Here is a 144179-nt window from a genome sequence, read left to right as displayed (position 1 = left end):
TTGAAGAATTTAACGTTTACCTTTGAACTATGGGTGTCGTTGTGTCTTCACACATGACGTCACTCCTTCTCTTGGTCGTTTTCCGCTGTGATATTTCTTTTACTTATTAGTTGTTGGGCCCGAACTTAAATTTTGTCCGTTTATTGGTTTCTTGTGATTTTGTTGGATAATGTCAAACTCTTAATCGTTTCCTTGAGTTTTAATTGCCGGTCCAACTCATTATTTAAACCGAGTCCTCTTCTTGTCTTATACTTAACTGTTCATTAAATACTTTGGTCAAACCCCTGTGATGAAACCCTAGCCCTTTTTTCTTATTACCTTTAAGTCCGTTTAAGTCGCGATCGCCGCATTTATTATACCTTAGAAGGGCGGTCGTGACAGTTTGGTATCAGAGCCTCAGTTCTTTCCGCTCTGGACCCAAGAGTCTTGTTGAGTCAAAATCTATTCATGTGTAAATTGACTAGTTGATAATCGTCGAAGGCTCAACTCCACGACTCTTCCCCGCCCAACCACGAAGAATGAGGTAATAAGTATCTTGATTAATATTGATCTGAAACTGTGAAATGTTGTAAATTGCGATGGGAATATTACTCTTATGAGAATGAAGATATTTCGATGGGAATCGAAGATAATATGACGTCTTTGAAAATGTTGCTTGGAAGTGTGGGATGATGAAAATACATGGATATGAAATTGCTTAATACGACTATGCCAAAAATGATGAATACTGTTGTGCACACCCCGATAAGGAAAATCGGCGAATATGTGATTGAACTTCGTTGCGAACGTAGAAACCATATGAAGCTTGAGTTAGGTAATGATCAAATATACGTTGAAGTACGAGACTTCAAGCTATACTTGAAATTATAGAGTGCCTAAGAGGTAGGCCAGACTGAACGTGCTAGAACTTAGTGTAAGTTAACAACTGCAATATCACTTTCCTGAGTGATAAAACCAACGAAAGTATATATTACGAACTTTGGGGTATCCTCACAATGGCGAGATCACACCTAAGATCTAATAAAACTATACAGTCTTGCATACCATGCCAAAGTGGCGATGCGACACAAGTACGACGGCTTTTACGACACTGTAAGACCATGTGTGCAATGGCAATGCATTTCGAAAACTACGTGGCATGGCAAGAAGACTTTGAAGATGCGACCATCAAAAATAGTTATTAATTTTGACGATACGATGAATCTCAACTTGGAATCCACGATTTCATAGAACGATGTTACCATGTTCAGGCTCGCGAAAATGTGCGAGGGAGTGTGACCCTCGTAGCTAGAATGAACGTTTTTCTTTCAACAGTACTTACTTGAATTCTAAGTTCCTTTCAGGACGTTTTGAATAAACGTGAGCCCTTGTCTATTTAAACACATTGGTTGACTCCCAATTTGCAAGTCCATTATTTTTTTCCTATATCGAGTCATGACTCACTTGTCTCGAAAGTTTGTGTTTGCCTTTGTAACGTTGGATAGCTTGATTGAGTAGTCTCCTTTGATTCATCATTCATAAGGGCAATATTTTGACCTTATAAACTTCCATCATTGAACTTCATTGCTAAGATTGTTTGCAGTTATGACCTTCAGTATGATCACACCTCCAGACATGTTTTCTTCAAAGAATGGAATATTATTCTTGGAACCACTGGTTCACCTCTTTATTTTGTAACCATGTATGTGACAAGTTCTTTCTTGCAGAAGCGAAATTCTTTTTAGCTCGGTTTCACTACATATATTGTTTCATACTCAATGATTTTTCTTTCTGCAACACCAAGTTAAGGCTATCCTGTTCTCTTCTTCCTTAACGGGTTGATCGTGTTAAATTTCTGAAAAGTTTCATTCACTTTGAGTTGTCTTTAACAAACCCGCGAACCCATTGATGTGATTTCATCTTTTCCAATAACATGATGTTGTTGAACCATCATTTGTACTACTTCATGACATTTGCCCATGTTTCTAAATCCTGCCGCGACTGGTTGTTTTAGGCCTTGACATGTTTGAACGATATCATTCATTATTGTCCGGAATTTTTTGCAAATTGTGATCTAGTAGTCGGCTATGGAATTTGAGAATTTTTGCAGTTTCATCCTGTTTCCATGACCTATCTCATGTTCTTTCGAGCTCTCATCAGAAGTAAATTCTCAAAGCTCTATGGGTTTTATTTGATACCTCTAAACCATTTAATTCTCAGAATGGACGGGTTGAATCCAATGAAACTCAATCATTGCATTGTTGTTCTTGTTTCCATGATTAATTTTGGAGCCTTCCCGACTAAATACATCCTTAGCAATGTTGCAACAATTTGAAATCTGTTCATATCCAAGTAAGACTGTTGGGTCAAATTTCGAATCCTTGATACTAGATGGTAGGGAAATGCAGTTGTTGACTCGGATATACACAAGGAATAAGTTTCTATAGTCAGACATGCTCAAAAAATGACACACCAACCAGAAGCGTCGACATAACCGATGAGATAAATATATGAGTGAACGATCGATCGAACGATAAGCGAATAATGAATATGAGAAGATGTATTTACGGTCACCATCATGCGAGGAAATTGTAGAGGGAGTACAAGCCCCTTCATAGAGTTTATTGCACAAAATAAATATCGTCAACAAGAGAGAACATATGAAAGGTGACGAGAAAGAGCCACGGGACGACGAGACGATCGAGAAAAGAAATGTGTGATAATACCATGAATATTAGAAAAATTGTGTGAGAGTTGGAAGACAAAACGAGGAGAGTTAATAGAAATTTTCATGGGAGAACCGGCCAAGGCCGAATCATGGATACGCGCACTGGAGCGAATTTTCGCAATCCTAGGATGCAATGATCGAGGACGGTTAAGTGGTGTGAACTACCAACTGACCGACACTGCTGACTTCTGGTGGGACACCAGGATGAAGACAATGCCCTGAGACCAAGCAGAATAAATGACTTGGGAAGGCTTCAAGGCGGAAGTGTATAGTAAGTACGTGCCGAAGAGCTACCGGAAGGTGAAGGCGTCTGAATTCTACAATCTGACCCAAGGACTTATGACCGTGCACTCAACAGCATGACACGATATGCACCTGATCAAGTCGATACTGGCGAGAAGCTGTCTGATAAGTTCTGCGAGGGACTAAGGCAAGAGATAAAGATGTCATTGGCGAGCTGTGGGAGACTCCCCTACGCGGAAGCACTAGCTCTAGCACTGGATATTGAGGCAGCAATGCCTAAGGAGAGAGCTAAGGAAATCACTACCTCGTCATCACACCACTTCCGGGAAAAAAAAGGAAGTGGGGTGATTCTAGGACTCCATACGACGGAAAACGGTAACAGTCGAGTCAGCATCAATCTCAACACGGAGAGGAGATGGAGGAAAGGAAAGTGAAAGACGTCGCTGTTGTGCGAGGATTTCCAGACATTTTTCCCGAAGTGTTACCTGGACCGCCTCCAGATCGACAAGTGGAGTTTACGATCGACCTCGAACCAGGAGCCACACCTGTGTCTAAGGCACCGTATCGAATGGCGCCTAAAGAGTTGGAGGAACTCAAGATACAACTTCAAGAGCTCATGGACCTAGGATTCGTTAGGCCTAGTGTCTCACCGTGGGGCACACCGATTCATTTCGTCAAGAAAAAGGACGGGTCGATGAGAATGTGTATCGACTATAGAGAATTGAACAAATTGACTCTCAAGAACGAGTATCCACTGCCGAGGATAGATGACCTGTTTGACCAACTCCGAGGAGCCGGTGTGTTTTCAAAGATGGACTTAAGGTCCGGATATCATCAACTGAGAGTTCGAAGGAAGGACATACCGAAGACCGCATTTCGTACAAGATATGGTCACTATGAGTTCGTTGTGATGCCGTTCGGTCTAACGAATGCACCTGCGGTATTCATGAAATGATGAACCGGGTATTCCATTCGTACTTGGATAAATTCGTTTTGGTCTTCACAGATGACGACCTGGTCTAGTTGAAGAACGAGAAGCAGCACGAGGAGCATCTACGAATCACTTTGCAGACGTTGAGGACCGAGAAGATGTACACCAAACTTAACAAGTGTGAATTTTGGCTGAAAGAAGTAGACTTTCTTGGACACATTGTATCGGCAGAAGGAATCCAAGTGGATCCCGCCAAAGTTGAGGTTGTACAACAATGGAAGTCACCGTCGACACCGAATGAGATTCGGAGTTTCCTGGGATTGGTACGATACTGCCAAAGGTTCATAGAAGAGTTCTCCAAGATAGCGAGACCAATGATCCAACAACTCAAGAAGAGGGTGAAAGTCAATTGGACCCCGAGATGTGAAGCAAGTTTTCAGCTTTTGAAGGAGAAACTGACCACTGCACCAATCTTAACTGTGCCAGAGCCTGAAATGAGTTACGTGGTCTACACTGACGCTTCGAAGGTGGGACTAGGATATGTGTTGATGCAGAACAACAAAGTGATCGCCTACGCATCACGATAATTTAGACCGCACGAGTTGAACTACCCAACCCACGACTTGGACCTAGTAGCAGCAGTACATTCCCTAAAGATTTGGAGGCACCATCTCTACGGAGTTCGATGTGAATTCTTTACGGACCACAAGAGCATGGAATATTTCTTCGAGCAGAGAGATTTGAACCTGTGGCAATGAAGATGGCTCGAATTAGTAAATGACTAAGTTGTGGCATCAACTACCACCCTGGCAAAGCCAATGTAGTGACAGATGCTTTGAGCCGAAGGAACCATTCGCAACTAGCTGTTTTTCTGACGGAAGAGGAAAGTCTAATACGAGAGTTTAGTAAAATGCATTCGGAAGTGGTAAGGGCACCTGAAACAGTAGAAGGCCGAATTTCCACCTTAGTGGTCGAACCTAATCTAAGAACGAGAATCGTTGCAGCACAACGGATGGATACGAAACTTGAAGAAATTCGAATTGAAGCGAGAACTGGCAAATCTGGAAGTTTTAGTGAGGAGTCCGACAACGCCCTCACTTTGGAAGGGATACTGTGCGTACCAAACGATGTGGAACTCAAGAATGAGATCATGAGTGAAGCTCATGAGACTCCATACACCGCTCACCCAGGAAGCACGAAGATGTATCCAGACTTGAAAAAAAAAGTCCTTTTGGTGGAAAGGCATGAAGAGAGATATAGCGGCATTGGGGAGCGCTGCTTAGCCTGCCAGCAAGTGAAGGCTCTACATCAAAGACCGTACGGAAAGTTGCAACCACTAGAAACTCCTGAGTGGAAATGAGAGCACATCGCCATGGATTTTGTGACGGCATTGCCAAAGACGCAAAATGGGATTACTGCCATATGGGTAACTATAGACCGACTCACCAAGTGTGCGCATTTCATACCGATTCCCGTAACGCATGGATCGAGCAAGCTAGCTCAGATCTACATAAAGGAAATAGTGCGACTGCATGGAGTCCCAGTGAGAATCACGTCCGACCGTGACCCGAAATTCACTTCAAGATTTTGGATGAGTCTGCGACGCTAGCTTGGAACTCGATTTATTTTAGCACGACGCTTCACCCGCAGACCGATGGACAATCCGAGAGGGTGATCCAAACTCTCGAGGACATGTTGAGAACCGTGGTGCTCGACCGCGGAGGAAGTTGGGAATCAGTGCTACCGCTGATCGAATTCGCTTACAACAACAGTTTCCAAGAACCGATAACCATCGCGTCGTACGAAGCCTTGTATGGAAGAAAGCGTAGATCGTCGCTCTATTGGGACGAAGTTGGCGAACGAAGAGTACTTGGACCTGACGCAGTTAAAGAAATGATTAAAATTGTTCGACAAATTCGCAAAAAGATCAAAGAAGCTCAGGACAGAAAAAAAATCGTACGCGGATGTCCGGCGAACCGACTGCAATTTCAAGCCGACGACAAAGTTTCCCTCAAAGTATCCCCGTTGAAAAGGATAACGCGTTTTGGTGTCAAGGGAAAGTTGAAACCACGATTTATTGGGCCTTATGAAATTCTAGAAGCAGTAGGACCCGTTGCGTACCGATTGGCGCTACCAGTAAGCCTTGGAAACATGCACAACGTCTTTCACGTGTCGCAATTGCGGAAATATGTGTTCGATTCGAAGCACGTGATTCACTCAGAAGAAGTTACTTTGAACTCGGACTTGAGCTACGAGGAGAGACCCCAAATGATCCTGGATCGAAAGGTTCATAATTTGAGAAGTAAGTCTGTTGCTTGCGTAAAAGAACTGTGGAGAAACCACGGGCACGAAGAAGCCACGTGGGAGCTTGAGGACAAGATGATGGATTTGTACCCAGAACTCTTCCCATGAAGGTACCAAATTTCGGGACGAAATTTCTTTTAAGAGTGGTAGGATATAACGCCCCACTTTCTGAACCCTAATTTTCGAACCATGAAATTTTTGCATTAAATGCTTTTAATGCCGTGAAGTAAGTGGATTAAATGATGAGTGAATTAATTGCTTGATTTCTATGTGACCAAATTTTGTTTTGGAGTTGAGATATGGGTGGAATAGTCAATCGTGTTGAATTGTGACGTGGCTGTTTGAATAATTGATGCGGGGTGAAATATATTGTGGTGAATTATTTTTTCTAAGGATGAGTGAGATTAAATAGGATCATCAATAATTACCTTGCCCATTTTATTTGAAATTTTCGACCACTCCAATTTATTGGAGAGGGATTCTATTTTCCTTGGATTTAATTATTTGCATGGGATAATTATCCAAATTAAATCCAAAGCCAATTATTCTTTATTTTCTTCATGAGGAAAGTCGACCCCCATGCTTGCCCCATGGAGATTTCGAAAATCTCCTAATTGTGGAGAGGAGGAATTATTCATTATACTAATTGATCCCCTATTTATTCCCTCCCATGAATAAATTCAAATATCCTAGCAAATCTTGACTTATCTTGTTCAATTAAAGATTTGAAATTTATTTCTTGTGGAAGAAGCATAATTCACGCCACTTCCCTATTTTTATTGAGAGAATTATTATTTTATTATGCTCCGTAATATTTTATTCTACTCCGTGAAATACCAAATAAAATCATTGGCTAATTAAATAGCCAAGATTTCAAAATCTCTCCACCAAATTCACGCCAATTCCCACTCCCTCATATCTTCCCCAAATCTTTATTTAATTGTGGGATATTTATTCCTAACTCTATAAATAAGAGATTAAACCAAACCCTAACCCTAGCCCCCCACAATTTCACACGCCTACTCCCTCTCTCACACGCCCCATCTTCTCTCCATCTCCCCTCCCACTTGTTCTTCTACTCCACTCAAGATCTTTGCATCCTTGCTAAGAGTTTGTTGAAGAATCAAGATTTCTATTTGTTCTACCGATTGTTTCAATCAAGAAAGGTACAATCGAACCTCTTTTCTTCATCCTCTCCATTCAAACATTGTTTTGACTCTCTCATGCATATAGTGAGTGTAGGGATTTCAAATCTAAGAATTTAATCGGTGGGAATCTGTGTTTGTATGGGAACATTTGTGAATAGGCGATTTTGAATGAAATTGTGTGAAGTCTAAATGAATCTTTGGTGAATGATGTGTGATTATATGAAAGCATGAGTGTGAGAACTCTTTTAAGCATGTTTGTGTGTTAGAAGCATAAAAAGGTTGTGTTTGGATGAATGATGATAAAACCCTAGTTCGAATTTTGAAGCATGAAATCTGTAGAGTTCGGACAGTAAGTTACGACGCGTATTTGACTGACCAAATGAACTCCTTTTTATTCGATTCTTTTTTCTGAGTACACTACACGGTGTATTCTATGTCGTGTGTGAATTTCAACCCATTTGGACAAAAGATGAAATTTTGGTGAATTTTTGAAGTTGACTGCGCAGTTCCAGCAGAAAATATTTTTCTCGACCAGTAGGTTACGTTTTCGATTTGACCGACCTAAAAAGGTTATTTTGGTATGAAATCTTAACTGGAGAACAATTTATGAGTCTACTGCATTGTGGTAAAAGTTTAGCCCCAACGGAAGTCGGGTGAATTTCTAATGATTTTACAAAATGATTGCGTAATGCTGCCAGATTTCTATCTTTACAAAAACAACTATGTTGTTATGTGAAATGATATACGTGGTTTATATATGTGTTAAAGAACCCACGCTATGATGAAGTGATGTGTTATTCGATGATGTATGCTATGATGTGTTTCCTTTTGTTAATGGGAAAAAGGGAGACGATAGGGACATGCATAATTATGAGTCAACGTTTGTGACTGATTGATAATACATATTATCTAAAGGTGATAACTCGTGCACGAAGCGTGATAACAAAGGGAAAGAAGTACTTAAGGTCTAAACGGTCGACGTGGGCTCTCTTTTAAATAAGGATGATGTCCTAAATGCTTTATTGATGAAAAATTTCTATGATTATCATGCCGTGATTTGTTTTAACGTGCCTATCTGATGTGGCTTTTGCCACTGTTATATAAATCGAAATCGGGTCCTCGTAGGGCCGCAAACCCTACGTGGATTAGTGTACACCTATGGTAGACTGTGTGCTAGCGTACGGGCTGGCCGGTCTAGTGGCTTGGTTTGTGGCCACATTCCAAGAATCGATGACGGCTTGCGTCTTCTCCACGTGAAGATCTTCAGTACTCGACCTCGGACCTTCTGACTGGTGTCCCGGACTATACGCTGATATTTGTGTGGGCAAATCTCACCAATGTACTAGGACTTGAATAACGAAGACAGAACTCAGCTCACGGAGGAGGCAAAATTTTGAACTCTCTCTTTCTCTGAGGGGGACGAAAATTCTCAACAATAATAATTGTGTTTTCTATCTCCTTTATTCTCCTATTTATATTAAGTCACATATTGGGCCCAGTCAGGGATCTAAGGAAGAATTTGGAACATGCCTCACCCAATTAGCTTTTTACTAATTAAATTGAACCCACAATTTAATATAAGCTTATATTGGAATATTACAAGCAGCCACTAAGAAGTAATATTGCACTGCCTTCCAAATCTGAAATTACAAGTATTCCGGGTTTCCTTTAATTGCATTTAATTTATTTCCCGCGCTTAAGATAGAAACATCTATTAATTAATTATTGTGTGCTATGGACTTAATTAATTAACATATTTTAATATCCAAGAGTGGACTTAGCAAGAAACTCTTATTTATTATTCATAGAGTAATTAAACTCCAACTAGCTAGGTTCCGAATAATAAAACCTTATTTCGAGCTCCTCTTGTGGATGTTATCAAACGAGACTCTCCTCGCGCACGATTCAACGCAATAGCAATCCTAGCACCGCTAGATAATGATCGCCACTACCCAATATACCTGGATCGTTGGGTGACGAAAAACCCGCACGTTTGGTAAGTCAAAGTAGTAGATACTCAATATCGTATGCTCAATGCTAACGTACATTGATTAAGAAATTAATTATCAAGACCTCGTCTTTCAGTAGATAGCACAAAGACTCGTCTTGCTGTTAGATCCATTCAGTGCTATACCACACTGTCACGCCCGCATTTCCTAAGGATAGGAAGTACGGTGGACCGCGACTAGGGGAGGAGTAAAGAAGCGGGGAAGAAAGGGGAAAAACAAGAATATTTGACCCAAAGACATTTAATAAAAGGAAATTCATTTTAAAACAAGGTACTGCAGCGGCATTTCAAAAGTTTAAGTAACCAGAGTTTAAAAGAAAACATTGTTTCGGATTACAAGCAGCGGAAAAAGATCAAGAGACAGATAATGCCGGGTATGACGACACGACATTATCCAAAACAAAGTGAAACGCATTTTGACTTTAACTGCTCAACATCCGTCCTCCCCATCGCCGCTCAACCTGCACATTAAGAAAACAACATGCAGGGCTGAGTACTTATTGCACTCAGTGGACACACGCCAAAAACATAGTTTGTCATGCCATAACAGTGTAACATTGGGGTTTTGAGTGTAATGAAAATAACCCAAGTACACCAAATATATTTCATAAATTCGACTGCGCAGTCATTTTCAGATATTGCCACCCTTATTCCCTCTATCATACACTATCTGATCCAACCATGACAAGGGGCGTGGCCACACCCCAGGTCAACTAGACCGGCCAACTTGCTCTCAGATGGCTCCCGGTCTCGTGTACACTAGCCTGAGGGTTCGCAGCCCAACAGACCCGAATTCGATTAAACATATGTGGTAAACCACTTCAGATAGGTTTCAAAACAAAACAATTGGCAAGACAAACAGTTCACCTCCATAAACATTTCCGGAACAAAGTCCGTATTTAAAGATAACCCACATAAAAGTAGGGTAGAAAAGCCCACCTCGATTGCTTAGCTTTTAAAACAGTTCCCTTCAACCACACTTTCCTCGAAAAAGATCACCCTTTTGAAAGATAAATAATATCATGATTAGAGTCAGAAGAGACGAGACTTTAAACGACAATGCATGATTCCTACGTGGACGACTTCAACATCTAGCACGTTACACGTACATACACTTAACAACATATTACAAAACAAACACACAAAGTCACACGTTCGAAACACACCCCGCACGCAAACGACGTACCCAAAACGCGCACACGACACACGAACACAGCACTCCAAGTCCTGGCATACCCTTACTGTGCAAACGGCTCACTTGGCTCGGAAAAGGTTCGGAAAAACTCGGAAAAAGGATCGGCGTCTCGACATGGCTCGGTGTCTCGGCCGCCTGGCTCGGCACGTCGGTCGCTGGCTCGGCACCTCGGCCGCCTGCTCGGCACCTCGGCCGCCTGGCTCGGCATCTCGGCCGCTGGCTCGGCACCTTGGCCGCCTGCTCGGCACCTCGGCCGCTGGCTCGGCACCTCGGCCGCCTGCTCGGCACCTCGACCGCCGGCTCGGCACCTCGGCCGCTGGCTCGGCACCTCGGCCGCCTGCTCGGCACCTCGGCCGCCTGGCTCGGCATCTCGGCCGCTGGCTCGGCACCTCGCCGCCTGCTCGGCACCTCGGCCGCCTGGCTCGGCATCTCGGCCGCTGGCTCGGCACCTCGGCCGCCTGCTCGGCACCTCGACCGCCGGCTCGGCACCTCGGCCGCTGGCTCGGCACCTCGGCCGCCTGCTCGGCACCTCGACCGCCGGCTCGGCACCTCGGCCGCCTGGCTCGTCCAGTGCACACTCACCTTCCTCCAACTTCCGATTCTCAAACCCTACACAACATTCACACCACACATTCTACGTCCCAAAACACACCCAGACACCTGGGATCATCCCTTCAAAAACTCCCCACAACACTGCCCTAGGCCGGACCCTAAAACTCTCGGCCAACCCACGCGAAACCCTCGAACCAAACACTGATTTTCCCGAGCCATCTCTTGGCCAAACACACCCACATTCATCACAAAAACATATCACTCAGAATCACGCCACTTGCACATGAAAACATCTCCCAAAAACATACAACTCGCGAAACTGCGCAGTTTACTTGCAAAAATCATAATAAATTCATACGACATCCAAAGAGGCTGAAATTTACACACCACACAAAAGACACATTAACCTTTACACAGTTCAAATTTCGTACCCAACGGAGATCGTTTGCTTAGTTAAAAAGGGGTCGGAACCCACTGCCAGTTACTATCAAAAACATGCTCAACCATATCACATAGCCACAAACCCTATTCAGCATCTAAACCAACCAAAACGTCCTATATGCATGAGTTTTCGAATTAAACAAGGGTTAGGGGTTACCTTCCCCGGATGGTTCAAACGAAACGCAAAAGCTTTACTTCCTTTTCCGACTCCGATTCACGACGAAGGAGGGTATCACCTTGAGGAATCCAAGAAGGTGATAAGAGGGAGTGAAAGGAAGAAGATAAAAACCGAGAGGGAGAAGGAGGGAGACTTACCAGTGAGAGAGAGCAACTTTGCGAGAGAGAGAGGGAGAGATTGAGAGAGTGACCGAAAAGAGAAAAGAAAAGGAAAGGGGAAGAAAAGGATCGGTTATGTGAGGGTGGAGGAAGTTGAGAACATCATGGGGTGATGGGGAAGGGATTTCGAAAATGGGGAGGGAGAGAGAGGTTTAAATCGATTAATTAGAATTTTAAATCATAGCTGAATTAATAAAACCAAATTTTAATTTGTCTAGGTAGAAAATCCCATATCCACAACAATATTATAAATCAAATAATATTTCCACACCATATATTAAACACAAAATCATAAAAATTTCATCCTTAAATCAAAGAATAAAATTCCACAAATTTTCGGATATTACATTCCTCCCACCTTAACAAAATTTCGTCTCGAAATTTGTTAGATTACTCAAACAGCTCTGGAAACTTCTCTCTCATCTTAACTTCTGATTCCCATGTTGCTTCTTCGGTTCCATGATTCCTCCACCGTACTTTCACCGAAGCAAAAGACTTATTCCTCAATTCTTGCACTCTTCGATCCAAAATGGCCTCGGGCTTCTCTTCATAGCTTAGATCAGGATTTAGGACCATCATCTCTTCTTGGTGAACTATGTGTGTGGGGTCAAACACGTACTTCCTCAATTGTGACACATGGAAGACGTTGTGCACATTTCCGAAGCTTGGTGGTAGGGCCAACCTGTATGCTACCACGCCGACTCTATCCAAAATCTCGTATGGACCAATAAATCGGGGTCTCAGCTTTCCCTTCACTCCAAAACGAGTTATTCCCTTAGAAGGGGAAACTTTCAGAAAGACCTTTTCCCCGACCTCGAACTGTAACTCGGTCCTTCGAACATCCGCATAAGATTTCTGTCGATCTTGTGCCTCCTTGATCCTCCCACGGATTTGTCGGACAATCTCTATCATCTCTTCTACAGAGTCTGGTCCGAGAATTCTTCTCTCACCCACTTCATCCCAATAAAGTGGTGATCTACACTTCTTTCCATACAAGGCCTCATATGGGGCCATCTTGATAGTCGCCTGGTAACTATTATTGTAAGCGAACTCTACCAAGGGCAACACTTCTTCCCAACCTACGCCTCGATCTAGCACCACGGCTCGTAGCATGTCCTCCAATGCTTGTATCGTTCTCTCCGACTGCCCGTCGGTTTGCTGGTGGAACGCTGTACTGAAATTCAACTTAGTCCCCAACTCGCGCTGCAGGCTTGTCCAAAATCTAGAAGTGAATTTAGCATCACGATCAGATGTGATTGTCGCTGGAACTCCATGCAAGCGTATAATTTCCCGTACATATACCTTAGCCAACTGATCGGATCCATAAGTGGCACGGACCGGCACAAAATGGGCAGATTTGGTGAGGCGATCTATAATCACCCAAATCACCGTGTTCCCTCGCTGGGATTTTGGCAGTCCTACCACAAAGTCCATTGCAATATGTTCCCACTTCCATTCCGGAATCTCGAGGGGTTGCAATTTCCCATAGGGCCGTTGGTGTAGCGCCTTTACTTGTTGACATGCCAGGCATCTCTCCACAAATGCCGCAACATGCTTTTTCATACCGTTCCACCAAAACTGTCTTTTCAAGTCTTGATACATTTTGGTGCTCCCTGGATGAGCAGCGTATGGGGTTTCATGTGCTTCTCTCATGATTTCCATCCTCAGGCCTTCATCCTTAGGCACACACAACCTTCCCTTGTATGTGAGACCATTATCCGCTGCCTCACGAAAATTTCCGAGTTCACCCGTCCTCACTTCTGAGCGAAACTTTTCTAGTAACGTATCTCGCCGTTGAGCTTCTACAATTCTGGCTCTTAAGTCGGGTTCCATCACCAACGTGGCTACTATCCCTTCCACAGTCTCGGGCATTCTCACCACTTCCAAACGCATCTTACTGAACTCTTGGATTATACTCTCCTCGATAGTAAGAAAGGTGGCCAGCTGAGATTGAGACTTCCTACTAAGAGCATCGGCCACTACGTTTGCTTTTCTCGGATGGTAATTTATACCACAATCGTAGTCCTTTACCAACTCGAGCCACCTACGTTGGCGCATGTTCAACTCCTTTTGCTCAAAGAAGTACTTTAGACTCTTATGGTCCGTGTATATCTCACAACGGACTCCATAAAGATGATGTCTCCAGATCTTCAAAGCATGTACCACAGCTGCCAGTTCCAAGTCATGCGTCGGATAATTCAGTTCATGGGGCTTCAATTGTCTCGATGCATATGCAATCACTTTCCCCTTCTGCATAAGCACACATCCCAGTCCCACCTTCGACGCATCCGTATATACCGCATAGTCAGTCTCTGGCTCCGGCACAGCTAGGATTGGTGCGGTGGTCAATTTCTCCTTCAACAACTGAAAGCTCGCCTCACATTCTGGCGTCCAAATCATCTTGACTCCCTTTTTCAGTTGTTGCGTCATTGGCCTTGCTATCTTCGAGAATCCCTCGATGAATCTTCGATAATAGGCCGCCAGTCCTAAAAAGCTTCGGATTTCGTTTTGTGTAGAAGGTGACCTCCACTCCTGCACCGCTTCTACCTTGGCCGGATCTACACGAATTCCATCTGAAGTTACTACATGTCCAAGAAAATTTACTTCCTTGAGCCAAAACTCGCATTTACTGAACTTGGCATATAGTTTCTCGTCCCTTAGAGTTGCTAGGACGGTTCTCAAGTGCTCTTTGTGCTCCTCTTCGTTCTTTGAGTAAACGAGCACGTCATCGATGAAAACCAGGACAAACCGATCCAAAAATGGATGGAACACGCGGTTCATAAGGTCCATGAACACTGCCGGGGCGTTCGTCAGTCCAAAAGGCATTACAACGAACTCATAATGACCATATCTTGTTCGGAACGCCGTCTTGGGTACATCTTCTCGCCGAACCCTCAGCTGATGGTACCCAGACCTCAAATCCATCTTAGAGAAGACTCCTGCCCCTCGAAGTTGGTCAAACAAGTCGTCTATCCTTGGTAGTGGATACTTGTTCTTCAGCGTCAGTTTGTTTAGCTCCCGATAGTCGATGCACATCCTCATCGTTCCATCCTTCTTCTTTACAAACAACACTGGTGCTCCCCATGGTGACACGCTAGGTCTAATGAATCCCAATTCCAGTAGCTCTTGCAGTTGCACCTTAAGCTCCTCCAACTCTTTTGGTGCCATTCTATAAGGTGCCTTGGATATTGGTGCCGATCCGGGCTCCATCGTGAATTCTACCTGTCTGTCGGGTGGGGGTCCTGGCAACGCATCGGGGAAGACGTCGGGATATTCACTCACTATCGCCACATCTTCTATCTTCCTGTCTTTCTTCTCCTCCCCATTCAAATAAACAAGGTACGCTGGACATCCCTTCCTCATCATTGTAGTGGCTTGCAGCGCAGAGATAATGGACTTGCGTCGGCTCATTGGGACTCCGTGAAACTTCATCGGCTCTTTTCCGGGGGTTTCAAGCGAAATTTCCCTTTCTCTACAATGAAGGGTGACGTGGTTCTCCGCTAACCAATCCATACCCAAGATTATGTCTACGCTACCCATTGTCATTACTTGCAAATTATAAGCCACTAAACTGAGTTCACCTATTCCAAAGTTCACACATGCACAAGATCGGGATATATCTATAGCCCCGCCTACCGGTGAGGTCACACTCATAGTGGGTTCGGTCTTAACAGTAGGTAATTCCAAAGTATCCACACAAGACGTTGATATAAAGGAATGCGACGCACCCGTATCAAACAAGACAACTATAGGCATATTGAGAAGTGTGCCCATACCTGCCAAGTTTCCTTGCTCAAAGGTTTCTTTCCCGTTTGCCGGCTGTTTCCCCTTCAAGGCGTAGGCCCTTGCTTGCGATGGTAATCCTTGGCGGCGTTGTTGCGGTGGAGGTGCAGGTAGTGCCTGGGATTGTGGACGGAAACCTAGCTGGTTCTGTCTCGTTCCCGTTCCCATGTGCTTGTTTGGGCAATTTCGGATGTAGTGGCCACTCCCACCACAGTTGAAGCACCTAGGGTCTCGACACTCCCCGGCGTGGTACTTGAAGCACCTTCCACATTGAGGGTTCCTCGGCGGAAAGTTTGCCCTCGGTTGGAAAGTATTCTGTCTCCCGCCATTGTAGGGTGGGTTCCTCATGTGTTGTGGCCTCTTACCACCATACTGAGCCTGGTCACCATCCCACCTCCTCTTCTCTTGGTGGCCCGGCTGAGCTTGTAGAGGTGTCGCGTTTGTTGTTGCCACAACTCTTGGCTTAGGGAGTGCATCTTCCACGTCCAGTGCACAAGTCAAGATCTCCGAGTAGGAGAGTTCTCCTCGACAGGCCAATGCGGCCTTTATCTCATCTCTGAGCCCGGCCCGGAACTTCACCGCCCATTTCTCATCGGTGTCCATCAACTCGGGCGCATATCGTGCCATCTGCGCGAGGGCTCGGTCATACTCGGTTACAGTCATTCGGCCTTGGCTTAGTGTGTGGAACTCTACCACCTTGGCCCGTCTGTACGTCTTTGGAACATACTTGTTATCGATCTCTACTTTAAACTCCTCCCATGTTAGCGCCTCCAGGCGGGCAGGATTCATAGTTCTTTGCCGAGTCTCCCACCAGTAATCGGCAGCACCTGACAGTTGAAAGGTAGCGCCAGCAATGCGCTCCCTATCTGTGCACTCCATGACCCTGAAGATACGCTCGAGGCCGCGTATCCACTCTTCCGCTTTGGATGGGTCTCCTTGTCCGTCAAATTTTGGGGGATTCTGCCTTGAGAACGTAACTATGAATCTTTCTTGTTGAGGCGGGGGTGGAGGTGGTGGTGGTGGTGGAGGTGGAGGTGGTGCCTCCACGTTGGGGTCCTTGTCGTGGTTGGCGTGCACGTCTTGGCGGCATTCTGATTCAATATCCAAAAAGTGTTACTACAATTCTCATCCAAAATTACCACTTTCTCAAAATTTTCTTATAAAACCTTCATGTAGTATAAGATGCAACACATAGGATATAAATCAAAATCAAAATTCTCATTAAAAGAAAGAAGGCCAACATTGTTCCCAAGAGTAGATCGTGCTGAAAGCAAAACTGAAAAGACAACGAACTATTCTAATTCTAGACTACGACTCTATCATCCTCATCCATAGGCCCTTCCTCCGGGTCTTCGTCGTCGTCCTCCTCGGAGTTCCCTGGCAGAGCCTCCTCATAAACATCTTCATACCCTTGTTCACCCTCGTATATGCTCACATACTTGTCCTGATACACGACCCTCTCTTCCACCTCCTGTGGGGGCTGCTCCTCTCGAGAGTCCACCAGTGCACAATACACGGCTTTCCGAAAGCCAGCCATGTCACCCACCATGTCATCGGTAGCGGGCTCATGCCACGTGTACCTCCTCGCCGTTCTTTCGGCCCACTCCTTCCAGCTATCGGGAAGCAAATCTATTAGCTTCTCAATGCCGTCATGCTCTGTCACTCCGAACTCCTGAGCTGCCCTCCAGAGGGTGTCGAAGTGTGCCACGAACTCGATCAACGGTACGTGATCCTTCTTCCGGTACACTCTATAATCCCTGAGCACCCTCTGTGCCCTAAGTCTATCGCGATCACTCCGTCGCGCGGTTCGGAACATACGCGCCATCTATAGAAAAACAGAAACAACCGCCTCGCGTATAAAAACAGAGTACATAACCGAAGAAGAGAGAGAGGTATGTGTATGCAGACGTATCGCTGTTCTAACCCAAACCCGCTGGTGTTCAAAGGCCAAAAGCTCTTATCTATCATAGGTCCAAGAAGCACTAGTGAAATTCTATCACGTCTAAGTTCAAACATTCAAAAGGCCAACACATACTCACATAAAAGCTCACATCAACATTCACGTCATCATATCATCACACATCAGCCACATGCTTTCATATAAGTTCATCATACATCAACAGTTCATAACACCATAACTGTTCATAACTCAAATAATTTCCAACTTTTCCACATCACTTTGTACCCTTCCACATGTCTCAACATTTACTTAAACTTTACACAAAAAAAAATCATTTTCAACACCAAAATCACAATTTCCTCCACTTCCATATACTTTCCAAAATTTCGAAATTTTCATTACCTCATTTCAGGTTGAGTGCGATGAGTCGGATGTTGAGCCAATGACACTTTTGAAAACTTACTCCAGTCAGAAAAAGAATTTTTTTGGGTCCAGAGCAGAAAGAGAAAACCTAGGCTCTGATACCACTCTGTCACGCCCGCATTTCCTAAGGATAGGAAGTACGGTGGACCGCGACTAGGGGAGGAGTAAAGAAGCGGGAAGAAAGGGGAAAAACAAGAATATTTGACCCAAAGACATTTAATAAAAGGAAATTCATTTTAAAACAAGGTACTGCAGCGGCATTTCAAAAGTTTAAGTAACCAGAGTTTAAAAGAAAACATTGTTTCGGATTACAAGCAGCGGAAAAAGATCAAGAGACAGATAATGCCGGGTATGACGACACGACATTATCCAAAACAAAGTGAAACGCATTTTGACTTTAACTGCTCAACATCCGTCCTCCCCATCGCCGCTCAACCTGCACATTAAGAAAACAACATGCAGGGCTGAGTACTTATTGCACTCAGTGGACACACGCCAAAAACATAGTTTGTCATGCCATAACAGTGTAACATTGGGGTTTTGAGTGTAATGAAAATAACCCAAGTACACCAAATATATTTCATAAATTCGACTGCGCAGTCATTTTCAGATATTGCCACCCTTATTCCCTCTATCATACACTATCTGATCCAACCATGACAAGGGGCGTGGCCACACCCCAGGTCAACTAGACCGGCCAACTTGCTCTCAGATGGCTCCCGGTCTCGTGTACACTAGCCTGAGGGTTCGCAGCCCAACAGACCCGAATTCGATTAAACATATGTGGTAAACCACTTCAGATAGGTTTCAAAACAAAACAATTGGCAAGACAAACAGTTCACCTCCATAAACATTTCCGGAACAAAGTCCGTATTTAAAGATAACCCACATAAAAGTAGGGTAGAAAAGCCCACCTCGATTGCTTAGCTTTTAAAACAGTTCCCTTCAACCACACTTTCCTCGAAAAAGATCACCCTTTTGAAAGATAAATAATATCATGATTAGAGTCAGAAGAGACGAGACTTTAAACGACAATGCATGATTCCTACGTGGACGACTTCAACATCTAGCACGTTACACGTACATACACTTAACAACATATTACAAAACAAACACACAAAGTCACACGTTCGAAACACACCCCGCACGCAAACGACGTACCCAAAACGCGCACACGACACACGAACACAGCACTCCAAGTCCTGGCATACCCTTACTGTGCAAACGGCTCACTTGGCTCGGAAAAGGTTCGGAAAAACTCGGAAAAAGGATCGGCGTCTCGACATGGCTCGGTGTCTCGGCCGCCTGGCTCGGCACGTCGGTCGCTGGCTCGGCACCTCGGCCGCCTGCTCGGCACCTCGGCCGCCTGGCTCGGCATCTCGGCCGCTGGCTCGGCACCTTGGCCGCCTGCTCGGCACCTCGGCCGCTGGCTCGGCACCTCGGCCGCCTGCTCGGCACCTCGACCGCCGGCTCGGCACCTCGGCCGCTGGCTCGGCACCTCGCCGCCTGCTCGGCACCTCGGCCGCCTGGCTCGGCATCTCGGCCGCTGGCTCGGCACCTCGCCGCCTGCTCGGCACCTCGGCCGCCTGGCTCGGCATCTCGGCCGCTGGCTCGGCACCTCGGCCGCCTGCTCGGCACCTCGACCGCCGGCTCGGCACCTCGGCCGCTGGCTCGGCACCTCGGCCGCCTGCTCGGCACCTCGGCCGCCTGGCTCGTCCAGTGCACACTCACCTTCCTCCAACTTCCGATTCTCAAACCCTACACAACATTCACACCACACATTCTACGTCCCAAAACACACCCAGACACCTGGGATCATCCCTTCAAAAACTCCCCACAACACTGCCCTAGGCCGGACCCTAAAACTCTCGGCCAACCCACGCGAAACCCTCGAACCAAACACTGATTTTCCCGAGCCATCTCTTGGCCAAACACACCCACATTCATCACAAAAACATATCACTCAGAATCACGCCACTTGCACATGAAAACATCTCCCAAAAACATACAACTCGCGAAACTGCGCAGTTTACTTGCAAAAATCATAATAAATTCATACGACATCCAAAGAGGCTGAAATTTACACACCACACAAAAGACACATTAACCTTTACACAGTTCAAATTTCGTACCCAACGGAGATCGTTTGCTTAGTTAAAAAGGGGTCGGAACCCACTGCCAGTTACTATCAAAAACATGCTCAACCATATCACATAGCCACAAACCCTATTCAGCATCTAAACCAACCAAAACGTCCTATATGCATGAGTTTTCGAATTAAACAAGGGTTAGGGGTTACCTTCCCCGGATGGTTCAAACGAAACGCAAAAGCTTTACTTCCTTTTCCGACTCCGATTCACGACGAAGGAGGGTATCACCTTGAGGAATCCAAGAAGGTGATAAGAGGGAGTGAAAGGAAGAAGATAAAAACCGAGAGGGAGAAGGAGGGAGACTTACCAGTGAGAGAGAGCAACTTTGCGAGAGAGAGAGGGAGAGATTGAGAGAGTGACCGAAAAGAGAAAAGAAAAGGAAAGGGGAAGAAAAGGATCGGTTATGTGAGGGTGGAGGAAGTTGAGAACATCATGGGGTGATGGGGAAGGGATTTCGAAAATGGGGAGGGAGAGAGAGGTTTAAATCGATTAATTAGAATTTTAAATCATAGCTGAATTAATAAAACCAAATTTTAATTTGTCTAGGTAGAAAATCCCATATCCACAACAATATTATAAATCAAATAATATTTCCACACCATATATTAAACACAAAATCATAAAAATTTCATCCTTAAATCAAAGAATAAAATTCCACAAATTTTCGGATATTACACACACCAACGTCATCTTATTTCAATAAGGCTTAGAAATAATAGGACTGACATTGCAACCTTTCGCGATAGGTAGTCTAGGCCTATCTAGGTTGTGAAATTCTTATTTTTCTTTGTTTAGAACTGACCGTGTAACCTTAAATTAGACGACGCCCACAACCGGTCTACTAAAACAAAGACTTAGACTTTGTTACATTTGCTTATACATTTAAATATGCAATAAACAACCATTAAATGTAAAACATAACAACATTATGACAAAAAATAATCTGTTGCATTTATTGGAAAATAACAATTAGAGTTTTACAGTATCCAATCACTCGAAAGGTGATTTCTAGTATACAAAACCCTAACAATCTCCCACTCATACTCAAAACAGCTTTTGAGTATACAAAATGGTAGTGCACACGTCTAAAATTTCTCCCACTTATACTGAAAGCGAGTTGAGTTCTTGAATGAGTCGAACTCCCATCCCTTCAACGTGGCACTCGAACGGTTTCACCGCCAAAGCCTTTGTAAAAGGATCTGCCAGGTTGTTCTCTGACGCAATCTTGACCACTTGTATGTCTCCTCTATGCACTATATCCCTGATGATATGATACTCCCGCTCTATGTGTTTGCTCGTTTTGTGAGCTCTTGGTTCTTTCGAGTTTGCCACAGCACCAGAATTGTCACAATAAATGGTGATGCTCTTGGGCAGATTCGAAACCACACCTAAATCCATAAGAAAGTTCTTGAACCATACAACCTCTTTTGCAGCCTCCGAAGCGGCCACATACTCGGCTTCCATGGTAGAGTCCGCAATGCATTTCTGCTTCACACTCTTCCAAATTATGGCTCCACCACCTAAGGTGAACAGCTTGAAAGTCTGAGTCAGTATATCCCAAAGGACAGAGCTCGACTGCATTGTAAACTAGAGCATAGTCCTTAGTCCGTTTAAGGTACTTGAGTATGTTCTTTACAGCAGTCCAGTGTCCTTGGCCCGAATTCGACTGATATCTTGCCACCATGCCAACAACAAAGAAAATATCAGGTCTAGTACAAAGCATAGCATACATGAGACTTCCAACTGCCGAAGCATATGGAATCCTTCTCATTGCTTGTATCTCAGACGGCGTTTTAGGGCACATCTCTTGAGATAAATGGATGCCGTGTCTAAAAGGTAAGAAACCTTTCTTGGCGTCCTGCATGCTAAAATGACTAAGTACTGTGTTGATGTAAGGTTCTTGAGATAAGCACAACATCTTCTTTTCTCGATTCCGAAGAACCTTGATCCCGAGGTTGTGTCTCGCGTCTCCCATATCCTTCATCTCGAACTGGTTCGACAACCATGTTCGTACTGATGACAACATCTTTTTATTGTTTCCAATTAGAAGAATGTCATCTACATATAAAACTAAGAACACCACATTCCCCTTATCAACTTTCTTATACACGCAGCTTTCACTTGTGCACTTTTCGAATCGAAACTTGCGAACAGTTTGATCGAAACATTGGTTCCACGATCTAGATGCTTGCTTGAGGCCATAAATGACCTTCTTAAGCTTCCAAACCATGTGTTCTTTTCCCTTTATGGCATATCCTTCGGGTTGTTCCATGTAGATGGTCTCCTCAAGACCGCCGTTTAGAAACGCAGTCTTAACGTCCATCTGCCATACATCCCAATCCATATAAGCTGCAATAGACAATAGTATCTGGATCGATTTGAGCATGGCCATTGGGGAGAAGGTCTCGTCATAATCGACGCCTTCCTTTTGGGTATACCCCTTGGCCACTAGTCTTGCCTTAAAGACTTTAACTCGTCCATCGGGTCCACGTTTACATTTATATATCCACTTGCTCCCAATGGCAGTACATCCTTCGGGTAGGATGGACAAATCGTCGACGTCTTTGTCTATCATAGATTGTAGTTCCGAATCCATTGCTTTCACCCATTCACAACGATCGACATCTACTTGTGCCTCCGCAAAGTTCCAGGGATCTAATACATTGCTGTCCGAGGAGTGATCCATAGATTCTCCAAAACCAATGTATCTGTCGGGCTCATGCGAGTCCCTCCCACTGCGGCGCGGCACTACAATATTTTGAGTAGAAGTTAAAGTTTCGGGAATTGTTTGTACACTTGGTACTCGTTCTTGGTTAATGGAACTTGTGACAGAAGTTAGCTCATCAAGAGCCACTTCACTGCTGGGTTTATGATTCATTACATAGTCTTTCTCTAAGAATGTTGCGTGAGTACTCACAATGACTTTCTTGTCTCGGAGACTAAAGAATTCATAACCTTTCGTCCCTTTGGGGTATCCTATAAACAAACATACCTCCGTCCTTGATCCTAGCTTAGTTGGATCCTTTTCCAATACATGAGTCGGGCAACCCCAAATCTTGAGATGTGCTAGATTGGGCTTGCGCCCAGTCCACAACTCATAAGGAGTAGTAGGTATGGATTTTGATGGTAAATTGTCTAAAATATGGCTTGCAGAAAGCAAGGCATGTCCCCAAAACGAAATAGGCAGATGTGCATAACTCATCATCGATCGAACCATATTTAACAAGGTCATGTTCCTTCTTTCAGCCACGCAGTTCTGCTGGGGCGTGCCCGGCGTAGTCAGTTGGGATTCAATTCCCGACTCCGATAAGTAGTCCAAAAATTCGGCACTGAGGTATTCGCCTCCACGATCAGATCGTAGGCTTTTGATATTCTTTCCATGATGCTTCTCCACAAGAGTCTTAAAGTCTTTAAACTTGTCAAAAGACTCTGACTTGTGACGCATCAAATAGACATATCCAATTTTCGAGAAGTCATCAATAAATGTGATGAAGTATCGAAAACCACCTCTTGCCTCCGTAGACATTGGTCCACATACATCGGAATGAACGAGCTCAAGTACTTCCTTGGCCCTATTGCCCTTAGCCTTAAAAGGCCTCTTGGTTATCTTGCCTTCTAAGCATGACTCACACTTATGAAAAGGTTCCTCCTCTAGACCTTTGATAAGATCTTGTTGAACAAGAGAATTGATCCTCCTTTCATTTGCATGGCCAAGTCTAAGGTGCCATAAGTACGTTTCGTTCATTGAACTTGAAGGTTCCTTTCGTTTCTTTGAAATTTTCGATGTTGTATTGAGTTCTGATTTGCGACTATTAAATTGTGTAGAAATGATTGTGTACAGATTGTTTTCCATGATACCACGACAGATATAAGAACCATCTTTCTTAATAACGCAGTTGTCATTAAAAGAAATCGAATATCCATCATAAACCAATTTAGAAACTGAAATTAAATTTCTTCTAAAAGAAGGTATCAACAAAACATTCTTCAAAATCAAAAATCTATCACTACTAAAACGCAAATAAATGTCTCCCACTGCAACGGCCGCCACTTTGGTAGCGTCGCCCAGCTGGACTTTGATCTCACGATCATGTAGCCGTCTTTTCACCTGCATTAAGTTATGATCAAAACAAATATGATCAATGGCTCATTTGTCAATAACCCAAGTGCAAGTAGATGTCAAAGTCAAACATGACTCAACTACTAAAGTTTGGTGCATACATGTAGCCTTGCCCCTTTTAGGATAGTCTGGCTTCCAATGCCCCTTTTCTCCGCACTTGAAACACTTCCCCAAGGGCTTCTTGTTTGCCTTTTTCTTCTTCTTTCCCTTAGCCACTTTGCCCGATTCTGAGTTCGGTGCCTTCCTTTTTCCTTTGCTAGGCTTGAAGCCAGAGGAACGAGGTGCCGAAGTCATCATGGCAGCCTTAGCCTGGACCATAAGGTCCTCTGCTGACTGAAGTTCAGTCAATAGTTCTGCCAAGGTGTAATTCCTTTTGTTCATCTCAAAGTTGAGCTTGAACTGTTGGAAGCTAGGGGGAAGACTTTGAAGGATGATTGTTACCTGAGACTCGGGATCGATCGTCCATCCCAACACCTCAATCTGGTTGAGGTGGCCCATCATCTCGAGGACATGGTCCCTCACAGACGAGCCCTCCTTCATTGTCTTCGACATGATACTCCGAAAGGCTTGAGACTTAGTCGTTCGATTCTGAGTACCAAAAAGATTCTTGAGATTCTGCATAATTTCAGTGGCAGTTTCCATGGCAGAATGTCGATGCTTGAGTACTGAAGACATAGATGCCAACATGTAGCACTTAGCCATCTCATTCGCCTTATGCCACTTTCTATGTGCATCTCTGAGTCCTACCGCAGCGTTAGCCGCCGGTACTGGAGGTCGCGGGGTTGTGAGCACAAAGTTGTACTCTTCAGTTGTAAGAACGATGTCCAAATTTTATTTCCATTCTATGTAATTTTGGCCCTCGAGTTTGTTTTCTTTGAGAATTGCAGAAAGAGGATTGAACGACATTGTGATGATTTGAATTGCACTACAAAACAGAGTATTTTACTATTTGTCATAAACTTATGTAAGAAATTTGATTAGATTAACCATAAAACTTTTCAATATCTTACAACTGTAAAATTAAAATTTTGTACCTTCCAGAGGAAGTCAATACGCATTAAAATCTTACAATATTACTGGTCACAACACCGACGAATAGTCCAGAGACCACAGAGTGGCATGGCCGCCTAATGTTGCCTAAGCAAGACCACCGAATTTAGCATTACAGAATCTCATTTCTACAACACACTCCCATAATAATGCTTATGTGCTGCTAACAAGATCAAGCTATCTCATAAATCATGTGTGAACTTCTGAATCTCGTAGTTTCTTAGGATTATTGTTCCCACAGAGCAGGTGGCGATAATATTGGAAACCACATTCTAGTTCACACCATTTATATTTGAGAAGTCCGCCATATGAACTTGCTATTTCTTAGGATTATTGTCCCCACAGTGCAGGTGGCGATAATATTAGAAAAATGCTTCATAAATTGCAGACCAATTGGTGGAGACCATATACAAACGTTGAGTTCGTAATTATAGCTTAGATATTTGGGTTATGGTTTTTCTTTAATTATCCTTAGCCTTAGGGCAGAGAAAGGCTTGATTAAATTCTGTTGGTATTTAATTTGCTGGATAATTAAATCTTTAGTTTAATGTTGTTATCTTCCTTTAGGAAACTGTTATTCTAGAATTTAATTCTTATTCATGTCTACTATAAGGTATATCTAAAATAAACAAATTATTTAATCCTTAATAAGACATGAAAAATAAATTCAAATTATTTCCTTGTTCAAGATTAGGAAGAGATATTTCATTATTTAATGTATTCATACGTATCTATCCTTTTTAGGATCTTTGATATATAAATATTACGAAACTATAAATTATTCTCATCTATATCATCTAGGAATCAAAATAATATTATTCATTTCCATAGATATAGAAAATAATAAAAATATTCCTTAAGTCTAGATAAATATTAGGAAACTATTAAATTATTCTCATCTATATCATCTAAGAATAAAATAATATTATTTATTTTCATAGATATAGAAAATAATAAAAATATTCCTAAAATCTAGACAAATCTTCCAAAAAGATTTTATTTCCATTAAATAATAATATTTTAATGATATCTTTTAATAAAATAATAAAATAATCATTAAAATAATCATTCATCGTTATCTCATCGTACGAGGTTCGCACGAACGATGAACGACGAAGATCCGACGAGTTCGTCGTCGAATCACGACGCACGCAGCGTCTCGGCCACCGGCGCGCAGGTGGCGCGCCAGCGTCTCGGTCCGTCGAGCCATCGGGTGTCGCCGCGTCTCGGTCTTGTCAACCGTCGGGTGCCGACGCGTCTCGGCCAGCTGCCAGCGCCCGTTACCGACGCTTCTCGGCCGTCTCGGCACGTCGGGTGACGCGGTCCTCGGCCAGCAGTGCGCACGACGGTGGCGCTGCTCTCGGCCAGTTGCTGTCGCCCGTCTCGGCCTATCCGAGCGACGATGCTCCCATCGCAGTGGCACACGGCGCGGGACTCGGTGCATCCGTCTCCGCCAGTGGCTCGGGACTCCGTCTCGGACCTTCCACCTAGGGTTGGAGTTCCTTCGCGTCTCGGTGTCTCAGCCGGTTCTCGGTCGAACCGCCGCACCACGCCAGCATCCATGTCGGTCTTGACGCGGGTGCGTCTGGGGCGTGCGATCTCGGCCTGCGACGCGCACGAGCCCTAGCTCGTCCGCGCATCGCCACGTGATCGTGGCTCCCTGGCTCCCACTGTCTCGACATCCCTACCTCGATCGTGCGTGGTGCGATCCGTCTCGGCACGAGCGCCGGCGGATTGCACGTCTTGTACGATCGAGCAATTCAAGTTCTTTGATTCGATAGTTCTTGAGTTCATCATGCATATTAAGTTAAACAAAACACCAAGAACAGCTTCGCAATCAAATTGGACATGCATACATGAATTTCGCGAAATTTAAATCTAAATAATCAAAGCCAAAGACTGGCTCTAATACCAATTGAAGGGGTTGTCAGCGGAAGCGTGCAGGAATTTACCGATCACATAAATTTGATCTATTTAGCAGATTATTTAGACAAATTCTATTCGCGTAATTATCACATGTATCATGCTCATAACTTGAATTAAAACATGTTTGAGCATATAAAATCCCTAAAACATCGATGATGGCTTGCGTCTTCTCCACATGAAGATTTTCAGTACTCGACCTCGGACCTTCTGACTGGTGTCCCGGACTATACGCTGATATTTGTGTGGGCAAATCTCACCAACGTACTAGGACTTGAATAACGAAGACAGAACTCAGCTCACGGAGGAGGCAAAAATTCGAACTCTCTCTTTCTCTGATGGGGACGAAAATTCTGAACAATAATAATTGTGTTTTCTGTCTCCATTATTCTCCTATTTATATTAAGTCACATATTGGGCCCAGTCAGGGATCTAAGGAAGAATTTGGAACATGCCTCACCCAATTAGCTTTTTACTAATTAAATTGAACCCACAATTTAATATATGCTTATATTGGAATATTACAAGCAGCCACTACAGAAGTAATATTGCACTGCCTTCCAAATCCAAAATTACAAGTATTCCGGGTTTCCTTTAATTGCATTTAATTTATTTCTCGTGCTTAAGATAGAAACATCCATTAATTAATTATTGTCTGTTATGGACTTAATTAATTAACATATTTTAATCTCCAAGAGTGGACTTAGCAAGAAACTCTTATTTATTATTCATAGAGTAATTAAACTCCAACTAGCTAGGTTCCGAATAATAAAACCTTGTTTCGAGCTCCTCTTGTGGATGTTATCAAACGAGACTCTCCTCGCGCACGATTCAACGCAATAGCAATCCTAGCACCGCTAGATAATGATCGCCACTACCCAATATACCTGGATCGTTGGGTGACAAAAAACCCGCACCTTTGGTAAGTCAAAGTAGTAGATACTCAATATCGTATGCTCAATGCTAACATACATTGATTAAGAATTAATTATCAAGACCTCGTCTTTCAGTAGATAGCATAAAGACTCGTCTTGCTGTTAGATCCATTCAGTGCTATACCACACCAACGTCATCTTATTTCAATAAGGCTTAGAAATAATCGGACTGACATTGCAACCTTTCGCGATAGGTAGTCTAGGCATATCTAGGTTGTGAAATTCGTATTTTTCTTTGTTTAGAACTGACCGTGTTACCTTAAATTGGACGACGCCCACAACCTGCCTACTAAACAAAGACTTAGACTTTGTTACGTTTGCTTATACATTTAAATATGCAATAAACAACCATTAAATGTAAAACATAACAACATTATGACAAAAAAATAATCTGTTGCATTTATTGGAAAATAACAATTAGAGTTTTACATTATCCAATCACTCGAAAGGTGATTTCTAGTATACAAAACCCTAACACATAATATGTCAATACAATGCTTGTACAATGTCAATATGAAATTTTATTGACATTGTCATGTCTTTGTGTTGATGTATTTCATACACTGTATTGACATTGTGTTTCTAAACCCTAAATTTGTAGTTGCTATTATTTTTTAATATTAAAAAATAAAAAACGAAATTACACATGGAAAATTGTAGATCACAAAATTTCTAAAATCCTATGATCTTAAATTAGTTGTAGTTAGCAATTAAATGATGAGTTAGCAATTGATCACTCCCTAACATTACTAAAATAAACAGATATTTTCAAGATAAGTTTGCATAATTTTGAACCCCAAACAAAAGTGAAAAAGATAGTCAAATGCTACCTCCGTCCCTTAAAAACAGAAACGATTTCCATTTGGTCATTCCCTTAAAAATAGAAACTTTCCAAAACTTTTTATTTTATGAGCTGAACCCCATAATCCACTAACACTACTTCCTCTACTTTTTCTCTTCCTCTCTCTTTACCCATTTTTCTCTCCCTCTCTTACTCTACCCTTTTTTCTCTCTGTCTTTCTTACTTAACCAATTGTGCATCAAAACTCATGTCGTTTCAAAAGTTTCTATTTTTCAAGGCCAGGTAGTAGTACTTAAGAAAATTATTAATTACTATTAACTTACAAAGAGGCTTGCTGGAAGAAAATTGAGTAGCATCGCTAGCATAATAATCTTGTTATGTGCCAGTTGAAACAGGTAAGCCAGTCGTACTAACATACTTCTCAACATGCAATCTGTTGCTGTCGGAGAAATTATGGCAAAAAAGATGTTGCTTCAAGGCTTGTTCATGGTAATCAATAGATTGTTCAGGTAAATGGCTCATAGCTTGCTCCTCTCTAGCAAATGAAAATCTTGACTAACTGCTATTCGGAGCTTTCCAGGAACCTGGTTCTCCATAAGACCCTTGTCGTCTATCAGTTTCACCTAGCAACTTAGCCAAGTTCAGAGGTGAAGTTACAAACTTATCCCATGAGTCAAAGTCTAGTGATAAAATATTTGATATAATGCTCCCTTGTATCAATAACAGAACTGCCCACTTCAGTTTCATATCTCCCAAACTGAGATATTTTCTCTTTTCTCAGTAACAGAGTAGAATCTACAGTACCATTATTGAATATATCCTCCAGATACGCACTTAGAATAATAGAAGTTGAAACCTTCGAGTTATCGCTTCTATATACAGCTTGCCTATTAGAATCAATACTGATTTAACAACCAGCATTGTCAAATGCAGGAGAAATAAAATCAGAATGCTTTAAAATAAGTGCATCAGAAAACTCTGGTACTCTACAGGAAGCAATCTCAGGATCCTTAACCCTCTGGCTATGAAAAGATAACAAACCATCGTCCAATTCTGGAAGGTCGACATTAGCTACTTCATCGGGCGTTCCACGAATTTTAAAAACAATTTTATAATAAAATAATTGGATATGAAATAATATTATTATTTATTTGGACGGTAACATTAAGAAATTGAGTATATGTGCATGTAGTCATTTTATATAATTTACAAAACTAAAAATTATTTAATACTAATAAAATAATTTGATGCGAATGACCATGATAGTTTCATTTAATGATAAAACTCAAAAATTAAATATATATGCATGGATGTAGTCGTTTTTATATTGAAATTTTAAAAATTATTTAATAATAAAATAGTTTGATGTGAATGAGTATGATTATTTTATTTGATTATAATACTGAGAAATTAAATGGAATATAAAAAATATCCACATTCTTGATAATGGGAGAAGAGATTAAGCAAGTAATGTATAATATCTACATTTATTAATTACTAAGATGTTAAACTATCTCCTCAATCGGCTAAAGTCTAAATGTATGTAAATGATGATTATGAAAAATTTAGTGTTTCCTAAATAATCATATAAGGTTAATTATGTAAAATATTAAATTAAATAATTATCATAAATTTAATCTGAATGTAAAATACTCAAACTATCCAGTTTTGTTTACACAATTTTTGTTAATTTATCACTACTCTCAAGAGGTTAAATTTTAACCATGAATTGGATGTGAAATAATATTATTATTTATTTGGACGGTAACATTAAGAAATTGAGTATATGTGCATGTAGTCATTTTATATAATTTACAAAACTAAAAATTAGTTAATACTAATAAAATAATTTGATGCGAATGACCATGATAGTTTCATTTAATGATAAAACTCAAAAATTAAATATATATGCATGGATGTAGTCGTTTTTATATTGAAATTTTAAAAATTATTTAATAATAAAATAGTTTGATGTGAATGAGTATGATTATTTTATTTGATTATAACACTGAGAAATTAAATGGAATATAAAAAATATCCACATTCTTGATAATGGGAGAAGAGATTAAGCAAGTAATGTATAATATCTACATTTATTAATTACTAAGATGGTAAACTATCTCCTCAATCGGCTAAAGTCTAAATGTATGTAAAAGATGATTATGAAAAATTTAGTGTTTCCTAAATAATCATAGAAGGTTAATTATGTAAAATATTAAATTAAATAATTATCATAAATTTAATCTGAATGTAAAATACTCAAACTATCCAGTTTTGTTTACACAATTTTTGTTAATTTATCACTACTCTCAAGAGGTTAAATTTTAACCATGAATTTATCTTACTCCAATTATGCAAGGGCACAGACAAAATTAATGCAATAAATACCAAAGCTTCAAGTTATACATAACTTACTAGTTAAATAAATCTTAACTTCAAGAATTAATTATAATCATCATAAAAGTTGGACTAAACTAACACTAATATTTTAAAAGAAGACTTAGGCTCAACTATTTAAATTTTAGAGGGTTTATTCCATAATAAAAAATAATTAAAAAAACCAAAAACTTAATTAATTTAAAGTCCATTATGCTAAGAAATAAAAATGAAACCCAATTCACTTCAAATTCAAACTCTGAAACCCTAGTTAATTCAAATTCAAAGTCTGAAACTTGCGCCTCCTTCCCCCAACGCCTCTTTCTCTCAAATCTCCCTTCTCTCTCGCCTCTGCCGGAAACGGCTGCCACTGCCGGCCCGCCGGCCATCTCTCCCTGCTTCCCTTCTCTCCTTTCCTCTCTTCTCACTCTCCCTCTCGGTCTCCCTCTCCGCCAGCACCGCCGCCGGCTGGAAACTGCCGCTGCTGTCGTCGGGCTGCCGCCGTCGCTGCGCCGGCCGCCGTCGCCGTCGTCGTTCGTGAGGTAAGTATATTTCACTTTTAATTTGTAAAAACAAGTTTCTAAACTTTGAATCTTTGCTTAAATTTTCAGAAATTAAGAGGGGTTGAAAAGGAGCCAAGAAGTGTCGTGTTTGCCGTATTTCGCCACCACCGCCGGCTGCCGTCGCCGCCGCCGACCCGGCGCTGCTGCTGTTGCTGACAGAGGACAGAAACTCCAGCCAGGGTATGATTTCTTACTTCCTTAGTCAAATTCTTAATTGAGTGGCTTATGTATTTGTGATTCAAGAGGGCTAAGGTTTTTCCTATTTATGCATAAAAGTTGAGATCTTGAAGAAACACTAAGCATGCTTGTGTTTTGGGTTTTGGGACAGAGATATGTACTAAATTATGGCTTGCTTTGAACAAAGAATTTTGGTAGGGAACTTGCTTAGATATGAGAAAAAGCTTGATGAATGAACAATATGCAACTTTCCTCTCCTTGCTAGCTAGACTCTTGAAGCACTTTCTTCTAAACTAGAATGTGTGGAAACATGGATTTTTGTGGGTGGGATAGATGAATTTATGTGATGAAACTGATGAGAGATTGTGATGGGAAAAAGGTTGATAGGGATGTTCTATATATAGTGAATTTCTTACCGAGTGATCTTGAATGTGGCGACAAGATACATGAGGCTCCTCTCCTCTCAGTCTTCATACTCATCATGGTGTTGGGGACTTTGTTTCTCATCATGCAAGATTTTGAAAGATGATAATGCATGTGTGCTTTGGTGTCACCACAAAGAGAATGGCGTCAAAGTTGTTTTGTGGACTATCCATTCTTTGACTAAAGGGAGAAATGGAGTGTAGAAGTTCTTTGTCTTCTAACATGACAAGCTCTTCTTTCTTTGACTGCAGGACATGGTTTGGGAGAAAAAGTGGGCATTCGAGACTAAAGAGTGGCTATCCGAAAAGTGCCATAATGCCTATTGCAAAGTGTTGGATACAGAGGGTTATATATATATATATATATATATATATATATATATATTCACATGTATAGCTAGTGTATTACTCATGCCGCAAGGCAAGCAATTTTCCCAACTTCTTGCACCTACTTGTTCGAGCAATTTTCCTTTCTCCCATCTTGGTAATTAATTATTCTCAACATAGATAAAAGATGTAAAGCAAGCAAACATAGTAGTTTAAAAGATGTGGGATATTACAGTTTTCTTCTTGATAAGATTTTAATGAAGTTTGTTTCTTCTTGCAGGAGCTTGGGAAGGGGTGGACTGCAGAAGCAACTAGCTTCCTATATTGGACTCCCGGCCCTGATGAATAAAATGAGTAGGTACATTTTTTTTGTAAGAGATCATCTCATGTTGTGATTTAGTACTTATTTTTTCTAGTGATGATAAAAGAAAATGAAAGAAATTCTCTTTTTTTCTATGATATAAAACGTTTCCTTCCTTTCGCTTAAGATTTGAAAATCATGTTAATAAAAACCACGTTTAAATAACACTTAATTTTCCTGGGGTCTTACATGATATGCAAATATTCACACTGTTTTGTAGGGAATGAGCTTCATAAAAGGGAATTTTAATGCCAGAAAAGGAAGGTAGGAAGGTAAGACTGATCTTGCAAAGATGATAGGAAAGAAAGATGGCATGGCAATATATTTTTAAAGAAAACAATTTAATCGATCAATCAAAATTGAATGTTGGAAAGTTTCGAAGATGATCTAAATTGACAGAGTACTACGTTTTTTTATTCTGATAAAGATACACTGGTAGATGTTTGCTTTCAGCATTTTGGTATGTGAGAAGGTACCAGGTTTCTAGCAGGCCGGAAATCCGAGCTATTATTGTAGTCGTCAAATCTTGGTCTTTGAGGATTCTGGTAACTCTACTTCTCATCTTTTTCGGGTGTCATTCAAACCTGTATATACTCAACTTGTGATGTTTCCTACTTATACATGAGTGCCTAACTGCTATTTATTCTCATTCATGCCTGATATGTTGATTTTATAGAGGACTTACATGTTTTTTTGTAATTGACATGTTATGATTAAGAGTAAATTTCCGAGAGGTTGTCTGCCATGGCTCTCTAATATGTGCTTCTCCCTAGTTTTTCATGATTTCATACACATCACCAATTGATAAACAATGGATATTAGCTTCTTAAATATCCAAAAATTGCCCTAGTACTATGCTACTCTGTACTGAGGACGAAATGCTTCCATGAACAGAGTTTCACCACTTGCTATTTGTGTATGCATGCAAGATTTTCTCTCTATTGATTGTCACTACTTTCACCACTTTTTTATGGGTTATTAGTGTAGGCTTCATTTCTCTCTCGGGTTGATCTGAAAACTTGTTGCTTACTAACTTCTGGAGAACTAGGTTTCTCGTGCTTCAATAAAGTGACAATAGTGTTCTTTGGTGCCCGATTTCTTGAGCTAAGGAGAGAGAACTATTCCGGTTTTGAAAAATTAATTGAAAAAGCCATAGGGCCGATCGAATGGATGAGAGCTTTATGAGTTGCAATCTTGTTGATATTGGTGCATAAAAATGATTTAGGCAATAGGACAAAAAGCCTCATATCCAAATTATCACATGCCTAACCCTACATAAACCCCTAGTGAGCCATTTTGAGCCCCAAAAACCTAATTTCTTTGTTTAAAAATTTTGAAGTCACTATATTAGCCATACTTATTATATCCATTTGTCGGCCTATATTTTCTACCATAGTCACTAAAATTAAAATGCTAGCACATTCTTGGGAGGGTTTTAATGGTGGCAAGGAAAAGATGGAAGTCCTGTAACATTCTTGGGAGGGTACTTATAGTGGCAAGAAAAAGATGGAAGTCCTGGAACATTCATCAGGTGGTATTCATTTATACTGAGATACAAAGTGAAAAAGCTTCGTCTTCAAACAAAAATAAAATAAAAAGGCAGCCTTTAAAGTGTAAAAAAAATCCAAGGCTAGAAAAAAAAGACAGCCTTTCATGTGTAAGAAAAAGCCAAGGCCAGAAAAGTAAAAGGCAACCTTTCATGTGTAAAAAAAAGCCAAGGCTAGAAAAGTAAAAGGCAGCCTTTCATGTGTTAAAAAAAGCCAAGGCTAGTAAAAAATAAAAATAAAAGGCAGCCTTTCATGTGTAAAAAAAAGCCAAAGGCTAGAAAAAAAGTGAAAAATAGAAATCTGCTCAAAAGAATATGATGACTTTGTTTAGATGGTAGAAAAATTCGAGTTTTAGGTGTTGAGATGTCAGAATTTCGCACGCATTGAGTGAGATGTGAAGGATGTTGTGAAGGATGCTATGATGGATGTGCTAGTATTTTAAGAAGGTGATAAGCTACTTAACCAAATATGATCACACCTTTACCAAAAGCCCCATTACATCCAAATGAATAAGACCTTTTGATTTATGCATCATACTGACTTGTGAGCGATGAATTTTGCTTGAGTTTGGGAGAAAGATCTTATGTGCTTAAAAGAAAGAATAGCCGGAAGATATTCTCTTTATGAATTAGTGACGATGGTTTGAGACTCCCAAGACATAAATCGAACTTACATTGAAGTATTGGGATGCCTAGCTCTTAGGGAATTAGTTCGTGTACAATTCTTGTTCTAAAGTCTTACCCGCGAGTGAATTCGGGGTCAACCTAATTTCTCTAAATGATTTGTGTGATTTGACGTGACTTGAAGTAGAGGATTATCTAATGTCTTGTGAATGTGCTTATTTGTCTAACTTGACTTGAAGTAGAGCAAGACTTATGTTTTGGCGTATTTGATGTGTGTGGGTAATTGTTTAACTTGTTATTATACAATGGATGGAATGGAGGGTAGCGTACTATTGCTCCAGTTCAATTTTGACCATCTCACTATTTATTCCAGTGAGTTGAAGGGTATAAAGCTGCAACCAATATTTGCTTCAATAGTCAAACATTTATTTTTATAAACCTAAATCTTTCTGATGCTCTACACTTGTCGGTACCTGATAAAATTGGGGTTGTACTTGCTTTGTCTATTTCTGAAGAACACGATATATTCACTATGCCTGGATGTGTGGTTAGTTATTCTCTTCTTTGTACATACATTTAGATATAATTTTTTGTTTAGTTGTAGGAAGTGGAATACATACAACAGCTTATAATTTTTACCTCCTTGGAATTCTTCTACATGTTGCACTAAACCTGTAACCCTTTTCTTGGTTGTATGCAGGAAAGACTTTGTGTTTGAGTCAGATCACAGAGCAATCATGCTGCGTTTGAGGCTATTGAGATAATTCAGCATATTCTTGTATTACTCGTAGTCGATTTGAAGGCCTCTCTAAGCATTTAGATTCATTCTTGCAAATGTTATCTCTTGTGCAACTAAGGTGTTTTCCGTGAAAGTTCCTATGCATAAATAGACTAGAAAGTACTTAGTCGATCTAAAGGTCGAGGGTGGTAGGGGGCGACTGAGTTCTTAACATAAAAGAAACGGGTGGAAAGGATGGAAAACTGAAGGCACAAGTCTATTTATTGATTTTTGAGCTTGCTTTGCTTGATCTTTTGCTTCTTGGTTGTTGCACCTATATTTTTCTGCTTATTTAATTGATTCTTTGCTGCATTTTTGCAGATTTATAATTAATCTGTTAAATATATTATAGTTTTGTAAGTTATACTGAGGCTGACGTTTTTCTTCTTTTTCTAATCCACTGTTTGCTGTCTTGCTGCTCTATAAATAATACATGCATAGTATCCTATTTTTCTTTATCTCATATGCCTGCACAAATATGTGTTATATTAGTGTTTCTTTGATATATAAACCCCCATTGATTGTCAAATCTTGGCATCTTAATATATGTTTTTACAGGCTCTTTCCCAAGTACTTACTAGACACATTTCCTTTTTACTTTGGCATTAGGTTTGCTGAACTTGCATCTAAAAAGAAATCATGGGCCTTGGAAGCTGGTTGAGCTCTCAATTGAGTCTATAACAAATGTATATAGTATTTTACCGTACATGCAATATCTACACTTTGAGAAGATTTTGCCTTTTATACATATGCAGTTTTCAATTTCTCATTTGTTTTGCCTACTGTTAACATGGGCATTTGTTTTGTATAGTTTCTTGCATTGCTGAAAAAATGTTTGGTATAGATTCAAGAGAGTTAAATGCTCCCACCGAGGCAAGTTACCCGAAGGGCCAACTGGAACGTAATACAAAGCGCTTGGCAGATGTCGTCTCAGATGCTTCAAATTTTCGGTAATTCATTGTGATAAACTTTGTAAGCTTTGCTTCAGTACAACTAATTTTAAAATCTTATATAGTGCTATAGATTTCGTGGTAAGGTTTCTTTGCTTTTCATGATTGAAGGTCGACAAGACTCAAAGCATGATATCTGAGTTTCTTAGAAAATGTCTTTGCTTATGTGAACACTAATGATGTGCTTGAAGAGATAACTAATGGATGCTAATTTTATGAAATTTACTTTCAAATGAAAAGGTGAGAGTTTGATTGAAAAGGTGAGAGTTTGAGAACCTGCAATAACTTAGACTTGATGATCACCTCCATGCTTATCTTATCTTAAATGTTTGTACTATATAGTCTGGGGACAATCTTATTTGTATTTTGCATGTTATTTGCAAGTATAGTGTGTGCCTGTGGATCTAGTGGCAAATTTCTGAACTTAAACCTAACCAACTAATTTTTTTTGCTGGTATTTTGTGAAATGGAATATAGAGGGCTTCCCAAACTGTAGTTGCTATGTTCACAAGTCACTTAGCACATAGAATGAGTTTGCAAGTTAACAAGCATATTTTTTTGTCATCTTGATCGTCTAATTGAAAAACTACCACGAACTGTTCAATTGATTTCATTTCCTCATTTGGTTTTTGTCATTGCAAAGAGATACAAATGATTAGTAAGAAGAGTTTAACTATTTGTCGATGTATGATGGTTAGTTATTTGTTTTATTTGACGTTTTATGTCTCAAGAGTCGAGAGTAAATGGAAATTGATATGCTATGTTAGTTGTAATGTTACCCCGTTCTAAAATTTTTAGCTTGCCTATAATGTTTATCCTTTGTGAATGCTTCTGCTTCAGGATCGGTCATTAAGCATCAACGTGTGACTCACCTTACCTTACGCTGGGTATTGCTTTACGAGCTGATTTAGATGCTTTGAGGAAGCTTGCATATTGGGAAGCTTGTCCCTTCCTCGGTTATCAGTTAATGTTATTATTGTGAGTTTTAGCTACCTCGGTTATCAGTTAATGTTATTATATTATGAGTTTTAGCTACCTCGGTTATCAGTTAATGTTATTATTGTGAGTTTTAGTCTTACTTCGGATTTATGACATTATGATGTTTTCCTTTGGGGGTAAGGCATTGGAGCAGTTTGTGGACCGTCTCATTGAGTATTACTGCTCCAGTTTAGTTTTGACCACCTCAATATATTCAAACATTTATTTATTAAACCTAACCTTAGTTCGATATTAAGTGTGTCATTCATACTAAAGCTGAAGAACTACTGCACAATCTTTCTGATGCTTTACACTTGTCGATACCCAATAAAATTGGAGTTGGTCTTGCTTTGTCTCATTCTGAAGAACACGATATCTTCACGATACCAGGATGTGTGGTTAGTTATTCTCTTCTTTGTACATACATTTAGATATAATTTTTGTTTAACATATTCTGTTGTGTGCCAATTCTGTTGCGTTTGAGGCTTCTGATGTAATTAACATATTCTTGTGTCACTCTTAGTCGATTTGAAGGCCTCTCTAAGCATTTGGATTCATTCTATTTGAAGGCCTCTCTAAGCATTTAGATTCATTCTTTCCAATGTTATCTCTTGTGCGACTAAGGTGTTTTCTATTATAGTTCGTAGTGCATAAATAGAGTAGAATATACTTAGTCGATCTGAAGGTCGGGGGTGGTAGGTGGCAACTGAGTTTTTAACTTATAAGAAACGGGGGAAGGTGTGGAAAATAGAAGGCACAAGTCTATTTATTGGTTTTTGAGCTTGCTTTGCTTGGTCTTCTGCTTCCTAGTTGTTGCGCCTATATTTTTCTACTTATTTTATTCATTCTTTGCTGTCTTTTGCAGCTATATAATTAAATTGTTACATATATTAAATTTTTGTTTGTTATACTGTGCTTGACGTTTTTCATCTTTTTCTAATCCAATTTTTGCTACCTTGCAGCATAATTAATTAATATTCTCATATGCCGTGTACAAATATGTGCAATATTAGTGTTTCTTAGATTTACAGGCTCTTTCCCAAGTAAAGTTACTTACTAGACACATTTCCTTTTTACTTTGGCATTAAGTTTGCTGTACTTGCATCTAAAAAAGAAATCATGGGCCTTGGAAGCTGGTGGAGCAATCAATGAGTGTCAGTAAAGATACTTTCTATAAGGTTAGTGTTGCCACTACTGTGGCAGGGTGACTGATCTTTCTCATGATTTTAATATTTTTGCAATGCCGGAATGGAAACTGCAGCTTGTTGCTACTATGTAGTAAATACTTAAATTACAATGGATGGAATCTAGACTACTTCGATTTCTATATATTTGGTCAAGTTCCGCAACAATTTAATTTGACTTAACATCTCTTATATGCCAGTTAAGTAGTTTTATACATAGTCTACTATATTTGAGTTTGTTATCTTTACATGTCCGTTAGGTGATTATGCAACAAATTTTGGTTTACAGAAGAACATATTAGTAGTGTTGTAAAATACTATTCAACCTAACAATGTTAGTTCTAATGTTACCCTGTTCTAAAAAATTTTGGTTTGCCTATAATGCTCATCCTTTGTGAATGCTTATGCTTCAGGATCAGTCATTAAGCATCAATGTGTGACTCACCTTACGTGGGGTATTGCTTTACGAGCTGTTTTAGATGCTTTGAGGAAGCCTGCAGATTCAGAAGTTTGTTCCTTCCTAGTTTATCAGTTAATGTTATTATTGTGAATTTCAGTCTTACCTTGAATTTATGACATTCTGATGTTTTCCTTTGGGAGTATGGCATTGGAGCAGTTTGTGGACCATCTCATTGAGTGGCCACAGTATGCCATCATATCCTGCACTGAGTAGCATTTATAGATGGGGCACTCAACAGTATTTCCGCGGCTTATACTGAACCTGATGTTGGCCATACTGCCAATACTGGTTGTGGATAATACTTCTACTCCAAGTGATTTGTGTGAACTCATGATCACTGCAAATTTGTCCTTCTGGTTTCAGATTGCAGGCCCACCATTTTCTCTGATCGGACCCAACAGCAATTATCTGGATTATCAATTCCCTCTTCGATCCCACTGCAACATAGACCACCAAGTTCTCTGAGTTCACTCCTAATTACATGAAGCCATCATAACACACCTACCCTTCCTAAGGTAGGTAATAGTGTCTTTGTCTACTAATCTACTCAAAAACCTACAATGCAGTCACTCAGTGCTGCTTTGCTGTCAATACAATCTGCCTCGTCGGATTTCCGTGGGCTTCTAGATCAACCTCAGCAAGCAAGTAAATAATCAGGTTTAACTGTGCTACTCTCTCTCACTGTGCGCTTTATGGATTACATTAACATGGGGACTGGTTTTACAACTATGAGAAGAGAAACTCCCATAGAGGTGATTGGATGTAGCTATCTTATCATTTTTAATTCTCTGTTTACACTTTGTCTTGATCCTTATGGTTTTCCCATGCTTTTACTTTGAGGATTTTCTTCCTTGTTATGAGTTAGCAATTAAAAGTTCTATTAATAGCACATTTAACTTTATCCCACTGGTTAACTAAAATCTCACACTTCTAAATTCTTTCTTAACTCCCGACTACTTTCTCGTTTTCCTTTTCCCCTTTAGTTTCCTTATTATTTGTTTTCTTCCCTGTGCAATGGAGCCGTTCTGATTCTGGTTCAGGCCATCATGAACTTAAAGTTATCGTGCTCAGACAATATTTCCTCATACATGGCTGTTATCTCCTGCCTAAAATCTAAAGCTTTATCTATTGTGAGTGCACTTTCCAATTAAGATAAGTTGATATATATCTTTAAATCTTACAACTGTTGGTAAAGTTAGCACACCTCAAAATTTTTATTGTCCTTGTACTTGTGCTTGGTGTGGTTTTATGAACAGACCCCCCTTAATTCTTTAAAGTGTGATTTTTTCTGTTGCAGCTTATGCAACTCTGTGAAGCTGAAAGTGTATCATACCCGGATGACGTGGCCAGCAACACAGCAACTCAGGATATGGCAAAGTCAGCTGGGGACTCGAGGTATTGGTTTCTAAAATCAAAGCATCATGTTGTTTTTGTCATAACTCTAGAGAGATGCATGTTCATTGCATTTATAATAAAAAAAGATTTCCTAGACCCGTTAAATCTATTGCTACAATTACATTGAAAAACCAACAAGTTTTATACTCTTAAAATAAACTGAATTATTTTCCAAATTTTTCTTGTGATTTTTAATTACTTATTAGTAATGCCTAGTCGTAATTGGGTCTATAACATTGTTTATAGTATTTAGTGTACAATAAGCATTGCAATATCAGCACTTTGAGAAGATTTTGCCTATTATACATATGAGCAGTTGTCATTTTTTTATTTTGCCTTACTTGGTGCTATCATGATCATTTGTTTTGTATAGGTTCTTGCATTGCTGAAAAAAGCTTGGTATAGATTCAAGACAGTTAAATGCTCCCTCCGAGGCAAGTTACCGAACGGGCAATGGAGCTTAAGACAAAGCTCTTGGCAGATGCCGTCTCAAATGATTCAAATTATCAGTCATTCATCATGAATTGTGTTTATTCTGTTTGTATTTTGTGTATGTATTTTGTGTATTGTGTAGTGTTTTTTTGTATGCATGTGTAGAGTGTGTTTGTGTAGCGTAGGTATTTTTGTGTATAGTGTATGTAGTGCAGTGTGTTTTGTTGTGTGCGGACACTACGTCTATTTTGTGTACAGTGTGTGAATTTTACGTGTTGTGTATTTTGCGTATAGTGTGTGATTTTTACGTGTAGTGTATATTATGTTTAGGAATACTTGGTGGAGTGTATGTATACTTCGTGTGAAGTGTGTGCAGTACATGTATATTGTGGGGATAGTATACATTGAGTATATTTTGTCTATATTGTATGTGTAAAAAGGTTGTTATTTATTTTTTATAGTGGGTTCAGTTTGTTTATTGGTGAACTGAGTGTATATTTTGTGTATAGTTTAAGTATGATGTACAATATATGTAGCGTGCATCTATGTTTGCAACGTATGAATTTTGTGGATAGTGTGTGTAGTATGTCTATATAGACATTATAGAATGTGTGTTGCATTGTGCGTGTTTTTTTGTATAGTGAGCATGTGCGTTGTATATATATTGTGCGTGGTGTATATACTTTGTGTACAATGTAAACTGTGTTATGATGTATAGTGAGCATGTGCGTTGTATATATATTGTGCGTGGTGTATATAGTATGCAATGTGTATGAAGTGTGTGTTATTTTTTGTTTAGTGCGTAGTATGTTCATTTTATCTAGTGTGTATGTATGTTTTATTTATATTGTCTTTGTGTCTTTTGTGTACCGTGGTTAATGTTTGTAGTATGTGTAACATATATATAAATTGTGTATTTTATGCGTGCATAGTATTGTGTATAAAAAGTGTATTTTGTCTATATCATGTGTGTAAAGTGTGTTATTTTTGTAGTGTGTTTGGTATGTTTATTTTGTGAATTGTGTACTAGTGTGTATTTTGTGTATAATACGTGTGGTATGTGTAGTCCATTTAGTTTGTAGTGTATTTTATTTATCTATATTGAGTGTGTATTTTATCTATAATGTGTTTAATGTTTATAGTATGTGGTATGTATGTATAAATTGTGTATTTTATACGTACATTTGTTGTATAGTGTATATAAATGTGTAGATTATGTATAATGAGTGGTATTTTTATATTGTTTGTATTCTCTGTATTTATAGTGATAGTTTAGTATGTATGTGTATAAATTGGGGTATTTGAGTGGTGTATATACTTTGTGCTATGATGTATAGTATGTATACAGTGTGTGTTATTTTTTTTTACATTATGTAGTATGTTTATTTGTGTATATTGTGTGCGTGTATTTTATTTATAGCATGATTAATGTTTGTAGTATGTAACACGCATGTATAAATTGTGTATTTAATTTGTGCATTTGTTGTGTAGTGTATAAATAGTGTGTTTTATGTATGTATTTGTAGTGTGTGAGCTATGTGTGTGTAGTGCGTGTGTTATGTGTGCGTGTTTATTTGTTGTGTTTTTGTATTTTGTTTATATTGTGTTTAATATTTGTAGTATATAACACATGTATAAATTGTGTATTTTATATGTGCATTTGTTGGGTAGTGTATAAATAGTGTATTGTATGTATGTATTTGTAGTGTGTGCTATGTGTGTATGTATATTATGCATGTGTTTTGTATGTTTTGTTTATAGTGTGTTAAATGTTTGTAGTATGTGCCGCGTATGTATAGTTTGTTTAGAATATTTGTATTTAGTATTTTGGGTAGAGTGTTAGTTATTTTATGCGTATTTGTTTAATGTGTAATTGTGTAGTGCGGGTAGTGTATGTGTCGTGTATAATATGTGTACTGTGTATTGTGTATTTTGTCTATATTGTGTGTTAGTGTGTATTTTGTATATAATGCGTGTAGTGTGTATAGTTTATTTTATTTATATTGTGTTTGTACAATGTGTTAGTTGTTTTATATGTATTTGTTTAAAGTGTGTGTATTTGTGTAGTTTTGGTAGTGTATGTGTCTTGAGACTAGTATGTGTAGTGTGTATTGTGTATTTTGTATATAATGCGTGTACTGTGTCATGCCCATTTATTGTGTAGCCTATTTTATTTATACTGTGTTTGTATATTTATTTATACGGTGTTTAATGTTTATAGTATGTGTGGCTCGTATATATAAGTTGCATATTTTATATATACATTTGTTGTATGGTAAATAAATAATGTATTTTGTGTTCGGAATTGTAGTTTGTGCAATGTATTTATGTATTTATGTATGTTTGCAGTACAAGTATTCTACGTATGTGTGTATTTTATTTATAGTGTGTTTAATATTTCTAGTATTAGGCGCGTATGTATATCAAGTGTAGTGGTTTTATGTATATATTTTGTGTATAGTGTGCATATGTATAAACTTTGCATGCAACGTATAGTGTGTGCTATGATGTATAGTGTATATAGTGTGCAGTGTGTGTCATTTTTTATAGTGTGTAGTATGTTTATTTGTGTATAGTATGTGTGTGTTTTATTTATATTGTGTTTGTGTATTTTATTCATACCGTGTTTAATGTTTATAGTATGGACCACAAGTGTAAATTGTGTATTTATTTGTGCATTTGATGTGTAGTGTATAAATAGTTTATTTTATGTACGTGTGTGTAGTGCGTGTGCTATGTGTGCGTGTTTGATTTATTTATTGTGTTTCTGTATTTTATTACTGTGTTTCATAGTTGTTGTACATAAAGATTTGTATTTAGTATTTTGTGTAGTGTGTTAGTTGTTTTATATGTATTTGTTTAAAGTGCGTGTATTTGTGTAGTGTTGGTAGTGTATGTGTCTTCTGTAGTGTGTATTCTACATTTTGTCTATATTGTGTACTAGGGTGTATTTTGTATATAAAGCGTGTAGTATGTGCTGCCCATTTATTGTGTAGCATATTTTATTAATATTGTGTTTGTATATTTATTTATACTGTATTTAATGTTTATAGTTTGTGTGGCATGCATGTATATGTTGCATATTTTTTCTATATATTTGTTGTATGGTATATAAATAATGTATTTTGTGTTCGTAATGGTAGTGTGTGTAATGTATTTAAGTATGTTTGCGGTACATGTATTCTACGAATGTTTGTGTATTTTATTTATAGTGTGTTTAATCTTTAGATGGAAAGATCTAACGACTCAATTATTTTCGCAAGTCATATTTATTTATTCCCTTATAATACCAAAAAGTTAATATTGTCATTCAAGTTCATTAAATTGTTATTCCAATCCCTATAATCATGTACGTCTATCTTTTTTCCATTCTCATTTTCCTTGCGTGATTTATTGGGGAGTTAATAATCATTTTCTTCAACTCCTACCATTTTTACATCTTCTTCAACAGATCTTGTGTGTGTTGATAATATTATTCTACACTCCGTCACCACTTTATTTCATCGGTAATTTATGTTCATATCAGTTTTTCATCTTCTAATTAATTTCATAGTCGGTATTCATTGTTTTATATGTAAATTAAGTTTTGTTATCAATCTGTGGTGGGTTTTTTTGTGATTTAGGTCAAACGCACCGTTTCTCCACAAATGGAAACCGTAGCAGATCCTTCTTCGCTTGAAGACAATCAGTCAATCTCCGATGACGTGCTTGAAAGCACAGGTTCTGTTGTGAAATTTAAAGAGAAAGAAAAGCGGAGATCTAGAAGATATTCTGAAGTTTGAACTCAATTCAGTTTAATTTTCATTTTGTACGCCATTTACTTGCATTGTCCGTTTGTTTGATATGAACAGTTATTGTTTGCTTTTTTAGCTATCACCGGTTGATCAGAGTTGTATGACATACATTACCCCTGATTGTACTCATTTTGATCAGATTTGTATGACGCATTTTGGTACTCTATAATATTATATAATGACTCGAATATTGGATTATTATGACACAAATTACCCATAAGATGAAATGGTATAGTAATTTTGTTGTTATTGTTAAAATGACTCAATGTTCCATTTAGAATGACGTATCTAAAACCTGGATGTATTCCGTTGTACGAAATTCAATCTAAGTCCATATGTGGATAACAATATTTTGAAATGACCCAAATATACACTTAGTATGACACAAAGTGTAAACATTATGTCATGATTTGATATTTCGACCATACAAATCAAGGGGATTGCAATACCCTTAAAGGCCTTAAAACGATTCGATTTTTAGTCAAACGACTGATGTACTATTCAATATTTGCACTACACCCAAAACATTGTTTACGTAATTTCAAAGTAGGATTTGATGTACACAAAACTCGACATGAATACAAAATCATACATAGAGTATGTTTATGTCATTGTAAGTGTAGTTTTCCGTAATGTTAATATTGGATGATCCAAAATGAAAAGGGCTTGTTTAGGTCATAGTTAGTGTATTTTTCGGTCATTTTAAGAATGACCTTCTTGTCGATGGTCATAGATGCACTCTCCCGTTTCATTCGAACCCCTCTCAGTTGCTGGATCTGTTGTTTTAGAAGGAAAACACCAACAGGAAAGGTGTGTCAAACGAAAATTCAACTGTAATCTCAAAAATATGAACATATATTTTAAACAAAATACTTTTTATTGCGGTTGGTGCGGTAGGTTCTTCTTCACAGCAATCCTTATATATACTACCAAAACAAGATAAATTTGTGTTAGTTTCGATTGCACATTCTGGAAGTCTAATGAATTAGGAACACTAACTAACCTTTTCTTCATACTTCGATGTTCCGGCCGAACGAGTGTTCACCATTGTCGGTGAGAGGATTGTTGTTGATTTGAGTAGCGATGTAGACTAGATAGGGTTTTTGGACGCCGATTTGTGTTTTGTTGGAATAGTGGATTTGAGGGGATTGGATCGAATTCTGCTTGATTTGGGGAATAAATGACTGAAATTTTATTCTCTCTCGCTTAATAAATGGCATTGGAAACAAAACCACATTGTAGAGTGTGTGTAGTTTAGTAATCTCATTAAATCCGCCCATATGAAACAGTTCCACTAATTTGATTTGCCGAAAATACCCTTCACATGACGCAAATTGATCTTACTATGACACAAATTTCACAAAATATAAAACAGATCGTGGCCATTCATTTACAGATCTGACGACCGATTTTTGGGCTGTATTTTAGTACTTAAGGCGCTTCTTTAGATAGATTAAAACCATATATATATATATATATATATATATATATGGTAGTGTTAATCTCCTTTTCTCCCCTTAGATCTAAGTTTCTTCACAATTTGGAGCGTTGGATCAGGCGGATGGACGATCCGGATGACAAGCATAGATTTGATCATGTAGTTCATTATTTGGGGCATTTCGTGCATCATGGGGTTGAATTAGTAAATTTCTATACTCAAAAACTCCCGAAACGGCATGTGCGAAATTTCTATACCCACTACCTTCCCTCTATTCTACACACCATTCATCTCCAAACGTATTAACTCACAATCTCTCTACCCGCTTCGTCTCCCTAATTTCGAACCCCTTTCAAAACCCTAGCCGCCCTCTCTAACCGCTTCGCCTCTAACCCGATTTCTAGGAAACAACCCTTCCGATTTTGTGCAAGATTCGTCTGCGGTCAAAGAGGAGGTAGGGTTTGTCGAATGTTAATTTAGTAGTTTACTTTCTGAGTTTCATCTAGCGTTTTCTCTGATTTTCGCACGTAACACACCACCCACACCACGATTCACCCGATTATCACCATAAAGTTGTAGTGCGCGAATTTGTTGATGAAATCTTATAGGGTTATGTTTGTTTGGTGTCTTGCGCAGATTTCAAAATGTCTAAAAGAGGACGTCCGTCAGTTTCACAACAATTGCAGAAAGAGGGTGAGGAATCAATTTCATTTGTGTGGTCATTACATGAATGGATCTGTACATTATGTAACTATTTTTATGCATTATATATCCTGTATCATGCATCATGTGACTATTGTTGTATACGTTCAAGAATGAAGGGAATATTTGTATGTGTATTACTTGATATACTCAGTGCATTATTTGTCTGTTTGAATGCATTATTTACCATGTTTTATATATAATGTGACTGTTTTTGTAAAGCCTTCAAAGTGCGAATGCAATATTTATATGTGAATTGTTTCAATGAATCTGTACATTATTTAACTATTTCTATGCATTATATACCTGTTGCACGCATCAAGTGCCTACTGGTGTACATCGGTTAGAGAGTGAATGGAATATTTTTATGTTCATAACTAGCCTGAATCTGTATATTATGTAGCTATTTCTATGCATTATTTATCATGTTCATTACTTGAGTGATTTTGTTCATTATTTGGCTTTTTGAATGCATTATTTTATCCTATTTGTATTGTACATGGGTCAAAGACTGAATGTAATATTTGTATGTACATTACTTGACTGGATCTGTACATTATTTAGTTATTTTAGTGCATTATTAATCATGGTTTATCCTTTATGTGACCGTTGTTGGACATGGGACAATGGGTGATTGCAATATTCATGGTGCATTTGTTGATTTATTCCGAACATTATTTGCGTATTAAAATGCATTATGTATCAGTTTTTAGGCATTATTTTGATGCTTCTGTACAAGAGTGTAGAAGTGAATGCAGTATAACTGTCCACTTTATTTTATTCAGTTTGTACATTATGTAACTAATTGTATGTTATTATTCTGTATGTTGTACAGCATCAAAGCAGCTAAGATTGGACATTACCGAGACGGTCGATGATATACTGCCAGTAGGAATTGCCCAGAAATTCTGAGAGTTTCTGAATTGTATAAAAAGTTTAACTCCACGGCAGAAGGAAGCCGTCGCGGAACTTGAACATGAGTCTAAGAGTGAATGCAATATGTGTACATTATGTAGCTATTTCTATGCATTATTTATCATGTTTATGCATTTTTAGATTGTTGTTGAACATGAATCAAAGAATGAATGCAATGTTGGTATGTTCATTACTTGAGTGATTCTGTACATTATTTGGTTATTTTGATAGCATTATTTATCTTATTTTATGCATCACGTGGTTGTTGTTGTACATACTAGACCCTAGCCCCTGGGCTTGTTAAACCCTTAGGGAAAACAAGAAACGTGCGCCAAACATCGAAACACGGCACAACTTAAATGAAACGGGGCAGAATAAACGTTCATTACATAACACAAATAATGCATTACAGAAACTAAAACTACGCATTACATTGCATAATGTGTACATTATGTATATCTGTTTTAAAAAATGCCTACGCGCTATGCGTGTGCAACCCCAGGCGAATTACTGCAGCTCGTGTATTTGGGCAACGTTTTTTAGACTTAGAACATACTACACTCTAGCCCCTAGGCTTGTTAAACCCTTAGGGAAAACAAGAAACGTGCATAAAGCATCGAAACACGGCACAACCTAAATTAAACGGGTAAGGATAAATGTTCATTACATACCACAAATCATGCATTACAGAAACTAAACTACGCATTATACTACACAATATGTACATTATGTATATCTGTTTTGAAATATACACATGCATTATGCATGTGCAACCCCAGACGAATTACTCCAGCTCGTGTATTTGGACAATGTTTTTTAGACTTAGAACATACTACACCCTAGCCCCTAGGCTTGTCAAACTCTTAGGGAAAACAAGAAACGTTCGCCAAACAACGACACACGGCACAACTTAAATGAAATGAGTCAAGATAAATGTTCATTACATATTACAAATAATGCATTATAGAATCTAAACTACGCATTATATTATACACAATATACATTATGTGCACCCCAGACGAATTACTGCAACTTGTGTATTTGGACAACGTTGTTTAGACTTAGAACATACTACACCCTAGCCCCGAGGCTTGTTAAACCCTTAGGGAAAACAAGAAACGTTCGCCAAACAACGACAGACGGCACAACGTAAATTAAACGGGTCAGGATAAATGTTCATTACATATCACAAATAATGCATTATAGAAACTAAACTACGCATTATACTATACAAAATATACATTATGTGCAACCCCAGGCGAATTACAGCAGCTCGTGTATTTGGACAACGTTTTTTTGCCTTAGAACGTACTACACACTAGCCCCTAGGCTTGTTAAACCCTTAGGAAAACAAGAAACATTCGCCAAACATCGAAACACGACACAACTTAAATTAAACGCGCCAGTATAAATGTTAATTACATATCACAAATAATGCATTACAGAAAATAAACTACGCATTATACTATACAATATGTACATTATGTGTACATTATGTGGATCGACGACCGAGTTCACGTTCACCAGCACTTCAAAGTCCCCGAGTTGAAACTTTCAACTCACCAGCGCAACCTCTTCTACCGCCGCGAATGCAAAATCTAATGATTGGAACTTCTGACCATCAACGGGCTTTAATTCGGCAGAACATTCAGGCACAACACCAACTGTTTATAACCACAAAACAATACACATGTTAATCTTAATAAGAATTATATGACATATACTGTACATTACCGATCACATATAGTGCATTATACAATTATACTTATACATTACATGTACACTTTAATGCAACTAACAAGCCAATATGAAACCACCCGCTATAGGGATGGCTCTAACTCGCGGTCCTACGTACAGGTTTTGTATCTCACACTATACCACACCCCTAGCCCCCAAAATTGGTCAACCCTATGAAAACGAATGAACCATAGAGCCAACAATTTCGAACACTGCCAAACTTGTTAAAACCATGCTACAACCTATCCCCAATCAAGGCAAAAATCAACATACTGCATGTGAATACTGCCATACTAGTTTAAACCAATCTACAACCTATCCCCAAGCATGGCAACAATCAACATACTAAAGGAATGCCTCATACAATACTAAACCCCTAGGTCCCATGAATTAACAACCCTAGGGGAATGAATGAACCCTAGCCACCACATTATCATAAACCGTCAATCATGTTTCGATAAAAATGCAAGGAGGCACGCAAACATGAAAAACGATTTTGCTGCTATAGACCGTTTGGGATATGCGACTGATTTAAAAAAATTGAAAACATCCGAACAATAAACATGAGCAGACACGCTGGATTACCTTCTTCCATCATTAATCGAAAGACGTCGACGGTTGATGCAAAGCCGGCAACAAAAATATATTTTCAAAATCGAACTTTGTATGCGTTTGATTCAAAATCGAGGAAGCTGTAAACTAGAATTTATCGACGGGTTACAGAAGCTAAATAAAACGTGCATTGATTCAAAGTCGAGGAAGCTGTAAACTAGAATATATATATAGGGTTGCGTTAGTGTGCTAACTAATTTACAACAATAACTAATAACTTTCAATTCTGTGTATTAAAATTATCAACACAAAGAAATAATTATATCAATACAACATGTAAATTTAAATATCAATATAAAGAAATAATTTATCAACACAAGACTTTCAATTTTGTGTACTAAAATTATCAACGCAAAGACATAATTATATCAATACAACATGTAAATTTAGAAGCATATACCTTAATATGTGTATAAATATATTGTATACATGTAACGCCAACTTTTTTGAACCCTAATTTTTGAACGCTAAAACTTTTGCATTAATGCTTTTAATGTCGTGAAGTATGTGACTTAAATGACGAGTGAAATTGTTATTTCGGTTACCTAATTGTGATTTTGAATTTTGACTGTGCGTTGACTGAATTAATTTCGTTTACGTGACGTGGTTTTTTTGAGTTATTGATGACTTGTGATTTTAGTTACTATTCGGATATTTGGAATTATTGACAAGGCACGAGAACTTGTTTTACAAGTTGAAATCGTGATGGGGAAATCACAAGGTAATTTAATAATTCATTTTGTGAGGAATATTTGTTGGACTCAATTTCGTGTTGGGTACAATAAATTAAATAATTAATACAAGTCCAATCTTGTGAAATATAAATTGTGGGCTATACAATTTAAATAAAATACAACGGCACTCAGAGATTCAATTAATAACCAGCTAGACTTCAATTTAAGTTCAACATCACCCATCTCGTCGCCGCTCAACCTGCATATAGGGAAAACACATGCACGACTGAGTACTATAAAATACTCAGTGGACTTATGCCGAAACCAGTTTATCAAAAAGATTATATTTATGAGTTTTATGAGAGCTTTATGAGTTTTATGAGAGCTTTATCAAAAACATAGGGCCGATCGAATGGATGAGAGCTTTATGAGTTGCAATCTTGTTGATATTGGTGCATAAAAATGATTTAGGCAATAGGACAAAAAGCCTCATATCCAAATTATCACATGCCTAACCCTACATAAACCCCTAGTGAGCCATTTTGAGCCCCAAAAACCTAATTTCTTTGTTTAAAAATTTTGAAGTCACTATATTAGCCATACTTATTATATCCATTTGTCGGCCTATATTTTCTACCATAGTCACTAAAATTAAAATGCTAGCACATTCTTGGGAGGGTTTTAATGGTGGCAAGGAAAAGATGGAAGTCCTGTAACATTCTTGGGAGGGTACTTATAGTGGCAAGAAAAAGATGGAAGTCCTGGAACATTCATCAGGTGGTATTCATTTATACTGAGATACAAAGTGAAAAAGCTTCGTCTTCAAACAAAAATAAAATAAAAAGGCAGCCTTTAAAGTGTAAAAAAAATCCAAGGCTAGAAAAAAAAGACAGCCTTTCATGTGTAAGAAAAAGCCAAGGCCAGAAAAGTAAAAGGCAACCTTTCATGTGTAAAAAAAAGCCAAGGCTAGAAAAGTAAAAGGCAGCCTTTCATGTGTTAAAAAAAGCCAAGGCTAGTAAAAAATAAAAATAAAAGGCAGCCTTTCATGTGTAAAAAAAAGCCAAAGGCTAGAAAAAAAGTGAAAAATAGAAATCTGCTCAAAAGAATATGATGACTTTGTTTAGACGGTAACATTAAGAAATTGAGTATATGTGCATGTAGTCATTTTATATAATTTACAAAACTAAAAATTAGTTAATACTAATAAAATAATTTGATGCGAATGACCATGATAGTTTCATTTAATGATAAAACTCAAAAATTAAATATATATGCATGGATGTAGTCGTTTTTATATTGAAATTTTAAAAATTATTTAATAATAAAATAGTTTGATGTGAATGAGTATGATTATTTTATTTGATTATAACACTGAGAAATTAAATGGAATATAAAAAATATCCACATTCTTGATAATGGGAGAAGAGATTAAGCAAGTAATGTATAATATCTACATTTATCAATTACTAAGATGTTAAACTATCTCCTCAATCGGCTAAAGTCTAAATGTATGTAAAAGATGATTATGAAAAATTTAGTGTTTCCTAAATAATCATAGAAGGTTAATTATGTAAAATATTAAATTAAATAATTATCATAAATTTAATCTGAATGTAAAATACTCAAACTATCCAGTTTTGTTTACACAATTTTTGTTAATTTATCACTACTCTCAAGAGGTTAAATTTTAACCATGAATTTATCTTACTCCAATTATGCAAGGGCACAGACAAAATTAATGCAATAAATACCAAAGCTTCAAGTTATACATAACTTACTAGTTAAATAAATCTTAACTTCAAGAATTAATTATAATCATCATAAAAGTTGGACTAAACTAACACTAATATTTTAAAAGAAGACTTAGGCTCAACTATTTAAATTTTAGAGGGTTTATTCCATAATAAAAAATAATTAAAAAAACCAAAAACTTAATTAATTTAAAGTCCATTATGCTAAGAAATAAAAATGAAACCCAATTCACTTCAAATTCAAACTCTGAAACCCTAGTTAATTCAAATTCAAAGTCTGAAACTTGCGCCTCCTTCCCCCAACGCCTCTTTCTCTCAAATCTCCCTTCTCTCTCGCCTCTGCCGGAAACGGCTGCCACTGCCGGCCCGCCGGCCATCTCTCCCTGCTTCCCTTCTCTCCTTTCCTCTCTTCTCACTCTCCCTCTCGGTCTCCCTCTCCGCCAGCACCGCCGCCGGCTGGAAACTGCCGCTGCTGTCGTCGGGCTGCCGCCGTCGCTGCGCCGGCCGCCGTCGCCGTCGTCGTTCGTGAGGTAAGTATATTTCACTTTTAATTTGTAAAAACAAGTTTCTAAACTTTGAATCTTTGCTTAAATTTTCAGAAATTAAGAGGGGTTGAAAAGGAGCCAAGAAGTGTCGTGTTTGCCGTATTTCGCCACCACCGCCGGCTGCCGTCGCCGCCGCCGACCCGGCGCTGCTGCTGTTGCTGACAGAGGACAGAAACTCCAGCCAGGGTATGATTTCTTACTTCCTTAGTCAAATTCTTAATTGAGTGGCTTATGTATTTGTGATTCAAGAGGGCTAAGGTTTTTCCTATTTATGCATAAAAGTTGAGATCTTGAAGAAACACTAAGCATGCTTGTGTTTTGGGTTTTGGGACAGAGATATGTACTAAATTATGGCTTGCTTTGAACAAAGAATTTTGGTAGGGAACTTGCTTAGATATGAGAAAAAGCTTGATGAATGAACAATATGCAACTTTCCTCTCCTTGCTAGCTAGACTCTTGAAGCACTTTCTTCTAAACTAGAATGTGTGGAAACATGGATTTTTGTGGGTGGGATAGATGAATTTATGTGATGAAACTGATGAGAGATTGTGATGGGAAAAAGGTTGATAGGGATGTTCTATATATAGTGAATTTCTTACCGAGTGATCTTGAATGTGGCGACAAGATACATGAGGCTCCTCTCCTCTCAGTCTTCATACTCATCATGGTGTTGGGGACTTTGTTTCTCATCATGCAAGATTTTGAAAGATGATAATGCATGTGTGCTTTGGTGTCACCACAAAGAGAATGGCGTCAAAGTTGTTTTGTGGACTATCCATTCTTTGACTAAAGGGAGAAATGGAGTGTAGAAGTTCTTTGTCTTCTAACATGACAAGCTCTTCTTTCTTTGACTGCAGGACATGGTTTGGGAGAAAAAGTGGGCATTCGAGACTAAAGAGTGGCTATCCGAAAAGTGCCATAATGCCTATTGCAAAGTGTTGGATACAGAGGGTTATATATATATATATATATATATATATATATATATATTCACATGTATAGCTAGTGTATTACTCATGCCGCAAGGCAAGCAATTTTCCCAACTTCTTGCACCTACTTGTTCGAGCAATTTTCCTTTCTCCCATCTTGGTAATTAATTATTCTCAACATAGATAAAAGATGTAAAGCAAGCAAACATAGTAGTTTAAAAGATGTGGGATATTACAGTTTTCTTCTTGATAAGATTTTAATGAAGTTTGTTTCTTCTTGCAGGAGCTTGGGAAGGGGTGGACTGCAGAAGCAACTAGCTTCCTATATTGGACTCCCGGCCCTGATGAATAAAATGAGTAGGTACATTTTTTTTGTAAGAGATCATCTCATGTTGTGATTTAGTACTTATTTTTTCTAGTGATGATAAAAGAAAATGAAAGAAATTCTCTTTTTTTCTATGATATAAAACGTTTCCTTCCTTTCGCTTAAGATTTGAAAATCATGTTAATAAAAACCACGTTTAAATAACACTTAATTTTCCTGGGGTCTTACATGATATGCAAATATTCACACTGTTTTGTAGGGAATGAGCTTCATAAAAGGGAATTTTAATGCCAGAAAAGGAAGGTAGGAAGGTAAGACTGATCTTGCAAAGATGATAGGAAAGAAAGATGGCATGGCAATATATTTTTAAAGAAAACAATTTAATCGATCAATCAAAATTGAATGTTGGAAAGTTTCGAAGATGATCTAAATTGACAGAGTACTACGTTTTTTTATTCTGATAAAGATACACTGGTAGATGTTTGCTTTCAGCATTTTGGTATGTGAGAAGGTACCAGGTTTCTAGCAGGCCGGAAATCCGAGCTATTATTGTAGTCGTCAAATCTTGGTCTTTGAGGATTCTGGTAACTCTACTTCTCATCTTTTTCGGGTGTCATTCAAACCTGTATATACTCAACTTGTGATGTTTCCTACTTATACATGAGTGCCTAACTGCTATTTATTCTCATTCATGCCTGATATGTTGATTTTATAGAGGACTTACATGTTTTTTTGTAATTGACATGTTATGATTAAGAGTAAATTTCCGAGAGGTTGTCTGCCATGGCTCTCTAATATGTGCTTCTCCCTAGTTTTTCATGATTTCATACACATCACCAATTGATAAACAATGGATATTAGCTTCTTAAATATCCAAAAATTGCCCTAGTACTATGCTACTCTGTACTGAGGACGAAATGCTTCCATGAACAGAGTTTCACCACTTGCTATTTGTGTATGCATGCAAGATTTTCTCTCTATTGATTGTCACTACTTTCACCACTTTTTTATGGGTTATTAGTGTAGGCTTCATTTCTCTCTCGGGTTGATCTGAAAACTTGTTGCTTACTAACTTCTGGAGAACTAGGTTTCTCGTGCTTCAATAAAGTGACAATAGTGTTCTTTGGTGCCCGATTTCTTGAGCTAAGGAGAGAGAACTATTCCGGTTTTGAAAAATTAATTGAAAAAGCCATAGGGCCGATCGAATGGATGAGAGCTTTATGAGTTGCAATCTTGTTGATATTGGTGCATAAAAATGATTTAGGCAATAGGACAAAAAGCCTCATATCCAAATTATCACATGCCTAACCCTACATAAACCCCTAGTGAGCCATTTTGAGCCCCAAAAACCTAATTTCTTTGTTTAAAAATTTTGAAGTCACTATATTAGCCATACTTATTATATCCATTTGTCGGCCTATATTTTCTACCATAGTCACTAAAATTAAAATGCTAGCACATTCTTGGGAGGGTTTTAATGGTGGCAAGGAAAAGATGGAAGTCCTGTAACATTCTTGGGAGGGTACTTATAGTGGCAAGAAAAAGATGGAAGTCCTGGAACATTCATCAGGTGGTATTCATTTATACTGAGATACAAAGTGAAAAAGCTTCGTCTTCAAACAAAAATAAAATAAAAAGGCAGCCTTTAAAGTGTAAAAAAAATCCAAGGCTAGAAAAAAAAGACAGCCTTTCATGTGTAAGAAAAAGCCAAGGCCAGAAAAGTAAAAGGCAACCTTTCATGTGTAAAAAAAAGCCAAGGCTAGAAAAGTAAAAGGCAGCCTTTCATGTGTTAAAAAAAGCCAAGGCTAGTAAAAAATAAAAATAAAAGGCAGCCTTTCATGTGTAAAAAAAAGCCAAAGGCTAGAAAAAAAGTGAAAAATAGAAATCTGCTCAAAAGAATATGATGACTTTGTTTAGATGGTAGAAAAATTCGAGTTTTAGGTGTTGAGATGTCAGAATTTCGCACGCATTGAGTGAGATGTGAAGGATGTTGTGAAGGATGCTATGATGGATGTGCTAGTATTTTAAGAAGGTGATAAGCTACTTAACCAAATATGATCACACCTTTACCAAAAGCCCCATTACATCCAAATGAATAAGACCTTTTGATTTATGCATCATACTGACTTGTGAGCGATGAATTTTGCTTGAGTTTGGGAGAAAGATCTTATGTGCTTAAAAGAAAGAATAGCCGGAAGATATTCTCTTTATGAATTAGTGACGATGGTTTGAGACTCCCAAGACATAAATCGAACTTACATTGAAGTATTGGGATGCCTAGCTCTTAGGGAATTAGTTCGTGTACAATTCTTGTTCTAAAGTCTTACCCGCGAGTGAATTCGGGGTCAACCTAATTTCTCTAAATGATTTGTGTGATTTGACGTGACTTGAAGTAGAGGATTATCTAATGTCTTGTGAATGTGCTTATTTGTCTAACTTGACTTGAAGTAGAGCAAGACTTATGTTTTGGCGTATTTGATGTGTGTGGGTAATTGTTTAACTTGTTATTATACAATGGATGGAATGGAGGGTAGCGTACTATTGCTCCAGTTCAATTTTGACCATCTCACTATTTATTCCAGTGAGTTGAAGGGTATAAAGCTGCAACCAATATTTGCTTCAATAGTCAAACATTTATTTTTATAAACCTAAATCTTTCTGATGCTCTACACTTGTCGGTACCTGATAAAATTGGGGTTGTACTTGCTTTGTCTATTTCTGAAGAACACGATATATTCACTATGCCTGGATGTGTGGTTAGTTATTCTCTTCTTTGTACATACATTTAGATATAATTTTTTGTTTAGTTGTAGGAAGTGGAATACATACAACAGCTTATAATTTTTACCTCCTTGGAATTCTTCTACATGTTGCACTAAACCTGTAACCCTTTTCTTGGTTGTATGCAGGAAAGACTTTGTGTTTGAGTCAGATCACAGAGCAATCATGCTGCGTTTGAGGCTATTGAGATAATTCAGCATATTCTTGTATTACTCGTAGTCGATTTGAAGGCCTCTCTAAGCATTTAGATTCATTCTTGCAAATGTTATCTCTTGTGCAACTAAGGTGTTTTCCGTGAAAGTTCCTATGCATAAATAGACTAGAAAGTACTTAGTCGATCTAAAGGTCGAGGGTGGTAGGGGGCGACTGAGTTCTTAACATAAAAGAAACGGGTGGAAAGGATGGAAAACTGAAGGCACAAGTCTATTTATTGATTTTTGAGCTTGCTTTGCTTGATCTTTTGCTTCTTGGTTGTTGCACCTATATTTTTCTGCTTATTTAATTGATTCTTTGCTGCATTTTTGCAGATTTATAATTAATCTGTTAAATATATTATAGTTTTGTAAGTTATACTGAGGCTGACGTTTTTCTTCTTTTTCTAATCCACTGTTTGCTGTCTTGCTGCTCTATAAATAATACATGCATAGTATCCTATTTTTCTTTATCTCATATGCCTGCACAAATATGTGTTATATTAGTGTTTCTTTGATATATAAACCCCCATTGATTGTCAAATCTTGGCATCTTAATATATGTTTTTACAGGCTCTTTCCCAAGTACTTACTAGACACATTTCCTTTTTACTTTGGCATTAGGTTTGCTGAACTTGCATCTAAAAAGAAATCATGGGCCTTGGAAGCTGGTTGAGCTCTCAATTGAGTCTATAACAAATGTATATAGTATTTTACCGTACATGCAATATCTACACTTTGAGAAGATTTTGCCTTTTATACATATGCAGTTTTCAATTTCTCATTTGTTTTGCCTACTGTTAACATGGGCATTTGTTTTGTATAGTTTCTTGCATTGCTGAAAAAATGTTTGGTATAGATTCAAGAGAGTTAAATGCTCCCACCGAGGCAAGTTACCCGAAGGGCCAACTGGAACGTAATACAAAGCGCTTGGCAGATGTCGTCTCAGATGCTTCAAATTTTCGGTAATTCATTGTGATAAACTTTGTAAGCTTTGCTTCAGTACAACTAATTTTAAAATCTTATATAGTGCTATAGATTTCGTGGTAAGGTTTCTTTGCTTTTCATGATTGAAGGTCGACAAGACTCAAAGCATGATATCTGAGTTTCTTAGAAAATGTCTTTGCTTATGTGAACACTAATGATGTGCTTGAAGAGATAACTAATGGATGCTAATTTTATGAAATTTACTTTCAAATGAAAAGGTGAGAGTTTGATTGAAAAGGTGAGAGTTTGAGAACCTGCAATAACTTAGACTTGATGATCACCTCCATGCTTATCTTATCTTAAATGTTTGTACTATATAGTCTGGGGACAATCTTATTTGTATTTTGCATGTTATTTGCAAGTATAGTGTGTGCCTGTGGATCTAGTGGCAAATTTCTGAACTTAAACCTAACCAACTAATTTTTTTTTGCTGGTATTTTGTGAAATGGAATATAGAGGGCTTCCCAAACTGTAGTTGCTATGTTCACAAGTCACTTAGCACATAGAATGAGTTTGCAAGTTAACAAGCATATTTTTTTGTCATCTTGATCGTCTAATTGAAAAACTACCACGAACTGTTCAATTGATTTCATTTCCTCATTTGGTTTTTGTCATTGCAAAGAGATACAAATGATTAGTAAGAAGAGTTTAACTATTTGTCGATGTATGATGGTTAGTTATTTGTTTTATTTGACGTTTTATGTCTCAAGAGTCGAGAGTAAATGGAAATTGATATGCTATGTTAGTTGTAATGTTACCCCGTTCTAAAATTTTTAGCTTGCCTATAATGTTTATCCTTTGTGAATGCTTCTGCTTCAGGATCGGTCATTAAGCATCAACGTGTGACTCACCTTACCTTACGCTGGGTATTGCTTTACGAGCTGATTTAGATGCTTTGAGGAAGCTTGCATATTGGGAAGCTTGTCCCTTCCTCGGTTATCAGTTAATGTTATTATTGTGAGTTTTAGCTACCTCGGTTATCAGTTAATGTTATTATATTATGAGTTTTAGCTACCTCGGTTATCAGTTAATGTTATTATTGTGAGTTTTAGTCTTACTTCGGATTTATGACATTATGATGTTTTCCTTTGGGGGTAAGGCATTGGAGCAGTTTGTGGACCGTCTCATTGAGTATTACTGCTCCAGTTTAGTTTTGACCACCTCAATATATTCAAACATTTATTTATTAAACCTAACCTTAGTTCGATATTAAGTGTGTCATTCATACTAAAGCTGAAGAACTACTGCACAATCTTTCTGATGCTTTACACTTGTCGATACCCAATAAAATTGGAGTTGGTCTTGCTTTGTCTCATTCTGAAGAACACGATATCTTCACGATACCAGGATGTGTGGTTAGTTATTCTCTTCTTTGTACATACATTTAGATATAATTTTTGTTTAACATATTCTGTTGTGTGCCAATTCTGTTGCGTTTGAGGCTTCTGATGTAATTAACATATTCTTGTGTCACTCTTAGTCGATTTGAAGGCCTCTCTAAGCATTTGGATTCATTCTATTTGAAGGCCTCTCTAAGCATTTAGATTCATTCTTTCCAATGTTATCTCTTGTGCGACTAAGGTGTTTTCTATTATAGTTCGTAGTGCATAAATAGAGTAGAATATACTTAGTCGATCTGAAGGTCGGGGGTGGTAGGTGGCAACTGAGTTTTTAACTTATAAGAAACGGGGGGAAGGTGTGGAAAATAGAAGGCACAAGTCTATTTATTGGTTTTTGAGCTTGCTTTGCTTGGTCTTCTGCTTCCTAGTTGTTGCGCCTATATTTTTCTACTTATTTTATTCATTCTTTGCTGTCTTTTGCAGCTATATAATTAAATTGTTACATATATTAAATTTTTGTTTGTTATACTGTGCTTGACGTTTTTCATCTTTTTCTAATCCAATTTTGCTACCTTGCAGCATAATTAATTAATATTCTCATATGCCGTGTACAAATATGTGCAATATTAGTGTTTCTTAGATTTACAGGCTCTTTCCCAAGTAAAGTTACTTACTAGACACATTTCCTTTTTACTTTGGCATTAAGTTTGCTGTACTTGCATCTAAAAAAGAAATCATGGGCCTTGGAAGCTGGTGGAGCAATCAATGAGTGTCAGTAAAGATACTTTCTATAAGGTTAGTGTTGCCACTACTGTGGCAGGGTGACTGATCTTTCTCATGATTTTAATATTTTTGCAATGCCGGAATGGAAACTGCAGCTTGTTGCTACTATGTAGTAAATACTTAAATTACAATGGATGGAATCTAGACTACTTCGATTTCTATATATTTGGTCAAGTTCCGCAACAATTTAATTTGACTTAACATCTCTTATATGCCAGTTAAGTAGTTTTATACATAGTCTACTATATTTGAGTTTGTTATCTTTACATGTCCGTTAGGTGATTATGCAACAAATTTGGTTTACAGAAGAACATATTAGTAGTGTTGTAAAATACTATTCAACCTAACAATGTTAGTTCTAATGTTACCCTGTTCTAAAAAATTTTGGTTTGCCTATAATGCTCATCCTTTGTGAATGCTTATGCTTCAGGATCAGTCATTAAGCATCAATGTGTGACTCACCTTACGTGGGGTATTGCTTTACGAGCTGTTTTAGATGCTTTGAGGAAGCCTGCAGATTCAGAAGTTTGTTCCTTCCTAGTTTATCAGTTAATGTTATTATTGTGAATTTCAGTCTTACCTTGAATTTATGACATTCTGATGTTTTCCTTTGGGAGTATGGCATTGGAGCAGTTTGTGGACCATCTCATTGAGTGGCCACAGTATGCCATCATATCCTGCACTGAGTAGCATTTATAGATGGGGCACTCAACAGTATTTCCGCGGCTTATACTGAACCTGATGTTGGCCATACTGCCAATACTGGTTGTGGATAATACTTCTACTCCAAGTGATTTGTGTGAACTCATGATCACTGCAAATTTGTCCTTCTGGTTTCAGATTGCAGGCCCACCATTTTCTCTGATCGGACCCAACAGCAATTATCTGGATTATCAATTCCCTCTTCGATCCCACTGCAACATAGACCACCAAGTTCTCTGAGTTCACTCCTAATTACATGAAGCCATCATAACACACCTACCCTTCCTAAGGTAGGTAATAGTGTCTTTGTCTACTAATCTACTCAAAAACCTACAATGCAGTCACTCAGTGCTGCTTTGCTGTCAATACAATCTGCCTCGTCGGATTTCCGTGGGCTTCTAGATCAACCTCAGCAAGCAAGTAAATAATCAGGTTTAACTGTGCTACTCTCTCTCACTGTGCGCTTTATGGATTACATTAACATGGGGACTGGTTTTACAACTATGAGAAGAGAAACTCCCATAGAGGTGATTGGATGTAGCTATCTTATCATTTTTAATTCTCTGTTTACACTTTGTCTTGATCCTTATGGTTTTCCCATGCTTTTACTTTGAGGATTTTCTTCCTTGTTATGAGTTAGCAATTAAAAGTTCTATTAATAGCACATTTAACTTTATCCCACTGGTTAACTAAAATCTCACACTTCTAAATTCTTTCTTAACTCCCGACTACTTTCTCGTTTTCCTTTTCCCCTTTAGTTTCCTTATTATTTGTTTTCTTCCCTGTGCAATGGAGCCGTTCTGATTCTGGTTCAGGCCATCATGAACTTAAAGTTATCGTGCTCAGACAATATTTCCTCATACATGGCTGTTATCTCCTGCCTAAAATCTAAAGCTTTATCTATTGTGAGTGCACTTTCCAATTAAGATAAGTTGATATATATCTTTAAATCTTACAACTGTTGGTAAAGTTAGCACACCTCAAAATTTTTATTGTCCTTGTACTTGTGCTTGGTGTGGTTTTATGAACAGACCCCCCTTAATTCTTTAAAGTGTGATTTTTTCTGTTGCAGCTTATGCAACTCTGTGAAGCTGAAAGTGTATCATACCCGGATGACGTGGCCAGCAACACAGCAACTCAGGATATGGCAAAGTCAGCTGGACTCGAGGTATTGGTTTCTAAAATCAAAGCATCATGTTGTTTTTGTCATAACTCTAGAGAGATGCATGTTCATTGCATTTATAATAAAAAAAGATTTCCTAGACCCGTTAAATCTATTGCTACAATTACATTGAAAAACCAACAAGTTTTATATTCTTAAAATAAACTGAATTATTTTCCAAATTTTTCTTGTGATTTTTAATTACTTATTAGTAATGCCTAGTCGTAATTGGGTCTATAACATTGTTTATAGTATTTAGTGTACAATAAGCATTGCAATATCAGCACTTTGAGAAGATTTTGCCTATTATACATATGAGCAGTTGTCATTTTTTTATTTTGCCTTACTTGGTGCTATCATGATCATTTGTTTTGTATAGGTTCTTGCATTGCTGAAAAAAGCTTGGTATAGATTCAAGACAGTTAAATGCTCCCTCCGAGGCAAGTTACCGAACGGGCAATGGAGCTTAAGACAAAGCTCTTGGCAGATGCCGTCTCAAATGATTCAAATTATCAGTCATTCATCATGAATTGTGTTTATTCTGTTTGTATTTTGTGTATGTATTTTGTGTATTGTGTAGTGTTTTTTTGTATGCATGTGTAGAGTGTGTTTGTGTAGCGTAGGTATTTTTGTGTATAGTGTATGTAGTGCAGTGTGTTTTGTTGTGTGCGGACACTACGTCTATTTTGTGTACAGTGTGTGAATTTTACGTGTTGTGTATTTTGTGTATAGTGTGTGATTTTTACGTGTAGTGTATAGTATGTTTAGGAATACTTTGTGTAGTGTATGTATACTTTGTGTGAAGTGTGTGCAGTACATGTATATTGTGGGGATAGTATACATTGAGTATATTTTGTCTATATTGTATGTGTAAAAAGGTTGTTATTTATTTTTTATAGTGGGTTCAGTTTGTTTATTGGTGAACTGAGTGTATATTTTGTGTATAGTTTAAGTATGATGTACAATATATGTAGCGTGCATCTATGTTTGCAACGTATGAATTTTGTGGATAGTGTGTGTAGTATGTCTATATAGACATTATAGAATGTGTGTTGCATTGTGCGTGTTTTTTTGTATAGTGAGCATGTGCGTTGTATATATATTGTGCGTGGTGTATATACTTTGTGTACAATGTAAACTTTGTGTTATGATGTATAGTGAGCATGTGCGTTGTATATATATTGTGCGTGGTGTATATAGTATGCAATGTGTATGAAGTGTGTGTTATTTTTGTTTAGTGCGTAGTATGTTCATTTTATGTAGTGTGTATGTATGTTTTATTAATGTTGTCTCTTGTGTGTTTTATTTATATTGGGTTAATGCTTGTAGTATGTGCAATGTATATATAAATTGTGTATTTTATGCGTGCATAGTATTGTGTATAAAAGTGTATTTTGTTGTGTAAAGTGTGTTATTTTTGTAGTGTGTTTGGTATGTTTATTTTGTGAATTGTGTACTAGTGTGTATTTTGTGTATAATACGTGTGGTATGTGTAGTCCATTTAGTTTGTAGTGTATTTTATTTATCTATATTGAGTGTGTATTTTATCTATAATGTGTTTAATGTTTATAGTATGTGGTATGTATGTATAAATTGTGTATTTTATACGTACATTTGTTGTATAGTGTATATAAATGTGTAGATTATGTATAATGAGTGGTATTTTTATATTGTTTGTATTCTCTGTATTTATAGTGATAGTTTAGTATGTATGTGTATAAATTGGGGTATTGAGTGGTGTATATACTTTGTGCTATGATGTATAGTATGTATACAGTGTGTGTTATTTTTTTTTACATTATGTAGTATGTTTATTTGTGTATATTGTGTGCGTGTATTTTATTTATAGCATGATTAATGTTTGTAGTATGTAACACGCATGTATAAATTGTGTATTTAATTTGTGCATTTGTTGTGTAGTGTATAAATAGTGTGTTTTATGTATGTATTTGTAGTGTGTGAGCTATGTGTGTGTAGTGCGTGTGTTATGTGTGCGTGTTTATTTGTTGTGTTTTTGTATTTTGTTTATATTGTGTTTAATATTTGTAGTATATAACACATGTATAAATTGTGTATTTTATATGTGCATTTGTTGGGTAGTGTATAAATAGTGTATTGTATGTATGTATTTGTAGTGTGTGCTATGTGTGTATGTATATTATGCATGTGTTTTGTATGTTTTGTTTATAGTGTGTTAAATGTTTGTAGTATGTGCCGCGTATGTATAGTTTGTTTAGAATATTTGTATTTAGTATTTTGGGTAGAGTGTTAGTTATTTATGCGTATTTGTTAATGTGTAATTGTGTAGTGCGGGTAGTGTATGTGTCGTGTATAATATGTGTACTGTGTATTGTGTATTTTGTCTATATTGTGTGTTAGTGTGTATTTTGTATATAATGCGTGTAGTGTGTATAGTTTATTTTATTTATAGTGTTTGTACAATGTGTTAGTTGTTTTATATGTATTTGTTTAAAGTGTGTGTATTTGTGTAGTTTTGGTAGTGTATGTGTCTTGAGACTAGTATGTGTAGTGTGTATTGTGTATTTTGTATATAATGCGTGTACTGTGTCCTGCCCATTTATTGTGTAGCCTATTTTATTTATACTGTGTTTGTATATTTATTTATACGGTGTTTAATGTTTATAGTATGTGTGGCTCGTATATATAAGTTGCATATTTTATATATACATTTGTTGTATGGTAAATAAATAATGTATTTTGTGTTCGGAATTGTAGTTTGTGCAATGTATTTATGTATTTATGTATGTTTGCAGTACAAGTATTCTACGTATGTGTGTATTTTATTTATAGTGTGTTTAATATTCTAGTATTAGGCGCGTATGTATATCAAGTGTAGTGGTTTTATGTATATATTTTGTGTATAGTGTGCATATGTATAAACTTTGCATGCAACGTATAGTGTGTGCTATGATGTATAGTGTATATAGTGTGCAGTGTGTGTCATTTTTTATAGTGTGTAGTATGTTTATTTGTGTATAGTATGTGTGTGTTTTATTTATATTGTGTTTGTGTATTTTATTCATACCGTGTTTAATGTTTATAGTATGGACCACAAGTGTAAATTGTGTATTTATTTGTGCATTTGATGTGTAGTGTATAAATAGTTTATTTTATGTACGTGTGTGTAGTGTGTGTGCTATGTGTGCGTGTTTGATTTATTTATTGTGTTTCTGTATTTTATTACTGTGTTTCATAGTTGTTGTACATAAAGATTTGTATTTAGTATTTTGTGTAGTGTGTTAGTTGTTTTATATGTATTTGTTTAAAGTGTGTGTATTTGTGTAGTGTGGGTAGTGTATGTGTCTTCTGTAGTGTGTATTCTACATTTTGTCTATATTGTGTACTAGGGTGTATTTTGTATATAAAGCGTGTAGTATGTGCTGCCCATTTATTGTGTAGCATATTTTATTAATATTGTGTTTGTATATTTATTTATACTGTATTTAATGTTTATAGTTTGTGTGGCATGCATGTATATGTTGCATATTTTTTCTATATATTTGTTGTATGGTATATAAATAATGTATTTTGTGTTCGTAATGGTAGTGTGTGTAATGTATTTAAGTATGTTTGCGGTACATGTATTCTACGAATGTTTGTGTATTTTATTTATAGTGTGTTTAATCTTGAGATGGAAAGATCTAACGACTCAATTATTTCGCAAGTCATATTTATTTATTCCCTTATAATACCAAAAAGTTAATATTGTCATTCAAGTTCATTAAATTGTTATTCCAATCCCTATAATCATGTACGTCTATCTTTTTTCCATTCTCATTTTCCTTGCGTGATTTATTGGGGAGTTAATAATCATTTTCTTCAACTCCTACCATTTTTACATCTTCTTCAACAGATCTTGTGTGTGTTGATAATATTATTCTACACTCCGTCGCCACTTTATTTCAACGGTAATTTATGTTCATATCAGTTTTTTCATCTTCTAATTAATTTCATCAGTCGGTATTCATTGTTTTATATGTAAATTAAGTTTTGTTATCAATCTGTGGTGGGTTTTTTTGTGATTTAGGTCAAACGCACCGTTTCTCCACAAATGGAAACCGTAGCAGATCCTTCTTCGCTTGAAGACAATCAGTCAATCTCCGATGACGTGCTTGAAAGCACAGGTTCTGTTGTGAAATTTAAAGAGAAAGAAAAGCGGAGATCTAGAAGATATTCTGAAGTTTGAACTCAATTCAGTTTAATTTTCATTTTGTACGCCATTTACTTGCATTGTCCGTTTGTTTGATATGAACAGTTATTGTTTGCTTTTTTAGCTATCACCGGTTGATCAGAGTTGTATGACATACATTACCCCTGATTGTACTCATTTTGATCAGATTTGTATGACGCATTTTGGTACTCTATAATATTATATAATGACTCGAATATTGGATTATTATGACACAAATTACCCATAAGATGAAATGGTATAGTAATTTTGTTGTTATTGTTAAAATGACTCAATGTTCCATTTAGAATGACGTATCTAAAACCTGGATGTATTCCGTTGTACGAAATTCAATCTAAGTCCATATGTGGATAACAATATTTTGAAATGACCCAAATATACACTTAGTATGACACAAAGTGTAAACATTATGTCATGATTTGATATTTCGACCATACAAATCAAGGGGATTGCAATACCCTTAAAGGCCTTAAAACGATTCGATTTTTAGTCAAACGACTGATGTACTATTCAATATTTGCACTACACCCAAAACATTGTTTACGTAATTTCAAAGTAGGATTTGATGTACACAAAACTCGACATGAATACAAAATCATACATAGAGTATGTTTATGTCATTGTAAGTGTAGTTTTCCGTAATGTTAATATTGGATGATCCAAAATGAAAAGGGCTTGTTTAGGTCATAGTTAGTGTATTTTTCGGTCATTTTAAGAATGACCTTCTTGTCGATGGTCATAGATGCACTCTCCCGTTTCATTCGAACCCCTCTCAGTTGCTGGATCTGTTGTTTTAGAAGGAAAACACCAACAGGAAAGGTGTGTGTCAAACGAAAATTCAACTGTAATCTCAAAAATATGAACATATATTTTAAACAAAATACTTTTTATTGCGGTTGGTGCGGTAGGTTCTTCTTCACAGCAATCCTTATATATACTACCAAAACAAGATAAATTTGTGTTAGTTTCGATTGCACATTCTGGAAGTCTAATGAATTAGGAACACTAACTAACCTTTTCTTCATACTTCGATGTTCCGGCCGAACGAGTGTTCACCATTGTCGGTGAGAGGATTGTTGTTGATTTGAGTAGCGATGTAGACTAGATAGGGTTTTTGGACGCCGATTTGTGTTTTGTTGGAATAGTGGATTTGAGGGGATTGGATCGAATTCTGCTTGATTTGGGGAATAAATGACTGAAATTTTATTCTCTCTCGCTTAATAAATGGCATTGGAAACAAAACCACATTGTAGAGTGTGTGTAGTTTAGTAATCTCATTAAATCCGCCCATATGAAACAGTTCCACTAATTTGATTTGCCGAAAATACCCTTCACATGACGCAAATTGATCTTACTATGACACAAATTTCACAAAATATAAAACAGATCGTGGCCATTCATTTACAGATCTGACGACCGATTTTTGGGCTGTATTTTAGTACTTAAGGCGCTTCTTTAGATAGATTAAAACCATATATATATATATATATATATATATATATATATATATATATATATATGGTAGTGTTAATCTCCTTTTCTCCCCTTAGATCTAAGTTCTTCACAATTTGGAGCGTTGGATCAGGCGGATGGACGATCCGGATGACAAGCATAGATTTGATCCTGTAGTTCATTATTTGGGGCATTTCGTGCATCATGGGGTTTGAATTAGTAAATTTCTATACTCAAAAACTCCCGAAACGGCATGTGCGAAATTTCTATACCCACTACCTTCCCTCTATTCTACACACCATTCATCTCCAAACGTATTAACTCACAATCTCTCTACCCGCTTCGTCTCCCTAATTCGAACCCCTTTCAAACCCTAGCCGCCCTCTCTAACCGCTTCGCCTCCAACCCGATTTCTAGGAAACAACCCTTCCGATTTTGTGCAAGATTCGTCTGCGGTCAAAGAGGAGGTAGGGTTTGTCGAATGTTAATTTAGTAGTTTACTTTCTGAGTTTCATCTAGCGTTTTCTCTGATTTTCGCACGTAACACACCACCCACACCACGATTCACCCGATTATCACCATAAAGTTGTAGTGCGCGAATTTGTTGATGAAATCTTATAGGGTTATGTTTGTTTGGTGTCTTGCGCAGATTTCAAAATGTCTAAAAGAGGACGTCCCGTCAGTTTCACAACAATTGCAGAAAGAGGGTGAGGAATCAATTTCATTTGTGTGGTCATTACATGAATGGATCTGTACATTATGTAACTATTTTTATGCATTATATATCCTGTATCATGCATCATGTGACTATTGTTGTATACGTTCAAGAATGAAGGGAATATTTGTATGTGTATTACTTGATATACTCAGTGCATTATTTGTCTGTTTGAATGCATTATTTACCATGTTTTATATATAATGTGACTGTTTTTGTAAAGCCTTCAAAGTGCGAATGCAATATTTATATGTGAATTGTTTCAATGAATCTGTACATTATTTAACTATTTCTATGCATTATATACCTGTTGCACGCATCAAGTGCCTACTGGTGTACATCGGTTAGAGAGTGAATGGAATATTTTTATGTTCATAACTAGCCTGAATCTGTATATTATGTAGCTATTTCTATGCATTATTTATCATGTTCATTACTTGAGTGATTTTGTTCATTATTTGGCTTTTTGAATGCATTATTTTATCCTATTTGTATTGTACATGGGTCAAAGACTGAATGTAATATTTGTATGTACATTACTTGACTGGATCTGTACATTATTTAGTTATTTTAGTGCATTATTAATCATGGTTTATCCTTTATGTGACCGTTGTTGGACATGGGACAATGGGTGATTGCAATATTCATGGTGCATTTGTTGATTTATTCCGAACATTATTTGCGTATTAAAATGCATTATGTATCAGTTTTTTAGGCATTATTTTGATGCTTCTGTACAAGAGTGTAGAAGTGAATGCAGTATAACTGTCCACTTTATTTTATTCAGTTTGTACATTATGTAACTAATTGTATGTTATTATTCTGTATGTTGTACAGCATCAAAGCAGCTAAGATTGGACATTACCGAGACGGTCGATGATATACTGCCAGTAGGAATTGCCCAGAAATTCTGAGAGTTTCTGAATTGTATAAAAAGTTTAACTCCACGGCAGAAGGAAGCCGTCGCGGAACTTGAACATGAGTCTAAGAGTGAATGCAATATGTGTACATTATGTAGCTATTTCTATGCATTATTTATCATGTTTATGCATTTTTAGATTGTTGTTGAACATGAATCAAAGAATGAATGCAATGTTGGTATGTTCATTACTTGAGTGATTCTGTACATTATTTGGTTATTTTGATAGCATTATTTATCTTATTTTATGCATCACGTGGTTGTTGTTGTACATACTAGACCCTAGCCCCTGGGCTTGTTAAACCCTTAGGGAAAACAAGAACGTGCGCCAAACATCGAAACACGGCACAACTTAAATGAAACGGGGCAGAATAAACGTTCATTACATAACACAATAATGCATTACAGAAACTAAAACTACGCATTACATTGCATAATGTGTACATTATGTATATCTGTTTTAAAAAATGCCTACGCGCTATGCGTGTGCAACCCCAGGCGAATTACTGCAGCTCGTGTATTTGGGCAACGTTTTTTTAGACTTAGAACATACTACACTCTAGCCCCTAGGCTTGTTAAACCCTTAGGGAAAACAAGAAACGTGCATAAAGCATCGAAACACGGCACAACCTAAATTAAACGGGTAAGGATAAATGTTCATTACATACCACAAATCATGCATTACAGAAACTAAACTACGCATTATACTACACAATATGTACATTATGTATATCTGTTTTGAAATATACACACGCATTATGCATGTGCAACCCCAGACGAATTACTCCAGCTCGTGTATTTGGACAACGTTTTTTAGACTTAGAACATACTACACCCTAGCCCCTAGGCTTGTCAAACCCTTAGGGAAAACAAGAAACGTTCGCCAAACAACGACACACGGCACAACTTAAATGAAATGAGTCAAGATAAATGTTCATTACATATTACAAATAATGCATTATAGAATCTAAACTACGCATTATATTATACACAATATACATTATGTGCACCCCAGACGAATTACTGCAACTTGTGTATTTGGACAACGTTGTTTAGACTTAGAACATACTACACCCTAGCCCCGAGGCTTGTTAAACCCTTAGGGAAAACAAGAAACGTTCGCCAAACAACGACAGACGGCACAACGTAAATTAAACGGGTCAGGATAAATGTTCATTACATATCACAAATAATGCATTATAGAAACTAAACTACGCATTATACTATACAAAATATACATTATGTGCAACCCCAGGCGAATTACAGCAGCTCGTGTATTTGGACAACGTTTTTTTTGCCTTAGAACGTACTACACACTAGCCCCTAGGCTTGTTAAACCCTTAGGAAAACAAGAAACATTCGCCAAACATCGAAACACGACACAACTTAAATTAAACGCGCCAGTATAAATGTTAATTACATATCACAAATAATGCATTACCGAAACTAAACTACGCATTATACTATACAATATGTACATTATGTGTACATTATGTGGATCGACGACCGAGTTCACGTTCACCAGCACTTCAAAGTCCCCGAGTTGAAACTTTCAACTCACCAGCGCAACCTCTTCTACCGCCGCGAATGCAAAATCTAATGATTGGAACTTCTGACCATCAACGGGCTTTAATTCGGCAGAACATTCAGGCACAACACCAACTGTTTATAACCACCAAAACAATACACATGTTAATCTTAATAAGAATTATATGACATATACTGTACATTACCGATCACATATAGTGCATTATACAATTATACTTATACATTACATGTACACTTTAATGCAACTAACAAGCCAATATGAAACCACCCGCTATAGGGATGGCTCTAACTCGCGGTCCTACGTACAGGTTTTGTATCTCACACTATACCACACCCCTAGCCCCCAAAATTGGTCAACCCTATGAAAACGAATGAACCATAGAGCCAACAATTTCGAACACTGCCAAACTTGTTAAAACCATGCTACAACCTATCCCCAATCAAGGCAAAAATCAACATACTGCATGTGAATACTGCCATACTAGTTTAAACCAATCTACAACCTATCCCCAAGCATGGCAACAATCAACATACTAAAGGAATGCCTCATACAATACTAAACCCCTAGGTCCCATGAATTAACAACCCTAGGGGAATGAATGAACCCTAGCCACCACATTATCATAAACCGTCAATCATGTTTCGATAAAAATGCAAGGAGGCACGCAAACATGAAAAACGATTTTGCTGCTATAGACCGTTTGGGATATGCGACTGATTTAAAAAAATTGAAAACATCCGAACAATAAACATGAGCAGACACGCTGGATTACCTTCTTCCATCATTAATCGAAAGACGTCGACGGTTGATGCAAAGCCGGCAACAAAAATATATTTTCAAAATCGAACTTTGTATGCGTTTGATTCAAAGTCGAGGAAGCTGTAAACTAGAATTTATCGACGGGTTACAGAAGCTAAATAAAACGTGCATTGATTCAAAGTCGAGGAAGCTGTAAACTAGAATATATATATAGGGTTGCGTTAGTGTGCTAACTAATTTACAACAATAACTAATAACTTTCAATTCTGTGTATTAAAATTATCAACACAAAGAAATAATTATATCAATACAACATGTAAATTTAAATATCAATATAAAGAAATAATTTATCAACACAAGACTTTCAATTTTGTGTACTAAAATTATCAACGCAAAGACATAATTATATCAATACAACATGTAAATTTAGAAGCATATACCTTAATATGTGTATAAATATATTGTATACATGTAACGCCAACTTTTTTGAACCCTAATTTTTGAACGCTAAAACTTTTGCATTTAATGCTTTTAATGTCGTGAAGTATGTGACTTAAATGACGAGTGAAATTGTTATTTCGGTTACCTAATTGTGATTTTGAATTTTGACTGTGCGTTGACTGAATTAATTTCGTTTACGTGACGTGGTTTTTTTGAGTTATTGATGACTTGTGATTTTAGTTACTATTCGGATATTTGGAATTATTGACAAGGCACGAGAACTTGTTTTACAAGTTGAAATCGTGATGGGGAAATCACAAGGTAATTTAATAATTCATTTTGTGAGGAATATTTGTTGGACTCAATTTCGTGTTGGGTACAATAAATTAAATAATTAATACAAGTCCAATCTTGTGAAATATAAATTGTGGGCTATACAATTTAAATAAAATACAACGGCACTCAGAGATTCAATTAATAACCAGCTAGACTTCAATTTAAGTTCAACATCACCCATCTCGTCGCCGCTCAACCTGCATATAGGGAAAACACATGCACGACTGAGTACTATAAAATACTCAGTGGACTTATGCCGAAACCAGTTTATCAAAAAGATTATATTTATCATGCCGTGTTTTGATTTAACGTGCCTATCTGAAATGACTTTTGCCATTTATTATATAAATCGAATTCGGGTCCTTGTAGGGCCGAAAACCCTACTTGGATTAGTGTACACCTATGGTAGACTGTGTGCCAGCATACGGGTTGGCCGGTCTAGTGACTTGGTTTGTGGCCACATTCCAAGTCATGTATTAGCAGATATGGTAAACGTCTATGGGAAATTGGCTGCGCAACCGTGATTTTGAACGATGGAATATTTTTGTGCCTCAGACCTTTCTAAAGAATGGTTACTTGAAAATGACATGATAAATATAATATTTTGATAACTTTTTTCCGGCATAAGTCCACTGAGTATTTTATAGTACTCAGTTTTGCATGTGTTTTCCTATGTGCAGGTTGAGCAGCAACGAGTTGGGTGGTGTTGAGCTTAAATTGAAGTCTAGCTGGTTATTAATTGAATCTCGAGTGTCGTTGTGTCTTCATACATGATGTCACTCTTTCTCTTGAACGCTTCCGCTAAGATAATACTATTTTTTCACAACTCTGTTTTGAACCCTTTTACTCTTGAATTATTAATGATGATAATTCAAGTTCTTTGATCGTGCGTGGTGCGATCCGTCTCGGCACGAGCGCCGGCGGATTGCACGTCTTGTACGATCGAGCAATTCAAGTTCTTTGATTCGATAGTTCTTGAGTTCATCATGCATATTAAGTTAAACAAAACACCAAGAACAGCTTCGCAATCAAATTGGACATGCATACATGAATTTCGCGAAATTTAAATCTAAATAATCAAAGCCAAAGACTGGCTCTAATACCAATTGAAGGGGTTGTCAGCGGAAGCGTGCAGGAATTTACCGATCACATAAATTTGATCTATTTAGCAGATTATTTAGACAAATTCTATTCGCGTAATTATCACATGTATCATGGTCATAACTTGAATTAAAACATGTTTGAGCATATAAAATCCCTAAAACATCGATGATGGCTTGCGTCTTCTCCACATGAAGATTTTCAGTACTCGACCTCGGACCTTCTGACTGGTGTCCCGGACTATACGCTGATATTTGTGTGGGCAAATCTCACCAACGTACTAGGACTTGAATAACGAAGACAGAACTCAGCTCACGGAGGAGGCAAAAATTCGAACTCTCTCTTTCTCTGATGGGGACGAAAATTCTGAACAATAATAATTGTGTTTTCTGTCTCCATTATTCTCCTATTTATATTAAGTCACATATTGGGCCCAGTCAGGGATCTAAGGAAGAATTTGGAACATGCCTCACCCAATTAGCTTTTTACTAATTAAATTGAACCCACAATTTAATATATGCTTATATTGGAATATTACAAGCAGCCACTACAGAAGTAATATTGCACTGCCTTCCAAATCCAAAATTACAAGTATTCCGGGTTTCCTTTAATTGCATTTAATTTATTTCTCGTGCTTAAGATAGAAACATCCATTAATTAATTATTGTCTGTTATGGACTTAATTAATTAACATATTTTAATCTCCAAGAGTGGACTTAGCAAGAAACTCTTATTTATTATTCATAGAGTAATTAAACTCCAACTAGCTAGGTTCCGAATAATAAAACCTTGTTTCGAGCTCCTCTTGTGGATGTTATCAAACGAGACTCTCCTCGCGCACGATTCAACGCAATAGCAATCCTAGCACCGCTAGATAATGATCGCCACTACCCAATATACCTGGATCGTTGGGTGACAAAAAACCCGCACCTTTGGTAAGTCAAAGTAGTAGATACTCAATATCGTATGCTCAATGCTAACATACATTGATTAAGAATTAATTATCAAGACCTCGTCTTTCAGTAGATAGCATAAAGACTCGTCTTGCTGTTAGATCCATTCAGTGCTATACCACACCAACGTCATCTTATTTCAATAAGGCTTAGAAATAATCGGACTGACATTGCAACCTTTCGCGATAGGTAGTCTAGGCATATCTAGGTTGTGAAATTCATATTTTTCTTTGTTTAGAACTGACCGTGTTACCTTAAATTGGACGAAGCCCACAACCTGCCTACTAAACAAAGACTTAGACTTTGTTACGTTTGCTTATACATTTAAATATGCAATAAACAACCATTAAATGTAAAACATAACAACATTATGACAAAAAAATAATCTGTTGCATTTATTGGAAAATAACAATTAGAGTTTTACATTATCCAATCACTCGAAAGGTGATTTCTAGTATACAAAACCCTAACACATAATATGTCAATACAATGCTTGTACAATGTCAATATGAAATTTTATTGACATTGTCATGTCTTTGTGTTGATGTATTTCATACACTGTATTGACATTGTGTTTCTAAACCCTAAATTTGTAGTTGCTATTATTTTTTAATATTAAAAAATAAAAAACGAATTACACATGGAAAATTGTAGATCACAAAATTTCTAAAATCCTATGATCTTAAATTAGTTGTAGTTAGCAATTAAATGATGAGTTAGCAATTGATCACTCCCTAACATTACTAAAATAAACAGATATTTTCAAGATAAGTTTGCATAATTTTGAACCCCAAACAAAAGTGAAAAAGATAGTCAAATGCTACCTCCGTCCCTTAAAAACAGAAACGATTTCCATTTGGTCATTCCCTTAAAAATAGAAACTTTCCAAAACTTTTATTTTATGAGCTGAACCCCATAATCCACTAACACTACTTCCTCTACTTTTTCTCTTCCTCTCTCTTTACCCATTTTTCTCTCCCTCTCTTACTCTACCCTTTTTTCTCTCTGTCTTTCTTACTTAACCAATTGTGCATCAAAACTCATGCCGTTTCAAAAGTTTCTATTTTTCAAGGCCAGGTAGTAGTACTTAAGAAAATTATTAATTACTATTAACTTACAAAGAGGCTTGCTGGAAGAAAATTGAGTAACATCGCTAGCATAATAATCTTGTTATGTGCCAGTTGAAACAGGTAAGCCAGTCGTACTAACATACTTCTCAACATGCAATCTGTTGCTGTCGGAGAAATTATGGCAAAAAAGATGTTGCTTCAAGGCTTGTTCATGGTAATCAATAGATTGTTCAGGTAAATGGCTCATAGCTTGCTCCTCTCTAGCAAATGAAAATCTTGACTAACTGCTATTCGGAGCTTTCCAGGAACCTGGTTCTCCATAAGACCCTTGTCATCTATCAGTTTCACCTAGCAACTTAGCCAAGTTCAGAGGTGAAGTTACAAACTTATCCCATGAGTCAAAGTCTAGTGATAAAATATTTGATATAATGCTCCCTTGTATCAATAACAGAACTGCCCACTTCAGTTTCATATCTCCCAAATTGAGATATTTTCTCTTTTCTCAGTAACAGAGTAGAATCTACAGTACCATTATTGAATATATCCTCCAGATACGCACTTAGAATAATAGAAGTTGAAACCTTCGAGTTATCGCTTCTATATACAGCTTGCCTATTAGAATCAATACTGATTTAACAACCAGCATTGTCAAATGCAGGAGAAATAAAATCAGAATGCTTTAAAATAAGTGCATCAGAAAACTCTGGTACTCTACAGGAAGCAATCTCAGGATCCTTAACCCTCTGGCTATGAAAAGATAACAAACCATCGTCCAATTCTGGAAGGTCGACATTAGCTACTTCATCGGGCCTTCCACGAATTTTAAAAACAATTTTATAATAAAATAATTGGATATGAAATAATATTATTATTTATTTGGACGGTAACATTAAGAAATTGAGTATATGTGCATGTAGTCATTTTATATAATTTACAAAACTAAAAATTATTTAATACTAATAAAATAATTTGATGCGAATGACCATGATAGTTTCATTTAATGATAAAACTCAAAAATTAAATATATATGCATGGATGTAGTCGTTTTTATATTGAAATTTTAAAAATTATTTAATAATAAAATAGTTTGATGTGAATGAGTATGATTATTTTATTTGATTATAATACTGAGAAATTAAATGGAATATAAAAAATATCCACATTCTTGATAATGGGAGAAGAGATTAAGCAAGTAATGTATAATATCTACATTTATCAATTACTAAGATGTTAAACTATCTCCTCAATCGGCTAAAGTCTAAATGTATGTAAATGATGATTATGAAAAATTTAGTGTTTCCTAAATAATCATATAACGTTAATTATGTAAAATATTAAATTAAATAATTATCATAAATTTAATCTGAATGTAAAATACTCAAACTATCCAGTTTTGTTTACACAATTTTTGTTAATTTATCACTACTCTCAAGAGGTTAAATTTTAACCATGAATTGGATGTGAAATAATATTATTATTTATTTGGACGGTAACATTAAGAAATTGAGTATATGTGCATGTAGTCATTTTATATAATTTACAAAACTAAAAATTAGTTAATACTAATAAAATAATTTGATGCGAATGACCATGATAGTTTCATTTAATGATAAAACTCAAAAATTAAATATATATGCATGGATGTAGTCGTTTTTATATTGAAATTTTAAAAATTATTTAATAATAAAATAGTTTGATGTGAATGAGTATGATTATTTTATTTGATTATAACACTGAGAAATTAAATGGAATATAAAAAATATCCACATTCTTGATAATGGGAGAAGAGATTAAGCAAGTAATGTATAATATCTACATTTATTAATTACTAAGATGGTAAACTATCTCCTCAATCGGCTAAAGTCTAAATGTATGTAAAAGATGATTATGAAAAATTTAGTGTTTCCTAAATAATCATAGAAGGTTAATTATGTAAAATATTAAATTAAATAATTATCATAAATTTAATCTGAATGTAAAATACTCAAACTATCCAGTTTTGTTTACACAATTTTTGTTAATTTATCACTACTCTCAAGAGGTTAAATTTTAACCATGAATTTATCTTACTCCAATTATGCAAGGGCACAGACAAAATTAATGCAATAAATACCAAAGCTTCAAGTTATACATAACTTACTAGTTAAATAAATCTTAACTTCAAGAATTAATTATAATCATCATAAAAGTTGGACTAAACTAACACTAATATTTTAAAAGAAGACTTAGGCTCAACTATTTAAATTTTAGAGGGTTTATTCCATAATAAAAAATAATTAAAAAAACCAAAAACTTAATTAATTTAAAGTCCATTATGCTAAGAAATAAAAATGAAACCCAATTCACTTCAAATTCAAACTCTGAAACCCTAGTTAATTCAAATTCAAAGTCTGAAACTTGCGCCTCCTTCCCCCAACGCCTCTTTCTCTCAAATCTCCCTTCTCTCTCGCCTCTGCCGGAAACGGCTGCCACTGCCGGCCCGCCGGCCATCTCTCCCTGCTTCCCTTCTCTCCTTTCCTCTCTTCTCACTCTCCCTCTCGGTCTCCCTCTCCGCCAGCACCGCCGCCGGCTGGAAACTGCCGCTGCTGTCGTCGGGCTGCCGCCGTCGCTGCGCCGGCCGCCGTCGCCGTCGTCGTTCGTGAGGTAAGTATATTTCACTTTTAATTTGTAAAAACAAGTTTCTAAACTTTGAATCTTTGCTTAAATTTTCAGAAATTAAGAGGGGTTGAAAAGGAGCCAAGAAGTGTCGTGTTTGCCGTATTTCGCCACCACCGCCGGCTGCCGTCGCCGCCGCCGACCCGGCGCTGCTGCTGTTGCTGACAGAGGACAGAAACTCCAGCCAGGGTATGATTTCTTACTTCCTTAGTCAAATTCTTAATTGAGTGGCTTATGTATTTGTGATTCAAGAGGGCTAAGGTTTTTCCTATTTATGCATAAAAGTTGAGATCTTGAAGAAACACTAAGCATGCTTGTGTTTTGGGTTTTGGGACAGAGATATGTACTAAATTATGGCTTGCTTTGAACAAAGAATTTTGGTAGGGAACTTGCTTAGATATGAGAAAAAGCTTGATGAATGAACAATATGCAACTTTCCTCTCCTTGCTAGCTAGACTCTTGAAGCACTTTCTTCTAAACTAGAATGTGTGGAAACATGGATTTTTGTGGGTGGGATAGATGAATTTATGTGATGAAACTGATGAGAGATTGTGATGGGAAAAAGGTTGATAGGGATGTTCTATATATAGTGAATTTCTTACCGAGTGATCTTGAATGTGGCGACAAGATACATGAGGCTCCTCTCCTCTCAGTCTTCATACTCATCATGGTGTTGGGGACTTTGTTTCTCATCATGCAAGATTTTGAAAGATGATAATGCATGTGTGCTTTGGTGTCACCACAAAGAGAATGGCGTCAAAGTTGTTTTGTGGACTATCCATTCTTTGACTAAAGGGAGAAATGGAGTGTAGAAGTTCTTTGTCTTCTAACATGACAAGCTCTTCTTTCTTTGACTGCAGGACATGGTTTGGGAGAAAAAGTGGGCATTCGAGACTAAAGAGTGGCTATCCGAAAAGTGCCATAATGCCTATTGCAAAGTGTTGGATACAGAGGGTTATATATATATATATATATATATATATATATTCACATGTATAGCTAGTGTATTACTCATGCCGCAAGGCAAGCAATTTTCCCAACTTCTTGCACCTACTTGTTCGAGCAATTTTCCTTTCTCCCATCTTGGTAATTAATTATTCTCAACATAGATAAAAGATGTAAAGCAAGCAAACATAGTAGTTTAAAAGATGTGGGATATTACAGTTTTCTTCTTGATAAGATTTTAATGAAGTTTGTTTCTTCTTGCAGGAGCTTGGGAAGGGGTGGACTGCAGAAGCAACTAGCTTCCTATATTGGACTCCCGGCCCTGATGAATAAAATGAGTAGGTACATTTTTTTTGTAAGAGATCATCTCATGTTGTGATTTAGTACTTATTTTTTCTAGTGATGATAAAAGAAAATGAAAGAAATTCTCTTTTTTTCTATGATATAAAACGTTTCCTTCCTTTCGCTTAAGATTTGAAAATCATGTTAATAAAACCACGTTTAAATAACACTTAATTTTCCTGGGGTCTTACATGATATGCAAATATTCACACTGTTTTGTAGGGAATGAGCTTCATAAAAGGGAATTTTAATGCCAGAAAAGGAAGGTAGGAAGGTAAGACTGATCTTGCCAAGATGATAGGAAAGAAAGATGGCATGGCAATATATTTTTAAAGAAAACAATTTAATCGATCAATCAAAATTGAATGTTGGAAAGTTTCGAAGATGATCTAAATTGACAGAGTACTACGTTTTTTTATTCTGATAAAGATACACTGGTAGATGTTTGCTTTCAGCATTTTGGTATGTGAGAAGGTACCAGGTTTCTAGCAGGCCGGAAATCCGAGCTATTATTGTAGTCGTCAAATCTTGGTCTTTGAGGATTCTGGTAACTCTACTTCTCATCTTTTTCGGGTGTCATTCAAACCTGTATATACTCAACTTGTGATGTTTCCTACTTATACATGAGTGCCTAACTGCTATTTATTCTCATTCATGCCTGATATGTTGATTTTATAGAGGACTTACATGTTTTTTTGTAATTGACATGTTATGATTAAGAGTAAATTTCCGAGAGGTTGTCTGCCATGGCTCTCTAATATGTGCTTCTCCCTAGTTTTTCATGATTTCATACACATCACCAATTGATAAACAATGGATATTAGCTTCTTAAATATCCAAAAATTGCCCTAGTACTATGCTACTCTGTACTGAGGACGAAATGCTTCCATGAACAGAGTTTCACCACTTGCTATTTGTGTATGCATGCAAGATTTTCTCTCTATTGATTGTCACTACTTTCACCACTTTTTTATGGGTTATTAGTGTAGGCTTCATTTCTCTCTCGGGTTGATCTGAAAACTTGTTGCTTACTAACTTCTGGAGAACTAGGTTTCTCGTGCTTCAATAAAGTGACAATAGTGTTCTTTGGTGCCCGATTTCTTGAGCTAAGGAGAGAGAACTATTCCGGTTTTGAAAAATTAATTGAAAAAGCCATAGGGCCGATCGAATGGATGAGAGCTTTATGAGTTGCAATCTTGTTGATATTGGTGCATAAAAATGATTTAGGCAATAGGACAAAAAGCCTCATATCCAAATTATCACATGCCTAACCCTACATAAACCCCTAGTGAGCCATTTTGAGCCCCAAAAACCTAATTTCTTTGTTTAAAAATTTTGAAGTCACTATATTAGCCATACTTATTATATCCATTTGTCGGCCTATATTTTCTACCATAGTCACTAAAATTAAAATGCTAGCACATTCTTGGGAGGGTTTTAATGGTGGCAAGGAAAAGATGGAAGTCCTGTAACATTCTTGGGAGGGTACTTATAGTGGCAAGAAAAAGATGGAAGTCTTGGAACATTCATCAGGTGGTATTCATTTATACTGAGATACAAAGTGAAAAAGCTTCGTCTTCAAACAAAAATAAAATAAAAAGGCAGCCTTTAAAGTGTAAAAAAAATCCAAGGCTAGAAAAAAAAGACAGCCTTTCATGTGTAAGAAAAAGCCATGGCCAGAAAAGTAAAAGGCAGCCTTTCATGTGTAAAAAAAAGCCAAGGCTAGAAAAGTAAAAGGCAGCCTTTCATGTGTTAAAAAAAGCCAAGGCTAGTAAAAAATAAAAATAAAAGGCAGCCTTTCATGTGTAAAAAAAAGCCAAAGGCTAGAAAAAAAGTGAAAAATAGAAATCTGCTCAAAAGAATATGATGACTTTGTTTAGATGGTAGAAAAATTCGAGTTTTAGGTGTTGAGATGTCAGAATTTCGCACGCATTGAGTGAGATGTGAAGGATGTTGTGAAGGATGCTATGATGGATGTGCTAGTATTTTAAGAAGGTGATAAGCTACTTAACCAAATATGATCACACCTTTACCAAAAGCCCCATTACATCCAAATGAATAAGACCTTTTGATTTATGCATCATACTGACTTGTGAGCGATGAATTTTGCTTGAGTTTGGGAGAAAGATCTTATGTGCTTAAAAGAAAGAATAGCCGGAAGATATTCTCTTTATGAATTAGTGACGATGGTTTGAGACTCCCAAGACATAAATCGAACTTACATTGAAGTATTGGGATGCCTAGCTCTTAGGGAATTAGTTCGTGTACAATTCTTGTTCTAAAGTCTTACCCGCGAGTGAATTCGGGGTCAACCTAATTTCTCTAAATGATTTGTGTGATTTGACGTGACTTGAAGTAGAGGATTATCTAATGTCTTGTGAATGTGCTTATTTGTCTAACTTGACTTGAAGTAGAGCAAGACTTATGTTTTGGCGTATTTGATGTGTGTGGGTAATTGTTTAACTTGTTATTATACAATGGATGGAATGGAGGGTAGCGTACTATTGCTCCAGTTCAATTTTGACCATCTCACTATTTATTCCAGTGAGTTGAAGGGTATAAAGCTGCAACCAATATTTGCTTCAATAGTCAAACATTTATTTTTATAAACCTAAATCTTTCTGATGCTCTACACTTGTCGGTACCTGATAAAATTGGGGTTGTACTTGCTTTGTCTATTTCTGAAGAACACGATATATTCACTATGCCTGGATGTGTGGTTAGTTATTCTCTTCTTTGTACATACATTTAGATATAATTTTTTGTTTAGTTGTAGGAAGTGGAATACATACAACAGCTTATAATTTTTACCTCCTTGGAATTCTTCTACATGTTGCACTAAACCTGTAACCCTTTTCTTGGTTGTATGCAGGAAAGACTTTGTGTTTGAGTCAGATCACAGAGCAATCATGCTGCGTTTGAGGCTATTGAGATAATTCAGCATATTCTTGTATTACTCGTAGTCGATTTGAAGGCCTCTCTAAGCATTTAGATTCATTCTTGCAAATGTTATCTCTTGTGCAACTAAGGTGTTTTCCGTGAAAGTTCCTATGCATAAATAGACTAGAAAGTACTTAGTCGATCTAAAGGTCGAGGGTGGTAGGGGGCGACTGAGTTCTTAACATAAAAGAAACGGGTGGAAAGGATGGAAAACTGAAGGCACAAGTCTATTTATTGATTTTTGAGCTTGCTTTGCTTGATCTTTTGCTTCTTGGTTGTTGCACCTATATTTTTCTGCTTATTTAATTGATTCTTTGCTGCATTTTTGCAGATTTATAATTAATCTGTTAAATATATTATAGTTTTGTAAGTTATACTGAGGCTGACGTTTTTCTTCTTTTTCTAATCCACTGTTTGCTGTCTTGCTGCTCTATAAATAATACATGCATAGTATCCTATTTTTCTTTATCTCATATGCCTGCACAAATATGTGTTATATTAGTGTTTCTTTGATATATAAACCCCCATTGATTGTCAAATCTTGGCATCTTAATATATGTTTTTACAGGCTCTTTCCCAAGTACTTACTAGACACATTTCCTTTTTACTTTGGCATTAGGTTTGCTGAACTTGCATCTAAAAAGAAATCATGGGCCTTGGAAGCTGGTTGAGCTCTCAATTGAGTCTATAACAAATGTATATAGTATTTTACCGTACATGCAATATCTACACTTTGAGAAGATTTTGCCTTTTATACATATGCAGTTTTCAATTTCTCATTTGTTTTGCCTACTGTTAACATGGGCATTTGTTTTGTATAGTTTCTTGCATTGCTGAAAAAATGTTTGGTATAGATTCAAGAGAGTTAAATGCTCCCACCGAGGCAAGTTACCCGAAGGGCCAACTGGAACGTAATACAAAGCGCTTGGCAGATGTCGTCTCAGATGCTTCAAATTTTCGGTAATTCATTGTGATAAACTTTGTAAGCTTTGCTTCAGTACAACTAATTTTAAAATCTTATATAGTGCTATAGATTTCGTGGTAAGGTTTCTTTGCTTTTCATGATTGAAGGTCGACAAGACTCAAAGCATGATATCTGAGTTTCTTAGAAAATGTCTTTGCTTATGTGAACACTAATGATGTGCTTGAAGAGATAACTAATGGATGCTAATTTTATGAAATTTACTTTCAAATGAAAAGGTGAGAGTTTGATTGAAAAGGTGAGAGTTTGAGAACCTGCAATAACTTAGACTTGATGATCACCTCCATGCTTATCTTATCTTAAATGTTTGTACTATATAGTCTGGGGACAATCTTATTTGTATTTTGCATGTTATTTGCAAGTATAGTGTGTGCCTGTGGATCTAGTGGCAAATTTCTGAACTTAAACCTAACCAACTAATTTTTTTTTGCTGGTATTTTGTGAAATGGAATATAGAGGGCTTCCCAAACTGTAGTTGCTATGTTCACAAGTCACTTAGCACATAGAATGAGTTTGCAAGTTAACAAGCATATTTTTTTGTCATCTTGATCGTCTAATTGAAAAACTACCACGAACTGTTCAATTGATTTCATTTCCTCATTTGGTTTTTGTCATTGCAAAGAGATACAAATGATTAGTAAGAAGAGTTTAACTATTTGTCGATGTATGATGGTTAGTTATTTGTTTTATTTGACGTTTTATGTCTCAAGAGTCGAGAGTAAATGGAAATTGATATGCTATGTTAGTTGTAATGTTACCCCGTTCTAAAATTTTTAGCTTGCCTATAATGTTTATCCTTTGTGAATGCTTCTGCTTCAGGATCGGTCATTAAGCATCAACGTGTGACTCACCTTACCTTACGCTGGGTATTGCTTTACGAGCTGATTTAGATGCTTTGAGGAAGCTTGCATATTGGGAAGCTTGTCCCTTCCTCGGTTATCAGTTAATGTTATTATTGTGAGTTTTAGCTACCTCGGTTATCAGTTAATGTTATTATATTATGAGTTTTAGCTACCTTGGTTATCAGTTAATGTTATTATTGTGAGTTTTAGTCTTACTTCGGATTTATGACATTATGATGTTTTCCTTTGGGGGTAAGGCATTGGAGCAGTTTGTGGACCGTCTCATTGAGTATTACTGCTCCAGTTTAGTTTTGACCACCTCAATATATTCAAACATTTATTTATTAAACCTAACCTTAGTTCGATATTAAGTGTGTCATTCATACTAAAGCTGAAGAACTACTGCACAATCTTTCTGATGCTTTACACTTGTCGATACCCAATAAAATTGGAGTTGGTCTTGCTTTGTCTCATTCTGAAGAACACGATATCTTCACGATACCAGGATGTGTGGTTAGTTATTCTCTTCTTTGTACATACATTTAGATATAATTTTTGTTTAACATATTCTGTTGTGTGCCAATTCTGTTGCGTTTGAGGCTTCTGATGTAATTAACATATTCTTGTGTCACTCTTAGTCGATTTGAAGGCCTCTCTAAGCATTTGGATTCATTCTATTTGAAGGCCTCTCTAAGCATTTAGATTCATTCTTTCCAATGTTATCTCTTGTGCGACTAAGGTGTTTTCTATTATAGTTCGTAGTGCATAAATAGAGTAGAATATACTTAGTCGATCTGAAGGTCGGGGGTGGTAGGTGGCAACTGAGTTTTTAACTTATAAGAAACGGGGGAAGGTGTGGAAAATAGAAGGCACAAGTCTATTTATTGGTTTTTGAGCTTGCTTTGCTTGGTCTTCTGCTTCCTGGTTGTTGCGCCTATATTTTTCTACTTATTTTATTCATTCTTTGCTGTCTTTTGCAGCTATATAATTAAATTGTTACATATATTAAATTTTTGTTTGTTATACTGTGCTTGACGTTTTTCATCTTTTTCTAATCCAATTTTTGCTACCTTGCAGCATAATTAATTAATATTCTCATATGCCGTGTACAAATATGTGCAATATTAGTGTTTCTTAGATTTACAGGCTCTTTCCCAAGTAAAGTTACTTACTAGACACATTTCCTTTTTACTTTGGCATTAAGTTTGCTGTACTTGCATCTAAAAAAGAAATCATGGGCCTTGGAAGCTGGTGGAGCAATCAATGAGTGTCAGTAAAGATACTTTCTATAAGGTTAGTGTTGCCACTACTGTGGCAGGGTGACTGATCTTTCTCATGATTTTAATATTTTTGCAATGCCGGAATGGAAACTGCAGCTTGTTGCTACTATGTAGTAAATACTTAAATTACAATGGATGGAATCTAGACTACTTCGATTTCTATATATTTGGTCAAGTTCCGCAACAATTTAATTTGACTTAACATCTCTTATATGCCAGTTAAGTAGTTTTATACATAGTCTACTATATTTGAGTTTGTTATCTTTACATGTCCGTTAGGTGATTATGCAACAAATTTTGGTTTACAGAAGAACATATTAGTAGTGTTGTAAAATACTATTCAACCTAACAATGTTAGTTCTAATGTTACCCTGTTCTAAAAAATTTTGGTTTGCCTATAATGCTCATCCTTTGTGAATGCTTATGCTTCAGGATCAGTCATTAAGCATCAATGTGTGACTCACCTTACGTGGGGTATTGCTTTACGAGCTGTTTTAGATGCTTTGAGGAAGCCTGCAGATTCAGAAGTTTGTTCCTTCCTAGTTTATCAGTTAATGTTATTATTGTGAATTTCAGTCTTACCTTGAATTTATGACATTCTGATGTTTTCCTTTGGGAGTATGGCATTGGAGCAGTTTGTGGACCATCTCATTGAGTGGCCACAGTATGCCATCATATCCTGCACTGAGTAGCATTTATAGATGGGGCACTCAACAGTATTTCCGCGGCTTATACTGAACCTGATGTTGGCCATACTGCCAATACTGGTTGTGGATAATACTTCTACTCCAAGTGATTTGTGTGAACTCATGATCACTGCAAATTTGTCCTTCTGGTTTCAGATTGCAGGCCCACCATTTTCTCTGATCGGACCCAACAGCAATTATCTGGATTATCAATTCCCTCTTCGATCCCACTGCAACATAGACCACCAAGTTCTCTGAGTTCACTCCTAATTACATGAAGCCATCATAACACACCTACCCTTCCTAAGGTAGGTAATAGTGTCTTTGTCTACTAATCTACTCAAAAACCTACAATGCAGTCACTCAGTGCTGCTTTGCTGTCAATACAATCTGCCTCGTCGGATTTCCGTGGGCTTCTAGATCAACCTCAGCAAGCAAGTAAATAATCAGGTTTAACTGTGCTACTCTCTCTCACTGTGCGCTTTATGGATTACATTAACATGGGGACTGGTTTTACAACTATGAGAAGAGAAACTCCCATAGAGGTGATTGGATGTAGCTATCTTATCATTTTTAATTCTCTGTTTACACTTTGTCTTGATCCTTATGGTTTTCCCATGCTTTTACTTTGAGGATTTTCTTCCTTGTTATGAGTTAGCAATTAAAAGTTCTATTAATAGCACATTTAACTTTATCCCACTGGTTAACTAAAATCTCACACTTCTAAATTCTTTCTTAACTCCCGACTACTTTCTCGTTTTCCTTTTCCCCTTTAGTTTCCTTATTATTTGTTTTCTTCCCTGTGCAATGGAGCCGTTCTGATTCTGGTTCAGGCCATCATGAACTTAAAGTTATCGTGCTCAGACAATATTTCCTCATACATGGCTGTTATCTCCTGCCTAAAATCTAAAGCTTTATCTATTGTGAGTGCACTTTCCAATTAAGATAAGTTGATATATATCTTTAAATCTTACAACTGTTGGTAAAGTTAGCACACCTCAAAATTTTTATTGTCCTTGTACTTGTGCTTGGTGTGGTTTTATGAACAGACCCCCCTTAATTCTTTAAAGTGTGATTTTTTCTGTTGCAGCTTATGCAACTCTGTGAAGCTGAAAGTGTATCATACCCGGATGACGTGGCCAGCAACACAGCAACTCAGGATATGGCAAAGTCAGCTGGGGACTCGAGGTATTGGTTTCTAAAATCAAAGCATCATGTTGTTTTTGTCATAACTCTAGAGAGATGCATGTTCATTGCATTTATAATAAAAAAGATTTCCTAGACCCGTTAAATCTATTGCTACAATTACATTGAAAAACCAACAAGTTTTATACTCTTAAAATAAACTGAATTATTTTCCAAATTTTTCTTGTGATTTTTAATTACTTATTAGTAATGCCTAGTCGTAATTGGGTCTATAACATTGTTTATAGTATTTAGTGTACAATAAGCATTGCAATATCAGCACTTTGAGAAGATTTTGCCTATTATACATATGAGCAGTTGTCATTTTTTTATTTTGCCTTACTTGGTGCTATCATGGTCATTTGTTTTGTATAGGTTCTTGCATTGCTGAAAAAAGCTTGGTATAGATTCAAGACAGTTAAATGCTCCCTCCGAGGCAAGTTACCGAACGGGCAATGGAGCTTAAGACAAAGCTCTTGGCAGATGCCGTCTCAAATGATTCAAATTATCAGTCATTCATCATGAATTGTGTTTATTCTGTTTGTATTTTGTGTATGTATTTTGTGTATTGTGTAGTGTTTTTTTGTATGCATGTGTAGAGTGTGTTTGTGTAGCGTAGGTATTTTTGTGTATAGTGTATGTAGTGCAGTGTGTTTTGTTGTGTGCGGACACTACGTCTATTTTGTGTATAGTGTGTGAATTTTACGTGTTGTGTATTTTGTGTATAGTGTGTGATTTTTACGTGTAGTGTATATTATGTTTAGGAATACTTGGTGGAGTGTATGTATACTTCGTGTGAAGTGTGTGCAGTACATGTATATTGTGGGGATAGTATACATTGAGTATATTTTGTCTATATTGTATGTGTAAAAAGGTTGTTATTTATTTTTTATAGTGGGTTCAGTTTGTTTATTGGTGAACTGAGTGTATATTTTGTGTATAGTTTAAGTATGATGTACAATATATGTAGCGTGCATCTATGTTTGCAACGTATGAATTTTGTGGATAGTGTGTGTAGTATGTCTATATAGACATTATAGAATGTGTGTTGCATTGTGCGTGTTTTTTTGTATAGTGAGCATGTGCGTTGTATATATATTGTGCGTGGTGTATATACTTTGTGTACAATGTAAACTGTGTTATGATGTATAGTGAGCATGTGCGTTGTATATATATTGTGCGTGGTGTATATAGTATGCAATGTGTATGAAGTGTGTTATTTTTTGTTTAGTGCGTAGTATGTTCATTTTATCTAGTGTGTATGTATGTATGTATGTATGTTTTATTAATGTTGTCTCTTGTGTTTTATTTATATTGGGTTAATGCTTGTAGTATGTGTAACATATATATAAATTGTGTATTTTATGCGTGCATAGTATTGTGTATAAAAAGTGTATTTTGTCTATATCATGTGTGTAAAGTGTGTTATTTTTGTAGTGTGTTTGGTATGTTTATTTTGTGAATTGTGTACTAGTGTGTATTTTGTGTATAATACGTGTGGTATGTGTAGTCCATTTAGTTTGTAGTGTATTTTATTTATCTATATTGAGTGTGTATTTTATCTATAATGTGTTTAATGTTTATAGTATGTGGTATGTATGTATAAATTGTGTATTTTATACGTACATTTGTTGTATAGTGTATATAAATGTGTAGATTATGTATAATGAGTGGTATTTTTATATTGTTTGTATTCTCTGTATTTATAGTGATAGTTTAGTATGTATGTGTATAAATTGGGGTATTTGAGTGGTGTATATACTTTGTGCTATGATGTATAGTATGTATACAGTGTGTGTTATTTTTTTTTACATTATGTAGTATGTTTATTTGTGTATATTGTGTGCGTGTATTTTATTTATAGCATGATTAATGTTTGTAGTATGTAACACGCATGTATAAATTGTGTATTTAATTTGTGCATTTGTTGTGTAGTGTATAAATAGTGTGTTTTATGTATGTATTTGTAGTGTGTGAGCTATGTGTGTGTAGTGCGTGTGTTATGTGTGCGTGTTTATTTGTTGTGTTTTTGTATTTTGTTTATATTGTGTTTAATATTTGTAGTATATAACACATGTATAAATTGTGTATTTTATATGTGCATTTGTTGGGTAGTGTATAAATAGTGTATTGTATGTATGTATTTGTAGTGTGTGCTATGTGTGTATGTATATTATGCATGTGTTTTGTATGTTTTGTTTATAGTGTGTTAAATGTTTGTAGTATGTGCCGCGTATGTATAGTTTGTTTAGAATATTTGTATTTAGTATTTTGGGTAGAGTGTTAGTTATTTTATGCGTATTTGTTTAATGTGTAATTGTGTAGTGCGGGTAGTGTATGTGTCGTGTATAATATGTGTACTGTGTATTGTGTATTTTGTCTATATTGTGTGTTAGTGTGTATTTTGTATATAATGCGTGTAGTGTGTATAGTTTATTTTATTTATATTGTGTTTGTACAATGTGTTAGTTGTTTTATATGTATTTGTTTAAAGTGTGTGTATTTGTGTAGTTTTGGTAGTGCATGTGTCTTGAGACTAGTATGTGTAGTGTGTACTGTGTATTTTGTATATAATGCGTGTACTGTGTCCTGCCCATTTATTGTGTAGCCTATTTTATTTATACTGTGTTTGTATATTTATTTATACGGTGTTTAATGTTTATAGTATGTGTGGCTCGTATATATAAGTTGCATATTTTATATATACATTTGTTGTATGGTAAATAAATAATGTATTTTGTGTTCGGAATTGTAGTTTGTGCAATGTATTTATGTATTTATGTATGTTTGCAGTACAAGTATTCTACGTATGTTTGTGTATTTTATTTATAGTGTGTTTAATATTTCTAGTATTAGGCGCGTATGTATATCAAGTGTAGTGGTTTTATGTATATATTTTGTGTATAGTGTGCATATGTATAAACTTTGCATGCAACGTATAGTGTGTGCTATGATGTATAGTGTATATAGTGTGCAGTGTGTGTCATTTTTTATAGTGTGTAGTATGTTTATTTGTGTATAGTATGTGTGTGTTTTATTTATATTGTGTTTGTGTATTTTATTCATACCGTGTTTAATGTTTATAGTATGGACCACAAGTGTAAATTGTGTATTTATTTGTGCATTTGATGTGTAGTGTATAAATAGTTTATTTTATGTACGTGTGTGTAGTGTGTGTGCTATGTGTGCGTGTTTGATTTATTTATTGTGTTTCTGTATTTTATTATTGTGTTTCATAGTTGTAGTACATAAAGATTTGTATTTAGTATTTTGTGTAGTGTGTTAGTTGTTTTATATGTATTTGTTTAAAGTGTGTGTATTTGTGTAGTGTGGGTAGTGTATGTGTCTTCTGTAGTGTGTATTCTACATTTTGTCTATATTGTGTACTAGGGTGTATTTTGTATATAAAGCGTGTAGTGTGTGCTGCCCATTTATTGTGTAGCATATTTTATTAATATTGTGTTTGTATATTTATTTATACTGTATTTAATGTTTATAGTTTGTGTGGCATGCATGTATATGTTGCATATTTTTTCTATATATTTGTTGTATGGTATATAAATAATGTATTTTGTGTTCGTAATGGTAGTGTGTGTAATGTATTTAAGTATGTTTGCGGTACATGTATTCTACGAATGTTTGTGTATTTTATTTATAGTGTGTTTAATCTTTAGATGGAAAGATCTAACGACTCAATTATTTTCGCAAGTCATATTTATTTATTCCCTTATAATACCAAAAAGTTAATATTGTCATTCAAGTTCATTAAATTGTTATTCCAATCCCTATAATCATGTACGTCTATCTTTTTTCCATTCTCATTTTCCTTGCGTGATTTATTGGGGAGTTAATAATCATTTTCTTCAACTCCTACCATTTTTACATCTTCTTCAACAGATCTTGTGTGTGTTGATAATATTATTCTACACTCCGTCACCACTTTATTTCATCGGTAATTTATGTTCATATCAGTTTTTCATCTTCTAATTAATTTCATAGTCGGTATTCATTGTTTTATATGTAAATTAAGTTTTGTTATCAATCTGCGGTGGGTTTTTTTGTGCTTTAGGTCAAACGCACCGTTTCTCCACAAATGGAAACCGTAGCAGATCCTTCTTCGCTTGAAGACAATCAGTCAATCTCCGATGACGTGCTTGAAAGCACAGGTTCTGTTGTGAAATTTAAAGAGAAAGAAAAGCGGAGATCTAGAAGATATTCTGAAGTTTGAACTCAATTCAGTTTAATTTTCATTTTGTACGCCATTTACTTGCATTGTCCGTTTGTTTGATATGAACAGTTATTGTTTGCTTTTTTAGCTATCACCGGTTGATCAGAGTTGTATGACATACATTACCCCTGATTGTACTCATTTTGATCAGATTTGTATGACGCATTTTGGTACTCTATAATATTATATAATGACTCGAATATTGGATTATTATGACACAAATTACCCATAAGATGAAATGGTATAGTAATTTTGTTGTTATTGTTAAAATGACTCAATGTTCCATTTAGAATGACGTATCTAAAACCTGGATGTATTCTGTTGTACGAAATTCAATCTAAGTCCATATGTGGATAACAATATTTTGAAATGACCCAAATATACACTTAGTATGACACAAAGTGTAAACATTATGTCATGATTTGATATTTCGACCATACAAATCAAGGGGATTGCAATACCCTTAAAGGCCTTAAAACGATTCGATTTTTAGTCAAACGACTGATGTACTATTCAATATTTGCACTACACCCAAAACATTGTTTACGTAATTTCAAAGTAGGATTTGATGTACACAAAACTCGACATGAATACAAAATCATACATAGAGTATGTTTATGTCATTGTAAGTGTAGTTTTCCGTAATGTTAATATTGGATGATCCAAAATGAAAAGGGCTTGTTTAGGTCATAGTTAGTGTATTTTTCGGTCATTTTAAGAATGACCTTCTTGTCGATGGTCATAGATGCACTCTCCCGTTTCATTCGAACCCCTCTCAGTTGCTGGATCTGTTGTTTTAGAAGGAAAACACCAACAGGAAAGGTGTGTCAAACGAAAATTCAACTGTAATCTCAAAAATATGAACATATATTTTAAACAAAATACTTTTTATTGCGGTTGGTGCGGTAGGTTCTTCTTCACAGCAATCCTTATATATACTACCAAAACAAGATAAATTTGCGTTAGTTTCGATTGCACATTCTGGAAGTCTAATGAATTAGGAACACTAACTAACCTTTTCTTCATACTTCGATGTTCCGGCCGAACGAGTGTTCACCATTGTCGGTGAGAGGATTGTTGTTGATTTGAGTAGCGATGTAGACTAGATAGGGTTTTTGGACGCCGATTTGTGTTTTGTTGGAATAGTGGATTTGAGGGGATTGGATCGAATTCTGCTTGATTTGGGGAATAAATGACTGAAATTTTATTCTCTCTCGCTTAATAAATGGCATTGGAAACAAAACCACATTGTAGAGTGTGTGTAGTTTAGTAATCTCATTAAATCCGCCCATATGAAACAGTTCCACTAATTTGATTTGCCGAAAATACCCTTCACATGACGCAAATTGATCTTACTATGACACAAATTTCACAAAATATAAAACAGATCGTGGCCATTCATTTACAGATCTGACGACCGATTTTTGGGCTGTATTTTAGTACTTAAGGCGCTTCTTTAGATAGATTAAAACCATATATATATATATGGTAGTGTTAATCTCCTTTTCTCCCCTTAGATCTAAGTTTCTTCTCAATTTGGAGCGTTGGATCAGGCGGATGGACGATCCGGATGACAAGCATAGATTTGATCATGTAGTTCATTATTTGGGGCATTTCGTGCATCATGGGGTTGAATTAGTAAATTTCTATACTCAAAAACTCCCGAAACGGCATGTGCGAAATTTCTATACCCACTACCTTCCCTCTATTCTACACACCATTCATCTCCAAACGTATTAACTCACAATCTCTCTACCCGCTTCGTCTCCCTAATTTCGAACCCCTTTCAAAACCCTAGCCGCCCTCTCTAACCGCTTCGCCTCCAACCCGATTTCTAGGAAACAACCCTTCCGATTTTGTGCAAGATTCGTCTGCGGTCAAAGAGGAGGTAGGGTTTGTCGAATGTTAATTTAGTAGTTTACTTTCTGAGTTTCATCTAGCGTTTTCTCTGATTTTCGCACGTAACACACCACCCACACCACGATTCACCCGATTATCACCATAAAGTTGTAGTGCGCGAATTTGTTGATGAAATCTTATAGGGTTATGTTTGTTTGGTGTCTTGCGCAGATTTCAAAATGTCTAAAAGAGGACGTCCGTCAGTTTCACAACAATTGCAGAAAGAGGGTGAGGAATCAATTTCATTTGTGTGGTCATTACATGAATGGATCTGTACATTATGTAACTATTTTTATGCATTATATATCCTGTATCATGCATCATGTGACTATTGTTGTATACGTTCAAGAATGAAGGGAATATTTGTATGTGTATTACTTGATATACTCAGTGCATTATTTGTCTGTTTGAATGCATTATTTACCATGTTTTATATATAATGTGACTGTTTTTGTAAAGCCTTCAAAGTGCGAATGCAATATTTATATGTGAATTGTTTCAATGAATCTGTACATTATTTAACTATTTCTATGCATTATATACCTGTTGCACGCATCAAGTGCCTACTGGTGTACATCGGTTAGAGAGTGAATGGAATATTTTTATGTTCATAACTAGCCTGAATCTGTATATTATGTAGCTATTTCTATGCATTATTTATCATGTTCATTACTTGAGTGATTTTGTTCATTATTTGGCTTTTTGAATGCATTATTTTATCCTATTTGTATTGTACATGGGTCAAAGACTGAATGTAATATTTGTATGTACATTACTTGACTGGATCTGTACATTATTTAGTTATTTTAGTGCATTATTAATCATGGTTTATCCTTTATGTGACCGTTGTTGGACATGGGACAATGGGTGATTGCAATATTCATGGTGCATTTGTTGATTTATTCCGAACATTATTTGCGTATTAAAATGCATTATGTATCAGTTTTTAGGCATTATTTTGATGCTTCTGTACAAGAGTGTAGAAGTGAATGCAGTATAACTGTCCACTTTATTTTATTCAGTTTGTACATTATGTAACTAATTGTATGTTATTATTCTGTATGTTGTACAGCATCAAAGCAGCTAAGATTGGACATTGCCGAGACGGTCGATGATATACTGCCAGTAGGAATTGCCCAGAAATTCTGAGAGTTTCTGAATTGTATAAAAAGTTTAACTCCACGGCAGAAGGAAGCCGTCGCGGAACTTGAACATGAGTCTAAGAGTGAATGCAATATGTGTACATTATGTAGCTATTTCTATGCATTATTTATCATGTTTATGCATTTTTAGATTGTTGTTGAACATGAATCAAAGAATGAATGCAATGTTGGTATGTTCATTACTTGAGTGATTCTGTACATTATTTGGTTATTTTGATAGCATTATTTATCTTATTTTATGCATCACGTGGTTGTTGTTGTACATACTAGACCCTAGCCCCTGGGCTTGTTAAACCCTTAGGGAAAACAAGAAACGTGCGCCAAACATCGAAACACGGCACAACTTAAATGAAACGGGGCAGAATAAACGTTCATTACATAACACAAATAATGCATTACAGAAACTAAAACTACGCATTACATTGCATAATGTGTACATTATGTATATCTGTTTTAAAAAATGCCTACGCGCTATGCGTGTGCAACCCCAGGCGAATTACTGCAGCTCGTGTATTTGGGCAACGTTTTTTAGACTTAGAACATACTACACTCTAGCCCCTAGGCTTGTTAAACCCTTAGGGAAAACAAGAAACGTGCATAAAGCATCGAAACACGGCACAACCTAAATTAAAAAGGTAAGGATAAATGTTCATTACATACCACAAATCATGCATTACAGAAACTAAACTACGCATTATACTACACAATATGTACATTATGTATATCTGTTTTGAAATATACACACGCATTATGCATGTGCAACCCCAGACGAATTACTCCAGCTCGTGTATTTGGACAACGTTTTTTAGACTTAGAACATACTACACCCTAGCCCCTAGGCTTGTCAAACCCTTAGGGAAAACAAGAAACGTTCGCCAAACAACGACACACGGCACAACTTAAATGAAATGAGTCAAGATAAATGTTCATTACATATTACAAATAATGCATTATAGAATCTAAACTACGCATTATATTATACACAATATACATTATGTGCACCCCAGACGAATTACTGCAACTTGTGTATTTGGACAACGTTGTTTAGACTTAGAACATACTACACCCTAGCCCCGAGGCTTGTTAAACCCTTAGGGAAAACAAGAAACGTTCGCCAAACAACGACAGACGGCACAACGTAAATTAAACGGGTCAGGATAAATGTTCATTACATATCACAAATAATGCATTATAGAAACTAAACTACGCATTATACTATACAAAATATACATTATGTGCAACCCCAGGCGAATTACAGCAGCTCGTGTATTTGGACAACGTTTTTTTTGCCTTAGAACGTACTACACACTAGCCCCTAGGCTTGTTAAACCCTTAGGAAAAACAAGAAACGTTCGCCAAACATCGAAACACGACACAACTTAAATTAAACGCGCCAGTATAAATGTTAATTACATATCACAAATAATGCATTACAGAAAATAAACTACGCATTATACTATACAATATGTACATTATGTGTACATTATGTGGATCGACGACCGAGTTCACGTTCACCAGCACTTCAAAGTCCCCGAGTTGAAACTTTCAACTCACCAGCGCAACCTCTTCTACCGCCGCGAATGCAAAATCTAATGATTGGAACTTCTGACCATCAACGGGCTTTAATTCGGCAGAACATTCAGGCACAACACCAACTGTTTATAACCACAAAACAATACACATGTTAATCTTAATAAGAATTATATGACATATACTGTACATTACCGATCACATACAGTGCATTATACAATTATACTTATACATTACATGTACACTTTAATGCAACTAACAAGCCAATATGAAACCACCCGCTATAGGGATGGCTCTAACTCGCGGTCCTACGTACAGGTTTTGTATCTCACACTATACCACACCCCTAGCCCCCAAAATTGGTCAACCCTATGAAAACGAATGAACCATAGAGCCAACAATTTCGAACACTGCCAAACTTGTTAAAACCATGCTACAACCTATCCCCAATCAAGGCAAAAATCAACATACTGCATGTGAATACTGCCATACTAGTTTAAACCAATCTACAACCTATCCCCAAGCATGGCAACAATCAACATACTAAAGGAATGCCTCATACAATACTAAACCCCTAGGTCCCATGAATTAACAACCCTAGGGGAATGAATGAACCCTAGCCACCACATTATCATAAACCGTCAATCATGTTTCGATAAAAATGCAAGGAGGCACGCAAACATGAAAAACGATTTTGCTGCTATAGACCGTTTGGGATATGCGACTGATTTAAAAAAATTGAAAACATCCGAACAATAAACATGAGCAGACACGCTGGATTACCTTCTTCCATCATTAATCGAAAGACGTCGACAGTTGATGCAAAGCCGGCAACAAAAATATATTTTCAAAATCGAACTTTGTATGCGTTTGATTCAAAGTCGAGGAAGCTGTAAACTAGAATTTATCGACGGGTTACAGAAGCTAAATAAAACGTGCATTGATTCAAAGTCGAGGAAGCTGTAAACTAGAATATATATATAGGGTTGCATTAGTGTGCTAACTAATTTACAACAATAACTAATAACTTTCAATTCTGTGTATTAAAATTATCAACACAAAGAAATAATTATATCAATACAACATGTAAATTTAAATATCAATATAAAGAAATAATTTATCAACACAAGACTTTCAATTTTGTGTACTAAAATTATCAACGCAAAGACATAATTATATCAATACAACATGTAAATTTAGAAGCATATACCTTAATATGTGTATAAATATATTGTATACATGTAACGCCAACTTTTTTGAACCCTAATTTTTGAACGCTAAAACTTTTGCATTTAATGCTTTTAATGTCGTGAAGTATGTGACTTAAATGACGAGTGAAATTGTTATTTCGGTTACCTAATTGTGATTTTGAATTTTGACTGTGCGTTGACTGAATTAATTTCGTTTACGTGACGTGGTTTTTTTGAGTTATTGATGACTTGTGATTTTAGTTACTATTCGGATATTTGGAATTATTGACAAGGCACGAGAACTTGTTTTACAAGTTGAAATCGTGATGGGGAAATCACAAGGTAATTTAATAATTCATTTTGTGAGGAATATTTGTTGGACTCAATTTCGTGTTGGGTACAATAAATTAAATAATTAATACAAGTCCAATCTTGTGAAATATAAATTGTGGGCTATACAATTTAAATAAAATACAACGGCACTCAGAGATTCAATTAATAACCAGCTAGACTTCAATTTAAGTTCAACATCACCCATCTCGTCGCCGCTCAACCTGCATATAGGGAAAACACATGCACGACTGAGTACTATAAAATACTCAGTGGACTTATGCCGAAACCAGTTTATCAAAAAGATTATATTTATCATGCCGTGTTTTGATTTAACGTGCCTATCTGAAATGACTTTTGCCATTTATTATATAAATCGAATTCGGGTCCTTGTAGGGCCGAAAACCCTACTTGGATTAGTGTACACCTATGGTAGACTGTGTGCCAGCATACGGGTTGGCCGGTCTAGTGACTTGGTTTGTGGCCACATTCCAAGTCATGTATGAGTAGATATGGTTGACGTCTATGGGAAATTGGCTGCGCAACCGTGATTTTGAACGATGGAATATTTTGGTGCCTCAGACCTTTCTAAAGATAAAACCCCAATGGTTACTTGAAAATGACATGATAAATATAATATTTTTGATAAACTATTTCCGGCATAAGTCCACTGAGTATTTTATAGTACTCAGTTTTGCATGTGTTTTCCTATGTGCAGGTTGAGCAGCAACGAGTTGGGTGGTGTTGAGCTTAAATTGAAGTCTAGCTGGTTATTAATTGAATCTCGAGTGTCGTTGTGTCTTCATACATGATGTCACTCTTTCTCTTGAACGCTTCCGCTAAGATAATACTATTTTTTCACAACTCTGTTTTGAACCCTTTTACTCTTGAATTATTAATGATGATAAGTTATTGATCTTGGATTCAAATGTTACTGATTTTCCCTTCCATTATTTAAATATTAATTATTTAGTCAATTCTTTAGTGAAACCCTAGAAAATTCCTCTTTCTTAAAGTCTCATTAGTTGCGACCACCCGCATTTATTAACTCTAGAAAAGGAGGTCGTGACAATAAGTGTGTGAATTTTCATTCCAGTAACAAATTTAGGACAATACTTAAAATAAAATTTAGGACAATACTTCAAATAGTGTCACGACCGCATTTTCTAAGGATAGAAAACACGGTTGATCGCGACTAGGGGAGGATTAAAGAAGCGGGGAAGAAAGGGGAAAACACAATTCGACCATAGCTCGAAACAAATGGGAATAACTCGAAATAAAATCAGAGTTTTGAACAAAATAGACTTGAGTCTTTTAAGATGCACAACGGAAGCAAATGAACGCGGTTACATGTGTGTAGACATGAACCTCCGAGAGTCAAAATCTGACTGAATTAAATGTCTTGTCTCAATAGCACTTCCTCCACCACTTCGCTGCTCAACCTGCACATTTAGAAATATATGCAGGGTTGAGTACAAAAGTACTCAGTGAACCCATTGCCGAAAAATACAAATATACATTTGAAAATATTGTCAAGCCATCATCACAGTAACACTCGGGGTGTTGTTGAAAAGACCCGAGCTTACTAAAAATATCACATTGGACTGCAATCCCTTTTTCCTGTACTTAGCCATATCTGATCACATTGTGCCGTCGAGATGGTGTTCTCGCACGGTCACCTTCTCTGCCCATCATGTCAGAGGTATCCTTGTGCCGGGAAGGTGGCCACCTTCCTCGGTCACCTTCTCTGCCGTTCACGGTCAGAGGTTCCCAGTAGGGACACCACCCTACCAGGACTCAAAATCGAATCGATTCACATATATCATCATTCATAATTCACTTGGCCTTAGCCAAACAGATAGGCATCATACACAAAACATTTATGGCAAGACAACATCTTTAAAGATCACGAACATGTATTCGTGTTTTCATAAAATACGATTTGTATTTTAGTATAAGAAAGCTCACCTTGAATGTTTAGTTCCCTTAGCTTGAATCTTTCGTTCCGATTTTACTTGCGGACGTACCTTTTTAAAAAATATCACAATATAATAATACACTAATTAGACTCAAGGACAACTACTTAAATTAGAATGCATGCACCATCATTAAAGTCTTTTATCTCGTTTCTCGATTTTCGCGTATTTTCGATTATTCGGCGGCCGCCCGAGGCGTTGCTTGAGACGCCGGTCGGCCGCTTACCCCCATAATTCTTCCGTTGGCTCCTCGTATTTCCCTCCACGATATCGAATTAAAATCCCAAAATTATTTAAGCACATAAAATAATAATCGAAATTATTTTCCCTCAAAAAATATATTTACTTTGGACTTAGGATAAAATTCCTCCAAGATGTAGAAATTAATCCTAATATTTAGTTAAGCGTGTATGATTAAATTCCCGCAAATTATTTCTCTTCGACGTAATTATTTCCGACTTAAGATAAAATTATTCACTCTTTGAATTATTCCGAAGATTATTTAAATATTCGTCACGATTAATTATCGGCCCAAACTAAATTATTTTCCCACCTTATATCTCCAATTAAAAGTTTAAAGCCCAAAATAAAATAAATGGAGTCCAACTAAATAAATCATCTACTTTAATTTAATGAGGCCCAATTCTTTTAAAAACCAAAGGCCCAACATCTAATTAGAGAAAAGAGACTAGCCCATTTCAATAACTAAATTAGTCCATATACTCCCCCCTTCCACCACACGTATCATCTACTCTCTCACACCTTAATTACTATTCATATTCTTCCCCAAATTGCACAAAAATTAGGAAAAATCTCCCTCTTCTATTCGTCGACCAGCCACCCCACCGGCACCGCCTCCGCTTCCGTTTTCGTCTCCGACGGTGTTCTCTTCCTCCTCCCCATCTCTCCCTTTCTCTTCTCTCCCTCTTCACCGTACGCCGCTGCCTTCTCTCTCTCTCTCCCCCGATCTGCCGGCGCCGCCTCGCGGATCTGCCGGAGCCGCGGATCCGCCTCCGTCGCCTCCTTCCTCTCCCTCTCCTTTCTCTCCCTCGGCTCCCTCTTCCTTTCCCGGATCTGTCGCCGCCGCCGCCGCTACTGTGCATGCACAGGCGGCGGCTTCGCCCTCCTCCGCGCCTCGTGCTACCGGAGCAGCTTCCCAGCGTCACTCCAGCTCCGGCCGCCGCCTCCTCGCCGAACTCCCGGAAGGTAAATACTTAAATTTCTTTCTCTTCTTCTCTTTTTTTTTATCTTCTAAAAAGATTTAAATCTTTCATTTATGTGTTTTGTGTTTAAACTTTATAGATTTGTCAAGATTTTATTGAAAGTCATAGAGGTGTGAGGCTGCCTTCGTCGTCTCCGGGATGCCGAGCTCGCTGCCGGAATCCGAGAGATTCAGAGAGGTAAGTTTTTCTCCTTCTTTCTAGTTGTTAAGGTAGTAGGATTTTATTTTATTTTTATTTACTGAATTTGGTGAATTTGGAGTGGTATATGCCTATATGAAGATTTGGTGAAAATACAGTATGTTGTTAAACTTGTAACTTGTGGTAGCAGATGCTATAACAACTATGTTCTTGAGGTGCTAAATTGTCTATATGTAATATTTCAATATGTGGATAAATGAGTTGTGGTACTTACTTTTGTTTGATTGTGAAAGAGAATTGTGAATTTGTCCGTCTTTATGATATGCAAAAGTCTCGATGGATTGCTTCCTTCCCCTGCTCGGATTTGTTGTGAGATTGATGTGGGGTTTGTGAAGGGATTATGTGAAGGGAAATGAGAATATATGATGGTGATCTTTTTTTTTTTTGGTGAAAGAAAGTGAGTAATTGTACTCATTTATAAAAGATTTATCTTGCAAGAATAATCACCATATGTGTCAAAGGATAAGGATTTTTTTTCCACACTTCATTAATGCATCATCCTTTCTTGATAAGATTCATTAATGTAGCATTTTTTTTCTACTACTCATTAAGGCAGCATTAAATGCTGCAATGGCAATTGTTCCTTCTCGGATATGTTTAAAAATATATATATATATATATATATATATATATATATATATATATATATATATATATATATATATATATCCATGCATGCTTTATTTTTTCACTTATCTGCATTCACCCATTAATAATAGTTTTGGTTGTAATGGGAAGTTGTTGTGCAAATCAACACCATTGGATTAAAAGATCTAACGACCTCCGTTTGACATTTGTTCTACGTTTAAGAATGGTTCTACGTTTAAGAATGGTTCTACCTTGATCACAATCCTATATATATATATATATATATATATATATATATTAATGATTTAATTTCTCTTTTTTTTTTATTTGAGTATTTGCTTACTTAATCATTTAATTTGTTGTAGGTATAATCGGTTCAAGTTCATGGCCGTCCGTGTTGAAGTACCCGATTTTCTTAAAACGCATGATGTACAAATTTAATTTTGTTGGATTTTTGTTGAATGTATCGGACATTAAAATTTTAAATTTTGGGGTCTTATTTATTTATTCATTTAAATTTATTATATTCATATTGGTGTAACATATTTACGTGTTTTATTCACTTACCAAACGTTAAAACAAACAACAACAACGATCCATCGCAGTTCGAATTTAATCGCTTAAAAGTCACTTATATAGATAATCAAGCTAATAATATAGTTTATAATAATATCGATTTAGCGGGTCGTTACAAATAGTAACTTAAACCATATTAAAAAACTGCTTCATATAAGATTCACCAATTATTTAACCATAAAACATCTATAATCCGGGTACGTAAGTACTATAATGAAATTTAGAAGTTGATTATGGATGGAAAAGACTAAAAACAAAATCGAATTTGAATCACAACCCAACAATAGATCTATACTACCTTGTTGGAATGCTCAAAAGTTTAAACATGTGAATATAAAAAAATTTAAAATCTGAAAGTCAAGGAAAGGGTCTAGTAAATGATAAAAATATGTTCCCAAAAAAAATACTAACAGCATAATTTTCAGATCCACACGAATTATATGTCGATGGCAAACAAAATACTGCAACAAAAATTGAATCAATATAATTATCACTTACCCAAGCAATTTCTGAAAAATGGAGAATTGTAGTTGAATAAAGAAGAAGATCAAGAATTGAATCAAAACGTTTTGCTTTGCCAAAACACAAACAAACTTACCATGACAGTCAGAACCGAGATGCTGGAGTAGGAGAGGGAAAACAGAAAAAAACAAGGAAAAGCTACTGCATTGATTCTAGACGACACTTAACATTCCTCAAGTATACTGGACTTTTTTTTATTCCGCCATTGGGAGAGACGCATGACCCTCATACATCTCCTTTTAATGAAACGCATGACGGAGATGCGTCTTTCATAGAGACGCATAAGGAACATGCGTCGTTAAATTTTTTATTTTATTTTATTATTTTTTTTTTCATAGAGACGCATAAGGGACAAGGGACGTCCTCCATTAGGCAGCAGGCACACGGATACGGACGTCCGCTGCGGACACCAGAGTTCCACGGCATTCCGGGGACGTTCGCCATTGCGTTGACACGACGGACGTCCTGGCGGACGTCCCGATTTTTTTTTAAACTCTATATATACGGCTCGTTGAACTTCATTTCATTCACACCACTTGTTTTAACGAGTTTCTCTCTCTATATATATACTTTTCTTTTGAAAATAAATGGATCATCACGATAGTGATTCCCCCCGTCACGAGCGAGTCACAAGCGCCGACTTTTCCCGTTGGCGGAAGTGCACAGATGTCCAGAATGATGCCCGGGGTGGCCCCAATGATGCCCCAACCCCAAATGGCGGGGATGATGCCCGGGTACTGCAATATGTACCCCCATTGGTGTGGGATGATGCCCCAAATGAGTGCCGGGATGACTCAAATGCCCGGGATGATACAGGGCTCACCTGCCGTTGCAGGGGGAGTAGGCAGGGGGTCCTCTAATCACCTGGGGACAATGTCTATCGCCCCTACATGGATTTATTGTCGGCCGACAACCCCCGAGTACTCCTCTGGATACTCAGTTCACTGGCATTGAGACTTTCTCTTTTGAGGTGTTGTGGCTATCTCCGATCATGGATTCTCCCACTAAGATGCCAAGGGCGCATGGAGGAGGGGCAGCGGATGGGGTACTACCTCTCCTGCAGGGTACGAGGGTGTGGCTGAAGGGGTTGGTAGCGGAAGTGTGCGTTCTAACGGATCACATAAAAACTTATCTATTAAGCAGATTATTTAGACAAACTCTATTCGCGTAATTATCACAAGTATCATGCTCAAAACTTGAATTTAAACATGCTTTAGCATAAATAATCCCTAAAACATGCTTGCTACGGAGTTAGCCAATTTACCTTGTTGATTCACTAAAGAATCGAAGATGGCTTGCGTCTTCTCCACGTGAAGATCTTGAGTACTCGACCTCGGATCTTCTCACTGGTGTCCCGGACTGTAAACTGATATTTGTGTAGGCAAATCTCACTAGAGTAATAGGACTTAAATAAAGAAGACAGAATCCTGCTCACGGAAGGAGAGCAAAAATCGTCCACTCCCTTGGAATAGAGGGGGACGAAAATTGTGAAATAAAACAAGTGTATTTTCTGTCTCCGTTATTCTCCTATTTATATTAAGTCACATATTAGGCCTAGTCAGGGATTTAAGGAAGAATTTGGATATGGCCTCCCCCAATTAGCTTTTTACTAATTAAATTGAACCCACAATTTAATATAAGCTTATATTGGAATATTACAATTAGCCACTATAGAAGTAATATTGCACTCCCTCTCCAAATCCGAAATTACAAGTATTCCGGGGTTTCCATTTGTGTGTAATTTATTTTCCGCGCTTAAGATAGAAACATCCATTAATTAATCAATACTTGCTATGGACATAATTAATTAACATATTATAAACTCCAAGAGATGACTTAGCAAGAAACGCTTATTTATTATTCATAGAGTAATCAAACTCCAACTAGCTAGGTTCCGAATAATAAAACCTTGTTTCGAGCTCCTCTTGTGGATGTTATCAAACGAGACTCACCTCGCGCACGATTCAATATAATAGTAATCCTAGCACCGCTAGATATTAATCGCCACTACACAATATACCAGGATCGTTGGGTTGTGAAAAACCCGCACCTATTGGTAAGTCAAAGTAGTAGATAATCAATATCGTATGCTCAATGCTAACGTACATTGATTGAGAAATTAATTTTCAAGACCTCGTCTTTCAGTAGATAGCATAAAGACTCGTCTTGCCGTTTAGATCCAATTCAGTGCTATACCACACCAACGTCATCTTATTTCAATAAGGCTTAGAAATATGCGGACTGACAGTGCAACCTTTCACGATAGGTAGTCTAGGCCTATCTAGGTTATGAAATTCTTATTTTTCTTTGTTCAGAACTGACCGTGTTACCTTAAAGTGGACGATGCCCACAACCGGTCTACTAAAACAAAGACTTAGACTTTGTTATGTTCGCTTATACATTTAAATATGTAATAAACATCCATTAAATGTAAAACATAACAACATTATGACAAAAATAATCTGTTGCATTCATTGGAAAAGAATATACAGATTTTTACAGTATTCAATCACTCGAAATGTGATTTCTAGTATACAAAACCCTAACAGTCTCCCACTTATGTTCAAAACAGCTTTCGAGTATACAAAATGGTCGTGCACACGTCTAAAAATTTCTCCCACTTATACTGAAAGCGAGTTGAGGTCTTGAATGAGTCGAACTCCCATCCCTTCTACGTGGCGCTCGAACGGTTTCACCGCCAATGCCTTTGTAAAAGGATCTATCTGGTTGTTCTCTGACACAATCTTGACCACTTGTATGTCTCCTCTCTGCACTATATCTCTAATGATATGATACTTCTGCTCTATATGTTTTCTCGCTTTGTGAGCTCTTGGTTCTTTCGAGTTTGCCACAGCACCAGAATTATCACAATAAATAGTGATGCTCTTGGGCAGATTCGAAACCACACCTAAATCCATAAGAAAGTTCTTGAACCATACTGCCTCTTTTGCAACCTCCGAAGCGGCCGCATACTCGGCTTCCATGGTCGAGTCCGTGATGCATTTCTGTTTCACACTCTTCCAAATTACGGCTCCACCTCCTAAGGTGAACACATATCCTGAAGTAGATTTTCTCGAGTCCTGATCAGCTTGAAAGTCTGAGTCAGTATATCCCAAAGGACATAGCTCGGCTGCATTGTAAACTAGAGCATAGTCCTTAGTCTGTTTAAGGTACTTGAGTATGTTATTTACGGCAATCCAATGTCCTTGGCCCGGATTCGACTGATATCTTGCCACCATGCCAACAACAAAGCAAATATCAGGTCTCGTACAATGCATAGCATACATGAGACTTCCAACTGCCGAAGCATATGGAATCCTTCTCATTTCTTGTATCTCAGACGACGTTTTGGGGCTCATCTCTCGAGATAAATGGATGCCATGTCTAAAAGGTAAGAAACCTTTCTTGGCGTCCTGCATGCTAAAGCGACTAAGTACTGTGTTGATGTAAGGTTCTTGAGATAAGCACAACATCTTCTTTTCTCGATTCCGAAGAACCTTGATCCCGAGGATGTGTCCCGCGTCTCCCATATCCTTCATCTCGAACTGGTTTGACAACCAAGTTCTTACTGATGACTACATTTTTTTATTGTTTCCAATTAGAAGAATGTCATCTACATATAAAACTAAGAACACAACATTCCCCTTTTCAACCTTCTTATAAACGCAGCTTTCATTCGGGCACTTTTCGAATCCAAACTTGCGAACAGTTTGATCGAAACACTGGTTCCATGATTTAGATGCTTGCTTAAGGCCATAAATAGCCTTCTTAAGCTTCCAAACCATGAGTTCCTTGCCCTTTGTGGCATATCCTTCGGGTTGTTCCATGTAGATAGTCTCTTCAATACTGTCGTTCAGGAACGCAGTCTTAATGTCCATCTGCCATACATCTCAATCCATATAAGCTGCTATAGACAACAGTGCATGGCCACCGGGGAGAAAGTCTCTTCGTAATCGACACCTTCCTTTTAGGTATACCCCTTGGCCACTAGTCTTGCTTTAAAGACTTTAACTCGTCCATTGGGTCCACGTTTACGTTTGTATATCCACTTACTCCCAATGGCAGTACAGCCTTCGGGTAGGACGGACAAATCGTAGACGTCTTTGTCTATCACAGATTGTAGTTCTAAATCCATTGCTTTCACTCATTCGCAATGATCGACATCTGTCAGCGCCTCTGCAAAGTTCCAGGGATCTAATACATTGCTGTCCGAGGAGTGATCCATAGATTCCCCCAAACCAACGTATCTATCGGGCTCATGAAAGACCCTCCCACTGCGGCGCGGCACTACAATGCTTGGAGTAGAAGTTGAAGTTTCTGGAATTGTTTGTACACTAGGTACAGGTTCTTGGTTAATGGAACTTGTGACAGAAGTTAGCTCATCTAGAGAATGTCGCGTGAGTACTCACAATGACTTTCTTATCTCGGAGACTAAAGAATTCATAAGCTTTCGATCCTCTAGGGTACCCTATAAATAAACATACCTCAGTCCTTGATCCTAGCTTAGTTGGATCCTTTTTCCAATACATGAGCTGGGCAACCCCAAATCTTGAGATGTGATAGATTGGGCTTGCGCCCAGTCCACAACTCATAAGGAGTAGTAGGCACGGATTTTGACGGTAAGTTGTCTAAAATATGGCTTGCTGAAAACAAGGCATGTCCCCAAAACGAATAGGTAGTTGTGCATAACTCATCAACAACCGGACCATGTTTAATAAGGTCATGTTCCTTCTTTCATCCACGCCGTTCTGCTGGGGCGTGCCTGGCGCAGTCAGTTGGGATTCAATTCCCGACGCCGAGAAGTAGTCCAAAAACTCGGCACTGAGGTACTCGCCTCCGCGATTAGATCGCAGGCTTTTGATACTCTTTCCATGATATGTCTCCACATAACCCTTAAAGTCTTTGAACTTGTCAAAGGATTCTGATTTGTGGCGCATCAAATAGACATATCCAATTTTCGAGAAGTCATCAATAAATGTGATGAAATATCGAAAACCACCTCTTGCCTCTGTTGACTTTGGTCCACATACATCGGTATGAACGAGCTCAATTACTTCCTTGGCCTTATTGCCCTTAGCCTGAAAAGGCCTCCTGGTCATCTTGCCTTCTAAGCATGACTCACACTTATGAAAAGGTTCCTCCTCTAGACCTTTAATAAGATCTTGTTGCACAAGAGAATTAATCCTCCTTTCATTGGCATGACCAAGTCTAAGGTGCCATAAGTACGTTTCGTTCATTGAACTTGAAGGTTCTTTTTGTTTCTTTGAAATTTTTTATGTTGTATTGAGTTCTGATTAGCGATTATTAAACAGTGTAGACGTGATCGTGTACAGATTGTTTTCCATGATACCACAACAGATATAAGAACCATCTTTCTTAATAACACAATTGTCATTAAATGAAATCGAATATCCATCAAAAATAAATTTAGAAACCGAAATTAAATTTCTTCTAAAAGAAGGTATCAACAAAACATTCTTCAAAATCAAAATTCTATCACTACTAAAACGTAAATAAATGTCTCTCCCTACAACGGCCGCCACTTTTGTAGCGTCGCCCAGCTGGACCTCAATCTCACGATCATGTAGTCGTTTTGTCACCTGCATTAAGTCAGGATCATAACAAATATGATCAGTGGCTCCTGTGTCAATAACCCAAGTGCAAGTAGATGTCGAAGTCAAACAAGACTCGACTACTAGAGCTTGGTGCATACCTATAGCCTTGCCCCTTTTAGGACAGTCTGGCTTTCAATGCCCCTTCTCCCCACACTTGAAACACTTCCCCGTGGGCTTCTTGTTTGCCCTCTTCTTCTTCTTTCCCTTAGCCATCTTGGCCGCTCCTAAGTTCGGTGCCGACTTCTTTCCTAAGCTAGGCTTAGAGCCAGAGGAACGAGGCCCCAAAGTCATCATGGCCGACTTAGCCTGAACCATAAGGTTCTCTGCCGACTGAAGTTCAGTCAACAGCTCCGCCAAGGTGTAATTCCTTTTGTTCATCTCGAAATGAGCTTGAACTGCTGGAAGCTAGGGGAAAGACTTTGAATGATGATTGTTACTTGGGACTCGGGATCGATCGTCCCTCCCAAAACCTCAATTTGATTGAGGTGGCCCATCATCTCGAGGACATGGTCCCTCACTGACGAGCCTTCCTTCATTGTCTTCCACATGATACTCCGAAAGGCTTGAGACCTAGACGTTCGATTCTGAGTACCAAAAAGATTCTTGAGATTCTGCATGATCTCTGCGGCAGTTTCCATGGCAGAATGTTGATGCTTGAGTACTGAAGACATAAAAGCCAACATGTAGCACTTAGCCATCTCATTCGCCTTATGCCACCGTCTGTGTGCATCTCTGACTCCTGCCGCAGCATTAGCCTCCAGCACCGGAGGTCGCGGGGTTGTGAGTACAAAAGCTGTACTCTTCTGCTGTAAGAACGATGTCCAAGTTTTGTTTCCATTCTATGTAATTTGATTTGCACTGCATAACAGAGTATTTACTATTTGTCATAAACTTATGTAAGAAGTTTGATTAGATTAACCATAAAACTTTTCAAAATCTTACAACTGTAAAATTAAAATTTTGTACCATCCATAAGAAGTCAATACGCATTAAAATTCTACAATTTTACTGGTCACAACACCGACGAATAGTCCAGAGACCACATAATGGCATGACCGCCTAATGTTGCCTAAGCAAGACCACCGAATTTAGCATTACAGAGTCTCATTTCTACAACACACTCGAATAACAATGTTCATGTGCTGCGAACAAGATCAAGCTATCTATTAAATCCTGTGTGAACTTCTGAATCTCGCAGTTTCTTAGGATTATTGTCCCCACATAATGGGTGGTGATAATATTGGAAACCACATCCTAGTTCATACTATTTATCTTTGAGAAGTCCGCCCTCATGAACTTGCTATTTCGTAGGATTATTGTCCCCACATAATGGGTGGCGATAATATTGGAAATTAACTTCATAAATTGCAGACCAATTGATGGAAATCATATACAAACATTAAGTTTGTAATTATAGCTTAGATATTTGGGTTATGGTTTTTCCTTTAATTATCCTTAGCCTTGAGGCAGATTAAGGCTTAATTTCTGTTGGTATTTAATTTGCTGTATAATTAAATCTTTTATTTACTTTGGTATCTTCCTTTATGAAACTTAATTGTTCTAGAACTTAATTCTTATTCATGTCTACTATAAGATATATCTAAAATAAAAAAAATTATTTAATTCTTAATAAGACATGAAAAATTAAATTCAAATTATTTCCATGTTCAAGATTAGGAAGAGAAATTTTATTATTTAATGTATTCATACATATCTATCCTTATTAGGATTCTAGATATATAAATATTAGGAAACTATTAAATTATTCTTGTCCATATGATCTAGGAATCAAAATAATATTATTTATTTCCATAGATATAGATAATAATATATATATTCCTAAAATCTAGGGAAATCTTCCAAAAAGATTTTGTTTCCATTAAATAATAATATTTTAATGATATCTTTTAATTAAAAATTAAATAATCATTAAAATAATCTTTCATCGTTATCTCATCGCACGAGGTTCGCACGAACGATGAACGACGAAGATCTGACGAGTTCGTCGCCGGATCATGACGGATACGCCGTCTCGGCCAGCAGCGCACGTGTCGCGCACCAGCGTCTCGGCCTCCTGGCTCGTCGGGTCTCGCGGTCTCTCGGCCAGGAGCATGCGCGGTGGTGCGGCCCCACTCGGCCAACTGCGATCGCTTGTCTTGACCCATCCGAGACTCCCCGCACCCACTACTTCGGCACACGTCGCGCTACGTGGCGCGCACGTCTCGGCCAAAAGCTTGGAGCTTCGTCTCGGTCCTTCCGTCTAGGGTTTGGGCTCTCGAAGACTCGGTGTCTCGGCGAGTTCTTGGTCGAACCACCGCACCGCGCCAGCATCCGTGTCGACCTTGGTGCGGGCGCCGCCTAGGGTTTGGTCTCGGTCGGCGGCGCGCACTATTCGCGTAATTTTCACATGTATCATGCTCATAACTTGAATTTAAACATGCTTTAGCATAAATAATCCCTAAAACATGCTTGTTACGGAGTTAGCCAATTTACCTTGTTGATTCACTAAAGAATCGAAGATGGCTGCGTCTTCTCCACGTGAAGATCTTGAGTACTCGACCTCGGATCTTCTCACTGGTGTCCCGGACTGTAAACTGATATTTGTGTGGGCAAATCTCACCAGTGTACTAGGACTTAAATAAAGAAGACAGAATCCTGCTCACGGAAGGAGAGTAAAAATCGTCCACTCCATGGGAATAGAGGGGGACGAAAATTTTGAAATAAAACAAGTGTATTTTCTGTCTCCTTTATTCTCCTCTTTTTATTAAGTCACATATTGGGCCCAGTCAGGGATCTAAGGAAGAATTTGGATATGGCCTCCCTCAATTAGCTTTTTACTAATTAAATTGAACCCACAATTTAATATAAGCTTATATGTCAAAACGGACCAAATAATGGCCTTAAGACAGTGCAAAATCTGAGCATGTCACTCTGGTGCTATGTCGTCCTGCTGTAAAGCTAGATTGAGAAGGCCCAATGATGAGAGGCATTAGCTGCTTCAAGCGATTTGCAATAGTCTTTGTTACCAATTTATACATCACACTGCAAAGAGAAATAAGTAGAAATTGGGTTATGAGTGTCGGGGCTTTCACCTTAGGGATGAGACATAATGTCGTTCTATTCATCCTGCCATCCATCATTCCACTCCCCAGAATTCCAAGAATATCAGCGCAAACATTTGTACCTATCACGTCCCAATGTTTTTGAAAGAAGTCTGCTTAAAATCCATCTATGCCGAGTGCTTTCCATGACTTCATGGCAAAAATAGCATCCTTGAGACTTCCTTTGAAGAAAACTGCACTCTAATCTCATCAGCAATGGTCAATAGCTGGGAAACAATCACGTTGCGAGTATAGAAGCCTATGAAGCTCATCTTCTTCATATAACTCCTTATAAAAGGATACTACCAACATTTGTAATCTAACCGGGTCATTTACCCACTCACCATCTCCATTTTTAAGCAGCTCTATTATGTTGCTCTTTCTTCTTCGAACCATCCTCAAATGGAAGAAAGAGGTATTTTGGTCCCCTAGTTTGATCCAGTCACTCCGAGATTTCTGTTGACATAATGATTCCTCCCGCTAGAGAACTAAATCCAACTCTTTCTTTAGTTTAGGCTCTAGTGCCAAAAGACTAGACGACCCTCTATACTCTAGTATTCTCTGTAGCTCTGCAATTCTAGTATAGAGATTATTTTTTCACCGAAAAATATCCCAAAAACTTCTTTATTCCACACCTTAATTTGCTCCGTAAAATGATGGATAGAATCTATGCAACCATGTCTTTGCAAGGATCTCAACATGCCAAAAGTCATCCCATGATTGTTAGAGTTTGTATACTAGAAATCACCTTTAGAGTGATTGAATACTGTAAACTCTATATTTTATTTTCCAATGGAATAAAACAGATTATTTTTGTCATAATGTTGTTATGTTTTACATTTAATGGATGTTTATTGCATATTTAAATGTATGAGCAACGTAACAAAGTCTAAGTCTTTGTTTTAGTAGACCGGTTGTGGGTGTCGTCCACTTTAAGGTAACACGGTCAGTTCTGAACAAAGAAAAAGAAGAATTTCACAACCTAGATAGGCCTAGACTACCTATCGTGAAAGGTTGCAATGCCAGTCTGCATATTTCTAAGCCTTACTGAAGTAAGATGACATTGGTGTGGTATAGCACTGAATTGGATCTAACGGCAAGACGAGTCTTTATGCTATCTGCTGAAAGACGAGGTATTAATAATTAATTTCTTAATCAATGTACGTTATCATTGATCATACGATATTGATTATGCACTACTTTGACTTACCAATAGGTGCGGGTTTTTCGTAACCCAAGATACCTGGTACATTAGGTGGTGGTGATTCATATCTAGCGGTGCTAGGATTGCTATTACATTGAATCGTGCGCGAGGGGAGTCTCGTTTGATAACGTCCACAAGAGGAGCTCGAAACAAGGTTTTATTATTCAGAACCTAGCTAGTTGGAGTTTGATAACTCTATGAATAATAAATAAGTGTTTCTTGCTAAGTCCACTCTTGGAGTTAATATTATGTTAATTAATTAAGTCCATAGCAGACGTTGATTAATTAATGGACGTTTCTATCTTAAGCACGGGAAGTTAACGACAAATAAATGGAAACCCAGAATACTTGTAATTTCGGATTTGGACGGGTAGTGCAATATTACTTCTATAGTGGGTGTTGTAATATTCCAATATAAGCTTATATTAAATTGTGGATTCAATTTAATTAGTAAAAAGCTAATTGGGGGAGGCGATGTCCAAATTCATCCATAGATCCTTGAACTGGGCCCAATACGTGACTAAATATAAATATGAGAATAAAGGAGACAGAAAAGACACTTGTGTATTTTTCTACTCAAAATTTCGTCCCCCTCATATTAAACATAGGGGACGATTTTCTCTCCTCCAAGAGAGAGGATTTCCGTCTTCTTTATTTAAGTCCAAGTATTCTAATAAGATCAGCCCACCCTGATATTAGATTACAGTCCGACAACCAGTCAGAAGATCTGTGGTCTAGTACTCAAGATCTTCACGAGGAGACGAAGCAAGCCATCTTCGATTCTTTAGTGAATCAACGAGGTAAATTGGCTAACTCCATAGCAAGCATGTCTTAGGTATTGTTCGTGCTAAAACGTGTTTAAATTCAAGTTATGAGCATGATACATGTGAGAATTACGCGAATAGATTTTGTTTAAATAATCTGCTAAATAGATCAGGATTTTATGTGATCCGTTAGAACGCATGTTTCCTCTGCCATCCCCAACAATTGGTATCAGAGCCAGTCTTTGGCTCTAATTATTTGGATTTAAATTTTGCAAAATTCATGTATGCATGTGTTATTTGATTACGAAATATGTTCTTGGTGTTTTTATTTATATTTTATGCATGTTGAACTCAAGAACTATCGAATCAAAGAAATTGAATTTTTTGACCGTACGAGACGTGCGATCCGTCGGTGTTTACGCCAAGACGAATCGCACCACGTGGGATCGAGATAGGGTTGTCGATTGAGTGGGAGCGAGGGGCTAACGATCACGGGTCGACGCACAGACGAGCGAGGGCTCGTGCGCGCCGCTGGCCGAGACCGCACGCCCTAGACGGAACCCGCGAATGAGTTCGACGAGGCGGCTGGCGTGGCGCGGCAGTTCAACCGAGAACTTACCGAGGCGCCGAGCCACCAGGCCGAGAACCCTAGGCGGAAGGTCCAGCGCCACCCGACGAGACACCTGGCCGAGAGCGTCGCGCCTGTTGCATAATACCTCTTGATTGTTTTGTCAACTTGATCCCCACTAATGTGGGTTCAAACAACACAATGACATGTAAGTTATGCATTTTAATCAGAGTTTCCAAAGCTTGGATAAATAGGCCTGGACAATTCCAACTTTAAATCATTAAAATATGACTAAAAATTCTCCTAAACCAGCTCCCTTCCTTGTGTATGGCAGGGTACCACCTCAATCATATTTCCATCATCATTTAGGCTCAAACCCAATGTAATCGTAAGAACATCATTCTATCGATATGGAGGTCTTCCCAGTTCCTGCATATCCTGCCTCTCAACCGTTGGTTTCATAATCATATCCTCACACACCCTCACCTTTGCACTACTATGGTTGCCAACCTCGTGTATTTCTCTTTTGTGACAAAACCCCTTGTGCATCTTTCGTCACGAAACACACTATCTTCTCCTCTAATCGCGCCTTGTTTTTGTATTTAAACAGCTCACCAAATGTGGCTTTAGCTGGTTTAGAGTTTCTTGACTGAAATCTGATGAGACTCATTTAGTGCCTTGGTTACTAGTCAGTTTACCATGTTTTTAACGGATAATATGTAAAACAGTTGCTGAAGTGTGCAGGATTAGGTGCAAGTGAAAGGAGTCAAGAGGAGTTCGGATGAAGGAATTGAAAAAAAGAGTGTTATACTGCCCAGAATGCAAGCTATCAAGCTCAAGTTGGAGATAGAAGAAAATTGCCCAGAATAACCAACTCCTAAGAAGGGCAATGATCCCATTTCATGAGGGGAGAAACCCTAAAGATCAGAGGAAGTCAGTCCTATAAATATGAGGTCACAAGAAGAGAGAAGTGTGCTCAGTTACCAATTTCACTTACCTTTGGAGGCAAGCCCTACCCTTTCCATTCTCATTCCTCATTCAGATCCAACGTTCACTTACCTGCTTTCGACCACCTGCTAGAGAAGCGTAATCACCGTTCCAGTTCGCTGTCCAGTCAGAAGCTTCACCGGATTCTGCAACAATGTCATTCATTTCATCTTGCAATTCTAGTTTAATGTTTTCTAGTGTGTTAACATTTTGAAGGAGATTTTAGTTTGATTAACAACTTGGGTATCGTGTTTGGATCGCGGTTTCAATGGAGTCTTTCAATTTATTATGCATGATTTTTCATTCCAATTGCTTATTACCTTTATAGTTGTTAGATCTGAGTATTAACCTTCTATCCTTTCGTTTGCATGAAAAATTATTTGAGTTAGTGGATCTAGAGATTTTGATTGAGTATTGGAAGGGTGGTCTTGATAGAATGCATGAGATCCATTTGATTTTTGCAATCTTGTACTATCTGTCAACCAGTGGGCGTAATTGTTGGTTCAGTATGATTAGTCATTTGATTTTGCAAATCGAGTTTCGATCTGATATTGCGTTGTGTTTTTGTTTGAGCCTTCGTCCATGGAGTTGAGTTTTTATATTTCTGTGTTGCTTTGTGAGGACGATAACCCAGCCATCTGAAATAGGGACCACCATGTGCTTGTCGCCATCTTTAGCTTTCCATCCTTTCGTCTTTACAGCTTTTCTGTGCCCACCAACAGACTAGATTGGAAGTCCAAAACTGTTATGTTTTTAATGCACGACAGTTTACCAATAGTCACCTAATTTAATCCACTCTATATCACATGATTATTCATGTTCCTCGCCCAAACACTACTCTCTCTCTCACTCTATGTTTTGCCCTCTTTCTATCTCCAGCCTCTCTCGGACTATGTTCAGAATCTGACCGTTAAGGAAATCAACAATTAATCTGGAGTCGGTCTCTGTGGTGTAGAGATCAACCTCAAAGACTCTTAACGATGGGAGCCAACATAGGTATAGTAGCAGCAGCATTTGCATTGGGCTTCAGTCTCGGGACCTTTCACTGAAAATTTCTCACGCAATTAGAAGAAAAGATCACCTTGCCAAGTCCAAAAAAAGATAAATATTAGTAGTAAATACAAACAAACATGATTTTTTCAAGTGTTTAGTGATAGTTATATCTTCAAACTTGAACAAGAAACTCTCTAAATAATAATTTTGTTGAACAAGAAACTGTTGCATTGTTGTTCCTGAATGTGACCAAATCAGTTTTTTGCCACCCTCTTCACATAGCTCATGAATGTAATGATACAGACTTGACTTTTACTGTAAATGTAAATAGCATCCATCGCATGAAACTGAAAGAATCAAACTTTTACATGTTTGCTTTATGGACTCCATGCGAGAAGATTTGATCGTCCAGCAACCTGAAAGTAGGAGTCGACTAACCATGACCATTGTGTCAAAGGGAACTGTTTTGAATTTTATAGGCTCCATGTTCAAAAGGTGAACTTCAGGCATTGCAGCCGGATATGATCATCGTATTTCACCACTGATATCATCACAAGTCGAATAGAATAAATCTTTAAATCAAATCCCATAAGCCCCATTGAATATATTTCTTGAACCTGGCAACCTCATATTGCATTCTTTATAACCACTGTAGAACTTGCTGCTATGTCCCAACGGCTCAGTTATGAGCAGCTCAGCCATACCCAAATTATTTACACTCCGGGCTTCATTCCACCCATCACATTGACGATTAGAAGTTATTCCATTTCTATACTGATGTAGGTTGAGCTGTGAAAATGAAGAGATATTATTGGATAGAATCTGCTCGACAACCCTAGATGGAATTCCATGAGTATCACCAAGGGTGGAAAGAATTGTCGCCCATGTCATTAAATCTTTGTTTGTGATGTGTAAGAAGAGGTCTTTGTAAAATTGATTGGAATCTAGCCTCATCATATGTATTAAAATGCGGAGAAAAATTGGATCTTATGTCTAGGCTTGTATTGTTGATGGCACTTGCAAATGTCCCTTTGACAATCGCCAAAATTGTAGGATCCATAAATTCTATATCACCATTAGTGTCTGTATCACCACTTGGGAGTGTTTGATGCTGATTTCTTAATAAAGATGTAGCATCCAGCACATGATTTTCCTGCAAGTAAAGAGTAAAGTAATTATCCAAGACAGAACAGAACGATATCCGAATACTTTCATGTATAAGACATTAAATTGACCCACTAAAAGCATTTCTAATTTTTAACCAAAGTGTGGTTCCAAAAATTGCTCTGTCCATCCATGAGAAGTAAAGCCTGGAGGTGGTGCTGCTCTACTAGGCGCTGAAATCCTGTACAGATACCTGAGATTTTGAAACTGTTCAAGGAAAGTAGAGAAAGAGATTAGGGGTACCAAATCAAACAAATTACTAGTAATCTAAATTGAGAAAACACAAACAGAGTAGCAAGCGTAGATGTTTGCGTAGCAATACCATTTATCTAGGAACTAGCTCAAACTAATAAGCCAAATCATATAAAAAGAAAAACAAAGATAAAGGTCACCAAATGCTTTTGTGTCATAGATTGTTTAAGCTAAATAAAGGTGAAAATAAATATATCAGATAAGGAATATATCCCATATTCTCTAATGTTACAGATCAAGAGCACTCTATCTATGCCACTCCAAGAGGGATGAACAAGCACCCAAACTATACAAGTCTAACATTACTATGGGAGTGTTATATTGCTAACTCAATACTTAATTGCTAACTACAATTAAATAATAGCCATTAGATATTCAAATCAAGGGCCTAGATCATTATCCCCGAAATATCAATACGATCAAGAAATAACGCCAATCAGGGTATTAATGTCAATTTACAACAAATTAGTTGTAACTAACTTTTGAAAAATATCCCATACCTTTAAAACGCATATAACTTTCTCGATTTAAATTATTTTTTCGCACAACATATATCTAATCAAAGATAATTTCATAAGGATTCTAACGAGATCTCACATGCATATGTTTCGATGTCAAAATTTGAAAAAAATTTCTAAAATTTTCATAAATTTCGGTAACAGCTTTATATCAATACACGACACATAATATGTCAATACAATGCTTGTACAATGTCAATATGAAATTTTATTGACATTGTCATGTCTTTGTGTTGATGTATTTCACATTGTGTTTCTAAACCCTAAATTTATAGTTGCTATTATTTTTTAATATTAAAAAATGAAAAATGAAATTACACATGGCAAATTGTAGATCACAAAATTTCTAAAATCATATGATCTTAAATTAGTTGTAGTTAGCAATTAAATGATGAGTTAGCAACTGATCACTCCCCAACATTACTAAATAAACAGATATTTTCAAGATAAGTTTGCATAATTTTGAACCCCAAACAAAAGTGAAAAAGATAGTCAAATGCTACCTCCGTCCCTTAAAAACAGAAACGATTTCCATTTGGTCCTTCCCTTAAAAATAGAAACTTTCTAAAACTTTTTATTTTATGAGCTGAACCTCATAATCCACTAACACTACTTCCTCTACTTTTTCTCTTCCTCTCTCTTTACCTATTTTTCTCTCTTCATCTCTCTTTACCTATTTTTCTCTCTCTCTCTCTTACTCTACCCTTTTTTCTCTGTGTCTTTCTTACTTAACCAATTGTGCATCAAAACTCATGCCGTTTCAAAATTTTCTATTTTTCAAGGCCAGAGGTAGTAGTACTTAAGGAAATTATAAATTACTATTAACTTACAAGGAAGCTTGCTGGAATAAAATTGAGTAACATCGCTAGCATAATAATCTTGTTATGTGCCAGTTGAAACCTTCGAGTTACCACTTCTATATACAGCTTGCCTATTAGAATCAATACTGATTTAACAACCAGCATTGTCAAATGCAGGATAAATAAAATCAGAATGCTTTAAAATAAGTGCATCAGAAAACTATGGTACTCTACGGGAAGCAATCTCAGGATCCTTAACCCTTTGGCTATGAAAAGATAACAAACCATCGTCCAATTCTGGAAGGTCGACTTTAGCTACTTCATCGGGCCTTCCAAGAATTTTAAAAATAATTTTATAATAAAATAATTGGATGTAAAATAATATTATTATGTATTTGGATGGTAACATTAAGAAATTGAGTATATGTGCATGTAGTCATTTTATATAATTTACAAAACTAAAAATTATTTAATACTAATAAAATAATTTGATGCGAATGACCATGATAGTTTCATTTAATGATAAAACTCAAAAATTAAATATATATGCATGGATGTAGTCGTTTTTATATTGAAATTTTAAAAATTATTTAATAATAAAATAATTTGATATGAATGAGTATGATTATTTCATTTGATTATAACACTGAGATATTAAATGGAATGAAAAAATATCCACATTCTTGATAATGGGAGAAGAGATTAAGCAAGTAATGTATAATATCTACATTTATTAATTACTAAGATGGTAAACTATCTCCTCAATCGGCTAAAGTCTAAATGTATGTAAATGATGATTATGAAAAATTTAGTGTTTCCTAAATAATCATAGAAGGTTAATTATGTAAAATATTAAATTAAATAATTTTCATAAATTTAATCTGAATGTAAAATACCCAAACTATCCAGTTTTGTTTACATAATTTTTGTTAATTTATCACTACTCTCAAGAGGTTGAATTTTAATCATGAATTTATCTTACTTCAATTATGCAAGGGCACAAACAAAATTAATGCAATAAATACCAAAGCTTCAAGTTATACATAACTTACTAGTTAAATAAATCTTAACTTCAAGAATTAATTATAATCATCATAAAAGTTGGACTAAACCAACACTAATATTTTAAAAAAAGACTTAGGCTCAACTATTTAAATTTTAGAGGGTTTATTCCATAATAAAAAATAATTAAAAAAACCCAAAACTTAATTAATTTAAAGTCCATTATGCTAAGAAATAAAAATGAAACCCAATTCACTTCAAATTCAAACTCTAAAACCCTAGTTAATTCAAATTCAAAGTCTGAAACTTGCGCCTCCTTCCCCCAACGCCTCTTTCTCTCAAATCTCCCTTCTCTCTCGCCTCTGCCGGAAACGGCTGCCACTGCCGGCCCGCCGGCCATCTCTCCCTGCTTCCCTTCTCTCCTTCTTTCCTCTCGGTCTCCCTCTCCCTCTCGGTCTCCCTCTCCGCCAGCACCGCCGCCGGCTGGAAACTGCCGCTGCTGTCGACGGGCGGCCGCCGCCGCTGCGCCGGCCGCCGTCGCCGTCGTCGCTCGGGAGGTAAGTATATTTCACTTTTAATTTGTAAAAACAAGTTTCTAAACTTTGAATCTTTGCTTAAATTTTCAGAAATTAAGAGGAGTTGAAAAGGAGCCAAGAAGTGTCGTTGTTTGCCGTATTTCGCCACCACCGCCGGCTGCCGTCGCCGCCGCCGACCCGGCGCTGCTGCTGTTACTGACAGGACAGAAACTCCAGCCAGGGTATGATTTCTTACTTCCTTAGTCAAATTCTTAATTGAGTGGCTTATGTATTTGTGATTCAAGACGGCTAAGGTTTTTCCTATTTATGCATAAAAGTTGAGATCTTGAAGAAACACTAAGCATGCTTGTGTTTTGGGTTTTGGGACAGAGATATGTACTAAATTATGGCTTGCTTTGAACAAAGAATTTTGGTAGGGAACTTACTTAGATATGAGAAAAAGCTTGATGAATGAACAATATGCAACTTTCCTCTCCTTGCTAGCTAGACTCTTGAAGCACTTTCTTCTAAACTAGAATGTGTGGAAACATGGATTTTTGTGGGTGGGATAGATGAATTTATGTCATGAAACTGATGAGAGATTGTGATGGGAAAAAGTTGATAGATATAGTGAATTTCTTACAGAGTGATCTTGAATGTGGCGACAAGATACATAAGGCTCCTCTCCTCTCATTCTTCATACTCATCCTGGTGTTGGGGACTTTGTTCCTCTGATTCTAATTAACTCACTGTTGGAGCACGCATGGGGAGGGATTGTTCTTGCAAGATTTTGAAAGATGATAATGCTTGTGTGCTTTAGTGTCACCACAAAGAGAATGGCGTCAAAGTTGTTATTTTGTGGACTATCCATTCTTTGACTAAAGGGAGAAATAGAGTGTAGAAGTTCTTTGTCTTCTAGCAGACAAGCTCTTCTTTCTTTGACTGCAGAACATGGCTTGGGAGAAAAAGTGGGCATTCAAGACTAAAGAGTGGCTATCCGGAAAGTGCCATAATGCCTATTGCAAAGTGTTGGATACAAAGGGTTGTATATATATGTATATATTCACATGTATAGCTAGTGTATTACTCATGCCGCATGGCAAGCAATTTTCCCAACTTCTTGCACCTACTTGTTCGAGCAATTTTCCTTTCTCCCATCTTGGTAATTAATTATTCTCAACATAGATAAAAGATGTAAAGCAAGCAAACATAGTAGTTTAAAAGATGTGGGATATTACAGTTTTCTTCTTGATAAGATTTTAATGAAGTTTGTTTCTTCTTGCAGGAGCTTGGGAAGGGGTGGACTGCAGAAGCAACTAGCTTCCTATATTGGACTCCCGGCCCTGATGAATAAAATGAGTAGGTACATTTTTTTTGTAAGAGATCATCTCATGTTGTGATTTAGTACTTATTTTTTCTAGTGATGATAAAAGAAAATGAAAGAAATTCTCTTTTTTTCTATGATATAAAACGTTTCCTTCCTTTCGCTTAAGATTTGAAAATCATGTTAATAAAAACCACGTTTAAATAACACTTAATTTTCCTGGGGTCTTACATGATATGCAAATATTCACACTGTTTTGTAGGGAATGAGCTTCATAAAAGGGAATTTTAATGCCAGAAAAGGAAGGTAGGAAGGTAAGACTGATCTTGCAAAGATGATAGGAAAGAAAGATGGCATGGCAATATATTTTTAAAGAAAACAATTTAATCGATCAATCAAAATTGAATGTTGGAAAGTTTCGAAGATGATCTAAATTGACAGAGTACTACGTTTTTTTATTCTGATAAAGATACACTGGTAGATGTTTGCTTTCGGCATTTTGGTATGTGAGAAGGTACCAGGTTTCTAGCAGGCAGGAAATCCGAGCTATTATTGTAGTCGTCAAATCTTGGTCTTTGAGGATTCTGGTAACTCTACTTCTCATCTTTTTCGGGTGTCATTCAAACCTGTATATACTCAACTTGTGATGTTTCCTACTTATACATGAGTGCCTAACTGCTATTTATTCTCATTCATGCCTGATGTGTTGATTTTATAGAGGACTTACATGTTTTTTTGTAATTGACATGTTATGATTAAGAGTAAATTTCCGAGAGGTTGTCTGCCATGGCTCTCTAATATGTGCTTCTCCCTAGTTTTTCATGATTTCATACACATCACCAATTGATAAACAATGGATATTAGCTTCTTAAATATCCAAAAATTGCCCTAGTACTATGCTACTCTGTACTGAGGACGAAATGCTTCCATGAACAGAGTTTCACCACTTGCTATTTGTGTATGCATGCAAGATTTTTCTCTCTATTGATTGTCACTACTTTCACCACTTTTTTATGGGTTATTAGTGTAGGCTTCATTTCTCTCTCGGGTTGATCTGAAAACTTGTTGCTTACTAACTTCTGGAGAACTAGGTTTCCCGTGCTTCAATAAAGTGACAATAGTGTTCTTTGGTGCCCGATTTCTTGAGCTAATGAGAGAGAACTATTCCGGTTTTGAAAAATTAATTGAAAAAGCCATAGGGCCGATCGAATGGATGAGAGCTTTATGAGTTGCAATCTTGTTGATATTGGTGCATAAAAATGATTTAGGCAATAGGACAAAAAGCCTCATATCCAAATTATCACATGCCTAACCCTACATAAACCCCTAGTGAGCCATTTTGAGCCCCAAAAACCTAATTTCTTTGTTTAAAAATTTTGAAGTCACTATATTAGCCCTACTTATTATATCCATTTGTCGGCCTATATTTTCTACCATAGTCACTAAAATTAAAATGCTAGCACATTCTTGGGAGGGTTTTAATGGTGGCAAGGAAAAGATGGAAGTCCTGTAACATTCTTGGGAGGGTACTTATGGTGGCAAGAAAAAGATGGAAGTCCTGGAACATTCATCAGGTGGTATTCATTTATACTGAGATACAAAGTGAAAAAGCTTCGTCTTCAAACAAAAATAAAATAAAAAGGCAGCCTTTAAAGTGTAAAAAAAATCCAAGGCTAGAAAAAAAAGACAGCCTTTCATGTGTAAAAAAAAGCCAAGGCCAGAAAAGTAAAAGGCAACCTTTCATGTGTAAAAAAAAGCCAAGGCTAGAAAAGTAAAAGGCAGCCTTTCATGTGTTAAAAAAAGCCAAGGCTAGTAAAAAATAAAAATAAAAGGCAGCCTTTCATGTGTAAAAAAAAGCCAAAGGCTAGAAAAAAAGTGAAAAATAGAAATCTGCTCAAAAGAATATGATGACTTTGTTTAGATGGTAGAAAAATTCGAGTTTTAGGTGTTGAGATGTCAGAATTTCGCACGCATTGAGTGAGATGTGAAGGATGTTGTGAAGGATGCTATGATGGATGTGCTAGTATTTTAAGAAGGTGATAAGCTACTTAACCAAATATGATCACACCTTTACCAAAAGCCCCATTACATCCAAATGAATAAGACCTTTTGATTTATGCATCATACTGACTTGTGAGTGATGAATTTTGCTTGAGTTTGGGAGAAAGATCTTATGTGCTTAAAAGAAAGAATAGCCGGAAGATATTCTCTTTATGAATTAGTGACGATGGTTTGAGACTCCCAAGACATAAATCGAACTTACATTGAAGTATTGGGATGCCTAGCTCTTAGGGAATTAGTTCGTGTACAATTCTTGTTCTAAAGTCTTACCCGCGAGTGAATTCGGGGTCAACCTAATTTCTCTAAATGATTTGTGTGATTTGACGTGACTTGAAGTAGAGGATTATCTAATGTCTTGTGAATGTGCTTATTTGTCTAACTTGACTTGAAGTAGAGCAAGACTTATGTTTTGGCGTATTTGATGTGTGTGGGTAATTGTTTAACTTGTTATTATACAATGGATGGAATGGAGGGTAGCGTACTATTGCTCCAGTTCAATTTTGACCATCTCACTATTTATTCCAGTGAGTTGAAGGGTATAAAGCTGCAACCAATATTTGCTTCAATAGTCAAACATTTATTTTTATAAACCTAAATCTTTCTGATGCTCTACACTTGTCGGTACCTGATAAAATTGGGGTTGTACTTGCTTTGTCTATTTCTGAAGAACACGATATATTCACTATGCCTGGATGTGTGGTTAGTTATTCTCTTCTTTGTACATACATTTAGATATAATTTTTTGTTTAGTTGTAGGAAGTGGAATACATACAACAGCTTATAATTTTTACCTCCTTGGAATTCTTCTACATGTTGCACTAAACCTGTAACCCTTTTCTTGGTTGTATGCAGGAAAGACTTTGTGTTTGAGTCTGATCACAGAGCAATCATGCTGCGTTTGAGGCTATTGAGATAATTCAGCATATTCTAGTATTACTCGTAGTCGATTTGAAGGCCTCTCTAAGCATTTAGATTCATTCTTGCAAATGTTATCTCTTGTGCAACTAAGGTGTTTTCCGTGAAAGTTCCTATGCATAAATAGACTAGAAAGTACTTAGTCGATCTAAAGGTCGAGGGTGGTAGGGGGCGACTGAGTTCTTAACATAAAAGAAACGGGTGGAAAGGATGGAAAACTGAAGGCACAAGTCTATTTATTGATTTTTGAGCTTGCTTTGCTTGATCTTTTGCTTCTTGGTTGTTGCACCTATATTTTTCTGCTTATTTAATTCATTCTTTGCTGCATTTTTGCAGATTTATAATTAATCTGTTAAATATATTATATTTTTGTAAGTTATACTGAGGCTGACTTTTTTCTTCTTTTTCTAATCCACTGTTTGCTGTCTTGCTGCTCTATAAATAATACATGCATAGTATCCTATTTTTCTTTATCTCATATGCCTGCACAAATATGTGTTATATTAGTGTTTCTTTGATATATAAACCCCCATTGATTATCAAATCTTGGCATCTTAATATATGTTTCTTTCCCAAGTACTTACTAGACACATTTCCTTTTTACTTTGGCATTAGGTTTGCTGAACTTGCATCTAAAAAGAAATCATGGGCCTTGGAAGCTGGTTGAGCTCTCAATTGAGTCTTTAACAAATGTATATAGTATTTACCGTACATGCAATATCTACACTTTGAGAAGATTTTGCCTTTTATACATATGCAGTTTTCAATTTCTCATTTGTTTTGCCTACTGTTAACATGGGCATTTGTTTTGTATAGTTTCTTGCATTGCTGAAAAAATGTTTGGCATAGATTCAAGAGAGTTAAATGCTCCCACCGAGGCAAGTTACCCGAAGGGCCAACTGGAACGTAATACAAAGCGCTTGGCAGATGTCGTCTCAGATGCTTCAAATTTTCGGTAATTCATTGTGATAAACTTTGTAAGCTTTGCTTCAGTACAACTAATTTTAAAATCTTATATAGTGCTATAGATTTCATGGTAAGGTTTCTTTGCTTTTCATGATTGAAGGTCGACAAGACTCAAAGCATGATATCTGAGTTTCTTAGAAAATGTCTTTGCTTATGTGAACACTAATGATGTGCTTGAAGAGATTTTGAGATCAAATTGCTGGTTTTAACTAATGGATGCTAATTTTATGAAAGTTACTTTCAAATGAAAAGGTGAGAGTTTGATTGAAAAGGTGAGAGTTTGAGAACCTGCAATAACTTAGACTTGATGATCACCTCCATGCTTATCTTATCTTAAATGTTTGTACTCTATAGTCTGGGGACAATCTTATTTGTATTTTGCATGTTATTTGCAAGTATAGTGTGTGTCTGTGGATCTAGTGGCAAATTTCAGAACTTAAACCTAACCAACTAATTTTTTTGCTGGTATTTTGTGAAATGGAATATAGAGGGCTTCCCAAACTGTAGTTGCTATGTTCACAAGTCACTTAGCACATAGAATGAGTTTGTAAGTTAACAAGCATATTTTTTTGTCATCTTGATCGTCTAATTGAAAAACTACCACGAACTGTTCAATTGATTTCATTTCCTCATTTGGTTTTTGTCATTGCAAAGAGATACAAATGATTAGTAAGAAGAGTTTAAGCTATTTGTCGATGTATGATGGTTAGTTATTTGTTTTATTTGACGTTTTATGTCTCAAGAGTCGAGAGTAAATGGAAATTGATATGCTATACTGTACACATCAATTCAATTCTTTTGATGTTATAATCTTTTCTCAAGGAAATCGTGCATTTTTTTTTCTGACCCTACAAATGTGTTCCTTCAGAGGGAAGCTTTAGCAGGAATCTTTCTACTCCCTCATGGAGAGTTTGTACCTGGCTGGTGATCGTCTAACGTTCTAGTTTGTGAAGAGGATGCACCATTAGAGTATGTATTATCTACATCATCTCAATAATTCTTATTTCACCAAATTAGTCAGTTACAACTATTGCATGGTGTCAATGTATATGGACACATAAATTTGAATTCACCCCTTGCAGTTTACCTCGTTCATCTTATGCTCATCAGAAAACGTCTTTTTTGATTAAAATGATTGCAAACCTTCATTGCTTTGTTCCTGATGTATACCAGGGGTAAATGATTTAGTAATTTTCGGTTTCAATCGGGGTATGCTGCTTGATAGTAATATTTAACAACTAATAACATTTGTTTCAATCTCAGATGAGAAAGATCTGTTTCTCAACATGTTCATTCGGTTCATAGAAAAGGACTATCAGAAACTGTCAGCATTTTGGTATGCGAGAAGGTACTAGGTTTCCCAGCAGGTGGGAAATCCGAACTTTTATTATAGTCGTCAAATCCTGGGTCTTGTGGATGTGCTTATTTGTCTTGCTTGCTTGATGGCGAGCAAGACTTCTGTTTGGGGGTATTTTACGTGTGTGGGCAATTTAACTGGTTATTATACAATGGATGGAATGGAGGGTAGCGTACTACTGCTCTGGTTCAATTTTGACCACTTCACTATTATTCCAGCGAGTTGAAGGGTATAAAGCTGCAATCAATATTTGCTTCAATATTCAAACATTTTTTTAATAAACTAACTTTAGTTCGATATTTAGTGTGTCATTTCATACTTAAGCCATCAATGAAGAACTACTACAAAATCATTCTGATGCTCTACACTTGTCGGTACCTGATAAAATTGGGGTTGGATCTTTGTCTAGTTCTGAGGAACACTATATCTTCACGATACCAGGATGACGCGTGGTTAGTTATTTTCTTCTTTGTACATACATTTAGATATAACTTTTTGTGTAGTTGTAGGATGTGGAATACACACAACAGTTTGTTATTTTTATCTCCTTGGAATTCTTCTACATGTTGCACTAAACCTGTAACCCTTTTCTTGGTTGTATGCAGGAAAGACTTTATGTTTGAGGCAGACTACAGAGCAATCATGCTGCGTTTGAGGCTACTGAGATAATTCAGCATATTCTAGTGTTACTCGTAGTCTATTTGAAGGCCTCTCTAAGCATTTAGATTCATTCTTGCAAATGTTATCTCTTGTGCTGCTAAGTTGTTTTCTGTGATTGTTCCTAGTGCATAAATAGACTAGATAGTACTTAGTCAATCTGAAGGTCGAGGGTAGTAGGGGCCGACTGAGTTCTTAACTTAAAAGAAGCGGGGGGGGGGGGGGGGGAGGGTGGAAAACAATCACGGGGCTTGGAAGATGGTTGAGCATTCAATCAGTGTCAAGTAAGATAATTTCTACGAGGGTAGTGTTTCCACTACTGTGGCAGGGTAACCGATCTTTCTCATATTTTAATACGAGGTTAGTAAATAATTTAATTACAATTTATGGAATCTAGGCTACTCTGTTTTCTGTATATTTGATGGCATGATTTTTTCCGTTGAATTGATCTGTTTGGTTAAGTTCCTCAACACTTTTTATTGACTTAACATCTCTTATATGCCAGTTAGGTAGTTTTATACATAGTCTACTATGTTTGAGTTTGTTATCTTTACATGTCCGTTTGATGATTATAATTGCTGCAACAAATTCAATCAGTGTCAAGTAAGATAATTTCTACGAGGGTAGTGTTTCCACTACTGTGGCAGGGTAACCGATCTTTCTCATATTTTAATACGAGGTTAGTAAATAATTTAATTACAATTTATGGAATCTAGGCTACTCTGTTTTCTGTATATTTGATGGCATGATTTTTTCCGTTGAATTGATCTGTTTGGTTAAGTTCCTCAACACTTTTTATTGACTTAACATCTCTTATATGCCAGTTAGGTAGTTTTATACATAGTCTACTATGTTTGAGTTTGTTATCTTTACATGTCCGTTTGATGATTATAATTGCTGCAACAAATTCTGGTTTACTGAGTGAACATGATCCCATATAAATAGTGTTATAAAATACTGATCAAACTAACTATGTTAGTTGTAATGTTACCCCGTTCTAAAATTTTTAGCTTGCCTATAATGTTTATCCTTTGTGAATGCTTCTGCTTCAGGATCGGTCATTAAGCATCAACGTGTGACTCACCTTACCTTACGCTGGGTATTGCTTTACGAGCTGATTTAGATGCTTTGAGGAAGCTTGCATATTGGGAAGCTTGTCCCTTCCTCGGTTATCAGTTAATGTTATTATTGTGAGTTTTAGCTTCCTCGGTTATCAGTTGATGTTATTATTGTGAGTTTTAGTCTTACTTTGGATTTATGACATTATGATGTTTTCCTTTGGGGGCAAGGCATTGGAGCAGTTTGTGGACCGTCTCATTTGAGTATTACTGCTCCAGTTTAGTTTTGACCACCTCAATATATTCAAACATTTTTTTTATTAAACCTAACTTTAGTTCGATATTAAGTGTGTCATTCATACTAATTACTAAAGCTGAAGAACTACTGCAAAATCTTTCTGATGCTTTACACTTGTCGATACCCAATAAAATTGGAGTTGGTCTTGCTTTGTCTCATTCTGAAGAACACGATATCTTCACGATACCAGGATGTGTGGTTAGTTATTCTCTTCTTTGTACATACATTTAGATATAATTTTTGTTTAACATATTCTGTTGTGTGCCAATTCTGTTGCGTTTGAGGCTTCTGATGTAATTTAACATATTCTCGTGTCACTCTTAGTCGATTTGAAGGCCTCTCTAAGCATTTGGATTCATTCTATTTGAAGGCCTCTCTAAGCATTTAGATTCATTCTTTCCAATGTTATCTCTTGTGCAACTAAGGTGTTTTCTATTATAGTTCCTAGTGCATAAATAGAGTAGAATATACTTAGTCGATCTGAAGGTCGGGGGTGGTAGGTGGCAACTGAGTTTTTAACTTATAAGAAACGGGGGAAGGTGTGGAAAATAGAAGGCACAAGTCTATTTATTGGTTTTTGAGCTTGCTTTGCTTGGTCTTCTGCTTCCTGGTTGTTGCGCCTATATTTTTCTACTTATTTTATTCATTCTTTGCTGTCTTTTGCAGCTATATAATTAAATTGTTACATATATTAAATTTTTGTTTGTTATACTGTGCTTGACGTTTTTCATCTTTTTCTAATCCAATTTTTGCTACCTTGCAGCACAATTAATTAATATTCTCATATGCCGTGTACAAATATGTGCAATATTAGTGTTTCTTAGATTTACAGGCTCTTTCCCAACTAAAGTTACTTACTAGACACATTTCCTTTTTACTTTGGCATTAAGTTTGCTGTACTTGCATCTAAAAAAGAAATCATGGGCCTTGGAAGCTGGTGGAGCAATCAATGAGTGTCAGCAATCAATAAGGTTAGTGTTGCCACTACTGTGGCAGGGTGACTGATCTTTCTCATGATTTTAATATTTTTGCAATGCCGGAATGGAAACTGCAGCTTGTTGCTACTATGTAGTAAATACTTAAATTACAATGGATGGAATCTAGACTACTTCGATTTCTATATATTTGGTCAAGTTCCGCAACAATTTAATTTGACTTAACATCTCTTATATGCCAGTTAAGTAGTTTTATACATAGTCTACTATATTTGAGTTTGTTATCTTTACATGTCCGTTCGGTGATTATGCAACAAATTTTGGTTTACAGAACATATTAGTAGTGTTGTAAAATACTATTCAACCTAACAATGTTAGTTGTAATGTTACCCTGTTCTAAAAAATTTTGGTTTGCCTATAATGCTCATCCTTTGTGAATGCTTATGCTTCAGGATCAGTCATTAAGCATCAATGTGTGACTCACCTTATGTGGGGTATTGCTTTACGAGCTGTTTTAGATGCTTTGAGGAAGCCTGCAGATTCAGAAGTTTGTTCCTTCCTAGTTTATCAGTTAATGTTATTATTGTGAATTTCAGTCTTACCTTGAATTTATGACATTCTGATGTTTTCCTTTGGGAGTATGGCATTGGAGCAGTTTGTGGACCATCTCATTGAGTGGCCACAGTATGCCATCATATCCTGCACTTAGTAGCATTTATAGATGGGGCACTCAACAGTATTTCCGCGGCTTATACTGAACCTGATGTTGGCCATACTGCCAATACTGGTTGTGGATAATACTTCTACTCCAAGTGATTTGTGTGAACTCATGATCACTGCAATTTTGTCCTTCTGGTTTCAGATTGCAGGCCCACCATTTTCTCTGATCGGACCCAGCAGCAATTATCTGGATTAGCAATTCCCTCTTCGATCCCACTGCAACATAGACCACCAAGTTCTCTCAGTTCACTCCTAATTACATGAAGCCATCACAACACACCTACCCTTCCTAAGGTAGGTAATAGTGTCTTTGTCTACTTTGATGTAGTTGCCTTGATACTTTTTCTATTTTTACCTTGTTTTGACCGTATTTTTGAGAACTAATCTTCTCAAAACCTATAATGCAGTCACTCAGTGGTGCTTTGCTGTCAATACAATCTGCCTCGTCGGATTTCCGTGGGCTTCTAGATCAACCTCAGCAAGCAAGTAAATAATCAGGTTTAACTGTGCTACTCTCTCTCACTGTGCGCTTTATGGATTACATTAACATGGGGACTGGTTTTACAACCATGAGAAGAGAAACTCCCATAGAGGTGATTGGATGTAGCTATCTTATCATTTTTAATTCTCTGTTTACACTTTGTCTTGATCCTTTTGGTTTTCCCATGCTTTTACTTTGAGGATTTTCTTCCTTGTTATGAGTTAGCAATTAAAAGTTCTATTAATAGCACATTTAACTTTATCCCACTGGTTAACTAAAATCTCACACTTCTAAATCTTAACTCCCGACTACTTTCTCGTTTTCCTTTTCCCCTTTAGTTTCTTTATTATTTGTTTTCTTCCCTGTGCAATGGAGGCGTTCTGATTCTGGTTCAGGCCATCATGAACTTAAAGTTATCGTGCTCAGACAATATTTCCTCATACATGGCTGTTATCTCCTGCCTAAAATCTAAAGCTTTATCTATTGTGAGTGCACTTTCCAATTAAGATAAGTTGATATATGTCTTTAAATCTTACAACTGTTGGTAAAGTTAGCACACCTCAAAATTTTTATTGTCCTTGTACTTGTGCTTGGTGTGGTTTTATGAACAGACCCCCCTTAATTCTTTAAAGTGTGATTTTTTCTGTTGCAGCTTATGCAACTCTGTGAAGCTGAAAGTGTATCATACCCGGATGACGTGGCCAGCAACACAGCAACTCAGGATATGGCAAAGTCAGCTGGACTCGAGGTATTGGTTTCTAAAATCAAAGCATCATGTTGTTTTTGTCATAACTCTAGAGAGATACATGTTCATTGCATTTATAATAAAAAAAGATTTCCTAGACCCTTTAAATCTATTGCTACAATTACATTGAAAAACCAACAAGTTTTATACTCTTAAAATAAACTGAATTATTTTCCAAATTTTTCTTGTGATTTTTAATTACTTATTAGTAATGCCTAGTCGTAATTGGGTCTATAACTCTGTACAATAAGCATTGCAATATCAGCACTTTGAGAAGATTTTGCCTATTATACATATGAGCGTTGTCATTTTTTTATTTTGCCTTACTTGGTGCTATCATGGTCATTTATTTTGTATAGGTTCTTGCATTGCTGAAAAAAGCTTGGTATAGATTCAAGACAATTAAATGCTCCCTCCGAGGCAAGTTACCGAACGGGCAATGGAGCTTAAGACAAAGCTCTTGGCAGATGCCGTCTCAAATGCTTCAAATTATCAGTCATTCATCATGAATTGTGTTTATTCTGTTTGTATTTTGTGTATGTATTTTGTGTATTGTGTAGTGTTTTTTTGTATGCATGTGTAGAGTGTTTGTGTAGTGTAGGTATTTTTGTGTATAGTGTATGTAGTGCAGTGTGTTTTGTTGTGTGCGGACACTATGTGTATTTTGTGTATAGTGTGTGAATTTTACGTGGTGTGTATTTTGTGTATAGTGTGTGATTTTTACGTGTAGTGTATATTATGTTTAGGAATACTTGGTGGAGTGTATGTATACTTCGTGTGAAGTGTGTGCAGTACATGTATATTGTGGGGATAGTATACATTGAGTATATTTTGTCTATATTGTATGTGTAAAAAGGTTGTTATTTATTTTTTGTAGTGGGTCCAGTTTGTTTATTTGTGAACGGGTGTATATTTTGTGTATAGTTTAAGTATGATGTACAATATATGTAGCGTGCATCTATGTTTGCAATGTATGAATTTTCTGTATAGTGTGTGTAGTATGTCTATAATGTCTATATAGAATGTGTGTTGCATTGTGCGTGTTTTTTTGTATAGTGAGCATGTGTGTTGTATATATATTGTGCGTGGTGTATAAACTTTGTGTACAATGTAAACTTTGTGTTATGACGTATAGTGAGCATGTGCGTTGTATATATATTGTGTATATAGTATGCAATGTGTATGAAGTGTGTGTTTTTTTTTGTTTAGTGCGTAGTATGTTCATTTTATGTAGTGTGTATGTATGTTTTATTAATGTCGTCTCTTGTGTGTTTTATTTATATTGGGGTTAATGTTTGTAGTATGTGCAACGTATATATAAATTGTGCATAGTATTGTGTATAAAAAGTGTATTGTCTATATCATGTGTGTAAAGTGTGTTATTTTTGTAGTGTGTTTGGTATGTTTATTTTGTGAATTGTGTATTAATGTGTATTTTGTGTATAATACGTGTGGTATGTGCAGTCCATTTAGTTTGTAGTGTATTTTATTTATCTATATTGAGTGTGTATTTTATCTATAATGTGTTTAATGTTTATAGTATGGTATGTATGTATAAATCTCGGTATAAATAAAATACACGCACACAATAAATTGTGATTGTTTAGTATGTATGTGTATAATGGTGTTTATACTTTGTGCTATGATGTATAGTATGTATATAGTGTGTTATTTTTTTTACATTATGTAGTATGTTTATTTGTGTATATTGTGTGTGTGTTTTATTTATTGTGTGCGTGTATTTTATTTATACCGAGATTAATGTTTGTAGTATGTAACACACATGTATAAATTGTGTATTTAATTTGTGCATTTGTTGTGTGGCGTATAAATAGTGCGTGTGCTGTGTGTGTTTGTTTTATTTGTTGTGTTTGTGTATTTTATTTATATTGTGTTTAATGTTTGTAGTATATAACACATGTATAAATTGTGTATTTTATATGTGCATTTGCTGGGTAGTGTATAAATATTGTGTTGTATGTATATATTTGTAGTGTGTGTGCTATGTGTGTATGTATTATGTATGTATGTTATGCATGTGTTTTGTATGTTTTGTTTATAGTGTGTTAAATGTTTGTAGTATGTGCCGCGTATGTATAGTTTGTTTAGAATATTTGTATTTAGTTTTTGGGTAGAGTGTTAGTTGTTTTATGCGTATTTGTTTAAAGTATGTGTAATTGTTTAGTGTGGGTAGTGTATGTGTCGTGTATAATATGTGTACTGTGTATTGTGTATTTTGTCTATATTGTGTGTTAGTGTGTATTTTGTATATAATGCGTGTAGTGTGTATAGTTTATTTTATTTATATTGTGTTTGTACAATGTGTTAGTTGTTTTATATGTATTTGTTTAAAGTGTGTGTATTTGTGTAGTTTTGGTAGTGTATGTGTCTTGAGACTAGTATGTGTATTGTGTATTTTGTATATAATGCGTGTACTGTGTCCTGCCCATTTATTGTGTAGCCTATTTTATTTATACTGTGTTTGTATATTTATTTATACGGTGTTTAATGTTTATAGTATGTGTGGCTCGTATATATAAGTTGCATATTTTATATATACATTTGTTGTATGGTAAATAAATAATGTATTTTGTGTTCGGAATTGTAGTGTGTGCAATGTATTTATGTATTTATGTATGTTTGCAGTACAAGTATTTTACGTATGTTTGTGTATTTTATTTATAGTGTGTTTAATATTTCTAGTATTAGGCGCGTATGTATATCAAGTGTAGTGGTTTTATGTATATATTTTGTGTATAGTGTGCATATGTATAAACTTTGCATGCAACGTATAGTGTGTGCTATGATGTATAGTGTATATAGTGTGCAGTGTGTGTCATTTTTTATAGTGTGTAGTATGTTTATTTGTGTATAGTATGTGTGTGTTTTATTTATATTGTGTTTGTGTATTTTATTCATACCGTGTTTAATGTTTATAGTATGGACCACAAGTGTAAATTGTGTATTTATTTGTGCATTTGATGTGTAGTGTATAAATAGTTTATTTTATGTGTGTGTGTAGTGCGTGTGCTATGTGTGCGTGTTTGATTTATTTATTGTGTTTCTGTATTTTATTTATACTGTGTTTAATATTTGTAGTATATAAAGAATATTTGTATTTAGTATTTTGTGTAGTGTGTTAGTTGTTTTATATGTATTTGTTTAAAGCGTGTGTATTTGTGTAGTGTGGGTAGTGTATGTGCCTTCTGTAGTGTGTATTCTACATTTTGTCTATATTGTGTACTAGGGTGTATTTTGTATATAAAGCGTGTAGTGTGTGCTGCCCATTTATTGTGTTGCCTATTTTATTTATATTGTGTTTGTATATTTACTGTATTTAATGTTTATAGTTTGTGTGGCACGTATGTATAAGTTGCATATTTTTTCTATATATTTGTTGTATGGTATATAAATAATGTATTTTGGGTTCGTAATGGTAGTGTGTGTAATATATTTAAGTATGTTTGCAGTACATGTATTCTACGAATGTTTGTGTATTTTATTTATAGTGTGTTTAATGTTTGTAGTATTTGGCGCATATGTATATTGAGTGTAGTGGTTTTATAAGATTTGTATTGTTTGTATGTATTTTGTGTATAATATTCATGTGTAAACTTTGTGTGCAATGTGTACGGTGTGCTATGATGTATAATGTGTATATAGTGTGTATATAGTGTGCAGTGTGTCATTTTTTAGTGTGTAGTTTGTTTATTTGTATATAGTGTGTGTATTTTATTATTATTATTATTATTGTGTGTGTGTATTTTATTTATACTGTGTTTAATGTTTATAGTATGTACCACGTATGTATAAATTGTGTATTTTATTTGTGCTTTTTTTATGTAGTGTATAAATAGTTTATTTTATATGTGTGCATAGTGCGTGTGCTATGTTTGCATGTGTGTATGTTGTGCATGTGTTTTGAATAATTTATTTATAGTGTGTAATGTATGTAGCATGTGTCGTGTATGTATAGTATGTTTGTAATATTTGTATTTAGTATTTTGTGTACAAAATGTGTAGTGGTTGTTTTATATGTATGTATTTGTGTGGGCAGTGTGTGTATTTTGTATATGTTGTGAGTAATGTGTGTTATTTTGTAGTGTGTTTAGTATGTTTACTTTGTGAAATTGTGTACTAGTGTGTATTTTGTATACTATATGTGTAGTATGTGTAGTCCATTTAATGTGTAGTGTATTTTACTTATACTATGTATATTGAGTGTAGTGTGTGTATAGTGGTGGTGTAGTTATTGTGTATTTTGTGTGTGTATTGTGTGTGTCTATACATCGTGTGTAAAGTATGTTATTTGTAGCGTGTTTAGTGTGTGTGTATTTTATTTATATCGTGTTTTATTTATATCGTGTTTGTGTGTTTTATTTATATTGTGTTTAATGTTTGTACAGTATGTGCCATGTATGTATATTGAGTATAGTGTATTTGTTATATTTGTATTTTGTGTAGTTTCTAGTGTTTATTATATATATATGTATATATATATATATAGGGTAGTGTTAATCTCCTTTTCTCCCCTTAGATTTAAGTTCCTTCCCAATTTGGAGCGTTGGATCAGGCGGATGGACGATCCGGATGACAAGCATAGATTTGATCCCATAGTTCATTATTTGGGGCATTTCGTGCATCATGGGGTTGAAATAGTAAATTTCTATACTCAAAAACTCCCGAAACGGCATGTGCGAAATTTCTATACCCACTACCTTCCCTCTATTCTACACACCATTCATCTCCAAACGTATTAACTCACAATCTCTCTACCCGCTTCGTCTCCCCAATTTCGAACCCCTTTCAAAACCCTAGCCGCCCTCTCTAACCGCTTCGCCTCCAACTCGATTTCTTGGAAACAACCCTTCCGATTTTGTGCAAGATTCGTCTGTGGTCAAAGAGGAGGTAGGGTTTGTCGAATGTTAATTTAGTAGTTTACTTTCTGAGTTTCATCCAGCATTTTCTCCGATTTTCGCACGTAACACACCACCCACACCACGATTCACCCGATTATCACCATAAAGTTGTAGTGCACGAATTTGTTGATGAAATCTTATAAGGTTATGTTTGTTTGGTGTCTTGAGCAGATTTCAAAATGTCCAAAAGAGGACGTCCGTCAGTTTCACAACAATCGCAGAAAGAGGGTGAGAAATCAATTTCATTTGCGTGGTCATTACTTGAATGGATCTGTACATTATGTAACTATTTTTATGCATTATATATCCTGTATCATGCATCATGTGACTGTTGTTGTATATGGTCAAAGAGTGAAGGGAATATTTGTATGTGTACTTGATATACTCGGTGCATTATTTGTTTATTTGAATGCATTATTTACCATGTTTTATACATAATGTGACTGTTTTTGTAAAGCCTTCAAAGTGCGAATGCAATATTTATATGTGAATTGTTTCAATGTATCTGTACATTATTTAACTATTTCTATGCATTATATACATGTTTCATGCATCAAGTGCCTGCTGGTGTACATCGGTTAGAGAGTGAATGGAATATTTTTATGTTCATAACTAGCCTGAATCTGTATATTATGTAGCTATTTCTATGCATTATTTATCATGTTCATTAATTTTGTTCATTATTTAGCTTTTTGAATGTATTATTTTATTCTGTTTTATGCATCATGTGACTGCTGTTGTACATGGTCAAAGACTGAATGTAATATTTGTATGTACATTACTTGACTGGATCTGTACATTATTTAGTTATTTTAGTGCATTATTAATCATGGTTTATCCTTTATGTGACCGTTGTTGGACATGAGCCAATGGGTGATTGCAATATTCATGGTGCATTTGTTGATTTATTCCGAACATTATTTGCGTATTAAAATGCATTATGTATCACTTTTTAGGCATTATTTTGATGTTTCTGTACAAGAGTGTATAAGTGAATGCAGTATAACTGTCCACTTTATTTTATTCAGTTTGTACATTATGTACTAATTGTATGTTATTATTATGTATGTTGTACAGCATGAAAGCAGCTAAGATTGGACATTGACGAGGCGGTCGATGATATACTGCCAGTAGGAATTGCCCAGAAATTCTGAGAGTTTCTGAATTGTATAAAGAGTTTAACTCCACGGTAGAAGGAAGTCGTTGCGGAACTTGAACATGAGTCTAAGAGTGAATGCAATATGTGTACATTATGTAGCTATTTCTATGCATTATTTATCATGTTTTATGCATTTTTAGATTGTTGTTGTACATGAATCTAAGAATGAATGCAATATTGGTATGTTCATTACTTGAGTGATTCTGTACATTATTTGGTTATTTGATAGCATTATTTATCTTGTTTTATGCATCACGTTGTTGTACATACTAGACCCTAGTCCCTGGGCTTGTTAAACCCTTAGGGAAAACAAAAAAACGTGCGACAAACATCAAAACAACGACACAACTTAAATGAAACGGGGCAGGATAAACGTTCATTACATATCACAAATAATACATTACAGAAACTAAAACTACGCATTACATTGCATAATGTGTACATTATGTGTATCTGTTTTAAAAAATGCCTACGCGCTATGAGTGTGCAACCCCAGATGAATTACTGCAGCTCGTGTATTTGGGCAACGTTTTTTAGACTTAGAACATACTACAACCCTAGCCCCTAGGCTTTTACTTAGGGAAAACAAGAAACGTGCATAAAGCATCAAAACACGGCACAACCTAAATTAAACGGATAAGGATAAATGTTCATTACATACCACAAATCATGCATTACAGAAACTAAACTTCGCATTATACTACACAATATGTACATTATGTATATCTGTTTTGAAATATACATACGCGTTATGCATGTGCAACCCCAGACGAATTACTCCAGCTCGTGTATTTGGACAACGTTTTTTAGACTTAGAACATACTACACCCTAGCCCCTAGGCTTGTCAAACCCTTAGTGAAAATAAGAAACGTTCGCCAAATAACGACACACGACACAACTTAAATGAAATGGGTCAGGATAAATGTTCATTATATATTACAAATAATGCAATATAGAATATAAACTACGCATTATATTATACACAATATACATTATGTGCAACCCCAGACGAATTACTGCAACTCGTGTATTTGGACAACGTTTTTTAGACTTAGAACATACTACACCCTAACCCCTAGGCTTGTTAAACCCTTAGGGAAAACAAGAAACGTTCGCCAAACAACGACACCCGGCACAACGTAAATTAAACGGGTCAGGATAAATGTTCATTACATATCACAAATAATGCATTATAGAAACTAAACTACGCATTATACTATACAAAATATACATTATGTGCAACCTCAGACGAATTACAACAGCTCGTGTATTTGGACAACGTTTTTTTTTCCTTAGAACGTACTACACACTAGCCCCTAGGCTTGTTAAACCCTTAGGGAAAATAAGTTCGCCAAACATCGAAACACGACACAACTTAAATTAAACGCGCCAGTATAAATGTTAATTACATATCACAAATAATGCATTACAGAAAATAAACTACGCATTATACTATACAATATGTACATTATGTGTACATTATGTGGATCGACGGCCGAGTTCACGTTCACCAGCACTTCAAAGTCCCCGAGTTGAAACTTTCAACTCACCAGCGCAACCTCTTCTACCGCCGCGAATGCAAAATCTAATGATTGGAACTTCTGACCAACAACGGGCTTTAATTCGGCAGAACATTCAGGCACAACGCCAACTGTTTATAACCACAAAACAATACACATGTTAATCTTAATAAGCATTATATGACATATACTGTACATTACCGATCACATATAGTGCATTATACAATTATACTTATACATTACATGTACACTTTAATCCAACTAACAAGCCAATATGAAACCACACGCTATAGGGATGGCTCTAACTCGCGGTCCTACGTACAGGTTTTGTATCTCACACTATACCACACCCCTAGCCCCCAAAATTGGTCAACCCTATGAAAATGAATGAACCATAGAGCCAACAATTTCGAACACTGCCAAACTTGTTTAAACCATGCTACAAACCTATCCCCAATCAAGGCAAAAATCAACATACTGCATGTGAATACTGTCATACTAGTTTAAACCATGCTACAACCTATCCCCAAGCAAGGCAACAATCACATACTAAAGGAATGCCTCATACAATACTAAACCCCTAGGTCCCATGAATTAACAACCCTAGGGGAATGAATGAACCCTAGCCACCACATTATCATAAACCGTCAATCATGTTTCGATAAAAACGCAAGGAGGCACGCAAACATGAAAAACGATTTTGCTGCTATAGGTTTGGGATATGCGACTGATTTAAAAAAAATTGAAAACATCCGAACAATAAACATGCGCAGACACCGTTGGATTACCTTCTTCCATCATTAATCGAAAGACGTCGACGGTTATGCAAAGCCGGCAACAAAATATTTTTTTCAAAATCGAACTTTGTATGCGTTTGATTCAAAGTCGAGGAAGCTGTAAACTAGAATTTATCAACGGGTTACAGAAGCTAAATAAAACGTGCATTGATGGAGAAGGAAGAGAACGAAATTTGTTGAAAAACCGCAGAGAACCTCAACGGAGGAAATCATGGACTTTTCCATAACCAACTACATTAGTGATTCTCTATTTTGCCCTTTTCGAATTAAGTAATAATTAAATTTAATATATTCAGCAAATGATTTAGACCATTGGATTACCACAAATCAACGCATAAGATGTAGAAGGAAAAAGGAGAAATTATGGGAAAATGATTTGAATACAACTATATATATATATATATATATATATATAGGGTCCTGTTAGGTTGAGATTATTTAGCTAAATTGAGAAATGAGATGCAATATCAGCCACTAATCCACAAGATTAACTAAATGTCAATAGCTATCACATTATGTCAACACGGGGGTATAAGTGTCATTTCATTTCAATAGCCAGAATATCAAATGTCAACAGCTCGTATTAAAATGTCAACAACTAAGAAATAACACTTACAATTCATGTATCAATACCGAGAATATCAATGTCAACAACTCGTATTAAAATGTCAACAACTAAAAAATAACACTTACAATTCACATTTGAATACGGAGAATATCAAATGTCAACAACTCGTATTAAAATGTCAACAACTAAAAAATAACACTTACAATTCACATATCAAAATATCAAATGTCAACAACTCATATTAAAATGTCAATAACTAAAAAATAACACTTATAACACATACAATCTGTGAAATCCAATCCAGAAATTCATTGGGGAAAAGACATAGCTCAACTTTCAAAACTTCAAATCGTTTCAAATTCAAAAATAACAGCCACACCTTTACGAATGGGTGATTCTCCGACGAGAAAAACAGAAAGGACGACGGATTCCGCTCAAAACCAAGTCTAGTGAGCAAACCAATTGCTTTATTAGTAAAGACAGCAGCGAATTGCGGATTTGATGAATCCTCGAACGCGGACTGCAGCTCCAACAATCCATCGGCGAGATCGAATTTCTCGAGTGGACTGATCGACCACCGCCGCAGAGGCGGAGCGGAGGCAGCGGCTGACGACGTCGGTTCCAGCGTCGGAGGGCGGCGCGGAGTGAAATTTGTCTTAGATTGAGGAGACAGCGAGCTTCTGGAGCGAAATTTGTCGAAGATTGGAGCGAAATTTCGTCGATTCCACCTCCGTCTTCTCCGCCCCGTTGACCGGCGCCGGATCCTCCTCCTCTCCGGCGCATCACGCGCGGCGCCGGCTGTGGCTGTTTTGATCTCCCTCCCTGAGAAGTGAGAAGGCTCAGATCCAGGCCGCGCCGACGGTGGTATCGACGGCGAACAGGTGCTTGGATTTGGGGATGAGTTTGCGGAGAGTGGAGAGCTTAGCGTATATTCTGCGCTGTGGCTTCTGGAGGATTAAATTACCATTTGACCCATTCATAATAAATTAATTTAAAATTATTTTTTGTGTGGCAAAATCTGGACCACTCATTTAATAAAAATGAGTGGCTGATGTTGCATCTCATTTCTCAATTAGCCAAAAAAATCTCAATTGATTATGGACCTATATATATATATATATAGGGGTGCATTATAATGATAACTCCAATTTCCGTAATAACCCTATAACCAAATCTGGACCACACATTTTTAAAATCACGCGGTTGATATTCAAACTTAGATTTACTTCATAAAAAAAAGCGCGAGGGTAAATATGTCATTTCGCTCATGATAAAATTTACGTATCCAAATTTCGCTCATTTAATTTCTGAATTTCGCTCATTTTATCATTTTATCAGTCAGTCAAAAGTATCATTTTATCAACTCAGAGTATCATTCTATCCGGGAAAACTATCATTCTATGCAATAAACCTAACATATATCATTTTATCAGTCAGTCAAAAGTATCATTTTATCAACTCAGAGTATCATTCTATCTGGTAAAACTATCATTTTATCAGTTTTATGTCATTTTGTCACGTTAAAGTATCATTTTATCAGCTTATATGCAATTTCTTCAGCTAAACTATGATTTTTATAAGGTTACTGTCATTTTATCCGCTTAGATTATCATTTTATCAGGTAAAAGTATCATTTTATTAAACAAAAATGTCATTTTATACACCAAAAATACCTATCATTCTATCGGCTGAAAGTATCATTCTACCCGGTAAAACTATCATTCTATCGGCTGAAAGATGTAGAAGGAAAAAGGAGAAATTATGGGAAAATGATTTGAATACAACTATATATATATATATATATATATACATATATATATATATATATATATATAGGGGTGCATTATAATGATAACTCCAATTTCCGTAATAACCCTATAACCAAATCTGGACCACACATTTTTAAAATCACGCGGTTGATATTCAAACTTAGATTTACTTCATAAAAAAAAGCGCGAGGGTAAATATGTCATTTCGCTCATGATAAAATTTACGTATCCAAATTTTGCTCATTTAATTTCTGAATTTCGCTCATTTTATCATTTTATCAGTCAGTCAAAAGTATCATTTTATCAACTCAGAGTATCATTCTATCCGGGAAAACTATCATTCTATGCAATAAACCTAACATATATCATTTTATCAGTCAGTCAAAAGTATCATTTTATCAACTCAGAGTATCATTCTATCTGGTAAAACTATCATTTTATCAGTTTTATGTCATTTTGTCACGTTAAAGTATCATTTTATCAGCTTATATGCAATTTCTTCAGCTAAACTATCATTTTTATAAGGTTACTGTCATTTTATCCGCTTAGATTATCATATTATCAGGTAAAAGTATCATTTTATTAAACAAAAATGTCATTTTATACACCAAAAATACATATCATTCTATCGGCTGAAAGTATCATTCTACCCGGTAAAACTATCATTCTATCGGCTGAAAGTATCATTCTATCCGGAAAAACTATCATTTTATCAGTTATGTCATTTTGTCACGTTAAAGTATCATTTTATCAGCTTATATGCAATTTC

At 36.6% G+C, this 144179-nt stretch overlaps 3 protein-coding genes and 4 long non-coding RNA genes across 48 annotated transcripts; all 7 read left to right on the top strand.

The window, feature by feature from the left end:
* Positions 1-31580: 31580 nt before the first annotated feature.
* On the top strand, positions 31581-41795 carry LOC121782353. Of its 16 annotated transcripts, none has more exons than XR_006046391.1 (10): positions 31581-31869; positions 31939-32070; positions 32742-32973; positions 33097-33174; positions 33398-36125; positions 36735-36811; positions 36937-37075; positions 37916-40827; positions 40995-41092; positions 41466-41795. It is a non-coding gene; the product is annotated as an uncharacterized LOC121782353 (long non-coding RNA). The 16 variants fall into 16 exon arrangements; XR_006046383.1 differs by having other exon boundaries at positions 33398-37075; positions 37916-38451; positions 39143-39231; positions 39651-40827; XR_006046384.1 differs by having other exon boundaries at positions 33097-33170; positions 33398-33449; positions 33631-37075.
* A 2628-nt stretch (positions 41796-44423) lies between these two features.
* On the top strand, positions 44424-45519 carry LOC121782357. The gene is made up of 2 exons (XR_006046398.1): positions 44424-45030; positions 45148-45519. It is a non-coding gene; the product is annotated as an uncharacterized LOC121782357 (long non-coding RNA).
* Positions 45520-53388: 7869 nt separating this feature from the next.
* On the top strand, positions 53389-116862 carry LOC121782347. Of its 23 annotated transcripts, none has more exons than XR_006046337.1 (12): positions 53389-53677; positions 53747-53878; positions 54550-54781; positions 54905-54982; positions 55206-55257; positions 55439-55530; positions 57856-58883; positions 59725-60260; positions 60952-61040; positions 61459-62635; positions 62803-62898; positions 63272-63601. XR_006046337.1 is itself a non-coding variant. In XM_042180145.1 (7 exons), exons 4-7 carry the CDS (start codon positions 62198-62200, stop codon positions 63419-63421), a joined length of 396 nt encoding a protein of 131 aa, XP_042036079.1. In that variant the 5' UTR covers positions 58543-58883; positions 59725-60260; positions 60952-61040; positions 61459-62197; the 3' UTR covers positions 63422-63601. The 23 variants fall into 23 exon arrangements, 1 of the variants encoding a protein (XP_042036079.1); XR_006046340.1 differs by having other exon boundaries at positions 55206-55530; positions 57856-57933; positions 58543-58883; XR_006046341.1 differs by having other exon boundaries at positions 55206-57933; positions 58543-58619; positions 58778-58883.
* Positions 78752-88867, top strand: LOC121782354. Of its 5 annotated transcripts, none has more exons than XR_006046396.1 (10): positions 78752-79040; positions 79110-79241; positions 79913-80138; positions 80262-80339; positions 80562-80613; positions 80795-84239; positions 85081-85616; positions 86308-87992; positions 88160-88257; positions 88630-88867. It is a non-coding gene; the product is annotated as an uncharacterized LOC121782354 (long non-coding RNA). The 5 variants fall into 5 exon arrangements; XR_006046393.1 differs by having other exon boundaries at positions 85081-86396; positions 86816-87992; XR_006046394.1 differs by having other exon boundaries at positions 80262-80335; positions 85081-87992.
* A 4007-nt stretch (positions 116863-120869) lies between the features above and the next one.
* Positions 120870-125725, top strand: LOC121781488 (E3 SUMO-protein ligase RanBP2-like). The gene is made up of 4 exons (XM_042179221.1): positions 120870-121202; positions 121272-121402; positions 122446-122519; positions 122747-125725. The coding sequence occupies exons 1-4, from the start codon at positions 120870-120872 to the stop codon at positions 122773-122775; spliced, it is 567 nt and encodes a 188-aa protein (XP_042035155.1). The 3' UTR covers positions 122776-125725.
* Positions 125726-128665: 2940 nt separating this feature from the next.
* Positions 128666-133253, top strand: LOC121782351. Its single transcript, XM_042180148.1, has 6 exons — positions 128666-130767; positions 131184-131745; positions 131859-132044; positions 132328-132417; positions 132585-132680; positions 133037-133253. Exons 3-6 carry the CDS (start codon positions 131985-131987, stop codon positions 133184-133186), a joined length of 396 nt encoding a protein of 131 aa, XP_042036082.1. The 5' UTR covers positions 128666-130767; positions 131184-131745; positions 131859-131984; the 3' UTR covers positions 133187-133253.
* A 3870-nt stretch (positions 133254-137123) lies between these two features.
* LOC121782358 lies at positions 137124-138087 on the top strand. Its single transcript, XR_006046399.1, has 2 exons — positions 137124-137585; positions 137768-138087. It is a non-coding gene; the product is annotated as an uncharacterized LOC121782358 (long non-coding RNA).
* The last annotated feature ends 6092 nt before the right edge of the window (positions 138088-144179 follow it).

The sequence above is a fragment of the Salvia splendens genome, chromosome 20 (genome assembly GCF_004379255.2).
Source record: "Salvia splendens isolate huo1 chromosome 20, SspV2, whole genome shotgun sequence".
NCBI lineage: Eukaryota > Viridiplantae > Streptophyta > Magnoliopsida > Lamiales > Lamiaceae > Salvia > Salvia splendens.
Note: the sequence above shows the minus strand (reverse complement) of the source record. Positions and strands in the feature narration are given on the sequence as shown.

Bases quoted from the DNA above. Each gene is read 5' to 3' on its own strand.
- LOC121782347 (XM_042180145.1), top strand. From the start codon at position 62,198: ATGGATTACATTAACATGGGGACTGGTTTTACAACTATGAGAAGAGAA. The intron at 62,258-62,545 runs GTGATTGGATGT...ATTCTGGTTCAG, and splicing joins GAAGAGAAACTCCCATAGAG to GCCATCATGAACTTAAAGTT. The intron at 62,899-63,271 runs GTATTGGTTTCT...TGTTTTGTATAG, and splicing joins CAAAGTCAGCTGGACTCGAG to GTTCTTGCATTGCTGAAAAA.
- LOC121781488 (XM_042179221.1), top strand. From the start codon at position 120,870: ATGCTAAGAAATAAAAATGAAACCCAATTCACTTCAAATTCAAACTCT. The intron at 121,203-121,271 runs GTAAGTATATTT...TTAAATTTTCAG, and splicing joins TCGCCGTCGTCGCTCGGGAG to AAATTAAGAGGAGTTGAAAA. The intron at 122,520-122,746 runs GTAGGTACATTT...ACTGTTTTGTAG, and splicing joins GGCCCTGATGAATAAAATGA to GGAATGAGCTTCATAAAAGG.
- LOC121782351 (XM_042180148.1), top strand. From the start codon at position 131,985: ATGGATTACATTAACATGGGGACTGGTTTTACAACCATGAGAAGAGAA. The intron at 132,045-132,327 runs GTGATTGGATGT...ATTCTGGTTCAG, and splicing joins GAAGAGAAACTCCCATAGAG to GCCATCATGAACTTAAAGTT. The intron at 132,418-132,584 runs GTGAGTGCACTT...TTTCTGTTGCAG, and splicing joins AATCTAAAGCTTTATCTATT to CTTATGCAACTCTGTGAAGC.